This window comes from Scyliorhinus torazame, chromosome 8 (genome assembly GCF_047496885.1).
Source record: "Scyliorhinus torazame isolate Kashiwa2021f chromosome 8, sScyTor2.1, whole genome shotgun sequence".
Taxonomy (NCBI): domain Eukaryota; kingdom Metazoa; phylum Chordata; class Chondrichthyes; order Carcharhiniformes; family Scyliorhinidae; genus Scyliorhinus; species Scyliorhinus torazame.
Genome location: NC_092714.1, coordinates 195595454 through 195720595, shown reverse-complemented (window position 1 = coordinate 195720595; position 125142 = coordinate 195595454). Strand labels below are relative to the sequence as shown.

Sequence of the window (125142 nt, the reverse complement as noted above, 5' to 3'; positions counted from 1 at the left end):
ATCAGAAAATCTCCCTGGCCTCCGCATCCCACTCTGTGGTGATCCGGGGTACTGCACCGCCGCCCTCACCATCGAGGGCGCAGAGTTCAGTGGCTTCCGGCTCTACGTCCTCCCCGACCTCTGCGCTGCCTTGCTACTCGGCCTGGACTTCCAGTGCAACCTCCAGAGCCTAACCCTGACATTTGGCGGGCCCCTACCACCCCTTACTGTCTGCAGTCTCACGACCCTTAAGGTCGACCCGCCTTCTCTGTTAGCAAACCTCAACCCGGATTGCAAACCCGTCGCCACCAGGAGCAGACGGTACAGCGCCCAGGGCAGGACCTTCATCAGGTCTGAGGTCCAGCGGCTGCTACGGGAAGGTATTACCGAGGCCAGCAGGAGAGCCCAAGTGGTAGTTGTGAAAACTGGGGAGAAAAACAGGATGGTCGTTGACTACAGTCAAACCATCAATCGGTACTCGCAGCTCGACGCGTACCCCCTCCCACGCATATCTGATATGGTCAATCAGATTGCACACTACCGGGTCTACTCGACAGTGGATCTGAAATCTGCCTACCACCAGCTCCCCATTTGCAAGACGGACCGCCCGTACACCGCGTTTGAAGTGGACGGCCGCCTTTACCACTTCCTTAGGGTTCCCTTTGGCGTCACTAACGGGGTCTCTCTCTTCCAACGGGAGATGAACCGAATGGTTGACCGGTATGGACTGTGGGCCACCTTCCCGTACCTGGATAACGTCACTATCTGCGGCCACGACCAGCAGGGCCACGACGCTAACCTTTCCAAATTCTTCCACATCACTAAACTCCTCAACCTAACCTACAACAAGGAGAAGTGCATATTCAGCATGAACCGATTAGCCATCCTCGGCTATGTGGTCCAGAACGGAGTGCTAGGGTCCGACCCCTCATGGAACTCCCCATCCGCACTGCCTTAAGGCCCTCAAATGATGCCTGGGCTTCTTCTCATACTACGGCCAGTGGGTCCCTAACTATGCAGACAAGTCCCGCCCACTCATTCACTCCACCGTTTTCCCCCTGACGGCCGAGGCTCACCAGGCCTTCAAATGTATCAAGGTTGACATCGCCAAGGCCGCGATGCACGCTGTTGACGCGACACTCCCCTTCCAAGTCGAGAGCGATGCATCAGGCGTCGCTCTAGCCACCACCCTCAGCCAGGCAGGCAGACACGTGGCATTCTTTTCCTGCACCCTCCATGACTCTGAAATTCGGCACTCCTCCGTCAAAAAGGAGGCCCAAGTTATCGTTGAAGCTGTGCGGCATTGGAGGCATTACCTGGCCGGCAAGAGATTCACTCTCCTCCCTGACCAACGGTCGGTTGCCTTCATGTTCAACAACACACAGTGGGGTAAGATCAAAAATAATAAGATCTTGAGGTGGAGGATCGAACTCTCCACCTACAATTACAAGATTTTGTAATGCCCCGGTAAGCTCAACGAGCCCCCCAATGCCCTATCCCGAGGTACTTGTGCCAGTGCACAAGTGGACCAACTCTGGACCCTGCACCCTGCACGACGATCTCTGTCGCCCAGGGGTCACTCGCTTTTATCACTTCATAAAGGCACGCAATCTGCCCTACTCCATCGAGGAAGTCAGGACTATCATCAGAGACTGCCAGGTCTGCGCGGAGTGTAAACCGTACATCTACCGGCCAGACCGAGCGCACCTGGTGAAGGCTTCCCGCCCCTTTGAACGTCTCAGCGTGGACTTCAGACGATCGGGCGCCTTGATCCATCATTGTGAGCGGCGCAGTTCTGGTGGCGATTTTGGCGTCGGTTCGGTCGTCAGTGACTCAAGAGCGTGTCGACCTCATCTTCATCCCCGGGTGGGACCAAGGGGAGATTTAATCAGATTTTGAGCATCTTAAAGCAAACGCAAGATCAAAAGACGAGGCCGTTGCCAGCAACAGAGAGGCCACAGGGGAACAAAAAGCAGTTTGAGGCTCAGTTGGTGATTATGCTGGAAGGTGAAGGGAGCTCCCTCCCCTCCACTGACCGAAACACGTACTTTCTTAATGTGGTCGACGAATATTCCAGATTCCCCTTCACCGTCCCATGCCCCAATATGACGTCTGCCACCATCATCAAAGCCTTCAACACCATCTGTTCGGTTTCCCCATCTTCGTCCACAGTGACCGTGGATCCTCATTTATGAGCAATGAGCTGCTCCAGTACCTGCTCAACAGGGGCATTGCCTCGATCAGGAGGACCAGCTACAACCCCCGGGGAAACAGGCAGATGGAGCGGGAGAATGGGACGGTCTGGAAGGCCGTTCAGCTGGCCCTACGGTCCAGAAATTTCCCGACCTCCTGCTGGCAGGAGGTCCTCCCCGACGGCCTTCACTCCATTCGGTCGCTCCTTTGCACTGCGACTAACGAAACTCCTCATGAACGTCTCTTTGCCTTCCCCAGGAAGTCCACCTCCTTTGTTTCACTCCCAACGTGGCTGGCAGCTCCAGGACCCGTCCTCCTCCGCAAGCACGTGCGGCTACACAAGGCAGACCCGTTGGTTGAGAGGGTACAGCTACCTCATGCGAACCCGCAGTACGCCTACGTAGCGTACCCCGACGGCTGCCAAGACACAGTCTCCCTCAGGGACCTGGCACCAGCTGGGTCCCCCCCCCTCTGCCGCTGTGCCACCCTCCCTCCCCCCAGCGCACCCCACCACAGCCCCCGCTCCAGGACGATCCGTCCTCCCCTTGGTCCCACCCAGGGATGAAGATGAGGTCGACACGCTCCTGAGTCACCGACGGCCGAACCGACGCCGAAATCGCCACCAGAACTGCGCTGCTCACAACGACGGATCAAGGCGCCCGATCGTCTGAATTTGTAAACTTTTCCTTAAAATGTTAAACACCTGAATGTAAATAGTTTTCCACCTCCCCAACTGGATTCTTTTTTAACAGGGGGTGAATGTGGTAATCACCACTGTTGAATTATATATACCGCATACAAGGGCTATTACGGTAAGGCCCCTGTACTACAGGTACGGGGTAGATCCCTGCCTGCTGGCTCCTGCGTGGGCTCTCCGAGCTGCAGCCATTTCGGCAGCAGCTGCGGGAGGCTACACATCTCTGCGTAATAAAGCCTCGATTACATTCTACTCTCGTCTCGTTGTAATTGATAGTGCATCAATTTATTACGCAGATTTATTACACTATCAAAGGGATAGTGTGGGGGTCTGACCCTAGGTACGGTACCCTTTCAAAGAGTCAATGCAGACTCGATGGGCCGAATGGCCTCCTTCTGCACTGTAGCAGTCTAAGTGCCAGTATTTCTCTCTCTCTCACCTTTACCCAATGAACCGTAAAAAAAACCCAATCAGAGCTAAAAATTAACCTGTAATTAAAAATAATACAGGACCAACAACAGATCTCCGAAAACTTAGTGGAGATCAGTATGGAATAATATTGGATCTCGGTTTATTTTGCCTTTCCTGTGTTCACAACTAACGGATTAAAAAAATATATGCACTCAATTTCGCGATGACTGTCGTTTCGATTTCTGATTCGTTTTCGCAACACTTGGTTTATTTTGCCTGGCAACTGTTTTTTTTTAGGCCACCTCTCATTTCCCTTTACCAAGATGGGGTGGTAGGCTCCAGCTAGATGCTCCCTCTCGCCAAGGCTCTCGCCTTTAGCAAGCTGGCTGTCCTGTGACTTCAGCGGATCAGGTGACGACTGCCTCTCATTTCAGCCCTGCTGGTGTCTGGGGTCAGAAACCCGAGTTGAGAAACGAAACTGGCGGAGTGGGTGCTGAACGGGAAGGGGAAGTGGGCATCTTTATACATATATACATATACAGAGAGAGAAAGAGAGGGTGGTCGCGCAACAGAGTGAGCAGATCGAGAAGCAGAGGCAGCCCTTTAAACTAACATCGCCGGCGCAGGACAGACTACAATCGAAGCGATTGTGTTTTCCTTTTGCCTCAAATGACATTTTGTTCTCTGTAAATGGACCCGGTTCGCTTCATTGTTGCCGCCATCGCTCAGCAGCAGAAGTGAAGTGGAGGGGGAGAGCAGGAAGAAAGCCAAGGTAACAACAACAGGAAAAAAAAAACCCCGCGGGCACAATGAACTAGAGAGGCTGAGGGTGACGACCTGTCTCATTTCTGTTCTTGGGAGCTGGAGTGTGGAGGGGAGACCGGGGCGGGGGCAGCTTGAGATCGGAAATGTTCGCGACCGTGTAGCGGAGGAAGGCAATAGATACATTCCCCTTTCCACCAACAGTGACAAGCCAGGCTGTCTCAAGCTCCCACCCTATATTATTCAGCAGATCAGTCCAACTCGCCCAAGGAAGTGGAGCCTTCAAATGCGATCCGGAAGTGTAATTGTGTTTATTGAGAAGTCATTGTATTGACAAGTAGCTGGGTAGATGTCCTTTGCCTCCTCTTCCCCCCCCCCCCCCCCCCACCACCAATTCGCATGTCGTGTTATAATTTTGATGTCTGCTGTCCCTTTGTACAAGAAAGGTTCGTTCATCGTTCGGTGTGTTGGGTGCTTTCCAGTGATAAGCCGTCTCCTTTGGAGCTGAAGTCCGGGGGGGGGGGGGGGGGGGGGGAGATGAGGGGGTGGGGATTGGTGACCCCATTTCCATTTCCCAAGCGCCTATCTGCTGTATCTTGCGATTTTAACCCACTTCTCTGAAATGTTGTTCGAGTCTCAGCAACAACAAAATGCTGTAACCTGACCCAGCGTCCACAGATTGCGGAGGTATTTGTGTACGGCCAACGGGGCGAAACTCCTCTTGTGGTTAACACCTTGGTGACACACTGAAACGTCCTATTTTTGTAATCATCAACATTTTCTCTTTCTTTTAAGAGCAGGCGATTTCACATTGAGGGGTGTTGCTTGCCTCCCCCTCCCTAGTAATGTTCCAATCCATTGCCTCTGGGTAATTTCCCAGTGAGCCGCACTGGGGCAAAAGAAAAGGAAAAATGATGGGATTGAAAACAGGAATCATTTTATTACGAGACAATGGTGCTTGCCCTTTATTGTGAGGCCCGGGGAAAATAAGTTTACTGATCAATTCTTGTGTGTTATTGAAAGTTGACTGACATTTAAAGCAACCATTTGTCAACCATCCATGAGGCAAATACATTTCAACGGCTGGGAATTGTCAATGTTTAGTGAATTTGGTTTAATGTTTAAATCATGACGGAAATTGAGAATAGATAAAAGTTTGGTGGTTGCTTAACGTTTGCTGCAAAATTGGGGGGGCATATTTGAAACTGTTAAAGTGCCACGATTGTGTATTTTCTTATGTTTCAGCCGAGCAGTTTAATGTGTTGGGATTGGGCGAGGAATTGTGTTGTGCGTATTGGATCTGTGTGTTTATCTATTGTGAATAAAGGCAAGATTATTGTACGGTATTGTTCCACGTCCAGGCAGAAGGAAGTGAAAATGGTGTCGTTGCTTCATTGGGTCCTGCTGACTCTACACTTATCTGAGTAAATTATTTAGTAAGTTTCGTTTTTCCTCCCGCCGCCTCAAATTGATCTCTCATAGTCCCGCTGGCCACTTTTGCAGTCGAAACTCCAAATCGACGGCTCCACCGTGTGGTGACCTGAGCCGAAGGTGTGAGGTGTATGTCAGTAGGTTGTCCGTGTGTTTTGCTTCTGTTTTTCTTTTATTTTTGCTGCTTTCTCTGGGCAAGTAGCCGACATTTGTACGGTCGCCTCCCTGACGCCTCGGGTGGAGGCTGAATCATAGTCATGGTTTGTCATTCCGTGTTTATTTTTAAAGCGTTAGTGGTAGTGTGTCAGCCTAGGACGATTGCATCTGTAATGTACACAAAGTTCTATCTCGCTTTGGCAACAAAGTGATACAAGGGATTTCAGCAGATGGGAATGGTAGGAGGCAGTTTTGAGCGTCGCCATTCTGAGTTCGCAGTAATAATCAGTGTTGCCGAGTTGAACATTGTAGTTCCCCCCCCCCCCCCCCCCCAATAGTTCTGATACATTTCCTGGTGTTGATCGACAACAAGCTGGGTACCCACACTGCCCTCTATGCTGGAGGTAATGGATGGTCTCCCTTCCCCATCAGTTTGCCAAGGGAGAACATGGTAGGGGCTGGAGAGTGGTGGGAGGGAGGGACGATATGAGGTGATGTATACTGAAAAGGTACATTCAATCATTTAGTTTCAGCACCCAGCCCAGTGGCTAACCCACAAACGCAAGAAGAGGATTTTGGCTGTGATTTTCCTGATGTATGGGATAGTAAAACCTTATATTAAAGATCAGATATAATTTATTATAATATCAGATCAGTCATGATCTCATTGAATGGCAGAGCCTACGCGATGGGCTGAATGGCCTACTTCTGCTCCTACATCTTATGGTCTGAACATTTATTTTTACTTAAGACCCTTTAGCAGGATAATGCTTATCATATTTTCAGCCATGTAAAATGTTACTAGATTCTAGACTTTTAAAGGGACAAAATTCATGTTTGGAGCCACATTAACTCGTAATACATTTTAATAAAGGGAGTTAGAGAGCATGGCCTAGATTGGTGGGGGTATGTTTAAACATTTCCCCGCATTGTTAGAATAGTTGGTTCAGATATACAAAGGCATTTTATCGTACAATATTGTTAGAGGGAGGACGCAAGTATTACATTTCAGTGAAATAAACTTAATTTATAGTGAGAGACCAAACAATGATTTCCTTTAAAGTCTTGGTTTAATGGAATACATTAAAAATGACATGCCTTTGGGTTGTGAAGTTTAACTTTCCCAGGAAAATCATAATACATTAACCGCATCCTGTGAAAATGTCTCAGAATGCTTCACACTATAAATTTGTGATATTTGACAATATACATTACAATGGAAGCTTCAAACTCACAGCAAAACTCATAGTTCATAGAATCATAGAATTTACAGTGCAGGAGGAGGCAATTCGGCCCATCAAGTCTGCAACGGCCCTAGGAAAGAGCACCCTACCTAAGCCCACACCTCCACCTTATCCCTGTAACCCAGTAACCCCACCTAACCTTTTTTGTTTAGAACACTAAGGGCAATTTAGCATGGCCAATCCACCTAACCTGCACATCTTTGGACTGTGGGAGGAAACCGGAGCACCCAGAGGAAACCGCCGCAGACACAGGGAGACGCCCGCAGACACAGGGAGAATGTGCAGACTCCGCACAGACAGTGACCCGAGGCAGGAATTTAATCCGGGACCCTAGAACTGTGAAGTAACTGTGCTAACCACTGTGCCACCCATCCATTGTGCGACCAAGCTTGAAAGCAGGGAATTATAACTGAAAAGGACAGATCATTTAAAATCTGCTGAGTGCATTATGGAAAGAGTTGCATTTATTAAAACCTTGCATACAATTTTGGGATTCAGAACCTAAAGAAGCATAAACAAAATCCTATTTCAGGTCCATCTGCTCACTAATTATGAGGCCGACTCATGAAAGACCTGGAAAGTTTTATGTTTGATGTCTTGAGTTTTCTATCGCTATCCAGGATGGTTGTGATAGATGTGGATGCTGAAAATCTGAGATAAAAACCGAAAATGCTGGAAATGCTTAGAATATGAGGCGACATCTACGGAGAGAGAAACAGCGCTAACCTTCATGGGTGACACGGTGGCAAGCACTGCTGCCTCACAACACCAGAGACTGGAGTTCAATTCCGACCTTGAGTGACTGTGTGGGGTTTGAATGTTCTCCCCATGTCTGCATGGGTTTCCTCCGGGTGCTCTGGTTTTCTACCAAACATATGTTAGGTGGATTGGCCATGCTAAATTGCCCCTTAGTATCACAAAAATGTGTAGGTTGGGTTGCTGGGATGGGGAGTGCCCTTTCGGAGGGTCGGTGCGGACCTGATGGGCCAAATGGCGGCCTCCTTCATTGTAGGAATTCTATGGAATCGTTTATAGAATTATATTGGCCATAGGAGTCCTGGGCTACAAAGAAACCAACACTTTTTTTTCTGTGTTCATGGATGTTGAGAATGGGATTTGGTTTGTGAATGATGTTCTTTCACAATTAAGCAACCTCCCAATGTTTTTGTTAAAGCTTGTACCTGAAAGTCGGCTGTAAAGTTGGGGTACTAAACTATTGCCCGCACATAAGGAACAGTACTCCAAGAATAATTGGCATCTTTAGGAGATAAAAAAATTAGGACTGGGGCAAAGAAATTGTAATTGCACCATGTGTGCATTACATCATCATTGAATTGGATTGGATTGGATTTTGTTTATTGTCACATGTACCAAAGTACAGTGAAAAGTATTTTTCTGCGATCAGCTCAACAGATCATTAAGTATATGAAAAGAAATGGAAATAAAAGAAAATCATAAAGCACAGGAACAAAAATTGTGTGCAACAAATTTAAATTCTACCCCCCCCCCCCCCCCCCCCCCCACCCCACCCATTTAAAATAAACTCAACTTCTTGCTGTTTGGCTGATTAACTAACCCGTCTAAGATATGTCCTAGTAATGATACAGCCTTGCAAATGTCTTCCAGCTTCCCCGTATTATCCTCTGTGGCATTGAAATCTTACTGTAATTATGGGCTGGATTTTCGTGTAATCAAGGAGACTCCGAGGACCTTTAAAATGGGGATTCTGACCCCATTCTTGGTGAGCCCAAATTTCACCAGCACAGGATAAGGTTGCAGGCTGAAACAGATCATGACCTGGCACCCTGCATTCCCAACCTGGCTAGCTCCATTGCGGGGCTAGGCATAGCCCAGTCTGCCAACGTTCGTGCAGTAGGGCCAGTTTTTCAAAGAATCATGGTTCACATCCCCTCTGAGTGGGTCTGGATGAGGGAATCTATTGAAAGGTATGTTAAAAATCTCTTACCCATACCAAGCTATGCCCCTCCATCCACCCCCATGGCCCCTCATAGAAACATAGGATATAGGAGCAGGAGGAGGCCATTCGACCTTTCGAACCTGCTCCACCATTCATTGTGATCATGGCTGATCATCCAATTCAATATGGGCAGCATGGTAGCATAGTGGTGAGCACAATTGCTTCACAGCTCCAGGGTCCCAGGTTCGATTCCCGGCTTGGGTCACTGTCTGTGCGTAGTCTGCACGTTCTCCCCTTGTGTGCGTGGGTTTCCTCCGGGTGCTCCGGTTTCCTCCCACATTCCAGAGGTGTGCAGGTTAGGTGGATTGGCCATGATAAATTGCCCTTAGTGTCCAAAATTGCCCTTAGAGTTTGGTGGGGTTACTGGGTCATGGAGATGGGGTGGAGGTGTGGGCTTGGGTGGGGTGCTCTTTCAAAAAGTCGGTGCAGACTCGATGAGCCGAATGGCCTCCTTCTGCACTGTAAATTCTATGATGAATAGCCATATCCAGCTTTCCTTCCATATCCTTTGTTCCCTTTTGCCCTAAGTGCTATATCTAACTGCTTCTTGAAAACATAAAATGATTTGGGCGCAACTGCTTCCTGTAGTAATGAATTCCACAGACTCACCACCCTTTGGGTGAAGAAATCTCTCCTCATCTCAGTCCTAAATTGTCTACCCCATATCTTCAGACTGTAACCCCTGGTTCTGGACAAACCCACCAGCCTTCTTGCATCTACCCTGTCTAGTCCTGTTAGAATGTTATAGGTTTCTATGAGATCCCTCATTCTTCTGAACTTCAGCGAATACAATCCTAACTGATTCAATCTCTCTCCATATGTCAGTCCCGCCATCCCAGGAATCAGTCTGGTAAACCTTTGCTTCACTCCATCCAGAGCAAGAACACCCTTCCTCCGATAAGGAGACCAAAACTACACACAATATTCCAGGTGTGGCCTTACTTAAGGCCCTGTATAATTGCAGCAAGATATCCCTGCTCCTGTACTCAAATCCTCTCACTATGAAGGCCAGGATACCATTTGCCTTCTTTAGTGGCTGCTGTATCTGCATACTTACCTTCAGTGACTGATGTACGAGGACACCCAGGTCTCGTTGCACATTCCCCTTCCTAATTTATGACTATTCAGATAATAGTCTGCCTTCTCGTTTTTGTTACCAAAGTGGATAACCTCGCATTTATCCAAATTATATTGCATCTGCCATTCATTTGCCCACTCACTCAACTTATCCAAACCACACTGAAGGAACTCTGCATCCTCCTCACAGCTCACCCTCCCACCCAGCTTGATGTCATCTGCAAATTTGGCAATATTACATTTTGTTCCTGTTACAACCCCCGTGGAGGTCACAGTGTAAGGACTATCAGATTCCCCGTGACCTCCACAGAATATGAACTTCCCCGGTAATGGGAGGGTGAAACCTGGACTGCACGGTGGCGCAGTGGTTAGCACTGCTGCCTCATGGCGCTGAGGACCTGGATTCGATCCCGGCCCTGGGTCAGTGTCCGTGCGTAGTTTGCACATTCTCCCTCTTTCTGCCTGGGTCTTGCCCCCACAACCCAAAAAGATGTGCAGAGTAGGTGGATTGGACATGCTAAACTGCCACTTAATTGGGAAAAATAAGAATTGGGTAATCTAACTATGTAAAAAAAAAACACGGTGAAACCTCACCAGTATATAAACCCCGACCTGGGTGCAGGTCGAGGAGGGAGAGTGAAAGTTATTGTACATCAAAATAAACCCAGTCTTTGTTTTCCACCTGCTTGACTTTGTGTGCCACTTTGGTGGGTTCTACAGTTCCCTCATCTAAATCAATATATATTATATAAATTGTGAATACCTGGCGTCCTAACCGACCGATCCCTGCGCCACCCCACTAGTCACTGCCTGCCAATTTGAAAAAGATCCGTTAATTCCTACTTTTTGTTTCCTGTCTGCCAACCAGTTTTCTATCCATCTCAATACACTACCCCAAATCCCATGAGCTTTAATTTTGCACGCGGACCTCTTATGTGGGACTTTGTCAAAAGCCTTCTGAAAATCCTATCCTCCATGTCAAAGCTATAGCACTTCCATGTCCATTCAGTCAGCATACAGCACCGGCGAACACTTTACAGAAACAGTTACTCATTCATGGTTTTATAATTTCCTAAAGAAAACGCTTTACTCCAGCCCTAGAAAAGTGCAAATCATCCAGATGTTTAAAGTATTAATAGCAGAAGTTGCAAACACTTGACAGCTCCTTATCTTGTATAAGTAAACATTGTTTACGTGTTTTCAGGATCCTTAAGGGGGAGGGGGAGCAGCCACAAGTCGTGGTACACATCGGTACCAACGACATAGGTAGGAAAAGGGACGGGGATGTAAAACAGGAATTCAGGGAGCTAGGGTGGAAGCTGAGAGCCAGGACAGACCGTGTTGTCATCTCTGGTTTGCTGCCAGTGCCACGTGCTAGTGAGGTGAGGAACAGGGAGAGAGTGCAGTTAAACATGTGGCTGCAGGGATGTTGTAGGAGGGAGGGTTTCAGTTACTTGGATAATTGGAGCACATTCTAGGGAAGGTGGGACCTGTACAAACAGGACGGGTTACATCTGAACCAGAGGAGCACCAATATACTGGGAGGGAAATATGCTACAGCTCTTCGGTAGGGTTTAAACTAATTTGGCAGGGGGTTGGGAAACTGATTTGTAGTCCAGGAGACATCATTGCTGGAGTTCAGGAAGTTGAGGGTAGTGCAGTACTGAGGAAGGTACCAAGGTCACAAGAATGGACCTGCAGGCATGAAGGTGGTTTGAAGTGTGTCTACTTTAATGCGAGGAGCATCAGGAATAAGTTTGGTGAGCTTGAAGCATGGATTGGTACCTGGGACTACGATGTTGTGACCATTACGGAGACGTGGATAGAACAGGGGCAGGAATGGTTGTTGGAGGTTCCGGGGTTTAGATGTTTCAGTAAGATTAGGGAAGGTGGTAAAAGAGGAGGAGGAGTAGCATTGTTAATCAAGGATAGTATAATGGCTGCAGAAAGGCAGTTTGAGGAGGATCTGTCTACTGAGGTAGTGTGGGCTGAAGTTAGAAATAGGAAAGGAGCGGTCACTTTGTTAGGAGTTTTCTATAGGCCCCCAAACAGTAACAGAGATGTGGAGGAAAAGATTGCAATGCAGATTTTGGATAGGTGCGGTAGTCACAGGGTAGTTGTCATGGGTGACTTTAACTTTCCAAATATTGATTGGAACCACTATAATTCAAATAGTTTGGATGGGGCTGTTTTTATCCAGTGTGTGCAGGAGCGTTTCCTCACACAATATGTGGATAGACCGACAAGAGGCGGGGCCACATTGGATTTGTACTGGGTAATGAACCGGGCCAAGTGTTAGATTTGGTTGTGGGAGAGCACTTTGGAGATAGTGACCACAATTCGGTGACTTTCACTATAGCAATGGAGAGGTATAGGAACATATGGCAGGGCAAGGTTTATAACTGGGAGAAGGGTAATTACGATGCGATTAGGCAAGAATTGGGGAGCATAAGATGGAAACAGGAACTGTCAGGGTAGGCACAATTGAGATGTTTAGCTTGTTCAAGGAGCAAATACTGTGTCCTTGATATGTATGTCCCTGTCAGGCAGGGAGGAAATGGTTGAGTGAGGGAACCATGGTTTACAAAAGAGGTTGAATGTCTTGTCAAGAGGAAGAAGGGGGCTTATGTAAGGATGAGAAAACAAGGTTCAGTTAGGGCACTTGAGGGATACAAGATAGCTAGGAAGGAGCTCAAGAAAGGACTTAGGACTGAGTGCTGAATTTGGTGCATTTGAGTGCGATAGTGAGAGTTTGGTGACCGAGGGAGTATAAGGCTTCATTTTTATCTAAAGTTTAGTCTTTCTTTTATTTAGTTAATTAACTTATAAGTTGCTGTTTGGTTTAGAAGAAGGTGAATTTTCAATAAGCTTTAAACAGGCTTCTACTTGTAGGCACTTGCAGCTGGAGCTTGTTAATTAGTTAATTGGATTAGGCCAGTTTTCAGAGGCTAGATTCACAGTATAAAAGTGATCCCCTACAGTGCAGACTTTGTTTGCACTGAGTGCTGAATTTGGTGCATTTGAGTGCTATAGTGAGAGTTTGGTGACTGAGGGAGTGCTGAATTTGGTGCATTTGAGTGCTACAGTGAGAGTTTGGTGCATTTGAGTGCTATAGTGAGAGTTTGGTGACTGAGGGAGTGCTGAATTTGGTGCATTTGAGTGCTATAGTGAGAGTTTGGTGACTGAGGGAGTGCTGAATTTGGTGCATTTGAGTGCTATAGTGAGAGTTCGGTGACTGAGGGAGTGCTGAATTTGGTGCATTTGAGTGCGATAGTGAGAGTTTGGTGACCGAGGGAGTTAGGTGAGGAGGGACTAAGGTGCTCCTTTCATTTTGTTTCCGACATTTCCGCAAAGAGTGCGAAGAGAGCCAGGAGTTTACAGGCAGTGTAGCTGACTGGGAGCAGGGTCGGAGGGCGGAGATCTAGTTAGTCCACAGGGCAGCTATATTCTGTCAGGTAAGAGGGGATGGAGGCTAGGCCAGTTACATGCTCCTCCTGTAGGATGTGGGTGGTGAGGGATACCACCGGTGCCCCCACTGACTATACCTGTGGGAAGTGCACCCAACTTCAGCTCCTCAAAGACCATGTTAGGGAACTGGAGCTGAAGCTGGATGAACTTCGGATCATCCGGGAGGCAGAGGGGGTGATTGAGAAGAGTTACAAGGAGGTAACCACACCCAAGGTACAGGACAAGAATAGCTGGGTTACAGTCAGGGGGAAAAAAACAAACAGGCAGAAAGTGCAGGGATCCCTCGTGGCCGTTCCCCTTCAAAACAAGTATACCGTTTTGGATGCTGTTGGGGGGGATGACCTACCGGGGGAAGGCCCTAGCGGCCAGGTCTCTGGCACTGAGTCTGGCTCTGGGGCTCAGATGGGAAGGGGGGAGAATAGAAAAGCAATAGTTGTAGGAGATTCAATGGTTAGGGGAATAGATAGGAGATTCTGTGGTCGCGAGCGAGACTCCCGGAAGGTATGTTGCCTCCCGGGTGCCAGGGCCAGGGATGTCTTGGATCGTGTCTTCAGGATCCTTAAGGGGGAGCAGCCAGAAGTCGTGGTGCACATTGGTACCAACGACATAGGTAGGAAAAGAGGTGTGGAGGTAATAAACAAGTTTAGGGAGTTAGGCTGGAAGTTAAAAGCCAGGACAGACAGAGTTGTCATCTCTGGTTTGTTGCCGGTGCCACGTGATAGCGAGGCTAGGAATAGGGAGAGAGTGCAGTTGAACACGTGGCTGCAGGAATGGTGTAGGAGGGAGGGCTTCAGGTATTTGGATAATTGGAGTGCATTCTGGGGAAGGTGGGACCTGTACAAGCAGGACGGGTTGCATCTGAACCAGAGGGGCACCAATATCCTGGGAGGGAGGTTTTCTAGTACTCTTCGGGAGGGTTTAAACTAATTTGGCAGGGGAATGGGAACCGGATTTGTAGTCCAGCAACTAAGGTAGCCGATATTCAGGACGCCAAAGCGTGTAATGAGGCAGTGGGGAAGGGAACACTGACAAAGGAGTGTACTTGCAGGCACGGAGATGGGTTGAAGTGTGTATACTTCAACGTAAGAAGCATCAGGAATAAGGTGGGTGAACTTAAGGCATGGATCGGTACTTGGGACTACGATGTGGTGGCCATCACGGAAACTTGGATAGAAGAGGGGCAGAAATGGTTGTTGGAGGTCCCTGGTTATAGATGTTTCAATAAGATTAGGGAGGGTGGTAAAAGAGGTGGGGGGGGGTGGCATTATTAATTAGAGATAGTATAACAGCTGCAGAAAGGCAGTTCGAGGAGTATCACCCTATTGAGGTATGGGTTGAAGTCAGAAATAGGAAAGGAGCAGTCACCTTGTTAGGAGTTTTCTATAGGCCTCCCAATAGTAGCAGAGATGTGGAGGAACAGATTGGGAAACAGATTTTGGAAAGGTGCAGAAGTCATAGGGTAGTAGTCATGGGCGACTTTAACTTCCCAAATATTGAGTGGAAACTCTTTAGATCAAATAGTTTGGATGGGGTGGTGTTTGTGCAGTGTGTCCAGGAAGCTTTTCTAACACAGTATGTAGATTGTCCGACCAGAGGAGGGGCAATATTGGATTTAGTACTGGGTAATGAGCCAGGGCAAGTGATAGATTTGTTAGTGGGGGAGCATTTTGGAGATAGTGACCACAATTCTGTGACTTTCACTTTAGTAATGGAGAGGGATAGGTACGTGCAATAGGGCAAGGTTTACAATTGGGGGAAGGGTAAATACGATGTTGTCAGACAAGAATTGAAGTGCATAAGTTGGGAACATAGGCTGGCAGGGAAGGACACAAGTGAAATGTGGAACTTGTTCAAGGAACAAGTGCTACGTGTCCTTGATATGTATGTCCCTGTCAGGCAGGGAAGAGATGGTTGAGTGAGGGAACCATGGTTGACAAGAGAGGTTGAATGTCTTGTTAAGAGGAAAAAGGTGACTTATGTAAGGCTGAGGAAACAAGGTTCAGAAAGGGCATTGGAGGGATACAAGATAGCCAGGAGGGAACTGAAGAAAGGGATTAGGAGAGCTAAGAGAGGGCATGAACAATCTTTGGCGGGTAGGATCAAGGAAAACCCCAAGGCCTTTTACACATATGTGAGAAATATGAGAATGACTAGAGCGAGGGTAGGTCCGATCAAGGACAGTAGCGGGAGATTGTGTATTGAGTCTGAAGAGATAGGAGCGGTCTTGAACGAGTACTTTTCTTCTGTATTTACAAATGAGAGGGGCGATATTGTTGGAGAGGGCAGTGTGAAATAGATTGGTAAGCTCGAGGAAATACTTGTTAGGAAGGAAGATGTGTTGGGCATTTTGAAAAACTTGAGGTTAGACAAGTCCCCCGGGCCTGACGGGATATATCCAAGGATTCTATGGGAAGCAAGAGATGAAATTGCAGAGCCGTTGGCAATGATCTTTTCGTCCTCACTGTCAACAGGGGTGGTACCAGGAGATTGGAGAGTGGCGAATGTCGTGCCCCTGTTCAAAAAAGGGACTAGGGATAACCCTGGGAATTACAGGCCAGTTAGTCTTACTTCGGTGGTAGGCAAAGTCATGGAAAGGGTACTGAAGGATAGGATTTCTGAGCATCTGGAAAGACACTGCTTGATTAGGGACAGTCAGCACGGATTTGTGAGGGGTAGGTCTTGCCTTACAAATCTTATTGAATTCTTTGAGGAGGTGACCAAGCATGTGGATGAAGGTAACGCAGTGGATGTAGTGTACATGGATTTTAGTAAGGCATTTGATAAAGTTCCCCATGGTAGGCTTATGCAGAAAGTAAGGAGGCATGGGATAGTGGGAAATTTGGCCAGTTGGATAACGAACTGGCTAACCGATAGAAGTCAGAGAGTGGTGGTGGATGGCAAATATTCAGCCTGGATCCCAGTTACCAGTGGCGTACCGCAGGGATCAGTTCTGGGTCCTCTGCTGTTTGTGATTTTCATTAATGACTTGGATGAGGGAGTTGGAGGGTGGGTCAGTAAATTTGCAGACGATACGAAGATTGGTGGAGTTGTGGATAGTAAGGAGGGCTGTTGTCGGCTGCAAAGAGGCATAGATAGGATGCAGAGCTGGGCTGAGAAGTGGCAGATGGAGTTTAACCCTGAAAAGTGTGAGGTTGTCCATTTTGGAAGGACAAATGTGAATGCGGAATACAGGGTTAACGGTAGAGTTCTTGGCAATGTGGAGGAGCAGAGAGATCTTGGGGTCTATGTTCATACATCTTTGAAAGTTGCCACTCAAGTGGATAGAGCTGTGAAGAAGGCCTATGGTGTGCTCGCGTTCATTAACAGAGGGATTGAATTTAAGAGCTGTGAGGTGATGATGCAGCTGTACAAAACGTTGGTAAGGCCACATTTGGAGTACTGTGTACAGTTCTGGTCGCCTCATTTTAGGAAGGATGTGGAAGCTTTGGAAAGGTGCAAAGAAGATTTACCAGGATGTTGCCTGGAATGGAGTGTAGGTCTTACGAGGAAAGGTTGAGGGTGCTAGGCCTTTTCTCATTAGAACGGAGAAGGATGAGGGGCGACTTGATCGAGGTTTATAAGATGATCAGGGGAATAGATAGAGTAGACAGTCAGAGACTTTTTCCCCGGGTGGAACAAACCATTACAAGGGGACATAAATTTAAGGTGAAAGGTGGAAGATATAGGAGGGATATCAGAGGTAGGTTCTTTACCCAGAGAGTAGTGGGGCATGGAATGCACTGCCTGTGGAAGTAGTTGAGTCGGAAACATTAGGGACCTTCAAGCAGCTATTGGATAGGTACATGGATTACGGTAAAATGATATAGTGTAGATTTATTTGTTCTCAAGGGCAGTATGGTGGCATTGTGGGTGGCACGGTTGCTTCACGGCTCTGGGGTCCCAGGTTCGATTCCGGCTTGGGTCACTGTCTGTGCGGAGTCTGCACGTCCTCCCCGTGTCTGCGTGGGTTTCCTCCGGGTGCTCCGGTTTCCTCCCGCGGTCCAAGGATGTGCGGGTTGGGTGAATTGGCCAATGATGAATTGCCCTTAATGTGCCCCATGGTCGGCTCATTCAGAAAGTAAGGAGGCATGGCATAGAGGGAAAGTTGGCCGATTGGATCAGTAACTGGCTATCACATAGAAGACAGAGGGTGGTGGTAGATGGTAAATTTTCATCCTGGAGCCCAGTCACCAGCGGTGTACCACAGGGATCAGTTATTTGTGATTTTTATCAATGACTTGGATGATGGAGTTGAAGGTTGGGTTAGGAAATTTGCTGATGACACCAAGATTGGTGGAGTAGTGGATAATGTGGAGGGCTGTTGTAGACTGCAAAGAGACATTGATAGGATGCAGAGCTGGGTTGAAAAGTGGCAGATGGAGTTTAACCCTGATAAGTGTGAGGTGATTCATTTTGGTAGGACAAATTTGAATGTAGATTACAGGGTTAACAGCAGGGTTCTGAAGAATGTGGAGGAGCAGAAAGATCTCGGAGTTCATGTCCATAGATCTCTGAAAGTTGCCACCCAAATGGGTAGAGCCGTGAAGAAAGCCTATAGTGTGTTAGCATTTATTAACAGGGGGATTGAGTTTAAGAGCCGTGAGGTTATGCTGCAACTGTACAAGACCTTGGGTAGGCCACATTTGGAGTATTGTGTGCAGTTCTGGTCACATCATTATAGGAAGGATGTGGAAGCATTGGAAAGGGTGCAAAGGAGATTTACCAGGGTGCTGCCTGGATTGGAGGGTAGGTCTTATGAGGAACTAGGGCTCTTTTCATTGGAGCGAAGGAGGATGAAAGGTGACTTAATTGAGGTGTATAAAATGGTGAGAGGGATAGATAGAGTGGACGCTCAGTGACTTTTTCATCGGGTGGATGTAGCTGTTACAAGGGGGCATAACTATAAGGTTCATGGTGGAAGATATAGGAGGGATGTCAGAGGTAGGTTCTTTACTCCGAGAGTGATTGGGGCGTGGAACACGCTCCCAGTTATGGACACTTTAGGAACTATCAAGTGGTTATTGGATAGGCATATGGAGATCACTAGAATGATTGGGAGTAGGTTGATTTGATCTTAGTTTCAGACTAATTCGGCACAACATCGTGGGCCGAAGGGCCTGTACTGTGCAGTTCTATGTTCTATTACACAATCAACAGAATAGATCACAGAGAAATATCTGTCAATCAAGCAATGTTTTTCTTTGGGCGCAGTTACGGCATCCATTTATAGAATCGTAGAATTTACAGTGCAGAAGGAGACCATTCAGCCCATTGAGTCTGCACTGACTTTTGGAAAGAGCACCCTAATTAAGCCCACACCTTCACCCTATCTCTGTAACCCAAGTAACCCCACCTAACCTAGGGGCAATTTATCATGGCCAATCCACTTAACCTGCACATCTTTGGACTGTGGGAGGAAACCGGAGCACCCGGAGGAAACCCATGCAGTCACGGGGAAAATATGCAGACTCCGCACAGACAGTGACCCAAGCCGGGAATCGAACCTGGGACCCTGGAACTGTGAAGCAACTGTGCTAACCACTGCTACCGTGCTGCCCAAAGCATCCATTACTTTCAACAGAGGGATGCTTTGTCTTTCAGTCTAGCTCTGATCTGGATGATTGGCCCTTTTATAGGGCTACAGTAAAAGCAGTTGCTGAAAAATAAAGTAGAATTCAATTTTAGAAAAAGCTTTTCCACACAAGTTATTGTTGCTGTAGGGCTTATTGGTTCTGTATACTGGGTGAATGGGCATGGAATTGCCAATGCTTGGTGTGGAGCATTTGAAGGACTATAGGGGGCTGGTTGGAGAGGCATAGCTTGGCATGGAGAGTATAAGGGACCCTGGAGGTGTGGGTAAAGATGCATAAGTTTCCATGAGGGGCAGGGGAGTTGGATAGAAGGGCAGAGAGATTGGCAAAGAGGATTTGAGGGGCCATGGGTGGGTTTGAGTCATGGATGAGACATGGGGAGTATGGGGCGTTGTGTGGTGAGGGATGAGGGCTGTTTTTTAATCTATTGATTTTACTGTAACTGGTATGATGTCCCAGAGCACCAAGGCAATAAGCCTTTTAAATGGGCCGTTTTTGTGTCTGGCAGCTCCTGTGGCTTCCTCCAAACTTCTTCTGGGAGCGATGGGCCCAACTCCAGTTATCGCCCCACGGGACAAAAATCTCGCCTTCTCAGGCATGTTTTTCTGAGGTGGGCGTGCCGAGCTGGGAATTATCCCTACTCCTGCTGCCTGCCTCGAGGGCAAATATACTGGCTTTAGAAGTCAATCTGATATGTTTGTCTGCATTCCTTTGTCCTATTTGAATGGGCATGTTGCATCAAAATATTTTCGAGAAAGGAATTTTGCTGAATGTTCATATGCCTTAAAATGATACAATGCAAACAGTCTTGGTAACATTGAAAATGGAACTGAGTATGAGACACAGTAGCTGTAGAGAACTTGTTTCTTTGAATTATAGTCTTTCATTATATTAAATACAGCTGAAATAAAAACTTCAGTAATGTCTTGGTATTGTTTGTCACAGAGTAGCACTACATGTAGGACTGGAGTTTTATGTTCAATATTACTGCAGTGATAAAGAGTAGCAGTAGATGTTGGGGAAACATTGTGTAGGTACTGTTGACACAATAATCAAGCAACAGTTCCTCGTTTATATTTATTAACCTGGAGTAGTCATGACTACATCAGCAAATGAAATTATTGTTTTGTTTTGAAAGTTTTGAGTGTGGGGATGATGATCCAAAATGTCCTGAAAAATCCAGCAAGTGTTCCCTTGCATCACAAAATGGAGATAATTTTTTTTTAAAACTTGTCTGTTTTACAGTTTGCCACCTTAACAAATTATAATGGCAGCACACACAAAGGATGTGTTAATCACCATTGATTATTGCTGCATTTGGTTGCAAGAACCCAGGACTCAGGAAGCTTTCAATTGAGGTCTTGAAACCGTACCTAGTTCCCATGCTCCTTGAGATCAATTCTTCCCAGGCTCTATGTTGCTGAAGTGGATTAATAGTCCAGTTCTAAACTAGTTGATCTCAATCTAGATTATTGTTGAGGCTGAATCAAGTTCATCCTACAAGCCTGAGGCCAAAAAAGGGGAGAAAAAAGTCAGTGAGGGTTCCTGCTCTTATTATTAATTGGTGAGTCATGCTAGAAAGTTTATGCCCAGACATCATGACACCATTGTGCTTGGCGATGATGTCTTACATGACCAAATAACATGCTTCAACTTGCCAATTTGGAATCACAATGAAGAATAGGCATTTGATTGAGGTATCCGATGACAGTCAGTGTTTGTGAAACCTGCCCACTCACTTCGGGGTTCTGAGGAAACTGACAAACAACATAAGGCCGTAAGACATGGGAGCAGAATTAGGCGTTCGGCCCATCGGGTCAGCTCCGCCATTCAATCATGGCTGATATGTTTCTCATCCCCATTCTCCTGCCTTCTCCCCATAACCCCTGATCCCCTTATTAATCAAGAACCTATCTATCTCTGTCTTAAAGACATTCAGTGAACGTGTAGTTCATCAAAGGCCTACCCCAAATATTTAGCAGTTCCTAAGAAGAGGAACTGAACTCAAATTTGCAGGAGTAGTTACTTCATAATCCATTTATGGCTATGCTGAATATAAGGATAACCTTAACATTATATTCTTTCCAAACTAATTTTTTGTGGCACCATTGACTCTATAAATGATACAGGTAACAAATGCTGGTTCACAACATTTCATCAACATAAACACTGGGACAAGTTTAAATCATATATTTTGTTGGAACTGACCTTTTAATGGTTAGTAACTTTACATTCTCCAGTGGTGAGGAACATACAGATCATATATCTTTCTCTTTCGGCTTTCCCCCCTGTTACATGGGACCACCAAAATGCTCATTGATTAATCCTTCATATCAACCATCATTTTTGGATTTGGTGGGTGGTTTCACAGCCAGGTGCCCTTCTGGCTACTAACTCTCCCCACTTATCCAGGCTGGGGACCAGCACCAATGCTCACTGGCTTGCCTGCATCAGTGGCTAGGTTGTACCTGCCTGTACATTATATTCTGAACTGCACAGTATGACACCCATGGATTGGTGTTTCTGACATCGTTATTGCAGGCCGTCAGAATGGTACAGACTAGGTTCAAGGAATTTGTGTCAGCTGGCATTATTATCATTTTCCTAGTACTGAATTGATCAGCAGTGTAATGAGAAAGGTATTCTTGTGGATTGTGGCAACCCTTCTTGGAGAGCATGAGGCTCTTGCTGACTGCAGGATGTTCAGAAACAAGAACACTTGAATTCCTTGATTCATTGAGCCATACTAACAGTTAATCGATTTAGCAAACGTGCTCAGTTTTGTTACGGCATAGAATTCATTTTGAAACGAAAACCTGGAAAAATACTGTTACGGACTTGAAAAGCTGCCTGTGAATCAACAGCTAAAGCACTCCTGAATATTAGGTTTCAGTTGTCTCCATCAATTTGATTCTGTACAACAATGCAGATTATTGATTTTAACAGTTAAAGAATACTACAACTTCCCACCAACCTACTCCATTGTTCAGTGGCTTTGCTGATTTAGCTGAGGCATACAGATTGGCAAGGTCTGGGATTCAATTCAAAGTTGCATATTCTCAGCTGGACTGAGGAAGGGTGTGGGGGTGGAATAATTGGCCTCACTACCTGTAGATTGGGAGGAGAATATCGCTCAGTCTTCCTGCTGCTCTTTGAATGCTGCTGGAAGTCTACATGCATGCAGATTGGGAGAAGACAAGGTTGGATTTGGTTCTGGTGGTTGTTTAATCAAATTGTCTGTGACCACTCGGTGGTCTACTTTTACACATAATTTTTGCCACTTGACTGTTATACCCCCAGCAAGGAGGACAGCCCTCCAGACAGGGAACAGACAAAATTAGTCCGAAGGACTCTAATTCTCCTTCACCCTCATTGCAAAACCATGTCCTGAGGTCAGATCTTCCACCTCATGTTGCGGTAATAATGTATTGTGTAATGGCTTGGTGTCTTCACAGAGCAAGTTGTTTCAAATGGATCCTGACCAATGCCACAGATTGAGGGGCCAAGAAACTGAGCTGGACAACCCAAACAGAAGAGCAGCTATAGCAGAATGGCCAAGACCAAACGCCAGAAGAGGAGATGGTGAGAGAGATTATTAAAGATTGCAGAACTTGCAATCAGTGAAGGGTGTATTTTGCACCATGTATTTTCCAGTGTTATTTCCTTTACCTCTCTGTCTTACTCAACACCTACTTATTCAATACTTCCCGTGCTGGGAGGGCTAGTGAGTGACCTCTACCAAGCTCTGAAGGTGCTTGTGAATGGCATGCAGTAAATTGATCTCTAATTCTTCTGTCCTTGTGATGAAACATAGGACCTCATCTCTACACTTCATCTGACTACAATAGAAATTGGGATCTTGCTATGTCAGAGGCTGTGGGTCACGTTTAGAGCCAGCTCCCATATGGCATAGCTCTGTGTTATTTTGTGCAGTTATATTTCAGAAGGCTTGAGTTTCAGCGAAACGTTGTTGTGCAGTTTCTTTAGTGGAGTAGAAATTAATTTCCAGTGAATCGAAAGTGAAGCGTTATTGTGTTCCTGAAGGGAGTAAGTCTGGTGAGTCAGTTGTTGATTGTTCTCTCCCTTCCTGTGAGGAAACATTTATATTTATCCCCTGACAAGGTTTACCATGGCATTTCTAATCCATTTCCTTGTTGTGTGCCTTTTACTCCCTTCTTTGCATTATGGACTCATGCTTGTCTTTAATGTTCTATTCTTTAACTGTTACCTTTTCTTTTTCTTATTTTGATTGAACGTAAATTTGTAAAACTAACATTAACGTGTCAATACTTGAATGTAGCCACTGTCACCTTATGGTTTACCAATAGCAAACCCAGTGAAAGGCAAATTTGATCTAGCCTCCTTCTGCACTGTATGTTCTATGTTCTAATCATCTTCAGCTGCTTTTTAAATTACCTTCCCTCGACCATAATGTCAAAAGTGGGGATTTTCACTGATTATTGCATAATGCTCAGCACCATTCATGGCTCCTCAGATAATGAAACAGTCTATATCTGTATGCAGCAAGACCTAGACAACATTCAAGTTTGGATTGACAAGTATCAAATAACATTCGCCAGGCAATGACCATCTTCAACAAGAGAGAATCTAACCATTTATCTCTGCCATTCCATTGAATTACCATTGCTGAATCCCCAACATCCTGGGGTTACCATTGATCAGAAACTGAACTGGGCCACCCATACAAATATTGTGGCTACAAGAGCAGGTCAGAGGCTGGTAATTCTGCAGTAAGTCACCTCCTGATTTTCAAAGGTTGTCCACCATCTACACAGTACATGCCAGGAGTGTGATGGCATACTCTCCACATGCCTCGATGAGTGCAGGAGCTTGAGACCTAAGCAGATTTGATTAAACATTCACTCACTTCTCCACTGAGCACAGTCGTAGCAGTGTGTAGCATCTACAAAATGCACTGCAGGAAATCACCAAGGGTCCTTAGGCAGCACCTTCCAAACTCATTATTCCATCGGGCAGGAGATACAGAAGTTTGAGAACACGCACGAACAGACTCAAAAACAGCTTCTTCCCCACTGTCACCAGACTCCTAAATGACCCTCTTATGGACTGACCTCATTAACACTACACCCTGTATGCTTCATCCGATGCCAGTGCTTTTGTAGTTACATTGTATATGTTGTGTTGCCCTATTATGTATTTTCTTTTATTCCCTTTTCTTCTCATGTACTTAATGATCTGCTGAGCTGCTCGCAGAAAAATACTTTTCACTGTACCTCGGTACACGTGACAATAAACAAATCCAATCCAATCCACCTTGAAAGATGAGGCCAACAGATGTACAGCGCCTGAAAGCTCCCCTCCAAGCCACATACCATCCTGACTTGGAAATTTATCATTGCTTCTTCAGTGTCACTGGATCAAAGTCCTGGAACTCTTTCCCCTTATACACACAACCCCACACCCATCAGCACAGTGGGCTGCAGCAGTTCAAGAAGGCAGCTCACCACCACCACCTTCTCAAATGCAATTAGGAATGTGCAATAAAGGCTGACCGAACCAGCAATATCCATACCCTTGAAAGAATATTTTAAAAAACAATGCTCATTTTAAGTAGCAATCAGTGATGTAACTCTCACCACTAAGCCAGTAGGTTGTGAGTTCGTCTTGCTCCAGGACGTGAGCATGCAAAGAAGGTATTTGTCTATAATGGGAGAGTAATATTTCATCAGTAGCCCTGATGCAATATTTAATAGATGCCCTCTCTACCTGCTCCAGTAGCACTATTTGAAAATGAGCAAAGGGACTGTCCTGATGACCTGGTCAAAGGTCATTCCTCAAACAGCGACACCAAACCAGTTTATCTCATCATTTTTATCACTGTTTGTGGGACCATCCTGTGAAGAGATTGGCTGCTGTTTTTACCAAATGGCAGTCAGTATACTTCCAAAGGATGTTGTTGGCCATGCAGCATCTTTCATATCCTCAGGATACCTATCTAAATTGAAGTTCTTTCTTCTTCTTATTTATTGTTACTTTCTCATTAGACGTGCTCAGTAAATATAAAGGAAAAATTCTGAACTATGATAACTAGTTTTAGCCCATGGATTCCTATGGGTAATTCTGCATTGCAATTATTCTGTGACTTTAAAGAGACAACTGTTTTTATCTGTTTAGCCAGACTGCAGTTCAGATCTGAGAAAATTCATATTTGCAGAACAATTCAAAGCAGTAGGTTGATAGTAAAATCAATAATAGCTGAATGATTATTAACTAATGGTCAGTTCTTCTAATAACTTATATATTGTATGCTGGAAACATTCCAAAAGGGGAAATTATTTGCTGTATCTCTTCGAACTAATGAGCTATTACATTTATGAAACAAACAAATGCACAGAGAGTCTGGGGAGAAGCTCTTTAATGTTGTTACACTTGTTTTCATTTCAAACTGAATAAGAGCATCAAAGAAAGTTGATGTCAACAGACATGGCCTGAACAATTGACTGTAAAATGCATGATTCATCCTTTCATTTTTCTTTTTATATCTTTAGCTTCTTTGGAACGTCTTGAAACAAGAGGACGACGATATAATGGAAACCAGAGAAATGCTGCTGGACCAGCAGACCAGAGAGGTGCACCACAACCCAGACGAGCCCTTTCGACACCCAGGCAAGCAGAGCTTCTAGCAGCTAGGGAGTTTGGAGGAAGGAACCAAGAGTGGAACTTTAATCTCAATCCCAGGCATGCAGAAGAGCGGCAAAATGCTGTAAGAGCGAATCGAAATCCAGCTGGAAGAGCTCCTGCTGTCCAGGGGAATCGCCAAGCCCCCCAACAGGGCAGAAGGGATCAGCACAATGAACGCAGGAATGAACCATGGAGAAGGAATGATGTTCGTGAGGGTGGCAGAGGAGGCAGGCAGGGGGAAATGCAAGGAAATCCTCACTTCCAGAGAAGGAGGCCTCAAGAAGTAACTAAAGAGGAACATGTAAAGGACAAAGAACCGTTTGTGAGAAGGTTAGGCTACAAAACAATGGAAGGCCTTTTGGACAAAGAGCCATCTGAAATTGTTATAACTTTAGCCTGTGGCTCTGGCCTAAAGGATTTATTAAGCCAACAGCTAAATTCAAGTTTTATCCAACTAATTTGTAAAGTCTTATGTAAGGCCTGTAGGTCCAAGACTGACCGTCAGAGCATTCAGCATCTGCTGGGCATTGTAAAGGACTCTCTCTTTCTGAAGGTTCAATTGCCTCGCTATGTGGTTCAGATGAGTACAGATCCAGTGCCTTTGCGTCGGCAGCAATATCCTGAATATATTGAATGCATTCTATTCTTGCTTCAGGAATTGGTAAGTATTTTTCCAGCCAGTTCAGTTCAGGAGATGTCCATGATGATTTTGGTTTTGGATCCTACGGTGAATACTCTACGAGCTGCTGGGGTTTCAATTGGTGAACAGAATGAAAATAGCTTGGAGAAAGTAAAAAATATAATTCATCACCTCCAAGAGCGAAAACGGGATGGAACACTCAGAACCGATACACATATCTTGATAGACAATCAAGAAACTGGTCCCGAGGACAACTATAGAACAATGACCATTTATCCCACCTACAATGAGGTGCATTTAGAAGAGAGACCATTTCTACGACCAAATCTCATTACTGAGAAGTATGCAAATACTGAAGTGTACCTTGATACCCATTTCCGTCTTCTGAGAGAAGACTTTGTGAGACCTTTGAGAGAAGGAATCTTAGAGTTGCTTCAGAATTATGATGACAAAGGACTGAGGAGGAGAAAATTCGATGACATTCGAGTATATTTCAACACACGCATTCTAGTTCCACTCTGCACATCCACTGGTGTAGGCTATAAAGTCCAATTTGACACAAGGCCACTGAAGTTTGTCCGGTGGCAAAATTCAAAGCGTCTGCTATATGGCTCTCTCGTGTGTATGTCAAAGGATAATTTTGAAACCTTGCTGTTTGCAACTGTTTCAAATCGGGATCCTGTGGAGCTCAAGGAGGGCATTGTCCATCTGTCTTTTAATGTGCGAAGCCGGCACCTGTTGGCCGAGTTGGAACCTTCGGATTGTTTCCTGATGGTTGAAACAACAGCATATTTTGAAGCTTACCGCCATGTTCTAGAGGGATTACAGGAGATCCAAGGAGAAGATGTTCCTTTTCAAAAGTATATTGTAGCCTGTGACACCGAAATCCAGGTTCCAAGATACTTAGCTTTCAATAACAGCTATGACCTTGAAGCTCTAATGAATGGAAAATCCCAGGATTCCAAGGAAAACACTGGACAAATCAATGAATCTTTACACAGGAACACCAAAGTCAATGTCCTTGATCCTGCATCATGGCCTTCAAAGGAAGAGCTGAACCTGGATGAGTCACAGATGCAAGCTCTGCAGATGGCATTGACTAAAGAATTGGCCATCATACAAGGACCTCCTGGGACAGGTACATTCAAAGAATTGCATCAGCCTTAGTTTATTTGCCATGTTTAATGGATTAAATAATAAAAACCATTAAAAAAAAAAAAAAAAAAAAAAGATTTCTCAAACAGAATTTTTACATAACCAATGAAAAAAAAAAAAAGAATATTTAACAAAACAAGGTGGCTGTTATCATTATACAAAAAGAGAATATACATTAAATGAACAGTTCCCCCCACCCCCCCCCGGGATTGCTGCTGCTGACATTTTAACGCTCTCCTAGAAGTCAAGGAACGATTGCCACTGCCGGGCGAACCCCAGCAAGGACCCTCTCAAGGCAAACTTTATTCTCTCAAGACTGAGAAACCCAGCCATGTCAATAACCCAGGTCTCCACACTCGGGGGTTTCGCGTCTCTCCACATTAACAAGATCCATCTACGGGCCACCAGGGAGGCAAAGGCCAAAACCTCGGCCTCTTTCGCTTCCTGCACTCCCGGGTCCTCTGTAACCCCAAAGATCGCTATCTATGGACTCAGCTTCACCCGCGTGTCTATCCTGGACATAGCCTTCTCAAAACCCTGCCAGAATTCTTTAAGTGCCGGGCATGACCAGAACATATGGACATGGTTTGCTGGGCTCCCTGAACATCTCGCACATCTGTCCTCAACCCCCAAAGAGCTTGCTCATTCTCGCCATCATGTATGCCTGATGTACCACTTTAAACTGAATTAAGCTGAACCTGGCACATGATGAGGAGGAATTCACCCTACCTAGGGCATCAGCCCACAGGCCCTCCTCCAGCTCCTCCTCCCACTTGCCCTTCAGTTCCTCCACTGGGGCTTCCTCCGCCTCCTGCAGTTCTTGGTAAATGTCCGACACCTTCCCCTCCCATACCCAGATTCCAGAGACCACCCTGTCCTGTATCCTGCGAGGGGATAGCAACGGGAATGTCCCCACCTGTTTTTTGAGAAAGTCGCTGACTTGGAGGTATCTGAAGGCGTTTCCAGGGGGCAGACTGAATTTCTCCTCCAGCGCCTTCTAGCTAGAGAAAGTCCCATCTATGAACAGGTCCTCCATCCTTTTAATGCCTGCCCTGTGCCAACTTTGAAACCCTCCGTCTATCTTGCCTGGTACAAATCTATGATTATTCCGTTTCGGGGTCAAACTGAGGCCACCTCCTCCCTGTGCCTTCTCCACTGACCCCAGACCCTAAGTGCCGCCGTCACCACAGGGCTTGTGGTGCATCGTGCCGGCAGGAATGGCAGTGGTGCCGTTACCAGTGCCCCTAGGCTGGTGCCTTTGTATGACGCCGCCCCCACGCCGACCCCTCCTACATTACCCATTTCCTAATCATGGCTACATTAGCCGCCCAGTAGTAGCTACAGAAGTTCAGTAGCGCCCACCCCCCCGCCCGACTGCTCTCTAAAAACAGTCTTTTAACTCGCGGGGTCTTGTTTGCCCACACAAATCCCGTGATAATCCTGTTCACCTGCTTGAAGAAGGATTTGGGGATGAAGATGGGAAGGCACTGGAAAACGAACAGTAAACTGGGGAGGACCGTAATTTTCACGGTCTGCACCCTTCCCGCCAGGGAAAGCAGGGGCATGCCCCACCTTTTAAAGTCTCCCTCCATCTGCTCTACAAGCAGAGCTAGATTGAGCCTGTGTAGGGCATCCCAATTCCTAGTCACCTGTATGCCCAGGTACCGAAAGCTCCTCTCCACCATCTTGAGCGAAGGTTCTCCCAGTCTCCTCTTCTGACCCCTAGCGTGGATCACAAATAGCTCACTTTTCCCCACGTTCAACTTGTACCCCGAGAAACTCCCGAAGTCCCTTAGGATCTGCATGACCTCCCCTATCCCCTCTAGCGGTCCGAAAGATACAGAAGCAGGTCGTCTGCGTAGAGCGAAACCAGGTGCTCCCCCCGCCCCCCCCCCCCCCCCGAACCAGCCCCCTTCAGTTCCTTGAAGTCCTCAGCGCTATGGCCAACGGCTCAATTGCAAGGGCAAATAGTAGCAGGGATAGGGGGCACCCCTGCCTCGTCCTTCGGTGTAGCCTAAAATACTCCGACCTCAGCCGGTTCGTGGACACACTTGCTATGGGAGCCTGACACAGTAGTTTGACTCACCCTATGAATCCCTCACCAAATCCAAACCTTAACGCTTCCCCCAGGTACTCCCATTCCACCCGGTTTAAGGCTTTCTCTGCATCCATTGCAGCCACTACTTCTGCGTCCCCTCCTTCTGAGGGCATCAAAATAATGTTTAGGAGCCTCCTCACATTTGCGTTCAGTTGCCTGCCCTTGACGAAACCTGTCTGATCCTCGTCAATCACTCCCGGGACACAGTCCTCTATTCTAGTAGCCAAAATCTTAGCCAGCAGTTTGGCATCTATGTTTAGGAGCGATATCGGTCTGTAGGACCCACATTGTAGCGGATCCTTCTCCCGCTTAAGGATAAGCGAGATCGAAGCCCGCAACATCGTCGGGGGGAGGGTTCCTCTTTCCTTAGCCTCGTAAAAGGTTCTTAGCAGGAGTGGGCTCAGCAGCTTCAAAGATTTCTTGTAAAATTCTACAGGGTAGCCATCCGGTCCCGGGGCCTTGCCCGACTGCATACTATCCAGGCCCTTAACTATCTCCTCCAACTCAATCGGGGCCCCCAGTCCCTCTACCAGATCCTCGTCCACCTTTGGGAACCTCAATTCCCCTCCCACTGGGGGTTCTGACTCCTTGAAGACTTTGTTGATCTTCTCTGGGCCCAAGACCGTGTTGCCTGCCTGATCCCGCACTCCCCCAATTTCCCTGGCCGCCTCTCTCCTGTGCAGTTGGTGCGCCAGCATCCTACTCGCTTTCTCCCCATACTCGTAGACTGCCCCTTTCACCTTTCTCAGCTGTGCCTCCGCCTTCCCTGTGGTCAACAGATCAAACTCCGCCTGCAGTCTCCAGCACTCCTTTAGCAGCCCCTCCTCGGGGGTCTCCGCATACTTCCTGTCTACTCTGAGTATCTCTCCCACTAGCCTCTCCCTCTTCTCTCTATGGGACCTGATAGAAATTAACTCCCCACTGATAACTGCCTTCATAGCCTCCCAGACCGTAGTCACTGTTAACTCCCCTGTATTGTTTGTTGTCACATAGTTTTGGATGCTCCTCCTTATCCGCCCACAAACCTCTTCATCCGCAGGCAGTCCCACATCCAGTCTCCAGAGAGGGCGCTGCCCTCCCTCCGCCCCTAGTCGCAAGTCCACCCAGTGCAGAGCATGGTCTGAAACCGCAATGGCCGAATACTCGACCCCCTCCATCCTTGGGATTAACGCCCTGCTCAACACAAAAAAGTCAATCCGAGAGTACACTTTGTGAATGTGGGGGAAAAAAGAGAACTCCTTCGCCCTTGGCCGAGCGAATCTCCACAGGTCCACGCCCCCCATCTGATCCATGAACCCCCTCAGGACCTTGGCCGCTGCCAGTCTCTTTCCCGACCTGAACTTAGACCGGTCGAATGCCGGATCCAGGACTGTGTTGAAGCCCCCCCCCTCATTATCAAATTATTTCACTCAAAGTCCGGGGTTTTACCCAGCATGCGCCTCATGAATTCCACATCATCCCAGTTCAGGGTATAGACACTCACTAGCACCACCCGGGCCCCCTGCAGCTTACTACACACCATAATGTACCTGCCCCCTTCGTCCGCCACAATACTCCCTGCCTCGAATGGCACCCATTTACTGACCAGAATTGCTACCCCCCTGGTCTTCGAGCCCAGCCCCAAATGGAACACCTGGCCCACCCATCCCCGCCTCAGTCTCGTTTGGTCAGCGAATTTTAAATGCACCTCCTGTAGCATGGCTACGTCTGCCTTTAATCCCTTTAAGTGCGAGAACACGCGGGCCCTCATGACCAGCCCGTTTAGACCCCTCACATTCCATGTGATCAGCCTGCCCCCGCCCCGCCGACTAGCCATCTCCCTTTTTTGGCCAGCCACGTGCTCGCGCACAGCGCTCACTCAAGCCCTCCCGCCGGACGGAGGCTCCCCATCCCGACTCTCCATCTGTTCCCAAAGGTTGGCTCCCCTTCAGTCAGCAAAGCAGCGCCCCCTTCCCCCCCCCCCCAGCCCCCCAATCCCAATCCCCCCTGTCAAGCACCCCCATTACGCTTCCGCAAGTCTGCTGACCCCGGCCGTTCCCGCCGCTATCTCCGATCTTACTGTTGTCTCCTGGTCCGGGCCCCCAACCTCCCCTCCCTCAAAGAGTAAGAGAGAGAAAGCCAACCAAATTATTCCCGTGAAACAAGAAACGCACCCCGGGTGTTACCCACCCCTTGAAAAAAGAACAAATCCGCCCACCTGGAGAGCGGCCCTAACCGTCGGGCCCCACTCCCCCATCTAAGGCTGAGCTCTGCCAAATCGGAGAACGTGGCAGACGGCGAAACAAAAAATGAAAAGAACGACCCACCATAACATAGCCCCCCCCCCCCCCCCCCCCCCCCACAGTCCTCTCACAGCTTAAATTCTACTTCCAATCTTACATTAGGACAACACCCGGTTACACATCCCCACCAGGGTGTTTCATCAACGTGTAGCTGTCCTTTAGCTCGAGTCCAGCTTTTCACGCTTAATAAATGTCCACGCCCCGTCTGGCGTATCAAAGTAGTGGTGCCGGTCCTAGTAAGTGACCCAAAGCCTCGCCGGATGTAGCAACCCAAACTTCACCCCTTTGTTGTGGAGGGCCGCCTTAGCCCGGTTGAATCCCGCACGCCTTTTGGCCAGTTCAGCTCCCAGGTCCTGGTATATACGAATCTCACAGTTCTCCCACTTACTGCTCCTTCTTTGCCCATCGCAAGACACGCTCCTTATCTGTGAAGTGGTGGAATCTTATCACCACCGCCCTCGGCGGTTCGTTCGCCCTAGGCTTCCTTGCGAGGTCTCTGTGCGCCCCGTCCAGTTCCAAGGGCCGCGGGTAGGCCCCCTCACCCATCTGCATCCCCAGCATCATGGTCACAAATGCACTCGCGTCCGACCCCTCCGCACCTTCAGGGAGGCACAGAATTTGCAGGTTTTGTCTCCAGACCTGTTTTCAAGGTCATCCAGTCTCTCCTGCCATCTCTTGTGCAGGGCCTCATGTGCCTCCACCCTGACAGCCAGGCCCAGGATCTCATCTTCATTGTCAGAGACCTTCTCCTCCACCTCTTTAATAGCCTTCTCCTGCATCTTCTGAGTCTCCAGCATCCTTTCCAAAGAGGCCTTCATAGGGGCCAGCATCTCCGTCTTCAACTCTGCGAAGCAGCTTCTTCGGAACTCCTGCTGCTCCCGCGATCAGTGGGCCCACGCTGTCTGGTCCCCGCCGGCCGTCACTTTGTCCTCTCACTCCCATTCCACCCGCTTCACCGCAATTTCTCTCTTCACGGCCCCACTCCTGGTCCCCTCCATGCAGCGGTGAGGGGAACCTCTCCAGCGCCCCTTGCTACGCCGGGAATCACCGCCGAAGTGCCGCTACAGCTCCGTTAAAGGGCCCAAATGTCCGATCCCAGCGGGAGCTGCCGTATGTGCAACCTATCTGGACATGGCCACTACCTGAAGTTCCAATTAAAACCATTTTTATAATCTCTTATTTCTTGTCCAATTTCTCCCTTCCTGTATTAAAGATATGAAATCACAGTGCAATATTTCAAACAAAATGCCCCAAGGGGGCAACACGGTGGCGCAGTGGTTAGCACTGCGACTGTGTCACTGAGGAACTGGTTTTAAATCCCGGGCCTGGGTCACTGTCCGTATGGAGTTTGCACATTCTCCCCATGTCTGCGTGAGTTTCACCCCCACAACCCCAAAAAAAAGATGTGCGGGTTAGGTGGATTGGCCACGCTAAATTGCCTCTAAATTGGAAAAATAAATAATTGGGTACTCTAAATTTATTTACACTTTTTTTTTAAGTGCACAAATTAGTTTCTCGCACTTCACTTGAGTGAGTGCCACTGGGCTGCAAAACACTGGGACATGGGAAACGAATGTGGATCCTTCCTCTGTCCAATACCCACATGCAATTGTGCGACCTCCCACTCTTCTGTTCTCTATCTGTCCATCTCTCTCTCTCCTCTCTCTCTTTCCTACCACGTAAAAACATTGGGGGTTATTACTATTTCCCCACACCCAAGCCCAGCAGCGCCAAAGCCAACTGTACCACCTTACTTTGGCTGACATCATTGTATATTAGGGTTCAAACCTGGGATACTCACTGTTTATATAGCTCAATTCTACATTAGGTGGTGAATTTGCCAGTCTGAGGGAAACTTTAATATTGGACTTGTATAAGGAATAGATAAATTATCTGGAAATTCTGCCTCAGCAGTTTCCCTTCCTCTTCATTAGCTAATTGGAAGATGTATGATCTAGTCTAGAAACAAATTCAAGAATAAAACCTCCAGTCAGATTGCTAATAAACACAGTATAAATATCGAACAAGCCATGCCAGTTTTCTCTTTGAAAGACAAATTATATTATAGAATTCTTTCAAATTATGAAGAGTTTTAATAAGGTAGATTTAGATAAAATGTTTCCAGTTGTGGAGCATACCAAAACTAGGAGCTATAAATATAAAGTTGGCAATATGACATCCAATAAGAAATTCAGGAGAAGCTTGTTTACCCCAAGAGCAGTTAGAATGTGGGTCTCTACCACATGGCGTGATTGAGGTGAATATTATGGATATATTTAAGAAGTGAGGTAGGGAGAAAGGAAAAACATATTTTGATAGGAAGAGATGAAGTAAAGAGGGAGGAGGAGCGCATACAGAATAAATCTGATGAGCCGAATGGCCTGTATCTATGGTATAACATTTTTTTAAATGTAAGATATAGTCATTTTATAACTTATTTTCATCTAATATTATCAACTTTTAATCTTATTTTAATCGATTTTCTATTACTTGCCCAAGTCTAATGCTGCACCTGGCAATAAAGATAGCAGAAGAATAATTGAAATTGAGCTGAAAGAGGCAAGCAAGGTTTGTGGGGGTGGGTGGTGGGGCACCTTATTATCCTGGGCCCAATGGGCATATACATCTCATATTAGACAGGAAATTCTAACGGCAGCTACCATTGGTAGGAATTGGCTGGACAATACCCAGCTCAGTGCCTTAAATTTTAAGAATGCTGGGGGGGGGGGGCTCCATTATTGATTCCAAACCCACTGCACATGACAGTTTTTGATGACGATTAAGGCATCTTGCCTAAATCTGATTGGGTCCTCATACACGTACACTGATGCCCATGGTGTCCTTTTGACAGAATGCCCACCAGCTCATTGAAAGCTGCTCCAAAGACTGAATATGCAGCAATAGCAAAGCAATAAACTTTCTTGAATGGGGTCAGAAGGAACAGGAGTGCTTGCCCATGTCACATTTGCTAGGTTTTGGCCTCCCCTGCTCTGGGCATCTTTTTCCCACTTTCCTGACCCTGTGTGCCAACCAGCTGCTTCATTCTGCTTACTTCAGGTGGGCAGCTGATTAGCTCGATATAAATCCGGTCCAAGAATTAAAATAGCTAATGCACCAAACTGATTTGGTCGTGTGGAGTTGACGCTTGTCTGGCTGAAAACCAGTTAAAATACTCCTCCATACTGACATTGCAAAACCTCAGTTGTTTAGTTGGGTTGAAAGAGATCTGCATTGATACACTATGTGAAAATAATTCATAGCACCTCATTTATCTTGCATGGTATAGTGACCCAGGACACATCGAGCAAAACAATCAGGTCCGGAGAGCTATGTTCAGATGGGAAAGGGGCACATCAATGTGATTAATTCTGAAGCATCGCTTACACATCTTGTGCTGTGCTTGGATTGCCAAAAGTTCTGTGGCACACAGCGAATAAACATCCAAATTCAGCACTAATATGTAAAATAAATCACGAGCATAATTGTTCCAGTTTTTTTTGCAATTAGACAGAGTAAAAGAATCAGGCATCCAGATAAATCCTAGGATTCCCTTACAAAAATTGTCCAAACTCATGTTAAGTTTCCTGATAAATGCTTTATTTTAATGCATCTATTTCCATAGAATGGAATCCCTACAGTGCAGAAGGAAGTCCTTCGGCCTATCGAGTCTGCACTGACCCTCTGAAAGAGCACTCCACCTCGGCCCACTCACCTGCCCTATGCCCATAATCCCAACTAAGCTGCATATCTTGGGACACAAAGGGGAAATTCTATATCATGGCCAGTCCACTGAACCTGCACCTTCTTTTGAAAAACCTTGGGATAGGCAAATGCTACACTGATGATATAGTTTGCAATAATCTTTCAAAGGTTTTCTTCAAACCTGGCTAAGCAATGTCACTTTATCATTTGTAGGAAAAACCTATGTCGGGTTAAAAATTGTGCAAACGCTCTTAACGAATGAGTCAGTTTGGCAACGACATTTAAGAAAGTTTCCAATTCTGGTGGTGTGCTACACAAACCACGCACTCGACCAGTTTCTTGAAGGTAAGGCTCTGATATCCATCTGCTTTGAGTTCTTTTTGGATGAATTATTAAGCATCGAAATGTTGTACTAAATTGCCAATTTGCTGATTATAAACCTCTTTTCCATCTTGAATTGAGTTACATTAATTAGCTTGGACATTTAATCAAAATGTTGTTAATGATTCCTAGTTAAGTCCTTTATATTAAATGTGAGAGAGTGATTGTGCTGTAGCTTGAAGATGCTAATGTTGTCCTTATTATGGCACATATTCATTCAGTACATCATAGATGGTAATAATTGTAATGGACAACGTCTCATAAGGTGGGATTCTCCCGAATCCCCCGATGGCCCGACGTGGGGTAAGAAAATGGCGCGAACCACGGCAGCATCGGGCCAACCGAAAGTTGTGGAATCCTCCGCACTTCCGGGGGCTAGGCAGGCGGCAGAGGGGTTGGCGCCGCGCCAACCGCGGCGAAGGGCCGGCGCGAGTTAGCACATGCGCAGAACTGTTGGCGTGGTTCCACGCATGCGCAGACCGGCCGGCGTATTCTTGTGCATGCGCAGGGGAGGTGTCTTCTCCGCGCCGGCCATGGCGGAGCCCTTCAGAGGCCAGCGTGGAAGGAAGGAGTGCCCCCACGGCACAGGCCCGTCCGCAGATCGGTGGGCCGCGATCGCGGGTCAGACCCCCTTGGGGGGCCCCCCCGGGGGCCGGTTCCCCCCGTGCCCCTCCCGAGGACCTCACCAGCTGGCCTACCAATCAGGTCCCGCCGTGTGGGACCATGTCCATTTCACGCTGGCAGGACTGGCCAGTAACCGACGGCCGCTCGGCCCATCAGGGCCCGGAGAATTGTCATGATCCCCGCCCCCGCCTGAAAACCAGCGCCAGAGAATACGGCAGCCGGCGTTGGAGCGGCGGGGCGGGATTCACGCCGCCCCCCGGGGTTTCTCCGACCTGGTGGGGGTCTTTCACTTGTATCTGAATGAAAGAGGAGTGTAGTTCATTTATCATCTATTAGTTGATAAGTGCCTAATGCACGCACATTGCAATCGACCTTGCATCAGTTACAAGTTTGAGACATAAGGCTGAAATTTTGCCACTGAACTGCGAGTGCAGAGTGATGAGCATGGGTTTGAGAATCAGGTTGTAATGCTCTAACCGTGTCTTCAAATGGCGTTTCGCAAAACTTTGTACTAGGAACAACAGCCTTGCAACTTCAACCCCAATGCTCATAGAATATGACTTTAGTTAATGACATGGTACCATTGAAATAAACCATTTGCACAGTCGTATTTTGAGTATTCTTCGATGAAGCAAGTGACAACACTTCAAAATTAGCTCATTGTCTATAATGAGCTTTGACACATCTTGTGGACATGTAAAACCATTTAAGTAAATCTGACATTCTTTATTTGACCATTCACCCACAGAAGAATTTCTTGCCTGATTTTATCTCCCCCTCCCCAAAGATAATAACTTATTCTTAAGTAAGGTTCCATTGTTATTAGTAAGTACCTGATAACTAGCTCAGTGACTAATTATCTTATCTGGGCCGAGACAGAGTGTGCTGGCAACCTGTATGTGAGGGGGAAGATTTCTGGAATGCACTCCCAACTCTGTGTCAGCAGCACTTATTTATCAAACATATTCCACACCCTGTTATAAAATATGCTTATTTAGAGATTCTTGGTAAATAGTACATAATTTATAATGGAGTGTGCTTATCCATCAATCCTTTTAAATTAGAAGCACAATTTTTGAGTTTCTGATTAGATTCTAATATTTAGAAAGTCCAGTAATCATCAAGGGGGAGCCATTTATGTAAATGTGACTTTTCCACTAAAAATGACCTTAGTTTCATAGGGTTGCCAACTCTGGTTTGTATGCCTGTACTTTTGACCATGTGGTTTTTGCCACTGTTTACAAATGTTATTGTATTTATCTTAGTTGTGTGTCTAAATACACCAAGCCCTGAGCAAAATATTTGACTTTCTTTTATAGTGAGACGAATAACATTATTTATAAATCAAAGAACACAAAATAATAGATTTAAGGATACGGTGTCATTAAGGGCCATCTTACCAGGCCGGGTGAAGAGGTTTTTTAAAAATTCATTTATGGGATGTGGGCACCTCATGCTAGGTCAGCATTTATTGCCCATCTCTAGTTGACCTTGAAACATAGAAATATAGAAAATAGGTGCAGGAGTAGGGCATTCGGCCCTTCGAGCCCGCACCACCATTCAATATGATTCTGGCTGATCATGCAAATTCAGTATCCCACTCCCACTTTCTCTCCATATCCCTTGATCCCTTTAGTTGCAAGGGCCACGTCCAGCTCCCTCTTGAATATATCCAATGAACTGGCTCCAACAGCTTTCTGAGGCAGAGAATTCCACAAGGTCACGACCCTCTAAGAGAAGAGGTTCTTCCTCATCTCAGTCCTGAATGGATTACTCCTTATTCTTAGGCAGTGACCTCTAGTTCTGGACATCCCCAACATCGGGAACATTCTTCCCACATCTAGCCTGTCTAGTCCCATCAGGATTTTATATGTTTCTATGAGATCCCCTCTTATTCTTCTAAACTCCAGTCAGTACAAACCCAATCGATCCAGTCTTTCTTCATCTGTCAGTCCTGCCATCCTGGGACATCGCTAGACACCCTCAATAGCAAGAATGTCCTTCCTCAAACTAGGAGACCAAAACTGCACACAATACTCAAGGTGTGTCCTCGTTAAGGTCCTGTATAATTGCAGCAAGGCATCCCTACACCTGAGAAGATGGTGGTGAGCTGATTTCTTGAACCACTGCAGTTCCTGAGGTGTAGGTACACCCACAGTGCTGTTAAGGAGAAAGGTCCACGATTTGGACCCAGTGACAGTGAAGAAATGGTGATATATTTCCAAGTCAGGATGATGAGTGATTGGAGGGGATGCTTGAGGTGGTAGAGTTCCCAAGTATCTGCTTGCCTTCTAGATGGTAGTGGTCGTGGGGTTGGGACGTGCTACCTAAGGTGAGTTCCTGCAGTGCATCTTGTAGCTGGTACACACTCTGCTACTGTGTGTTGGTGATGATGGGAGTGAATGTTTGTGCAAGGGGTGCCAATCAAGCGGGCTGCTTTGTCCAGGATCGTGTCAAGCTTCTTGAGTGTTGCACGTATCCAGGCAAGTGGAGGATATTCCATCACATTCCTGGCTTGAGGATAGGCTTTGGGGAATCATGAGGTGTGTTATTTTCCACAGGATTCCTAGCCTCTGACCTGCTGTTGTAGCCACAGTATTTATATGACTAGTCCAGTTCAGTTTCTGGTCAATGGTAACTCCCAGAATGGTGATAGTGAAGGATTCTGTGATGGTACTCAATGTCAAGGGACGATGGTTAGATCCTCTCTTGTTGGAGATGATAATTTCTGGCGCTTGTGCAGCATGAATGCCACTCGTCGGGCCAAGCCGGGATATTGTCCAAATCTTGCTGCACATGGACTGCTGCAGTATCTGAGGAGTCGCAAATGGTGCTGAGCATTGTGCAATCATCAGCAAACATCCTCATTTCTGACCTTATGATGGAAGAAAGGTCATTGATGGAAGATGTTGAAGATGGTAGGGCCCAGGACACTATCTTGAGGAATCCTGAGGCTGCCAGATGAATGCAGTCATCCTGTCAGTAGCAATCTGGAAGGAAAGATTTTTTAAATCAAAGAGGAGATCACAGGCCGGGTAGACAGCAACCCCAGTGATTTACTTGGAGGGATTTCCCCCTCCATCACTTAAAGGTTTATTTAAAAATAAATGGTATTAGGGGCCACTGCCCCTAGTAACACTGCTCAGCTGCCAGCGCTCAGATTGGTTCAGCAGCTGTCGGGGACGAGTGGTCATCCTGCACAGGACAACAATCCCAGTGGCAGCTTATTAACATGCTGCTGCCAGTAAAATAGAGGAGTGAAGTCCACACACCTGCTGTGCTTGTTGCTCCCATCCATTTCCAGCTGACATCGGGACCCAAACTTAATTGTTAAAACTCTGACCTGTGTTTTTCAATGTTTCTCCGTGTCCCTCTCTCTCTCTCTCTCTCTCTCCCTCTCTCCACCCACCCAGTTTTGCTTCATGGACTTACAGTTTGCAGGCAATTTTTGTTGACACCCATTACCTTCAACCTCATTAACTAGCAATGGAGCTGTGATTCCAAATAATTGGGGAGATCCAACAGAGTATAGATATTGTAGTTTTCAGAAAAACCACCGCAGCCGGGATTCTGCACAAACATCATATAAAGAAGGAAGGACAATTCTTCCTGAGTCAGCAGCAACAGTACTCGGCAGAGAAATCTGCCATTCTGGTACACTCCTGTCCAAAGCACTGCTGGCAATGCTGCATTGAAGAAAATCAAGGACGCACAAGAGACCAGAATTATTTAAGTCCTGACATCTTGGAGGGTTAGGACTGGAGAAGTTTACAAAGATGGGGAGAGGGGGGCCATGGAGGGTTTTGAAAACCAGGATGAAGATTTTAAAATTGAGGTATTGCCAGACCAGCGGTCAATGTAGGTCAGTGAGGAGAGGGGTGTGAGAGAATGGGATAGTGTAATTTGGATATGGGTGGCAGAATATGTGATGGGTTCAGAATTTTATAGGGTATAAGATGGGAAATTGGCCAGGAATGTGCTGGAAATGTCAAGTCCAAAGTTAACAAAGGCAGGGATGGGAGTTTCAACAACAGATGAGCTGACATAGGCATGGAGTCCAGGCAACGTTCTCTAGGTAGAATTGGTGATGGCACAAAATGCAGCCAGGATTTTGTTTTGGGGTCGAATATGACACGAGGTTCCGAAAGGTCTGCGTCAGAGCGTCCAGAGGCATAGAGTCGGCAGCTAGATAATGGTGTATGTAACAGAGTCTTTCGGTATTCAGTTCGGAAGAAAAAATCTGCTCCTCTTGAATTGGATGTGTGACCAGAAGCCTGACAAATTAGAGAGAATGAAGGGCTTGCGAGAGGTGGTGGTGAGATGGAGCTGACTGTCGTCAGTATACATGTGGAACCTGATCATGTTTTCAGTAGATGTCACCAAGGGGGAGCATCTGGATAAGAAATAGTCAGAAGGGGGGTCAAAATTAGACCTTTGGTGTTACTCCAGAGGACGAGAAGTCAATGGAGGTGATTCTTTGATTATGACTGGATAAAGACGAGTATAACTAGGTGAAGTTCGTCCCACCCAGTTGGATGATGTGGGAGAGACATTAGTGGGAGGACAAAGGCTCCAGACAAGTGGAGAAATATAGGTGAGGAAGCCAGTCACAAAGATTGTCATTTCTGATAAAGGCTGTTTTAGTGCTGTTTATATTGACGTGATGCTTTTCAGTTGAAGTGAGTTGACAAAAGTTTTTTAAATCCATCTTGTAGCCGGGGCTGAGAGCAGAGTTGATAATCAAAGCCAAACCAGTTAAGCTGCTCTGTAAAACATCATCTGTCATGAGATCATTCAGTAGGGGTTCAACAAGATTGTGTAGATTCTGAAAGCAGGAAGGAATTGTTGTCAGGAACCTTCACTTGGGGGCAGTGACTGATTTTAATTGGCAACTCTACTTAATTGGTAACTAACTGCTGGACAAGTAAGAACAAGTCAACCCTCAAAATTCTGTCCAGAGATTCCTGACATCAGTTGGTAAGAAAAGATGGCTTGGTGCACTAGCGAGAACAGTGTGATGTATTTTATTCTTTTTGTTTTAGGAGGGATTGAAATTAAGCTGAAGAAGTATGAGATTTAATTTAAGAGGTTGTATCTTTAGTTACTGACTGTAAAATGAAGCAGCTTAATGATGTATATCTGGCTTCATCCGAGTAACTGTTTATCAGTCCAGCTTCTTGAAGATTGTAGAAGTGTAACTTAGCTTTATGATTTACAGTTTGTATAACAAAGATGTCACATTTTTTATACCCCCCAACTTAGACTGCCATGTAACTTGATATAAGGCAGTTTTGATGAACTCCAGATTGTGAAGAACATATACTACCTGAAAGTTTTGACATGTTTGCATTCAGCATACTCAAAAACAATCAGTGATCATTTGATGTCAAGTGGTCTAATTTGGGATGAGTTTCATCACCGATCAGCATTTTGCCATTCTTGACATCAAGTGTGATCCAATGGCAAAAGGCGCTCAAAAGCATTGTGTCCACAGCTATCCAGTGCATTCAAAGTTATTAAATACACACCGCATTGAAAAATATAAGGACCTTGATTACTTAAATAATATCTGAATTGATTCCGTTTCTTTCATTTGGATCAAAAAATATTCATACTGTACAGTACATGCTTAAGAGCACCCACCAGATTCCCATCAGTTCTTAATTTGTTTTAGTTTCATGGTATTTACATGGCATATACAATATACAACCCGCCCTCACAACCCCTCTGTCTCAGGGCCTCAACTCCCCCCCCCCCCCCCCTACCCATCTTCCCCCAGTTTCATGTTCTAAACAACCTCCTCACCACACCCCCAATCTCTGGGTCTAAACTACTCACCCAACCCCCTCCTTAGTTTCAGGGACGAAACCCTCTCCCCCGCAGGGCTCCCATCTCAGGCTCTAAACTCCACTCACACATACACTCTCACACCCAGCCTCGGAGACTAAACTCTCACGTTCTATACCCCCAGCAGTCTCTGGGTCTAACCTCTCTCTCCCTGACACCCTGAACTGTCTCGGAGTTTAAATTCCACCCCCCTCCCCCATCTCTAAACTCTCTCTCTCTCCCACCAGTCTCCAAACTTTATTTTCCTGACTCCAGTTTCTAAACTCTCTCCCAACCCCACACCCTTCCAGTCTCCAAACTCCCTCTTCACTAAATGGTTAAATGATCGCTTTCAATGCAGCTGATGTCAAATGACAGTTAAATGATCGTTTTTGAGCATAATTAATGTCAAACTAGTGCAAATGAATGCTGGTGAACAGCACTCTGTAGGAATCCATTTGCAAAAATGAGCTTTGCTGCTGAACTCAAGGAAATGTTTAGATTAGACCTAAGATTTGCAATATCTGTCCTTATTAATTTTGAAAATCGTAAGAAGTCTTACAACACCAGGTTAAAGTCCAACAGGTTTGTTTCGAATCACTAGCTTTCGGAGCGCTGCTCCTTCCTCTGGTGAATTTTGAAAATGGTATAGGAAAATTCAATAAAGTATGATAACAGGCCACATTTAATGAAGAGGCAATGCAAAACAAAGAAATATAAGCTTGGAATTTGCTCCATTATCCAGCCCCCAAATCAGTGGGATATTGGAAGCAAAGGCAACATAATTGGGCAGTGTGGTTTGCTGCACCATTTCTACTTCAACTTAATTTCCCTCCCTCCATCTTGAGCCAACACCTAAAAATTTCCAGTGCCTTCTTAATCCTGGGGACATTAAAAGGCCCCAATTTTCAGGTAATACTGTGGCAATCCCACTGTATCACAATCAGGATTTTATGGTGGGCTTTGCTAGGCACTAGCACCTTGCTGGTAGGGACCCCACTGGAAGCCTTCTCTGTGTGACAAAGGAGCTCCAACTCTGGAATGAGCATCGCGTTGGTGGACAGAAGTCTTGCCCTGATCCTCCTAGGGAGCAAGTGGAGAATCCAGGGCATATAACCTCATTATAAGGTTAACGTGTGTGTATGTGTGTGTGTCTTTTTCATGTTCAGGAATCTACGGATTTTTGCACACTGGCCTGGTCAGAGTGGGTGGAAGGAGCAACAGTGAACTACTGAAAAGGTTCACCCTGAAAGAACTGAGGAACAGCAGAGATTTCAGAAGAAAGCTTCCCCAGCACCTGCGGGGTGCCTATTTTGAAGTAAGATTGTAATATGATATGGAAAGTCTCATAATTTGGAATCTGTGTTAGCAAAACTGGCTGAATTATCATAATTTGTCATCGATATAGGTGACCAATCAGATGAGGAAATCAGAGCAGAAGATTTGTGCAGCAGCGCAGCACTTGGAATGCACAACACAAGGGGTTCTTCATGAACAGTATTTAGAAAAACACATCTCTGCAATGCATTGGAACAGCTTGCAGAATGGACTGGTATGATAGCACAAGATATCCCTACCCCCACAACTCCCCCACCACCATTTTCTCCCCTCTGATGAAGTGTGGTTCTAAATGCCATCAGTTCGTCTGCATCTTCCTCCGACGAGCCTACAACTTTTTAAAAATCTAAATTTAGACTACCCAGTTAATTTTTTCCAATTAAGGGGCAATTTAGCGTGGCCAATCCACCTAGCCTGCACATCTTTTGGGTTGTGGGGGCGAAACCCATGCAAACACGGGAGAATGTGCAAACTCCACACGGACAGTGACCCAGAGCCAGGATCAAACGTGGGACCTCGGCGCCGTGAGGCAGCAGGGCTAACCCACTGTGCTACCGTGCTGCCCTGAGCTTACAACTTTAATACTGGCTGGATATTTAAACAATTATCACAATGAAACCAGATGCACTTCATGTTTCTGCTGGCGGAGGTCACTGGTTTGCATCAGGAGCAGATTACAGAATTATGGTTCCACCACCACACCCCTCCCCCCACCCTCCCAATTCTATGGACGTGATACCGTATTTTTGTAATTACTTCATATTTGCTTTGGGGAGTCTGCGATAATTGAGTAACTTTACGGTGCAATTAAAAGTTGAAGTGTGATCGATTTGTACTTCCCGCCGTTCTGAATACCCAGGATGTGCTAAAGCAGTTTAAAGTCTAATGCAATTACTTGTTTGGAATATTTGTTTGAGGATTTATAACAACAGTGTGTCTGTTATGGTGTTCAGATATGAAGTTGGTGTTGGAGAACCGCCTAACCGTTTCACTGAATATTTTAGGTATTTGATGATTTTGGCATGTTTGGAAGAAGGCATTCATTAATCTTGGAGTGGCTGGGTCTTGGTTTCATGAGTGTGACTACAATTCCTGGAGGAGATCCTCAGAACATGGAAAATGCAGGTAACGGTTCCCACAATATTCAGAATTCCTTTTGAATTATTTACTGGATTGTTACTGAACCACAATAAATCACAAACAATATCACCTTCCATTACTTCTAATGCCAGTTTTCTCTATAACAGTACTATTAACCACTTTACATAATCCCCTTAATTTGGAAAGGAAGAAGAATCTGGGTTGCAAGCTTACTGTCTCCTTTGATCCTGTCACCCATAACCTGGCTGCAGAATGCATCATTCATTGGGGTTAATTATTCTATGTAGATTTCTGCAACCCCATAATTGGATGCTCATTCTGATGAGATTTTCAGAAAACCCCGAGCGTTGAAATGGAAACCTCAAATTTCCATTTCTGTCTCAAAATCTAGATGGGTCAATGAGCAGGATGGAGCATCCATTTGCCCTATATTGTTGTGGCTAAAATCCTCATAGAATTTGTAAGCTTCCTGTCACCACAGCACCTGAAGTTGTAGCTTTCCTTGCTGGGAAGTCCAAATCTAACCCTGCTTGGAAAGATGACAATTCTTCCTGGCCGATGCAAAGCTGGCTGTTCACTCACCCTGACAATGCAGTGATCTACTTTTTCTTTTTTTTCCCCAAGAAATATTTTTATTGAAGGCATTTTTCATAGATACAAAAATACAAAAGCCAAACCTCAGCAACAGGTAACAGAGCTAACAACCCACCTGCCCGATCTCCTATCCTACAACCCTCAACCCCCTGTCATCCTAAGCCCGCCTCCTTTTTTCCCTTCCCCATACCTCCCCAAACAAAACAAAACACCCCAACTCTTTCACTCCCTCCCCCGCCTCCGCTGATGCCTCAATTCACTTTAAAGAAGTCGGTAAATGGCTTCCACCTCCTGGTGAACCCTTCTTCCAGTCCACTTATGGCGAACTTAACCTTTTCCAAGTGCAAAAATTCTGCCATGTCACTCACCCATACCCTCGCCTTTGGCGGCTCCGAGTCCCACCAACTCAACAAAATCCGTCTCCAGGCTATCAGGGAGCCAAAGGCCACGACATCGGCCTCTCTCTCCACCTGAACTTGCGGATCTTCTGACACTCCTATTTATCGTCACCTCCGGACTCGGAGCCATCCCTACGCCCAGAATTTCGGACATTGGGGGTGGGATTCTCCGTCCCGCTGTGCCACATTTCCGCCACGACCGGCCAGCGGGATTCTTCGTTACGGCAACCGGTCAATGGGGTTTCCCATTGTGGGGCAGCCCCACGCCGTCGGGAAACCCCCAGGTGCCAGCATGACGGAGAATCACGCTGGCGGAGAATCCCGGCCTACATCTGAAAACCCCTTCCAAAACCCCTCAACCTTGGACACGCTCAAATACCCCCCAAAACCTTTGTTTTGCACGTGGTTTTACGGCCCCCCAGCGCACTGCCCATACCTATCCTTCATCACCGAAAATAACTCATTCTCGAGACCATCATGTGGGCTCTGTGCACCATCTTAAGTTGGATGAGGCTTAACCTCTTACACAGCGAGGAAGCATTCACCCTCCGCAGAGCTTCCCTCTACACACCGATCCCCCAACTTCGCCCCCAGGTCTGCCTCCCACTTGCGTCTGACCTCCTCCCCATCCTCCAGCTCTCCATAACTATCCACCACTCTCCCCTCCCCAATGTCGTCCTCAGACAACAACTTGTCTTGCAGCACCGGAGGTGGCACCTATTCTCTAACAAAGTCTCTCACCTGAATGTGCTTTGCTTAGGCAACTGATATGTCTCCTCAAGCTCCTCCAGGCCTGCACACTTCCCTCCCACAAACTAATCCTTGAAGTACTTTATCCCCGCCGGCTCAAACCTATGGTTGTCACATATCGGCACCCACAGCGATGTGCCTTCCAGTCCGAAGTGTTCCCTACACTGGTTCCAAACCCTCAACGCTGATACCACCACCGGACACACTGAGTACCGGACCATTGAGAACAGCAGGGGCGGCTACAACATTATCCTCAAACTGGTCCCCCGACATGATGCTGCATCCACCAGCCCCAAACCGGCCCTTCCTCCACCGCCTATTTCCTAACCATTGCAATGTTTGCTGCCCAGTAGTTATTCAACAGGCTCGGCAAAGCCAGCATCCCCTCCCAATGTCGATCCCTTTCCAGAAACACCCTCATCACCCTTGGGGCCTTGCCTGCCCACACAAACCTCAAAATCATCCCATTCACCTTTCTAAAAAAGGATTTAGGAACAAAGATTGGGAGGTTCTGAAATACTAACAGAAACTTGGGCAGCACCGTCATTTTCACCATCTGCACACATCCTGCCAAAGACAAGGGAACACATCTCACCTCTTGAAGGCCGCTTCATACTTTCCACCAATCGCGGCAAGTTCAACTTCTGCAGCTGCGCCCAACGCTGCGCCACTTGTATCCCGAGAGAGCAGAAACTCACCACCACCACCCGGAATGGCAACTCCCCCAGGCTCCTCTCCTGCCCCCTGGCATTTATCGGTAACACCTCGCTTTTCTCATATTCAATTTATACCCTGCGAAACGGGCAAACTACCCCTGGATCCCCATGATCCTATCAAAACTCCCCATCAGGTCGGAAATGTACAACAGGAGGTGATCTGCATACAAAGCGAACCTGTGTTTGACCCCTCCCCGCCAGCCTCCCTCCACCCCTCGACACTCTTAAGCACCATTGCTAACGGCTCTGTTGCCAGAGCAAAAAGCAGCTGGGCACCCCTGCCCCATCCCCAGTATAGCCCAAAGCACTCCAAACTATTCCTATTCGTCTGAATACTAATCTTTGGCGCCTTCTACAACAGCCAAACCCAATCCACAAACCCCTGCCCAAACCTGAACCTTCCCAACACCTCCCACAGATATGCCATCTCAACCCAGTCAAACATCTCCGCGTCCGTAGCCACTACCACTTCCACTTCCTGCCTCTCTGAGAGCATCATAATAACGTTGAGCAGCCTGCGTACATTTGCCACAACTGTCGCCCCTTCATGAACCCCGTCTGGACCTCTCATATCACACTCGGCACACAATTTCCTGTCCGCGATGCCAGCACCTTTGCCACAACTTTGCATCCACATTTAACAGTGAAGTAGGACGGTATGACCTGGGTCTTTACCCTCTGTTAAGATCAGCGATATTGAGGCCTGGGACAACGAGGGGGGTTGGGGGGGTGAGGACCTACCCCCTTGCCATTGACTCATTATACATCCCAACAAGCAGAGGCCCCAGCTCCGACCCAAACGTCTCATAAAACTCGGCAGGAAACCTGTCTGGACCCAGTGCCTTCCCTGCCTACATCGACCCCACATAGTCCATCACCTCCCTCAGCCCAATCGGAGACCCCAATACCTGCACCTTCCCCTCCTACACTCTTGGGAACTCAGCCTGTCCAAGAACGGTCTCATACCCTCCTCCTCAGTCAGATGCTCTGATTCATACAGCCTGATTGAAGGGTTGAAAGACCTCATTCACCCCTCTGGCTCCGACACCACAATGCCTCTCTCATCCCACACCCTTCCAATCTCTTTCGCTGCCACCTGCTTCCTCAGCTGATACTGCTTTTCCCCCATACTTATAAACCGTCCCTCTGGCCCTTTGCAGCTGCCCTACTGCCTTTTCCATGGGCACCAGCCCAAACTCCATCTGGAGCCTCCTTGTCTCCTTTAGTAACACCTCCTCCGGCGCAAACGAATCTCTTCGGTCCACCCTCAAGGTGTCCTCGACTAACCTCAGCCTCTCCTCCCGTTCCACTATCTCTCTACGTGCCTGAATCAAAATAAATTCTCCCCTTACTTCCACCTTCAACGCCTCCCACAGCTTGGAGGCCGAGACCTCCTCTGTATTATTCTGCTAATTCAATATAATTTTGAATGGCCGCCCTCACCCTCTCACAGGTCCCTTGCTGCCAGCAATCCCACATACAGCCTCCACTGCAGCTGCTGAGCCTCTCCCTGCACCACCTATATATCCACCCAGTGCGGCACATGGTCAGAAACCACGATCGCCGAATACTCCAAACCAACCAACCCTGCCAATAGCGCCTTATCCAGTACAAAGAAATATATCCGAGAGTGCACATGTGTAAAGTATGAAAACTCCTTCGCCCTTGGCCTCCTAAACCACCAGAGGCCCGCCCCTCCCATACGTTTCATGAAGAACCCCATCAACATTTTCGCTGTAGCCGAGACCTTCAGGGACCTAGGACATGACCGGTCTAACCAAGGATCCAGAACCGTATTGAAATAATAATCTTTGTTGTCACAAGTCGGCTTACATTAACACTGCAATGAAGTTACTGTGAAAAGCCTCTAGCCGCATTCCGGTGCCTGTTTGGGTTCACCGAGGGAGAATTCAGAATGCCCAAATTACCTCAAAGCATATCTTTTGGGACTTGTGGGGACCAGAGCACCCGGAGGAAACCCACGCAGACACGGGGAGAACGTGCAAACTCAACACAGACAGTGACCCAAGCTGGGAATCGTCTCCCCATGATCAGTCGATGTATGTCCAGGTCCGGGGTCTTCCCTAAAACCTGCCTCAAAAAGTCCACATCATCTCAGTTTGGGGCATAAACATTCACTAACACAACAGATGTCGCCTCTAATTTCACGCTAACCATCACATACCTGCCCCCAGGGTCAGCTATGATACTGTCGACATTAAAGGCCACCCTCTTGTTGACCAGCATTGCCACCCCTCGTCTTCATACCCAACCCCAAGTTGAACACCTGTCCCACCCACCACTTCCTCAGCCTCGTCTGATCCCCCAGCTTCAGATGTGTCTCCTGAAGAAACACAACGCCCACCTTCAAAATCTTTAATTGTGCAAAAACATGTGACCGTTTCATCGGCCCATTCAGCCCCTGCACATTCCACATAATCAACCAGGACGGAGGCTCCCCACCCCATCTTCCTTGCCAGTCAGCCATGTCCCTTCTTTACCCAGTACCCCCTGGTCAGCCGGTCCGCTGACGGTCCTCCTTAACCAACTGCGCCAAACCAGCATTTCACAAGTCAGCAAACTACCCCACTACTCTTTCCCCCCCCCCCACCCCCACTCCCATAACCAAACAAAAAACCAAGCCAGCCCATCATCCCCCCCCCCCCCCCCTTTCCCCTGCTCCCTCCTCTTGACAATTCCCCACTTCACTTCCGTTAACTAGCCAACCAGCCAGCATAGTGGCCCCCACCCGGGGCCTCCATCTACCCACCTTGCCCAAATCCGCCCTTCACCCCCACACCCTGAAAGCCAAACGTAAAAGAAAGCACACTCACCCTCTCCGCTCTCATTCTCATTAAATTCTCCAATCCATCCATCCTGTGAACCCACATTGCCCACATTTAACATCTCCACAGTCCAGAGTCCTCACACTCCTCACAGTCTAATGTCTATCATGAACTCACTCTCCTCCTCCGTCGTATCAAAATAAAACTCCCAATTCTGATGCGTGACCCACAGACGAGCAGGATACATCACCCCAAACTTCACCCCCTCCTTGTAGAGAGCAGCCTTGATTTGGTTGTAGTCAGCCCATCGCTTGGCCAACTCCATATCCAGGTCCTGGTATATTCCCAGCGCACTCCCCTCTCATGTGCACCTCTCTGTCTGTCCACACATCTCCTTATCGAGAAAACGTTGCAGCCTCACCACCGCCACCCTAAGCAGCTCCCCGCCTTTGTCCTCCTCTGCGTCCTGTGCGCCCAATCTACCTTGAGGGGATGGTCTAAGACCTCCTTTCCCCCATCAGCTTCTCAAGCATATTCTCAACATATTTACTAGCCCCTCAGGATTTCCAACAATCTGGAGATTCTGCCTCCTGGAGTGATTCTCGAGGTCCTCCACCTTCTTCCTCAACCTCTTGAGGCTATCGCCACCAGTGCCATCACTGCCTCCAGCGAGGCCAGCCGGTCCTCGTGCACCCCCATCGACTCCTCCACCTTCTGGAGTGCCAGGCCCTGCGCCTCCAGCCTCTGCCCCACTCTCCCGATAGCTACCCTAAGCGGCTCTGCCACCTTAGCCAGGTGCTCTTGAGGCCTCCTTCCACTGCTGCTGAAACTTGCTGTTGTAGCCATCTGGGATGGTCACTTCTCGATTACAAAATGGACACTTTGCAAAGATTGCAGGGAAAATGGACAATACTGAGAAAGCAAGCAGGCGCAGGGTTTGTCTGTTGATTGGGGCCGCAGCTCCCAGACAAGACCGAAACTGCAAAACCATTACCATACTAATGAGCCATCCCCGGGGACAAAAGAGTAACATATAAGTAAACGATACCAAGGCAGACCCCCCTGCGCCAGAGGAGACCAGAACAAAGCAGGCCAATGGCCACCTAGGCATGCCCAGCCATCAGGGCACCCACCTTTCTATTGGAGGAAATCGATAGGAAAGATTGGGAAATGGCCCAATTAATTGGGGCCAAGTTCAAGGCCCGCCCAAAAGCACGCGAAGCCCCTTTTGGGTATAAGAAGGATCCCCCAAGAGAGAATCGCTCTCTTGGCTCCGGCTCTGACCAAGGAGAGACCTGCCCAACAGTAACATCAGAACAAGCAAGTCCAAGGTCAACGCACGCTACGAGACAGACGCTCTTAGCTGTTATTCCATACCAGTTCGACCCCAGCAGCCTCAGAACCGACCAACGGCCATTGTTCCTCTGACCGAGTGGGCGCCCAAAGCTAAGTATAGGCTTTAGCAGTAGTGATAGTTTAGTTTGTAGAGTTTTATGCATGAGTATATTTGACTGTGTGTGTAAATAAATGAGCATTGAGTTTGAACTTACTAACTGGTGTATCGAGTCTTTGATCAGTAGTCGGTTTTGAACCTTGTGGCGGTATCGAGAGATACCTGGCGACTCTAGAGCAAAACGCAATTCGAATTAACGAAGGCGACCATATTGGCCGCCATCTTCAGAGCCAAGTTAAGAGAAACACAATTAGCAACATTTACTGGCGACATCTGACGAGACTCGACCTAGAAGTGGCCTAACCACCCCGAGAGAACCCAAATTTGAATTAGAATCCAATTGGAAACAGAAAAACCACAAGTGTAAGAACAATACTGATCAAACCTCCGAGATTCAGAAGTGTATTAATGCATGCGTACTAACAGGGATATAAGGTAAACCTGAGAGATTTTGTTGAGTAAAACTGTTGGGAGTTTTCTAGGCCGGAAATTAGCGTAAGCCGTACCCGTGTTTACATCACCACTTTATCACCCCCTGTTCCAAATTCAGTAGAGAACCCAAATAGAGAAAATGGCAATGAAGGCAATGGAATGGCTTATGAACCCCCAGGAATTCGAGGTCGCAGCGACCAGTAGAGTAGGACGGTGTCCCGTATGGGAAGAGGAAATCAGAAAGTACCTCAAAGGGAAAGGATGGCCCCTTTGGAGCGAATTCTGCGCGAATGATGAAACAGGTCCCGGGAGTATAGGACATACTTGGTGGGAGAACCTGTCCGAGATCCACAAGAAGAGCTTAGGGAAAGCTCGCAAGCCGATGGCAATCGTGTCCTGCTTGGCACAATTGCGAGGCACAGAGGAGGTCGTTAGGACGCTCCATAGAGAGATAGAGGAGAGAGACAGAAATAGTGAGGGAGATGTGAGCGAGTTTGAGAAAGAGAATAAAGATTTGAGAGAACAGTTAGCAGCGAGGGACAGAGAGGTAGATGATGCCAAGAGGGGTCACCAGTCTTGTCTCGCCCATTTGAGTAGTTTTCAGACCCAGTACAATAAGGCCTACCGGGACACGCAACGTGCGGTCTTGGTAAGACTAGAAACCGAGCAACAGGTAGAGAAATTGCAGAAACAGTGCAATGATTTGAAAGCAGCCCTACGAGCACTTTACACTTCCACGACGGAACAAAGGCAGAGCTCCGTAGATCACGCAAAGTGCAGGAAGCAAATTGCAGAACTGCAATCTCTGCTTTCTGTCCAGAATGGGTTTCAAAGTATGCTTGGACCCCAATTAGACCAGGAAAACGGCCACGATCGGCAGGAATTAAATGAGACTGCCCACAGATAGGTACATGGGACATGTACGCAAGAAAATCCCCAAAAGAGAAAAGCACCCCGACTGAACAGGCAGAACACACCCCCATGAACCCTGGAACCACATACCGCAGGGCTGCAGCAGAAGGAAACGCAGATTTCCTGTATACAACCCTGTTAACCGTGACCCAATTACGGGACGTGTGTGGAAAGATTACACCGTTCCTTCCCACATCAGACCCCCAGCAGTTTTTCGCTAGAGTTAAACAGCAGGCTACCATGTACGGCCTGGACGAAAAGGAGCAAGTGAAGCTCACAGTTTTAAGCCTCGACCCTTCAGTCGTGGCCGCCCTTCCTGACCCACAGAATGTAGGAGGAGGCACACTCCAAGAGATGCACCCAGCGATCCTAGATGCAATCGGCTACAGCAGAGGAGATCCCGTAGAAGGCCTAAATAAGTGTAGGCAAAAGAAAACCGAGCACCCCACAGCGTTTGCTGGACGCTTGTGGGTAGTTTACAGTGGTTTTCGGAGAGTTAGCCAGCGCCCATTTGTCCACAGATAGCATGGCCAAATGGACTCTAATCCGAGTCTCTCTCGCGACAGAGGCAGGACAGAGAGCTTGCACAAATTATGACCCCCTCAGACGAGGCACACAACGAGAAATGCGTTTTGAAGAGATTGTCCCGCGCTTGGGAACAATGCGTCCAAGGCAAAACTGCAGTTGCAAAACCCGAGGAAGAGGAGGCAGACATGAATCCAGTAAAAGTGCACAAGAACCCCGCATGGGTAAATGAGGGCAGGCATAGCCCACTGCAGCGAAAACTCCAGGAATGTTACAACTGTGGACAATTAGGACACTTTGCACGGGAGTGCAACGCTCCCCAAAAGCAGCAGAGAAGCCAAAAGACAGGCACCCTAAATACGAATAGGGCAAAGCCAATCCATAGCGTTAGCGCCCGTTCAGAGAACATAGACATGAACGGCACCGACTGACTGTGTTCGGGCTCCCCAATTTACGTCTGCGACACCCTTTGGGACAAGTCCGGTAGTCCGGTCATAGCAGGCAAAGTCCGGGCACACCCCGTAGAATTTCTTTGGGACACAGGAGGGTCCTGCACCACACTCAATTCCTCCACCACACTCAATTCCTCCACGATGTTTCAGCGAGACACATGGCCCACAACAGACACCATCACACTCAGTAGCTTTTCAGGTCATTTACAACAAGGACACATCACAGCCCCTGTAGCGATACAAATAGGGAACATTACAACTAAACACCCCATAGTTTTTGTCGATCTACCCCATACAGCTGAACACATCCGAGGAATCAATTTTATGAGCTCCCACAACCCCTCTTTTGATCCAGTTAATAAATGTATATGGAGAATGGCAAAAGCACGAGCCCCCGCCACGCTCACAGTTGGAGACTATGAAAACAGGATTAGCTCAGTAGGAGACTTCTGGGTTCGACCCTCGAGCCATTAGTCGGGACAAACAGGTGAGAGAAGTCCTGCAACAACACAAAGCAGCATTTGCACAGCACAAGCACGACTGTGGCAAAATAGCTGGCTTGGTAAACATTACCGGTCCCGACCCCAGACCCCAAAAGCAATATGGTTTTCCCCAAGAGGCAGAGGGAGAAATTTCCAAAGTAATAGAGAGTTTGCTTGAGCAAGGCGTACTCAGATCAGTAGACTCAACGAACAACGCACCAATTTGGCCTGTCCGGAAACCCGATGGATCAAGGCGACTGACCATTGATTACCGGGAACTGAACAAAGTAACCCCAGTAGCAGCCCCCACCGTAGCTACGAGTCCCGAGACCATGCTCAAACAGGGACTCCAGTCAAAAACAATTTCGCATTTGGACATTAGCGACGGCTTTTGGTCCATTCCATTGGATAAAGCATGCCAGTACAAATTCGCCTTTACATTCCAGGGACAACAATATACGTGGACGTGCCTTCCACAACTCCCCCTCCATTTTCCACCGACAGCTGGCAAATGGACTCGCAAAATCTTCTCGCCCCGATTGTCTGGTCCAGTATGTAGATGACTTGCTGCTACAGACAGACACAAAGGGAGAGCACATTTTGCTTCTCGCCGAACTACTAGCACTCCTAACAGAAATTGGATGTAAAGTCAACCCCAAGAAGGCCCATATTTTGCAGGAAAAAGTGATTTACTTGGGTACAGTAATCACACATATGAGATTGATCAAAAGAGAATCGACTCGATCGTCAAATTGCCCCTTCTCCACAATGTCTCAATCCTCCTGTCACTTTTAGGACTGGTGGTCTACTGCAGAAACCATATCGATGGTTTTGCCACAGAAGCAGGACCCCTATCCGAACTTCTCAAGAAGCAGGCACCTTGGGAATGTCTTCCACAGCACACGGATGCCGTGGATGCTTTAAAAAGAGCCCTCAGCACTTAGAGACAGCATTGCAGGTCCCAGATCCACTTTCCCCGTACGCAATTAAAGTTGCAACTACCAACCGAACCCTTTCGGCCGTGCTCCTCCAAGAACGCCATGACCAATTACGCCCCGTGGCATACGCCTCACGCGTGTTAGATCCTGTCGAGCAAGGATTTTCTGCCTGCGAAAGGCACCTGCTCGCAGTCTTTTGGGCAGTACAGTACTTTGCCTACATTACAGGACTCAACCCCATCACCATTCTCACTGAACACACCCCAACACTGCTATTATTAGACGGTCGACTTAAAGATGGCACAGTCAGCCAAATCCGTGCAGCCCGTTGGACCCTACTTTTACAGGGACGGGACATTACAGTCAAAAGAACCAAGACCCACACCTTCCCAGCCGATAATTTGCAATATGCAGGTACCCCACATGAGTGTGAGATCATCACCACAAAACACAACACAGGCTCATTTATACCTAAGTCAGCCCCCATGAAAGCAGGTAATACACCCCAGAGACCCCAGCCCACAGACACGTGCGCACCCCTGAAAATTTATGTGGACGGCTCCTCCACAGTTTTGAATGGAAAGAGGATTACCGGTTGCGGCATTTATGCAGAGGACGCGCCCTAGATGAGATTTCACTAAAGTTGCCAGGACATTTAGGCTCACAGGCAGCAGAACTGGCAGCCGTAGCTTACATTATAGACCACCCTGACTTGTTTCGACCCCAGCAGACATCTATTCGGACAGTTTGTGTGTCTGTAATAGCTTAACGGAATTCCTACCCCTCTAGAGGATTTGTTTCCGCAGACGGAAAGCCCCTATCCTCAGCCCCATTACTCCGACATATCCTAGAGACAGCCAAAAATAGGAAATATGGCATAATTATTGTTCGCAGTCATCACCGTTCTTTCCCCCCCGGTAACGTTAAAGCAGACGCCCTAACGAAGGCACACCAGAGACCTTGGACTCCCCCGAGAGTACCCCAGTACACACGGTTCAGGCCTCACAGACCAACATTCAGGATCTAGCAAAGGCACAGGAGGAAGATGAAAAACTCAGGGAAGTTTTAAAAGGAACCTTCCCAGCCCCATATGACCAGTTTAAAAATGCAATCACCACACAAGACGGTGCGATTTTAAAAGAAGGCATTTATGTAGTTCCCAGCCAGGATAGGAACCAGATTATTTGTCAGTTCCATGACAATCATGGACACCAAGGCATTGAACCCACCCTAGCCCACCTCAGACCACTCTGCTGGTGGCCTGATTTAAAAGCCAATGTTACTCACTACATTGAAAATTGCTTGATCTGTGCCCAGAACAATCTGGACAGGTACGCAAGAAAGGCTCAGCTTAGTCACACTCGCCCCGTTCATGGCCCCTGGACGAATTTACAAATAGACTACATAGGACCCCTATCCCGCTGCAGAAATGGTTTTAAGCATGTGTTGGTGGTCTTCGACACCGTCACAAAATGGGTGGAAGCTTTTCCATCGAGAACTAATACGGCCAAGACAACAGCTAAAATACTAACACAGCACATCTTTACAAGATGGGGCCTCCCATGCAGTACAGAGGCCGATCAAGGCTCCCATTTTACAGGACAAGAAATGAAAAACGTCCTCACAATTTTCGGAATCAGGCAAAAATTGCACATAGCCTACCACCCCCAGTCAAGCGACATTGTAGAGAGGATGAACAGAACTCTAAAAGCCACCCTCAGGAAAATGGTGCAACAGAACAACAGCACCTGGGATTCAGTTCTCCCATTTGCTTCAATGTTCCTAAGAAACACGGTATCCACGTCCACAGGATACACCCCCACACCCTCATGACCGGACGCCCCATGAAAGGGACAGAGTATTTATTAGGACTGGATTTGGCCAGCCCCGCAGTCACCGCCCTCACGCATGAAAATGCTGTACAGCAGTTACTTGAGAATATAAAGGCAGCCCAACTCGCAGCAGCTGTGAGACTCGGGACCAGGAAGAAACAGAGCAAGGCTTGTTTCGACAAAAAGGTACACGCCACCAAGTTTGTAGTAGGGCAGCAAGTGTTGCTTTCCCTATACAACCCCAGTTCATTCCTTTCCCCCAAATTTTCCGGACCGTACTCCATTTCAGACAAAGTCAGTCCCTCTGTATACAAAATCACATATCCCAATGGTAAGTGCGTGGTTTCACGTAAACCAGCTTAAGGCTTATGGCTCGCAGAACAACCATTCACACCACATTTTGCTCGCAGCAGAAGACGAGCACGCCCCGCCCACAGATGACGTATTCCTACCCTCCCGCAGCCAGTCCAGCCTGTCCTCAGACACATCTTCAACTCCACCCCCCGAGGCACGACTCCATCTCTCCCTTCCTTCAACCAGCAGCGACAGCGACCGTGATAGCGACAGCAATGACGACAGCCACAGCACACCACGTTATAATTATACACCCGCACCAGGCCCCACTCTCAGCGAATCCGAGCATGATTCCAGTAATCCCTTCGAAATCACATACATCAAGGCCCCTGACCAGACCCACGCCCGACGATTACGGAGTACAACCTAACAACTCCAACCTCGACACACGATTCTGGCACCGCGACAATTTGTTCAGACTCATCCGGAATGATGAGATGGACCCCAATTCACCCCAAGCAGCTTTAGCCAAACTACTCCAATCAAGACTATGGCAGCCGGGTGAAGATGACGACATAGAGTCTGACTCCCACCAACCGAATCCCTTTGCGACCCTGTTCGCTACTGATCAATGAGGTGTCCACATGATGAAAAAAAAAGAAACCGATGGAGAGATGCGGTGTCCTTTCTGATGGAACCTGCACCATGTTTGTTGTATGTTTGTTCGTTTAATGTACATGTTTATTGTTTGTGAATTTAAACGTTTTTCATGGCCCCACACCACCACCCTTTTGATGCCCAATGACTGTTAATGGAACAAGTTTGTCCACAGACAACCGTTCAGAGGAACTAGTTTGTCGACAGACACCATTCATAGCTACTCTCCTGATTCGATCAGGAGAGGCAGCTCCCCACGACAACCACATTCTTACCCGTTCTTGTTGGTCGCTCAGGCAGTGGAGAAACGGCACTGGTCCCGCCCTGCCTGAGGACCCCCCTCTGGTCAGCTACGCTCGGGTTGAGCACATGCCGCACTGGTCACCGTCCTACCCGGGGATTCCACCCATTTCTTACCCGCCGCCCATATGCACCCTATTTTGGCTCGTTACGTTCAAAATTCTTTTGTTTGTTTTTGGCGACCCTTAGGTTGCTTCCGCATGCTATTTACATCCTCAACAACTAGGATGGCAGATCGCACAGGCTGCGTGACGGCTCGCACTATGTCAGTATTTTCCTCAGATGTCTTGTCCCAAATATTTGGTTTAAGAAAAAAAATGAGGGAGTCACAGATGGTGACCAATCATAATGGGTAATTGGCAACAAAGGACAGACAGACATACGAGATCTTAAGCAAAATAATAATAGATATTATGCTTGTGTCCATAGAACTCTCCCGGAACCTCAGGAACCCCAAAGGAAGAAAAAGAAGACGGAAAGATGAAGACAACCTTCATGGTCACCTGGATCTTAGCGGGATCCCTTCAGTTGCGCGCGGACGCTACACCCCTGACCCCTACCACACAGGCCGTGAATGATTCTCACCCCCACCATACACTACACTCCGAGATAGTTAACCCCGAGATAGTTAACGACACCCCAACCTGGTGTGACAAGTTCATAACTTGGTATTCACTATCGTACATAGTAGAATCACTCTTAGTACTGGCGATACTCTGCAGTGTCATGCAGACACTTAGACTCAGAAAATGGTGAAGGAGAGCCTGCCGCTCTCGCACCCAGGTATACATGTTTAGGTCCCCTATTTTCGGACTTCACCAAACCCTCGAACCCCTTGACATGAATTAAAGTGCATTCGCTTCTCTTTATGTGTGTTTTATTCAATAAAGAAAAGTAAACCTTTGTGCCTGACTGCCAAGCCAGAGAACCTTGTGTTGCTGCTATTTGTACATTTAAAATGTTGGAGAATGATTGTTGATTGTTTGAGTGCGGATAGTTTATTGAGGATAGTTAGAGGTTCCAGTTTTTAAATTTTGTAATGCATACCTGAATGTCATAGCGCCCCGTAGAGGTTTATACTGATGTATGTAAGTAAAATGATTTTAGGTAAAAATTGCATTTCATAGGCTAGGGCAGTGTAGAGCCCGTGAACTGCTGATGGGTGCCGTACTTGGTCAGAGAACGAAGACGACGCAGTAATGTGATACTTCACGCTTCGCGATGAGGATCACAAGGAGGGTGTGTAGCCATCTGGGATGGCCACTTCCTGATTGCAAAATGGACACTTTGAAATGAAATGAAAATCTTTGCAAAGATTGCAGGGAAAATGGACAATACTGAGAAAGCAAGCAGGTGCAGGGTTTGTCTGTTGATTGGGGCCGCAGCTCCCAGACAAGACCGAAACTGCAAAACCATTACCATACTAATGAGCCATCCCCGGGGACAAAAGAGTAACATTTAAGTAAACAATACCAAGGCAGACACCCCGGCGACAGAGGAGACCAGAACAAAGCAGGCCAACGGCCACCGAGGACACACCCAGCCATCAGGGCACCCGCCCCTCTATTGGAGGAAACCGATAGGAATGATTGGGAAATGGCCCAATTAATTGGGGCCAAGTTCAAGGCCCGCCCAAAAGCGCACAAAGCCCCTTTTGGGTATAAGAAGGATCCCCCAAGAGAGAATCGCTCTCTTGGCTCCGGCTCTCACCGACGAGAGATCTGCCCAACAGCAACATCAGAACAAGCAAGTCCAAGGTCAACACACGCTACAAGACAGACGCTCTTGGCTGTTATTCCATACCAGTTCGATCCCAGCAGCCTCAGAACCGAACAGCTGTCATTGTTCCTCTGACTGAGTGGGCGCCCAAAGCTAAGTATAGGCTTTGCAGTAGTGATAGTTTAGTTTGTAGTGGTTTAAACATGAGTATATTTGACTGTGTGTGTAAATAAACGAGCATTGAGTTTGAACTTACTAACTGGTGTATCGAGTCTTTGATCAGTAGTGGGCTTTGAACCTTGTGGCGGTATCGAAAGATACCTGGCGACTCTAGAGCAAAATGCAATTCGAATTAAGGAAGGCGACCATATTGGCCACCATCTTCAGAGCCAAATTAAGAGAAACACAATTAGCAACACTGTTCAAAAGGTTCACAAGCTGCTCTAGACCACAGGCGGGCAACGATGCCCCAGAACCCATCGCCATCTTTTTCTGTGTCGCACCTCGAATGTTCTCGCGGTCAAGCTGCTAACTCTTACTTGTTACACTCCTCGTCTGGTAAGCTATAAACCGGCCCCACCAGAGGGGTATTGTAATCCTTCAGTGTTTATGCACAATGCGCCAGCAAAACACCCCTCAAATTGGGTGGGGAAGGGCCAGAAAATTCCACCTCGAGCAGGAGTCACCAAATGTGTGACCACTCATTCCAAGGATGCCACCAGAACTGCCGATCTACTTTTTCAGTTATAGTGCAGAAATATGTCTCTCAGACACCGGCAGTCCTCATTGCCCAATTATGACAGAATTGCCTTATGTTCATTCTTGACATCAAGATTCAGGCTTATTACATGGGCTTGGGAGTAATATGTTAGCTAGGTTAAGGATTGGTCAATGGACAGAAAATGGAGATTAGGAATAAGATGCTCATTTTATGAGTTGGCAGGCTGTTAATAATAGGATGCTGCAAAGATCGGTGCTTGGATCTCAGCTATTTGCAGTCTGTATCAATGACTTAGCTGAGCTGTAATAGGACAGAAAGGCTGCTGAAGAACAGTTTAAGTGAATGGGCAAGAATGTGACCGATTGAGTAGGATGTGCAATTATCCACTTTGCAGGAAAATAGAAGAGTGAAATATATTTTTAGAAGTGAGCGACCAGTAAATGTTGGCGTGAAGAGGGATTTAGATGTCCTTGTATATGAATCTTGTCCGTTGCCCTGGTGTTATCTTTGACCACAAGATGAGTTTCTGATCATATATGTGCACAACTACCTAGATTGCCTATTTCCACTTTAATAACATTGCCCGACTCTGTTCTTGCCTCAACATATTACTGATGAAACCTTTAACTATGCTTTTGTTACCTCTAGACTGGACTATTCTGCACTCAAGGCTATCTTCCTCATTATTCTCTGCAAACTTGAGGTTATTCAAAATTTTACTGCCAGTGTCCTAACTCGCACCAAGTAACACTCACCCATCATCCCTGTACTTATTGACCTACAGTGGTAACTTGTCAGGCAACACCTCGATTTTAAAATTCTCACCTTTGTTTTCCAATCTCCCGATGGCCTCGCCTCTCCCTTTCATTGTGGCCTCCTCCAGCCTTACAATATGCTCATATTTCTGTGCTCCAGAAATTCTGGCTTCTTGAACATCCCTGATTTTTCATCACTCCAGCATTGGCAGCCATGCTTTCCGCTACCTAGGCCCTAAGCTCTAGAATTCCCTCCCTAAACCTTTCCGCCTTTCTTTCTTTCTTTCTTGAAAACATTCCTTTAAACTAATTTTTGGTCACCTGCTCGAAAATCTCCTCATTGAACCACAGAATAGCTACAGCATAGATGGAGGCCACTCCGCCTGTCATGTCCATGCCGGCTTTCTGCACGGGCAACTCCACCTACTCCAATTCCTCCACCTATTCTCCGTAGCCATGCAAATATTTATCTTCAGGCAGTCATCTTTTGAAAGTCACAACTGAATCTGCCTGCAGCACACATTCTGGCAGTGCGCCCCAGATCCTAATGACTCACCGCCTAAAAAAAGGATTTCCTCACACTGCCGTAGGTTCATTTAGCACTCACCTGATATCAGTGTCCTCTGGAGATTGACCCTTTGCCAATGGAATTATCCTCTATCATGACCCTTTATGATTTTGTATAGCTCTATCAAATCTCCTCTCAACCTTCCATTCTCCAAGGACAACAACCTTGACTTCTCCAATCTACCCTAAACTGAAGTGCACCATGGAACCATTCTATTAAATCTTTTCTGCACCAACTCTAGTGCCTTCACATCCTTATGTTTGATAACACTTGTAAAGGTAGTTAAAGGTGCGAAATGCAAGTTTTCCTTTTGTCTTTTAATCATAGAAAGTTAATAAGCAGGTAAGTTGAAGAACCCAGAAAACAAATGTAACTTTATTGCAAGGGGGTTGTGTTTAAATTAACAAAGTCTTATTGCAATTAATGGGCATTAGTGAGGCTCTACCTGGAGCTGTTTACAGTTTTGACCTCCTTACCAAAGAAAGGATGTATTTACCTTGAAGGGCCTGAAATAAAGATTGCCATAAGATAAGGGAATGAGTAGAATGGGCCTATAGTCTGTGGAGTTTAGAAGAATGCAAGGTGTTCTCCATGAATCATAAAAAAATCTTAGCGACGGCTTCACAGGGTAGATTTTGAGAGATTCTTTCCTTGGCTGGAGAGATTGGACACCATGGCCACATTTGCAGGTCAGGAGGTTGCTCAATTCCTTCACTCAGAGTCTTTGGAATTCTCTACCCTGGATAGGGGATAAAATAGATAATACTGGAAAACCTCAGCAGGTCTGGTAGCATCTGTGGAGAGAGAAACAGAGTCAGTGTTTCGAGTCGTATGATTCTTCCTCAGATGAAGATTCTTCTGTGAAGAAGAATCATCAGATTCAAAATGTTAACTCTATTTCTCTCTCCACAGATGCTGTCAGACCTGCTGAGATACTCCAGCATTTTTTTTAAATTTCAGATTTCCAGCATCCACAGTACTTTGCTTATATCCAAGGGCTGTGGGGATCAGCAGGGAAGTGGAGTTGAGATAAAAGATCAGTATAATCTTATTGAATGACGGAGCAGGCTCAAGGGATCATATGATCATCTCCAGTTCTTTGTTCACCTCTTTTTTTTTTATAAAGATGAACAGCAGGAGGAAGTTGAGGATGAGGATGTAGAGGATGAGTTCATTCAAATCTCCGAGGAAGCAGAGCTCATCCAGAGAGAGAGAATGATTGACGATGATGAGCCAAAAATGAGGGCCAAGAAGAAACAAGATGCCGAACTCAATGAACTGGCAAACACATTGTTAGCAATGAACCTTAACAAGCAAGGACCTCCGGGAGCACAACTGCAGGATGAGGGGGGCTGGCAGGTATACTTGGAGGTTCTGAAACTTTAAATAACTACTGACATCATTAATTAGACACCTCTCGCTAAAGTTAACAAAAAATAGGATCGGATGTTATGCTCCCATGCCAGCGCATTTGAAGGCGGAGCATGTTAATCCAGCGAGTGGCTTTCCCGCTGCCCACCCTTGTCCCAAAGTACTAGTGGCTTTGGTGGCCTCAGGCAAGCCGTCTTCCAGTGGACTAACTGAAGCCCTTAAGTGGAGAATTAATTCCCACTTAATTAAAAAAAATTTTTTTTTTAATTTAGAGTACACAATTCATTTTTTCCAATTAAGGGGCAATTTAGCAATGCCAACCCACCTACCCAGCACATCTTTGGGTTGTGGGAGAGAAACCCATGCAAACGCGGGGAGAATGTGCAAAATTCACACAGACAGTGACCCAGGGCCGGGATCGAACCTGGATCCTTGGCGCCGTGAGGCAGCAGTGCTAACCACTGCGCCACCGTGCTGCTCATTAATTCCCACTTAATAACCTTAATCCCCTGCTGCCTGTATTTAACTAGTGCCAAGTGGCCAATCCGGCAGGTTTCCCTGCTTGTATTGGTGGCTAGTTGTGCGTAGGTTCCTTTTTAACTGGCTCCTGGGTCCATCAGAATGCCCGCCAAAGTGTAACACACTTAAATTGCCCCATCCCCATCGAATCTCAAACCCCTGCCCCTCCCCCTTCACGAACCACCCAACACCTGCAAAGTTCCAATCTACAAGTGCAGTACTGGCAGTGGCCACTGCTCCCGCTGGCACTACCAATACATTGAGAACTGTTAGGCCTCTGATTGATCAGACTTCCTGTCCTTCCATCTCCAACCTATTCACTGCTGTAAAATGACTGCGTGGAAGCTGTCCTACCCCCTGGGCCGGCTCCTCCCCAGACTTTCAGCTGGGGAAATTTGTATAATTCAAATTTTGTATAATTCAACCCATGGAATTTTGAACCCTGATGTTGTCAATAATCGCTGTTGACCCATCAGTGCAAATTCTCCTGAGTATACCGTGGCAGTGGGCAACTTTACCCATCACCAGTGCAAGTTGGAAAGTAATGGGCATGCTGTGGATGGAAATTTGTGGACACTTTGTGATTTTGTATGAAAGGCTGGATGAACATAGAATGCAGAAGGGGCCATTCGGCCCATCGAGTCTGCACCAACCCACTTAAACCCTCACTTCCACCATATCCCCGTAACCTCAATAACCCCTCCTAACCTTTTTGGACACTGAGGGCAATTTAGCATGCCCAATCTACCTAACCTGCACGTCTTTGGACTGTAGGAGGAAACCGGAGTACCCGGAGGAAATGCACGCTGACATGGGGAGAAAGTGCAGACTCCTCACAGACAGTGACCCAGCGGGGAATTGAACCTGGGACTGTGAAGTCACAGTGCTATCCACTTGTGCTACCATGCTACCCACTGTCACCAGCCTATGGATCACATATGTAGTTATTTTAAAAATTGATTAAGTATCGCCTCTCCAATGCCAAATGTGGCTTATATTTCCAAGTACCTTTTTCGTATGATCATTCAGTGCCATTTTAACACAATGTTCCTGTTTTTAAACAGGTGCAACGCAGTGAAAGGAAGAAAATGAAACAGAAAGCACAGGCAGAACTGCGGAAGAGTGGCGCGATGACTGCGGCAGAGGAGAGGGGGATCTTCAATATTTGGATGCTTTCTCTCAAGGATAGATGGCGCCTGTATAGGTCAGAGCCACACACACCTCTTTGATTTCCCTCAATATTTCTTGTTTCAGTCGCTCCCCTTATTGTTGCTGAACTCCTGTGTTCTTGAGACCTTGATTTTGCTATGAAGTCTCTGCCATTTCTCTGAGCCATCAAGACAGGGAGGAAGTTTTGTGGCGCAGTGGGTAACCTCCTTCTCTCTGAGCCAGAAACTCTGGGTTTGAGTTGCAGTCCAGGACTTGCGGGCCAAGGAAGCTGCGTTCATAACAGCCAAACAGGTTGAGAATCAACCTGCAAAATCCTACCAACACGCCAATGGCTGGCAGTACGAGTGGGAGAGACTCCTGATCAGCCACGCTTGATGCAGACTAGCACCCCTCAAACTATAAACCTCTAGTGACAGACTGCCGACTTCTTCCAGGAATAACTAGCTATGGAAACCTATGAAAATCTGCCTTAGTGACCCACTAGGTGCAGGAAGAGAATTGAGTTGGAATCCAGACAAGTGCCTCCATTACACAGGGTGGCACAGTGGTTCGCACTGCTGCCTCACAGCACCAGGGACCAAGTTCGATTCCGGCCTTGGGTGACTGTGTGGGTTACCTCTGGGTGCTCCGGTTTCCTCCCACAGTCCGAAGATGTGCAGGTTAGGTGGATTACCATGCTCAATTGCCCGTTAGTGTCCAAAGATGTCCAGGTTAGGTCGATTGGCCTTGTTAAATTGTCCCTTGGTGTCCAAAGATGTGCAGGTTAGGCATGGTTACAGGGATGGGGCGGGGGATTACTTCTAGGTGGGGTGCTCTTTCAGAGGGTCGGTGCAGACTTGATTGGCAGAATGGCCTCCTTCTACACTGTAGGGATTCAATGGTTTTTATGGATACACCCCATTGCGGCTCTGTAAGCTTTCATCTTTTAAAAAACACTTTAAACAGCTTCCAGTGGCAGCTGTGAGTTGAGCAGCCATGCACTAGGTGGCTCCTGCCTGGGTATTTTTTGTTGTTGCCATTTTTACCCATTTAACAGGTGCATTTTAGGAAGAAATTGGTCCAGTGTGACAGAATTAGATCCCCTCTGTTCAGTGATGTCTATTGGGTGTAATAATAGAAATAAGTCGGGCTTTGTTTGAATCTTTGTTCGATTCAGATGTCTCTGGAGCCACAGCAGGGGATGGCGGAGATCTCTGTGGCATCGTTGTCCTTCAGTGGGCGACCGAGAAATCGGTGGAATTCTTGGCGGGGGTATTTAAGAAATAGCAACAAGCGGTTGCTGAAGATTTGATGCATGCAATTGAGGGGGCCCTGGGCGGCCTTGGGACAAGTTGGATCAGCAGTTGTCGGCCGCCTTCTCCTGGGGGACAGATAATGCACAGTGTGTGACACTCAGACGCGCACAACACAGGTGGTCTGTGGCCGGTGTGTGGACCATGGTGGGCGGTATGGTTTTTGGCATGTGCTACAGGGTGGGTGCGGCCGGTCTGCTGGCGGGTGGGGTTCAATTCCTCTCTGGCGGGCTATGGCTGTGTGGGACAGGGGTTGGTGCCAGGGGCATGGTGGTGGGCCACCCTGGATGGCTGGGGGGGGGGGGGGGGGGGGTGTTGCCCATCCTCTCCCAGCATTGCCTACAGGTGGAGGCATGGAGTGGGGGGGGGGGGGGTGCTATGGGTGTGGGGTGTGAGGGATGGGGGGTGATTCCAGGGCACGGGACTGGTTACTCACCCTGGCCCCCCTGAAGAGGTCATGCAGCTTCTTGCCACACTGCTGACCGGTCCTGGTGGTGGGGCCCATGGTGTCCATGGGCTCTGCCACCTTTGCCCAGCCCCATTTGAAGTCCATGGGTGGCAGCCGCCTTCCCACCCCAGGGGAACAAGGTGCACTGTCTCTAATCAACATTAAACAGCAGAGTCTCGAGCTCTGCATCGGGGAAATGGGGTGCAGCTCTTCAGGGGGTGCCACCTTGTTGGATGGAATGAGTGTGTGTGGGGACTGGAGTGCTTTTATGCGGCTACAGCTTGTCAGGCTCTTGAGTGCTGTTCCCAACCCCGGCGAATCAGACACTGTCATGCACTGGAATTGCACCAGTTCCACGTGGCGCCGGTGCTAGCCATTAACGGGTTCTGAATTGCTCCGGGACCGGCACCGTTTTGTCAACGTGGAATACTCGCGATTCAGTCTCAGCATCAGCACTTAGTCTGTCAAATGGAGAATCCACCCTTATCTGTTTCAATCAAGTCACTTCTTCTTACTTAAGTGGATACAAGACTGAACTCTCCAATATTTCCTCATAAGACAACTCGCCCATTCCTGTTATTAATTTAGTAAACCTTCTCTGAACTCCTTTGAATACATTTACATATTTCCTTAAATATGTACATAGTACACCAGATGTGGTCTCCTCAATGTCCTGTACAACTGAAGCATAACCTCCAAACTTTTGTAATCAATTCCCCTTACAATAAACAGAAGCATCCTATTAGCTTTCCCAATTACTTGATGTACCTGCATACTAACCTTTTGTGAATTAGGATTAATTATGTGCTATAATAATTTCTTTCAAAATTCTAGGTTGTGGTTGTCCATGTATCAAACAGATGTACGGCGACGGATAATTCAACATGAGCAGCTCTACCAAACAGCAGCTGACAGGCTGGCGGAGCTGAGGCTGCAAGAGGACCTCTGGGTTCTGAAGGAAGCTAAAGTTGTTGGGATGACAACTACAGGTTGATGTTGTTAAATCATCTATCTGTGCTGATTCAATGCAGATTTTGTGACAAATGGCCAGGAATTGGCTTTACCAGCCTGCATGCGGTGTGGGGTGAGGGAAGAGATTCCCTTTGTGACTTGCATGTAACAAAAATGTGAACTCCTCCTTTATAAACAGGTTTGGGTACATATTTTGCACAAAAAGACTTTCCTGGTGCACCTAACAAGGAGGCCATGCTGTCTTACAAGATTCCACCTGAAATGGTAGAGAATGAGACCCAATCCATCTGTGAACTCTGCTCCTCTCTCATTGTCCAACGTGGATTTCACTGTGCCCTCTCATGCCGGTATCACTACTGCGTACACCTTCCTCATCTGCAACCCTGTCAGATTTTCTTCATGTCCATCTCAGTTACTATTGTTTCCTATACCCACCATGTGGTAGTGCTTATAATGGTCATCAGGCACCCCAGAGGATGGGCAGGGCCTTGCAGTGTCCTTCTCTCCCTTCCATATGACCTCCACTTATCTTTCATACTCTTAAGCCTCTTAAGGCCTACAAGGGTGCAGATTATCTGATATTCGAGACACTTCTGCTTCCCACCTGTCTCCTTTGAATTTTGTGACCAGACACTGGTGGACTTCCTCTTGGTGGTGGCAATTTTGTCAGGAGTCCATCGTGACTATCAAATAACCTCCCAGCAGAGAGAAATGAGTCAGGGTTGAGGTCAGGGTGGGTGGAATTTTACCCAGAAGAGGAGAATCCAGCCTGTCGTGTCAGATATATTCCACACAATGTTTGCTGCTAAAGTATTTAGGAAACCTTTTAACTTCCTCTTAGTGTTCACATAACTCTATATTTGGCACTTGATAATTGAAATTGCCATAGCTTGAGTGTATGAATTGCAAAATCAAAGTCATTACTAAACTTCTCCGACAGTCTATATGCACACATTGCAGGGCAAATCCCGCTGAAAGTCAATTGTAGGTCGACTTTTACATTGGGGTGTTTGCAGCTCAAATTCCCCCAAACCATCTTGAATTCCTTGTCCATTGCAAGGCTGAAGTATATTTATTCCAATCATTGCAAAGAAAAATGAGTCGGAAAGCACAAAAGTTATCAAAAAATCCTCAGAATCTGCTGGAAGTACTCAGCAGGTCTGGCAGCGTCTGTGGAGAGAGACACTAGAGTTAGTGGGTTGGATTTTCCGTTTGGGGTTTGGAACCCAACATTGAGATCAAACGCGGGTCCTGACACCATTCTGGAATAGTTGCTCAATACACGTCCTTTTGCAATTTCACGCTTGTGATATCACAAGGTGGTGGTTTAAAACCAATCCGGATCGCTCTCCCAGACAACAGGATTGCCGCCAGGAGGCCGCCTGCTTACTCCAGCCGTGTTTCGGTATCACTACAAGGGGTTCACCTGCCGACTGAAAATTTCACCCTTCGCAGTCGGATAGCCAACCGAACCTGACCCAACCTCCTGGAAAATAATCAAGAATCTGCTGGGGAGCTGAGAGTTTAACCTGTGGTGAGAAATACCAGGCGGACCCGCTAACATTCCCTCCTCCATCCTGCTACAACAAGCCTGTCCAAAGTTTCAGGTTGATAATCTCTCGTCAGAACTGGGATCCTGATGAAAGGTCACAGACTTGAAACGTTAACCCTTTGTTTCTCTGTCCACAGATGTCATCAGATCTGTTGAGCGTTTCCAGCATTTTCTGTTTTTATTTCGGCCTTTTGGCGTCTGTACTATATTGCTTTTGTCTGAAAATCAGGAATGTTATTTGGCTTCATGACTGAAACTTGAATTATCCATTCGAACAGGTGCAGCTAAATACCGGAAGGTACTCCAGGAGCTGCAACCCCGCCTTGTGGTGGTCGAAGAAGCAGCTGAGGTTCTGGAAGCTCATTTAATAACAACACTTAGTAGTGCTTGCCAACACCTTATTCTGATTGGGGACCATCAGCAGGTCAGTATAAACTGCTCCTTTTTGTTGTTTAAGTGACAGCTCATTTGACCTAGCCAGGCAATGTCCTCAATGCTTTTTTCGATCATCTTGCTTTCTTTTTCAAGCCAGTTTGCGGGGTGGGGTGGGGTTGCATGGTGGAATGTGAAGTTTTTGGGACCAAATGCATCTCCAAAGCCGCCCTATGTACCAGCGTATAATTGCAGTTGCACCTGTCTGGGACAGACCTGTACCTACAGATCAGGGCGGGATTCTTCGACCTCCCGCCGGGCCGGAGAATCGCCGGGGGGCGGCGTGAATCCCACCCCGACGCCGGCTGCCAGATTCTTCGGCGCCTGGTTTTCGGCGGGGGCGGGAATTGCGTCGCGCCGGTTGGAGGCTATTGGCAGTGGCCCCCCCCCCCCCCCCACCGATTCTTCGCCCCATGATGGGCCAAGTGGCCGCCTGTCTTCGGCTGGTCCCACCGGCATATATTACACCAGGTCTGTACCGGCGGGACCTGGCTCTGCGGGCGGCCTGCGGAGTCCTCGGAGGGGCGCGGGGGGGGGGGGCACGGTGGCCTGGCCCGCGATGGGGGGCCCACGATCTGCGGGCGGGCCTGTGCCATGGGGGCACTCTTTCCCTCCGCGCCGGCCGGTGTAACGGTCCGCCATGGCCGGGGCGGAGAAGAACTCCCCTGCGCATGCACTGGGATGACGCCAGTACACGCTGGCGCCCCCACGCATGCGCCAACTCACGCCGGCCGGCGGAGGCCCTTCGGAGGATTGCGCACCTTCCGGGCGGCCCGACGCCGGAGTGGTTCACGCTACTCCTCGGCGCCGGGACCGCCCGCCCCGCCGCATAGCGGAGAATCCCGCCCCAGGTGCCTTGCAGCTATCAAATTGGTCAAAAACTGATCACATTTATCTAATGAGCATAGACTTATGCAGATATGAATTGGAGATATCAGTTGTGGCCGGAATCTGAACTCATGACGTTGGTTAAAAGTTCAACTTTCCACTGTTGGAACTCCATGTCTAGCTAAGCTTGTTCCATTTTTGTATTCAGTATTAAGAGCCTTACATGGTAGACAGTTCTAAAAGTTTATTTTACATGATAAAATTTACTTTAGTCTTACCAATGTTTCGGTAACATAAACTGGAATGACCACAACAATGCAAAAGCTGGCACTGTGATGTTGCATAATTTGCGTATATGATCCTCCTCCTCCTTCAGGTATTACGCTCAAAGAGGGCATCAATGACCAACCATTGGAATGGTGCATGCTTGGTTTGCCATTGCCTTTTGCAGTATGACTGACCAGAACATTATTCCACTTTTACCACCTGCCATCAGCCATATTGTCAGGATTTAGAGGCTGATAATCAACATTTTTGGCCACATCATTAGTGCAGCTTCCTAAAGTTGGACTTGAACCCGGAGCTTGTTGTTCAGAGATAGAGAGGCACTATTACTGTGCCATAAGACCTCCCATACATATGGGGCGGGATTCTCCAACCTCCTGGCGGGTCGGAGAATCGCCGGAGGGCGGTGTAAATCCCGCCCGGCCGCCCGGCGATATTCTCCGCACCCCCCAAATATGTCGTTGTCATGAATCGCGCCGCGTGCCTCAGAGAATGTTGAGGACCGGCGCGACGCAACGGGCCCTGAGGCCGCCCCAATTCTCCGGGCCGGATGGGCTGAAGTCCCGCCAATGTGACCACAGGTTACGCCGGCATAAATCAAACCACCAATTTAACGGAGTCAACCAGTTGTGCTGGTTGACGCCGGCCAGCACGGAGGTAGGGGTTGGCGTGGAGCGGCCGCCGGAGAAGTGACGGCACGGCCGCAGGTGGTGGGGGGGGGGTCGCAGGATCCGTTTGAGTGTGCGTGCCGGGGGGGGAGCGAGGGGGAAGGTTGGAGGGAGGGGAAGGGTTGGAGGGAGGGGCTGGGGGGTGCGAGGGACTGGGGGGGAGGGGCTGTGGTAGGAGGGGCAGGGGGGGAGGTGCTGGAGGGGAGGGAGTGTTGGAGAGGGTACGTGATGGAGGGGGTGCTTGATGGAGGGGGTGCGTGATGGAGGGGGTGCGTGATGGAGGGGGTGCTTGATGGAGAGGGTGCGTGATGGAGAGGGTGCGTGATGGAGAAGGTGCGTGATGGAGCGGGTGCGTGATGGAGAGGGTGCGTGATGGAGAGGGTGCGTGATGGAGAGGGTGCGTGATGGAGAGGGTGCGTGATGGAGGGGGTGCGTGATGGAGGGGGTGCGTGATGGAGGGGGTGCGTGATGGAGGGGGTGCGTGATGGAGGGGGTGCGTGATGGAGGGGGTGCGTGATGGAGGGGGTGCGTGATGGAGGGGGTGCGTGATGGAGGGGGTGCGTGATGGAGGGGGTGCGTGATGGAGGGGGTGCGTGATGGAGGGGGTGCGTGGTGGAGGGGGTGCGTGGTGGAGGGGGTGCGTGGTGGAGGGGGTGCGTGGTGGAGGGGGTGCGTGATGGAGGGGGTGCGTGATGGAAGGGGTGCGTGATGGAGAGGGTGCGTGATAGAGGGGGTGCGTGATGGAAGGGGTGCGTGATGGAGAGGGTGCATGATGGAGAGGGTACCTGATGGAGAGGGTGCGTGCGGGGAGGAGGGGGTGTTGGGGAGGGTGCGTACCGGGGAGGACAGAGGGGGGTTGGGTAGGGTGCGTGCCGGGGAGGAAGGGAAGGGTTGGGGAGGGTGCGTGCCAGGGAGGAAAGGGGGGGGGGTTTGGGGAGGGTGCGTGCCGGGGAGGAGGATGGGGCCGGGGAGGCCGAGTGATGGAGAGGGTGCGTACCGAGGGGGGGGGCGTGCTGGTGTGGAGAGAGGGGGGGGTTGGGGAGGGTGCGTGCCGGGGAGAAGACGGGGTGCTTGGGGAGGTGAGTGCCGGGGTGGAGAGGCGGGGCCGGGGAGGGTGAGTGATGGAGAGGGTGCGTGCCGGGGAGAAGAGGGGGGGTTTGGGAGGTGCGTGCCGGTGAGGAGAGGGGGGAGTTGGGGAGGGCGCGTGCCGGGTTGGAGAGTCGGGGGGGTTGGGGAGGGTGCGTGCTGGGGAGGAGAGGCGGGGGGTTGGGGAGGGTGCGTGCCGGGGTGGAGAGGGGAGGTGGTTGGGGAGGGTGCGTGCCGGGGAGGATGGGGGGGGCCTGGGAGGGCGAGTGATGGATAGGGTGCGAGCCGGGGTGGAGAGGGCGGGGTTGGGGAAGGTGCGTGCCGTGGAGGATGGGGGGGGGGGGGGGGGGGGGTAGGCGAGTGATGGAGAGGGCGCGTGCTGGGGAGGAGGGGGGTTTGGGGAGGGTGCCAGCCGGAGAGGAGGTGGGGGGGGGGTAGGTTGGGGAGAGTGCGTGCTGGGGAGAAGAGGGGGGGTTGAAGAGGGTGCCAGTGAGGAGGAGGGGGGGGCGGTTTGGGACGGTGCATGCCGGGGTGGGGAGGGTGTCCGCCTGGCCATGTGCCAGCTGGCAACAGTCGCGACCATGCAGCTCATGGCACCTGGCTGCAAGGGGGGGGGGGTGTATGGGCAATAGTGACATTTCATCTATCCCCCCCACCCCCTGCAGGCCGTTATGTTTGGTCATCACCCAGCGATGTTGGCCCCCGTGGCGGGAACCGCACTTCTACATGTTGCCCTGGGAGCTGGTGCAGGAGCGTGCCAGGGAGGCGGCGGAGGCTGTCGCAGAGGAGCGTGCCGCAGGGAAGCAGGTGGCAGCCGCCCAGGCTGGAGGGAAGCCCGCACGACAGGACGAGGAGGAGGAGGTGGTAGTGCCACAGCGACGGAGATGCCCGATGAGGCCCCATGTGTACCGGCCCCACTCGTCGTACCAGGACCTCACGGACCGGGCATGCAGGAGGAGACTCCGGATGAGCCGGGAAACCGTGGCACACATCTACCACCTGATGGCACACCTGGCACCATGTGGCACTGGGGGAGGACACCCTCTCCCTGTGGCCATCAAGGTTACGGAGGCCCTGAACCTCTACGCCACAGGGTCATTCCAGATGCAGAGTGGGGCATCGGTGCATCCATGTAGTGACAGACGCCCTATATGCCATTGCGGACCGCTACATCCAGTTCCCTGTGCACCGGACCAGCCAGGATGCCCGGGCAGTGGGTTTCGCTGCGGCGGCCAGGATGCCCATGGTCCAGGGGGTGATCGATGGGATGCGCTTCGCCATGCGGCCACTTGCGGATAACAGGGCCGTATTCATGAATAGGAAGGGGACCTATTCTATGAAGATTCAGCTGGTATGCGACCACCGCATGATGATCCTGCACGTCTGCGCCCGGTACCCGGGCAGTGTACATGACTCACTCGTATTGGCGCAATCTTTCATCCCACCATGTTCGAGGGACGCCCCCCTGGCTGGTTGCTGGGCAACAGGGGTTACCCGTTGCCACCGTGGCTGATGACGTCTATACGGAGGCCACAGACTGACGCGGAGAACCGCTACAACGATGCCCATGCAGCGACCAGGGTTGTGATCGAGAGGTGCTTTGGGCTGCTAAAGAGGCGCTTCAGGTGTCTGGAACGCTCTGGAGGAGCCCTCCAGTACCCGTCAGATAGGGTCGGCCGCATCGTTGTGGTCCGCTGCGTCCTGCACAACATAACCCAGCAGAGGGGTGATGTGCTGCAAGCAGAGGAGGGAAAAGGGGAGGAGCAGCAAAACGAGACACAGACCTCCCCAGATGAGGAGGATGGGGGCAATGGTCAGGGCAGACAGGCTGGACATGGACGGGAGGCCACCCGTAACAGCCTCCCCGAACAGGCGCCGGAATATGGCGACTAGGGGCTTTTCACAGTAACTTCATTTGAAGCCTACTTGTGTCAATAAGCGATTTTCATTTCATTTCATTTCACTGTTACCAGCTGGGCCAGCGGGCATGGGACAGGCTGATAGCCGCCCGGTTCACGGACTAGGGGGGGGCGTGGGAATCGTCGAGTATGTGCACAGACTGCACACTATGGCACCAGCCTACCACCCTCACCCCACCCACCCAACACCAACCACCCTCACCCCACCCGCATGCACACCACCCCTCCATTGCACATCCACCTGCGGCACAACGGGCCGGGCTCACACGGTCGGCGGTGGAGGCGTGCCTATTGCAGGCCATGGAGGATGATGACAACCCGCCCTGCGATGAGCTCTGGGCTCTACATCGCTGGACAATATCTGACCCATGGCCACAGTACCACACTCCACCCAGACCGTCCCTGCATGCGGCCGTGACATTGCAGCGCACGGTCCCGTTGTCTGCCTGGGGGGATGGCGAGGGCGACTCGGGGGGAGAGGGAGCACACTCACCTGAGGCCGACGTTCTGTCACCCCTCAAACACCCACTGGCGCTCACCTCACACCACACCCCCGCACGCATCGGACAGAGCGCAAAGGCAGCTTCTGTAGGTGTGAAAGGGATTTTAGTAACAAACAGTTTTTCCACGTGCCCTAGCCCCAGAACTAATCTGTGCCCTGCACCCGTGCCACTTGCTCAGTGTCTAATTTTGTGGCCTTACGGGCCCTATGACTACGTCTAGGTGGTTCCCCAGACCGTACAGCAGAACTGGAGGTGGACTCCTGTGATTCCTGCCCTGTGACTCGGGACCCCTTTTGGGCCAGGCTGCGGCTCGGGCGACTGGGATGGCGAGCTGCCAGCCTGTCCTGCTCGTTGCCCACCAGATGCACCTGGGACGGAAGGGGTGGGGGAAGTCCGAGGTGTTGCGGTGTTCCAGGACCTCCCCTACAGGGGGACCCAGAAAGGGCCCAGCACCACCTCCTCCCTCAGGGTGCCCGATGGCCCCTTGTCCTCTATATAGGTCGGGGATGCGAACGGACCGAGCACCCGGCGACCCCCCAACACCTGGCACTGCCAGTCCTGGAGGCCCGCCCTGGTATCAACAAGGGCCTGCATGTTTGCAGCCATGGAGCTCAGGGAGTTGGCCATCCCTGTCTGTGTCTGGGCGACGCTGGCCAGAACCTGGGCAATGGCGCCGATGCCCTCAGCGATGGCCTGCAGAGACTGGGCCATTGCCTGCTGAGACTGGGCCACAGCGTTGAGCGCCTCTGCGATCTGCTGCTGGCTCTGGCTCATGGCTGCCTGTGAGAGGGCAGCCATGTCCTGGGCCAGGAAAGCCCCACATCTTTCATACTGCGACCCATGTCTGACACCGTCGCACCCATTGTCTCCACCGCGGACGCCACTCGTGGGGTGTCAGCCTGGGTGGCACGCATGACCGGCACCACTACCTGCTCGTGCACGCGGGTGGAGTCCTCCATCTTCGTCTGCAGCTGCCGCAAGCCGACAGTCACCCCTTTCGGTCGTCCCTTGGTCCGTGCCTGCATCATGTCAATGGGTGGGTGTGGTGACTCCAGGAATCCGGGACCCGTCTGGGCGACAGATGGGTGCCTTCGGCGGGTTGTCCTCCAACCGCCCGGCCCCTCGGTTGCTCCTGCCTCCACCTGCTGTACCGGGACGGCTGTGTTGTGCGCACCAGTTAGTGTCCCAGATGCTAAAGTGCCCAACCGAGGTGAGTGTCTCTGCGATGGTGGAGGGTGTAGGAGATAACAGTGGCGTAATGGTGTGCTCTTCATCCAACCCGAAGTCCGGGGTCCCCTGGAATGGTGATTCCTGTCCATCCGTCCCCTGGGGTGATATGGGGGAAGGGGGATACGGGGGAGGGGGGATATGGGGAAGGGGGGATATGGGGGAAGGGGGGATATGGGGGAAGGGAGGCTATGGGGTATGGGGGAAGGGGGGATATGGGGAAGGAGGAAAGGGGGGCAGGCAGTGAGGGGTCTCACTTGGCGCTGCTCGACGGGTGGCCATTTTGCCGGGTCTCCGGGGGGGTGGCGTCTTTTGTGCAGTGATGCCGCGTGGCATCACTGACAGCGCGCGCATCCGTGGCGGGTGACGCTGTCACGAATGGCGTCACGCCGCTACTAGCCCATTCGGGGCTGGAGAATTCACGACATTTCGGGGGGCCTGACGCCGGAGTGATTCGTGCCGTTTTTGGCACCGGTTTCGGGCCATCGTGCCGATTCACGGAGAATCCTGCCCATGGTATCTTCCTATATTTAGCTTCACCTGTTGCAATAGAAAGTTCAGGTCAATACTTTTCAGTCATGAAACCACATTACTCACATTTTGTGTATGTTTTTTTTTTCATTTTGTCTTGTGAACAACTAGTACAAAAATGACCTTCCTTCTGCATTCCACTCCTTGAGCTGTGTAGTCATATCCAAAGAGCCAATGACAAATTCAGGCAAGCGAACGCAACTGAGAAATTTTACTATTTTTGAACTCGTAATCGTGCTTTAAAATGTCTCTGTATAATTTGCTTCAGTCACACCCCCACAGTGAGGTTTTTTTTCAGCACCCCGAAGCACAGATAAAAAACAATGTGTTGCGGTGCTCATTGATACTAATGATGATTTCAGTCCCTGTCCAGGGTTCTGCAGTCAAATGGGTGAGGGCCAACAGGAACATTGTTTTGATGTCCATCATATTTTTCTCACCTCAAGATTTTAAACATGTTCTGTTTCTCAAATGTTGCCTAAATATAGCAATATATTTTTTAATGCATTTTAATGTATTTTTTAATAATTCATCAACTTTAAACAAAAACCTAAAATTGCTGCCGCCCAAAGCTTGTACACTAATTCAGTAACTGCCTTGAATGGCAGCTCTTTTATGGGTTGTGGGCAGCGCTGGCTAGACTAATATTTATGACCCATCCCTCACACCCCCATCCCTAAACAACTGCTACATTTCAATAAAAGCATAATTTTCCCAAAAATATGCAGGATCAGGCTCTGCATCCAAAAAAATAATGAACCGATTTCAATAATTTAGGGCTTCACAAAGGATTTCCCGAAAATCAGTATTGTACTAGTGCATGAGGTTATAACTCGCTCTTCAGATTTGCCAAGCTGCAGACTGTGAGGTTTTGCTAGTGATCACCCAATGGCTACTATTGAATGTCATCTCAACATGCTATTTGTTCTTTGAAGATACAAACCAATTCTTCTTTGAATACTTCCAGCAGATTTGATGGGTGTGTCAGTCTGATTATCGATAATGGGCCAATTATGTGAATTTTTTTGTGCTTCCTATGCCCCTTATGACCAATTATTAACAGGTAATGCTTTTTCGACAGCTTCGACCCAGTGCTACAGTGTATGATCTGGCCAGAAACTTCTATCTGGAAGTCTCTTTATTTGAACGGCTTGTAAAGGTCAATGTTCCATACATACGACTAGATTATCAGGTGAGAACAGACGAAATGCATCAAAAGTATTTAGACAGCTGAGCTTCAGTGTTGCTGGGCCACTGCTATTGTTTAAGCTAAAATGGTTAAAAGGGTGACATTATCTAACTGTGCCATAGAAATGAAAGGTCACCATTAGGTTTTTAGGGAGCATGAAATTCCACAACCTCTGTTGCTATTTTCTCCAGAACTGCTTATTTATAATATAGCTGATACAGCCACAAAAATAATAAACTGCTTCCGTACAGGAGCTTGAAAATATCTCCTGCTGTTACATTAATACTAAGTGCCTGTTGAGACTTCCGGTTGCGGCTATGCGGAGCTAAGCCGCACGATTCGCGGCTCCCGCTACTACGGATTTTCGGGCTCATTGGAGGAGCCCCAACGGAATTTTTTTGACGTCAACCCGTGGGGAAGTGAAGAGAGAGGTCCCCCTCCAACTTTTATGGACCGGACCAGAAGTGCAACGGCCAAAAAAGCGGCATTGGAGCAGCGGGAGAAGCGAGGGAAAAAAATCAAAATGGCGGCGGGCGGAGACAAAGCGGAGTGCGGGCCGGAGCTGCAGGAATTCATCAAGCGCTGCTTCGAGGAGCTGCGCAAGGAGATGCTGGCGCCTATGCTGGCGGTAATCGAAGGACTAGGGATAACCCAGAAGGCCCACGAGGTGAAGATCCAGGAGGTACAGAAAAGAGTTTGTGAGGATGAGGACGAGCTCTTGGGCCTGGCGGTGAGAGTGGAACGGCACGAGGTGCTACACAAGAGGTGGGTGGGAAGACTCGAAGACCTGGAGAACAGGTCGAGGAGAAAGAATCTGCGGATCCTGGGTCTCCCAGAAGGAGTGGAGGGGGCCGATGCCGTGGCATACGCGGGCACGATGATCGGGGCGATGATGGGCGCGGAGGCCCCTTCGAGGTCGCTGGAGCTGGACGGGGCACACCGGGTGCTGGCGAGGAAGCCCAAGGCAGATGAGCCGCCAAGGGCGATGGTGGTGAGATTTCACTGGTTAACGGACAGAGAGAGGGTCCTGAAATGGACCAAGAAGGAGCGGAGCAGCAAGTGGGACAATGCAGAGATCCGAATATACCCGGACTGGAGCACGGAGGTTGCAAAGAGGAGAGCGGGTTTCAACCGGGCCAAAGCAGTGCTGCACCAGAAAGGAGTGAAATTTGGAATGCTGCAGCCAGCGCAATTGTGGGTCACATACAAGGACCAACACTACTACTTCGAAACACCTGAAGAGGCGTGAACCTTCATGCAAACTGAAAAGTTGGACTCTAACTGAGGGTTTGTGAGGGTGGGGGGGATGTTTGATGTGTGATAGTTGTTGTACATAGGGGGTCAATCACGCGCAGGAAATGTTACATGGGCTGGGGGAGAGAGACAAGGCCGCGACAGGAGCTGCGCCAGAGGGGGCGGGACAGGCTTTGGAAAGCGCGGGGTTTTTCCCGCACGTGGGAAGAAAGGTGGGAGCGGGACAGAAGGAACGCACATTGATTGGGAGACTCCCACACGGGGGGGTTCAAAGGGACGGCGGGGGAAGCCGGGGTCAGCAGGTGTCAGCTGACTTACGGGAGTGACATGGGGGGAGCAAAAAAGCTAGACAGGGGTCTAGCAGGGGCGGGGGGGGGGGGAGGGGGGGGAGGGTTGCTGCTGCACTGGCCGAAAGGGAATGGGACACAGAAGAGGTGGTCGGGACAGAGGTCCCCCGGCTGGGGGACTGGAGGGTGAGGGAGACGCGGACACGGGACTGGCCCAGAAAAGGAGATGGCTAGTCGGGGGGGGGGGGGGTGGATAATGGAGGGAGATATGTGATGATGAGCGGTAGATTGTAAGGGACGTGGGTGGTGTTGGTAAATGTATACGCCCCGAACTGGGATGATGCTGGATTCAGGAAGCGCACGTTGGGGCGCATCCCGGACCTGGAGGTAGGAGGCCTGATAATGGGAGGGGACTTCAATACAATGCTGGACCCAGCATTGTACCGCTCCAGATCAAAGACTGGAAAGAGGCCGGCGGCGGCCAAGGTGCTTAGGGGGTTTATGGATCATATGGGAGGAGTGGACCCATGGAGGTTTGCAAGACCGCAGGCCAGGGAATTTTCTTTTTTCTCCCACGTGCATAAGGCTTACTCCCGGATAGATTTTTTTGTTCAGGGCAGGGCGCTCATCCCGAGGGTGGAGGGGATGGAATATTCAGCCATAGCCGTTTCGGACCACGCCCCGCACTGGGTGGAAATGGGGCTGGGAGAGGAGAGGGACCAACGCCCGCTGTGGCGGCTAGATGTGGGACTGCTGGCAGATGAGGTGGTGTGTGGGAAGGTGAAGGGGTGTATCGAAAGGTACTTGGAGGCCAACGACAACGGGGAGGTGCGAGTGGGGGTGGTATGGGAGGCGTTGAAGGCGGTGATCAGGGGAGAGCTAATCTCCATCAGGGCTCATAGGGAGAAGACAGAGGGCATGGAAAGGGAGAGGTTAGTGGGGGAGATTTTGAGAGTGGACAGGAGATACGCAGAGGCCCCGGAGGAAAGATCACTTGGGGAAAGACAACGGCTCCAGGCGGAGTTTGACCTGTTGACCACAGGGAAGGCGGAGGCACAGTGGAGGAAGGCGCAGGGGGCGACCTATGAGTATGGGGAAAAGGCTAGTCGGATGCTGGGCACACCAGCTCCATAAGAGGACGGCAGCAAGGGAAATAGGGGGATGCAAAGATGGAAGGGGAGTCATGGTTCGGAGTGCGACGAAAATAAACGAGGTATTCAAGGCCTTCTATGAAAAGTTGTACAGATCCCAGCCCCCAGCGGGGGAAGAGGGGATGAGACGATTCCTAGACCAACTGAGATTCCTGGGGGTGGAGGAGCAAGAGGTGGCTGGTTTTGGGGCACCAATTGGGTTGGAGGAGCTGAGCAAGGGTTTGGGGAGCATGCAGGCGGGGAAGGCCTGACGGGTTCCCGGTGGAGTTCTACAGAAAGTACGTAGACCTGTTGGCCCCGCTACTAGTGAGGACCTTTAATGAGGCAAGAGAGGAGGGGACCCTGCCCCCGACAATGTCGGAAGCGACAATTTCTTTGATCCTAAAGCGGGACAAGGACCCACTGCAATGTGGATCGTACAGGCCGATCTCGCTCCTCAATGTGGACGCTAAGTTGCTGGCAAAAGTGCTGGCCAACGGGATTGAGGACTGTGTCCCGGGGGTGATGTGTCCATGAGGACCAGACGGGATTCGTAAAGGGCAGGCAATTAAACACTAATGTGCGGCGGCTCTTAAACGTGATAATGATGCCATCGGAGGAGGGAGAGGCGGAGATAGTGGCTGCTATGGACGCGGAAAAAGCCTTTGACCGAGTAGAGTGGGAGTACCTCTGGGAGGTGCTGCGTAGATTTGGGTTCGGGGGAGGGTTTATCAGTTGGGTTAGGCTCCTTTACAGAGCCCCGGTGGCGAGTGTAATGACGAACCGGTGGAGGTCGGAGTACTTTCGGCTGTACCGAGGGACGAGGCAGGGGTGCCCCCTGTCCCCCCCGCTGTTTACATTGGCGATCAAACCCTTGGCCATGTCATTGGGGGAGTCTAATAAATGGAGGGGGGTGGTCCGAAGGGGAGAAGAGCATCGGGTGTCGCTATATGCGGATGACCTGTTGTTGTACGTGGCGGACCCAATGGAGGGGATGGTGGAGGTCATGCAGACTTTAAGGGAGTTTGGGGAGTTTTCGGGCTATAAGCTCAATGTAGGGAAGAGTGAGCTTTGTGTTACAGGCCAAGAAAGAGGGATAGGGGACCTACCGCTGAGGAGGGCGGCGGGGAGTTTTCGATGTCTGGGGATCCAGATAGCCAGGAGTTGGGGGACCCTACATAAACTGAATCTGACGAGGTTGGTGGACCAAATGGAGGAGGACTTCAAAAGGTGGGACATGTTACCGCTCTCCCCGATCAGGGGTAACCACCGGTTTGTCCCGGGGAAGATGGACGGGGGGTTCCAGAGCTGGCATCGGGCGGGGATTAGAAGAATGGGGGACTTGTTCATTGACGGGACATTTGCGAGCCTAGGGGCACTGGAGGAGAAGTTTGAGTTACCCCCGGGATATGCCTTTAGATCTATGCAGGTGAGGGCTTTTGTGAGGTGACAGGTCTGGGAATTCCCGTTGCTCCCGGCACAAGAAATTCAAGACAGGGTGATCTCGGGGGTATGGGCCGGGGTGGGCAAAGTGTCGGCAATACACCAAGAGATGAAAGAAGAGGGGGAAGCGCCAGTAGAAGAGTTGAAGGGTAAATGGGAGGAGGAGCTGGGGGAGGAGATCGAGGAAGGTCTGTGGGCTGATGCCCTATGTAGGGTTAACTCCTCCTCCTCGTATGCCAGGCTCAGCCTGATACAATTTAAGGTGGTTCACAGAGCTCACTTGACGGGGGCGAGGTTGAGTAGGTTCTTTGGGGTGGAGGACAGATGTGGAAGGTGCTCAGGGAGCCGGCGAACCATGTCCATATGTTTTGGTCATGCCCGGTACTGGAGGGGTTCTGGAGAGGAGTGGCGGGAGCGATATATCAGGTGGTGAAAGTCTGGGTCAAGCCAAGCTGGGGGCTAGCAATATTTGGAGTAGTGGACGAGCCGGGAGTGCAGGAGGCGAAAGAGGCCGGCATTCTGGCCTTTGCGTCCCTAGTAGCCCGGCGAAGGATCTTGCTAATGTGGAAGGAGGCAAAACCCCCTAGCGTGGAGGCCTGGATAAACGACATGGCTGGGTTCATAAAGCTGGAGAGGATAAAGTTTGCCTTGAGAGGGTCTGCGCAGGGGTTCTACAGGCGGTGGCAACCGTTCCTAGACTATCTCGCGGAGCGTTAGAGGAAGGTCGGTCAGCAGCAGCAGCAACCCTGGGGGGGTGGGGGGGGGGGGGGAATGGGGGATTGCTTGGGGGGATGGATGAGCAGGAGATAACATGAAGGGTGGGGGAAACTGGCACGTGCGGGAGAGAGCCAGTGTATAAAGCTATGTAAATATACCATTTTGCCATGTATATATCTTGCTCAGTGCGATTTTTTGTTATTTGTTACAGGGGGGGGGGGGGGGTATTGTTTGTAAGGGAGAAAAATTGTGTTGTTAAAAAACTTTAATAAATATATATTTTTAAAAAAAATACTAAGTGACTGTTAACGTGAAGGAATTTATGAGTAGTAAAACCTCTCCCATGCACAAATTCTTTCCTTCTGTCACCAGGTATAAATTCAGTATGAAAGATAGCCGAAGTGCACTTCTTGTTGAATGGTCATTAAAGCTGCCTTGTCAGGAATTTAAAGTTTTTAATTTCCCACAATTTCCACATTTATAACATACCTTCTAACCTAATGCTGCAGCAACGGAGTCAGCTGACAAAGCTCAAGAACAGAACTGAGAACACCACTAAATGGAAGGTGTGACATGCTCCAGTGACAGTGTGGACCCAGCATATATTGAGGCACTAGTAGGCCTGTTGTTGGTTGCTGCTCTGATTTAGCTCATTAAAATTAATGACTTAGAAGGGATATTGTTATGATGGTGTGCTTTAGGCAGCATGGTGGCACAGTGGGTTAGCCCTGCTGCCTCACGGCGCCGAGGTCCCAGGTTCGATCCCGGCTCTGGGTCACTGTCAGTGTGGGGTTTGCACATTCTCCCCGTGTTTGTGTGGGTTTCGCCCCCACAACCCAAAGATGTGCAGGTTAGTTGGATTGGCCACACTAAATTGCCCCTTAATTGGAAAAAATGAATTGGGTACTCTAAATTTATTTTAAAAAAGAGAAAAAAAATATGTAAAGTATGCTCATTTACATACATGATTATGGTTGCGATCTACTGGTCGTGTTACGCCTGAAAGGCCGCACGGGCCGGTAGATGCTGGGAGATCCCTTTCTGGGATCTACCTGGCATGCCACGCCTCTCAAGGTCTCATGCGATCTCGTGAGACGTGGGGATTTGAATCCCACCCATTGTGGGCAGGATCACTATTTTGCAAATGTTGCTGGGCGGCACAATGGAACAGTGGTTAGCACTGTCACAGCGCCAGGGACCCGGGTTCAATTCAGGCCTTGGGTGACTGTGTGGAGTTTGCACTTTCTCCCCATGTCTGCGGGGTTTTCTCCGGGAGCTCCGGTTTCTCCCACAGTCCATACATGTGCAGCTTAGGTGGATCGGCCATGCTAAATTGCCCCTTAATGTCCAACGGTTGGGTGGGGTTATGGGGATCTGGCATCAGAGTGGGCCGAGGTAGAGGGATGCAGACTCAATGGACTCCTTCTGTACTGTAGGGACTCTATGAAATCTACATATTAGAGTGAGACAGCTATTCTTGCTCTCCCCTATCTACCCGAGGCATTGGGATTGGATCCCTTCACCTCGGAGATGTGCTTGATGTGCGCCATTCAGTGCTGGTCTCCACAAACGGGGACCAGACAGAACGGCTCTCGTGGGGGTCTCCCAGGGGTTCAGAGGCCCCCTGGTGCTTGCCCTATGGGCAGGGTGGCACCCTGGTACTAGTGCCACCCAAGCACCTTGGCGCTGCTAGCCTGGCAGTATCACCTGGTTGCCAACCTGGCACTGCCAAGGTGCCCATGTTGCACTTCCAGCTGGCAGGGGCACTGCCAAGGTGCCAGATTGGCATTTTTCTTGCACCAGGGATCAAGCCCAGAGGTGCCCTGTGCATGTGCGGTGGTGTGCGAGGGTGCCCAAGGACCCTCTTCTAGATGAGTTGTGGCTTTGGGGGGGGTTCGGGGGTTGAGTTAGGGCTTTGAGGGGTTTGGGGGTTGAGAGATCAGGACATTGTTTATAAATAGAGTCCCAATCTTCTCCTGCACTAAAGAGTTACAGCAAACGGTGCTCCTCAGTGCAGGAAATGGGACTAAGTGTTCCCCGCGGAACCACCAAATTGAACTAGAGTCCCGATAGGTTGCGTGGCACTTCTCGGCACTGCAAACGCCAGGAAACACCTGGCGCAACGCGCTTTGGACTTTGTTCCAATTCGGTTATTTTGTGCCCTATGTAAATAGTTATGTCATAGGAAGTGTTGCAATATCACATGCCATCTTAGTCTTCACATTGAGCAGCACATGTGGAAGTTTCCTCTGTGCTTGCCTTCAGCCTGATTTGTATTAATCTGGAAAGAGATAATACAACATGGTGGCAGCGATAGTGAGCCAACAAAATTGTAAACCTCAACTGAAGTCATGTGGCTGGATCATCATTTTCACATCAGAGAGCGACTGTTTAAGTATTGTAACCAATTATTGTAACCTGGCTTTGGCTAAGCCATAAAAGACAAACAAAATAGCAATCTCAGCTACAGGGTTCAGTGCAGTGTAGTGTTCAGTCCTTCATGCCATCACCACAGTTGGCTGCCATTGACCTAGCCCGATATCAGGGCCCCTTCACCTGCAAGCTAAAAGCCTGCACAGCAGCAACATAGCTCAGGGCATGACTCCTTCACAGCTTTGTAGCCAATCCAGCTCGCCACAGCTCTTGAAGCAACAGTTGCTTCTCAGGGGAATAAATAACTGAGGACTGAGGCAATGGCAGCAAGATTTCCAGAGATTGATAGACTGGAAAACATTCAACGTCCTAGGAGATTTCAGACTATTTAAACAGAGGTTTGAACTATGCTTCCAAGACCATTGGAAACTGAGGTCTGTGCTAGATTAATGATTCTAGTCTGTCTGAGGATGACCAGACAAATCCAGCCAAGCTATGGACAAAATTCAAGAGCCAGTTTAAGATTAAACATGAATTTCAGGGTAAACCGCTGGACTATCAGGACTACACTATTAGGATTGTTGTGACCCGAAGGAGAGAGGGTTCGTAGAAGTGTGCCTCACTGATGATAATGGTACCCATGAAATTCGAAGGTGAAAGCTGTTGTGGGTAGGACTCCTGACCCACCTGGGGTGAATAAAGAACAGCATATTGTGGAACCGTGTAGTTACATAGTGCCATATTTGTGTGGGCAGTGGTGAAAACGCTTGTGGCTGAGTAAGACACATCTTTGCTGTATCGACTATTTAAAAGTGAAATGTATCTTTTTTATATGAAGCAGTATTTGCCTGCAAATTCATGTGTAATTTGTGTTCTTTCTGATTCATGTAAAAGGAAAAGTGGCAAAACATGGAGCCTTCGTTGGTAATCTCTTCATTTGGGGATCAATCAGTAAATGTGGTTATTTTAGTTTATAGTTTCTCCTCTGGGATAATAGCACTACCAGCTTCCACTAATCGTACCTACAGCAGCCCTGCACCCAATCTTTCTGCCCTTCCAAACTGCCTCCTAACACCAAGTCATCTCACCCATGAGACCCACTTCTTGCTCCTTTGTTGCCTTCCTTTTGATTGCCTAACTATTCACCTTTCTCACCTGACCATTATAGTAGTCACATTTTTACATTACAATGATCTGGCCCAGGGCACAAGGGGATGCTGACATCCAGGGAGCGATCGGGCTCAAGTCAAGTTCATAAATGCAAGATGCTCAGAATGCTTAAGGGAATAACAGACTCCATTAAATTTAAGAAGATATCCATGACTGATATCAATTCATAACATTTCCCCATGAGTTTAATATCTATGGAGTCTGAGCCTGACTGCACGGGGAGGTTAACAATCGGGATAATTCTGCCATTAATTTTATGTATTCCAGCATCGCATGAGGCCTGAAATAGCTGCACTTTTGTGTCCTCACATCTATGAACAGCTGGAGAATCACCCATCTGTACTGAATTATGAAAATATCAAGGTTTGAACTGCATTTCTACATTTGTGATTGGACCCTTTTTTGAGGGGAATACAAGTACAAAATGAATAGCATTTACTGTGGTTTTACTCTGATCACTGCAATAATTTGGTGATGTCACTTAAACATTTGTGGTTATGAAAGCTTTTGTTAACAGTATCCATGAACTCCCTTCCTAACAGCACTGTGGGTGTACCTACACACATGGACTGCAACGGTTCAAAAAGGCGGCTTACCAGCACCTTCTCAAAGACAGTTAGAGATGGGCAATAAATGCTGGCCTAGCCAACAAGGTCCACAACCCGCGAATGAATAAAAAAAACTAGTGTCTTTAACATAATAAAATGTCCCAAGGTACTTCACAGGAGCATTATAAAGCACATTGGACATGGCATCAAGTAAGGTGAGATTAGGGCAGATGACAACAAGCTTGGTCAAAAGGTAAGTTTTTAAACAGCATCTCAAAGAAGGAAAGAGAGAGAGAGAGGTGGAAAAGTTTAGGGAGGGAATTCTAGAGCTTAGGATCTGGGCAACTGAAGACATGGCCATCAGTGTTGGAGCAATTAAACACTTGAGGACAGAATTAGAGGAGCAATATTGTCGGGTTGGAGATTACAGAGGCAGGGAGGGTTGAGGCCATGGAGGGATTTGAAAACAAGAGCAAGAATTTTAAAAACAGAGGGGTTGCTTAACCAGGAGCCAATGTAGGTCAGCCAATACAAGGGAGGGGTGAACAAGCCTTGTTAAGAGTCACCACATGAGCAAGACAGTTTTGGATGACGTCAAGGTTATGAAGGGTAGTATGTGGGAAATTGGTCAGCAGTTTGTTGAAATAGATGTAATAAAGGAAGCAAGTGTGAAGGCTTCCCACGTTAGTCACAAGAATAACAAAAAATAGCTCAAAAAATCTCCACCTCATAAGATGTATATCTCTGTATTTAATCCTGAATGCCTCATTCTAAGGAGGCAGCCTGAGAATAGGTTACTGGTGGCTCAGAAGGAAACATTTCAGATTGAGATTGAATTAGCACTGCCTGACAGCACCATCACACTACAAAAGTCAAGTATCTAATGTTACTATTACTTCTTTGTAATGTAGTGTATAGAAAGGCATTGCCAGTGCAGTTTAATTTCACAGTTGAAAATGCTCATTGCATACGTTGTAGCTGGAACCATTTTGAAATTAAAGATCTCAAGCCTCTTGCAAAAGGAATGCCAGGCATCGCTGTTAGTTTAATTTAAAATAAGATTTTCTCAAAGGTTTCCATATTCTCTCAGTAAAATGGATACTTCCAGTCTGTCCTCCCCCCGTTGTCTGTAACAATTTATCATGTGTTCTGCACAACACAATTTTAGTTTGTTGAACTTGGAGCATTGTCTTTTTTCTGTATTAACTCTCTCAATTTTCCTTCCCATCATTTTTTTCACAGGGAGTTTCTTCAAACCTGTTCTTTATAGAACACAGTTACCCCGAAGAGGAAATCCAGGATGGCAAGAGTCATCAGAATCTGCATGAAGCCGCCTTTGTTGTAGCACTGTGTTACTATCTCATCTGTCAGGATTACCTGCCCTCTCAGATCACCATTCTCACCACCTATACAGGCCAGCTCTTCATGTTACGCAAGATGATGCCATCCAAGAAGTTTGCTGGTGTGAAGGTGCATGTGGTTGACAAATACCAGGGAGAGGAGAACGATATTATTCTGCTTTCACTTGTGAGGAGCAATAAGAAAGGCAATGTTGGATTCTTGCAAATAGCAAACAGGGTGTGTGTGGCGCTCTCTCGAGCCAAGAAAGGTCTTTACTGCATAGGAAACATGAGTATTCTAGCTAACGTTCCTCTTTGGAGCAAGATCATGCACACCTTGCGTGAAAATGCCAATATCGGTCCCTCACTGTTGTTGACCTGTCAGAATCACCCTAAAACTATGACCCTGGTGTCCAAAGCAGAAGATTTCAACAAAGTGCCTGAGGGAGGCTGCAGCCTGCCATGTGAGTACAGGTTAGACTGTGGCCACGTTTGTACCAGAGCATGTCATCCATACGATATGGAGCACAAGGAATTTAATTGTTTGAAACCATGCCAGAAGGTACTTTGTAATGATGGGCATAGGTGTGCCAAGTCCTGCTATGAGAGATGTGGCAAATGCCAAGTCAAGGTCGATAAAGTGATTCCTAAGTGTGGGCACTTGCAAAAGGTGCCTTGCTCGAAGAACCCAGAAGATTTTATTTGTAAGGAACCATGCTCAAAGATCCTGCATTGTGGCCATAAATGTGCTGCAGCTTGTGGAGAAGATTGTGAAATGTGCACCATAAAAGTCTCAATAGCCCTCAAATGTGGTCACGTCCAGGAAGTAGACTGTTGTATAAAAGAGGCTGCCAAGATTTCAAGCTGCTTTCCTTGCAAAGAAAAATGCAGAATGCACCTAGACTGTGGCCACAGTTGTCCTGGATCTTGCCATCGTTGCTTCGAAGGCCGCTTTCATGAGAGTTGCAAACAGCCTTGCAGGCGGTTGTTAATCTGTTCACACGAGTGCTTGGAACCCTGCACAAACCAGTGCCCTCCATGCCAGCGGCGCTGCGAAAACTTATGCAAGCACAGTAAATGTGGTAGGAAGTGCGGGGAGTTGTGCACTCCTTGTGTGGAGCCTTGTGAATGGGTCTGCCGGCACTATAAGTGTCATAAGCTCTGCTCAGAGCCATGCGATAGGCCTCCTTGTAATGAGCCATGCAGGAAACTCCTGAAATGCCAACACCCTTGTGTCGGCCTCTGTGGCGAGCCTTGCCCTAAAATGTGTCGTCAGTGCCACAATGCTGAACTCACTGATATCTTCTTCGGGAATGAAGACGAACCCGATGCCAGATTTGTTCAACTGGAGGACTGCTGCCATATTTTTGAAGTGACTGGTTTTGACCAGTACATGAATGAGAGGCAGGAAGGCAGTGGCGCAGTCATAAAGCTTAAAGATTGCCCAAAGTGTCGAATGCCCATCAGGAAGAACTTTCGCTATGGGGCCATAATAAAAAATAGTCTCTGTGAAATTGAAAAAGTGAAGAAGATTGTCCAAGGAGATGCAGAGAAAAATAACCAACTTAGGAAACAGTTAGAGTCTGAACTGAAGAAGAGCTCCATTATAGCTGAACAGTTTCCATACCAGGATAAAAACTTGTCTTCTGCGCTTCAGTCATGTCCCCTGTCATTACAGGGTCTGACTGTTATTGAAAATAAAATTGCATTTCTCTCCAGGCTTGCTGAACTTAAATGTCATGAGGCAAGATTAAATTTGCACATGAAAGCCAAGTTCAAATCTATGGTGCTTGAGTGTTTGAGGTGGATAGATAAATCTCGAGGGAGATTCACAGTGCAGGAGCTTACTGATCTGCAAAGTGAAATTCAGAGGCTATCATTTCTTTCTGATCTTTATGTCCGGTGCAGCATGGCATCTGGTAGAAAGCTAGATTCTTCAACGGAACATGATATTGCATGTGTGCAGAAGATCCTTGAGTGCACAAAAGCATTCACAGAAAATGACGAAAGGCTGGTTAAAGAGAAAATGAAAACATTGAAGTTGGCTCTACCTGAAACTGGTCTTGCTCTCTCTGAGACGGAAAAAGTGATGATAGTGAAGGCAATGGGCCTTCGCCAAGGTCACTGGTTTAAATGCCCAAATGGACATGTCTATGTTATCACAGAATGCGGAGGTGCAATGGAAAGAGCAAAATGTCCAGATTGTAGTGCAGCAATTGGTGGTATGAACCATGCTTTAGAGAGTAGCAACCAAGTGGCTTCAGAAATGGATGGAGCTCAATATTCTGCCTGGTCAGATGTTGCAAACAATATGTTAAACTTTGAAGAACTTTGAGAATTTTTATAAAGTTAATGGGCTGACTGTGCTCATTGACACCTATGCATTGAATCATTGGTGAGGAGAAATCTTGTTCTGTTTACATTAACATTTTGGTAGCTTTAGCTGAACACTGAAGATCATGTTGCAACATTTGGACATAAGGCTTAATTTCTGAGGGGCTGCTTCCTTCGTTTTATCCTTCATTCATGCAAGAAGAAATGAGTACAGCTGAGTTGTAGCACGGTACCTTTCAGTTTTAAGTTCATATATAATGCACCTTAAAACAATTTTAAAGAGTAGTGGATGATCATTCATGTATTAAAAATGTTTTAAACCCTAATTCTGAAAGGCATGTCTGTGCAGCCAATCCTGCATTTGCAAACCAAATTAGGGAATGGTTGGACCTCCATTATTTGTTGGGCATCCATACAATTCTTCATCAACGTTTACTTGCCTAGAAAGCGGGCCTTTTGTTTTCCTTTGCAAGGTAATCCTTGGTAGTTTCCTGCAAAAGAGCCAGAAGCATCTTCTGCTGAGTTAAGAGAAACCTAGTTTTGATTTTACATCTTACCATCCCTCGCAACAAATTAATGCCACTATCTCTCTAATGGTCTTCCCATTGGTGGTAAGAATTCAGCTATCAATTAAAGCCATGGAAACTCTGCAGCCATTCAGATATTCTCCCACCATACTTTCAGTGAGTCAGCAAGAACCCCTGGACTAATTGGGGTCCTTAGCGGGCTTGGGCTGGAATAGGAAGGGGACATGGGAGACGACCTCATCAAGAATAGCCTTGTCCCTGTCTCTCAGTCAGACCCACCACTTTGGTTGGCTGAGGTAAACCTGGCCAGACGAGGAGGAGATGAAGCGGATCCAGCAGTGAAGTAGACTGGTGAATGAAGGCTGTGGTCGTGGCCTGGCCTCTCAAAGTCAAAAGCCAAATAATTTTCATCCTTAAACTTTAAAGTGGATTTCTTACAGGCAAGCTTCACTCAGATGTTCTGACCTCTTCAACAGATAGATATTCCAGCTACAACATTGATTTGCATGAGTAGCTACCCTGGGACGCATATCAGGGAATGTCTCCTGGCCTCAATAAGTCTGCTATTTTTAACAGCGGTGGTTCCTGGCAGGTGAGGATGTGAAGGCCAGGAGCCCAGATTGGTGAGGCCGCAATTTTTTTCATCAAGTAGTGCTTCTGGCAGAGGATCTTTGTTATGAATTTACTGATGTAATGTAGCATTAAAAGAAATTGGGTAGAGCTGGAGTATCCAAACTTTGTGGTGTTATGGGATATTTAAGTTCATATTCTCACAGGCTACATAGAGGCCCCAAATTTTGGCAGGCTGTTCGGGCACACTCTTGGTTTAAATTGCTGGGAGTGTGACCGTAGGCCCAGGATATAACCTGGGATGTTAATACTCCAGTCCCAGGGTTTGAGCTTCTGTGCACCTTTCCTGGGGGAGAACATCCAACTGTCCCGAGCATGGCCTCATGTTAAAATGCCAGGGGCAGGAAGAGGGAATGATCAGGTGCGGCATTTCCTCTACTCTGGCCTTGGTGATCAGATAGATGCAAATGCTGGGAGGAAGTAGACACACCAGCTTAACAGGAGTATCGGTGTATCTCACCTGGACCTGCAAAATAAGACTCGCATTCCAGGACCGTTATTGGTACATTTGCAGATCCATTGTTCAATATTTTATGTCGCCTTATAAGCAGTTGACAAGCAATGTTTTTTGTTCCCACACACTGCATGTCCGAAGTAGGCCCTTTGTCTGTACCATGTAAATCGAGGAACCTTATTCTGACCCAAGGCCTCACTGTCTGAGATTCCTAAGAGATGCATCATGGCACTTAACTGAAGAGAATTAGCCCGCTATTTTCAGGCTAACAAAGTTTTAATTAATAGTCCTGCTAAATTGAGAATATCTTGAGCAGCAAATACTTACGGGTCTTGAAGTTATTACTTAAGATCCATCCACAATATAAGGCAATTATTACAAGAACAGCCCCATCCAAATCTTCAGACAGGACAACCAGTGACTAAGGACAGTTAGTACAAATTGAACTGATGTTTGAGCTTTTGTGGACTAGATGGCCAGGTTTATTAGCATCACTGTTTGGTCTCAGCCAGAGAATGGGTTTCCCTTTAAAAGAGTGGCTGTCATCAGGCCAAGTACTCCACTTGGACAGCAGCTGGGTTGTAATGATAAATGGTGCAGTTTAGATATTAGAAAGGCAAAAGTATAGGAAAACAGTTATCTTCTGTCAATGTTCTTGTTTCCCAGAGTAAGGTGGGGGGGGAGGGGGGGTCGGTTTCCTGCACCTATTATATTGTGGTTTTGTAAATGATTTACAATTATTTTGTGGTTTTAATAGATTCAGTTATTGAAATTTGGCAGTTTTAGTTTTGCCACAGATGATTTTGTTAGAAATCCAAAATCTGTGTGTTTTGGTACATTAATCCAAGAATTACAGAGTGCTGTCTGTCTCATATATTGAGTGCATTTTAATAGATTATATGTTCTTTAAAAATATAAAAGAAAATGTAATCAATTAATAGTTAAAATGTATTTAATAAAACTCTCTAAATAAACTAACAAAATGCTGAACGAGCGGTGATTTCTGTAAAAGTTGAATGTTTGAGCCCCATTCCTGAGGCAAAAGGTTAAGGGGTTGACAGTTATACGGGTAATGTGTTCAAGGGGCTTACTCTCAATGAAAACACATCTGCCAGGCACGCCTAACATGCCTCTCCAAATAATTTGCAAGGTAATGGGGCAAGTGGTGCCCTTAGCAGCTGTTTATTATCTCTTTCTTGTCAATTACATTGCCAAGGTTTGTTAATGTCATGTCAATTACATTATTACGGTTAAGAGAAACTGTTGATGGGTATTAGTTGTCTTTGAGCACATATAAATGGGGGATAGCTGGGACACTAGGTGTAACGGGAGGAGAGTTGTGAGACTGAACAAGACAGTAAACTCTCTCAATAAAGAAAGGCTCTGTGACTTGGTTTCAGTTTCACCAATCAACTTGGTTCCTATTAACATCCCTTTCTCTGTGTTTTTGTTAAGGAACCTTACCCAAGCCCCCATACCTTAGGAGGGAAAGCAGGAGCTGGGACTACGATTTCAATGCTGCCCTGGTGTCAGGGAAGAAAAAGGGCTCTGGAATTGGAAATTGCCATGCTGGCATCTCTCAGCCCTGGTGCAGGGGGGAGTTTTGTTTCATTCATTCATGAGATGTCGGCATTGCTGACTAGGCCATCATTTATTGCCCATCCCTAATTACCCCAGAGAAAGTGGTGGTGAGATGCCTTTTTGCACTGTGTCGACATTTGCAAGGATCCAATTGGCAATGTCCGAGCCTCGCCTTTTCTCCCCAGGAAGGCTGAGGGTAATGATTGAGGACATAAACCATGGGGATTGTTCTGGGAATCGGCCCTTACATCCTTTTATCACATGTGCTGCTTATTACTCTTCTCCGATTTAGTTGTTTCTCCCACCCCCCACCAAAAATCAAGTTACATTATTCTTTCCTTAATTGGTAAATACGAACTAGAGGAATTATGGTAAGTGTATCCATTTTAATGAATGACAAATTGAGATTTTTGAGGTGATTGCAAAGGTTTCTGAATTTTGGGGGTTTTAATCCCTGAACAAGTAGGGTCAACTTTCCATGAGATCAATGAATATCAATGGCTGGGATTCTCTGAGCCACCGCGCCACAATCAGCCTAGCGAGGCGGGGACGGAGAATGGGACGTTAAACCCACGACTCCTTGGTGCGATTCTCCGGCGATCGGAGAATCGCCGCCAGTCGCGCGTGCACGATCGACGTGGCCCCGGTCGAGGGCCGTTGAAAGAGGCCTCCGCGGCAATTCTCCGCGGACAACCGGCCGAGTTTCCGTCGGCTTGGTTCACGTATGGTTCCACCAGGCGGGAGCTCGGAGTCGCGGCTGCGGTGGCCGTCCTGGTAGGGGGTGGGGGCGGTGGCCTCCATGACGGCCAGGCCCGCGATCGAAGTCCACCGATCGGCGGACGCGCGTGATCTGGGGGGAGCCTACTTCTTCGGCGTCGGCCCACTGCGTGGGTCCGCCATGTTGCGCGGGGCCAGCGTCACAGCCGCTGCGCTCATGCGCAGACCCGTGACCGGAGGTGCAGGATCCCGTATCGGCAGCCGGAGCTGCGTGGAGCACCCCCCGCGGGGCCCTGCAAGCCCGCTTAAAAATGGAGAATCACCCCGGACTATCTAGAAAAAAAGTCCGGAGTGATTCACGCCCATTTTCTCGCGGGCGTGGGGATCATAGGCCCATTATTGGAGAATCCCACCCAATGTTTTTTTAGGCTAAAAATCATGGGGCCAACTGGTGCATTAGATTCCGTTTTACACGAGTATTTTAGCCAAATACTGAAAGTGGTACAGATGAGGAGGGAACAATAACATTACGGCAATGAGTTTCATCATATGATTTAGCCACCATCTTCACGTCCAAATGATAGATTTTCTTTCCATCGGCTTTTCATTAAGTTGCCGTTTGACTGTGAGATCCAGTTGAAATTCAATGTTGTCACCACATATTTTTGCATGAGAACACAAAAGATAAGGGTGCAGCATTTGCAAACATCTTCAGGCAGAAGGACTGAGTAGATGATCTATCTTTATTTCCTCCTGATGACCCCAGCAGCACAGATGCCAGGCTTCAACAAATTCAATTCAGTCCATATGATATCAAGAAGCAGTTGAAGGCACAGGATATGGCAAAGACTATGGGCCCTGAAACATTCTGGCAATCGTGATGAAGAATTGTGCATGAAGAGATAACCTTGCCCCGAGGCTATTCCAATGCAGTATGGTAGCATTGTGGTTAGCACAATTGCCTCACAGCTGCAGGGTCCCAGGCTCGATTCCCGGCTAGGTCACTGTCTGTGCGGAGTCTGCACATCCTCCCCGTGTGTGCGTGGGTTTCCTCCGGTTTCCTCCCACAGTCCAAAGATGTGCAGGTTAGGTGGATTGGCCATGATAAATTGCCCTTAGTGTCCAAAATTGCCCTTGGTGTTGGTTGAGTGGGGTTACTGGGTTATGGGGACAGGGTGGACAGGGGTAGGGTGCTCTTTCCAAGAGCTGGTGCAGACCCGATGAGCCGAATGGCCTCCTTCTGCACTGTAAATTCTATGATCTATGATGATTACTGGCAACTACCTGGCAATGTGGAAAATTGTGCAAGTATGTGCTCGCCACAATACACAGCACAATTCCAACCCGGGCATGAACCGCCCCATCAGTCTACTCTCAATCATCAGCAAAATGATGGAAAGGGGCAGCACCAATGCTTAGGTTTTTTAAAAATTTAATCATTCATTGGATGTGGGCACCAAGGCTGGGCCAGCATTTGTTGCCCAAGCCTAATTGCCTGTGAGTGGCATGTTTGGCCATTTCAGAGCATATTTAAGAGTCAACCACATTGCTCTCGATCTGGAGTCACATGTAGATCACATCAGGTAAGGGTGGCAGATTTCTTTCCCTTGACATCAATGAACCAGATGTTTTTTTAAAAATATATATTTTATTGAAAATTTTCATTTCTGGCAAACTAGCATAAAACACATAACTCAAATATGCAATTGTATCTACCAAAATAACAGATATGAATAAAATACGTCCTTGAACTGAACATACACTAAATGTGATTACAATGTACACTTTGTGACAGCCATAGTAACAATGTGATCAGTTTTTACAGTTGTGACAGATGCGGTAACCACTATAGTCTAAAAATACCCTGTTGTAGCCTGAGGGAGGGTGGGGGGTTTGGGGAGGCAGGGGGTCCGAGCGTACAGCACCACAGGACGGGGCAAACCGAAAGTGGTAAAGCCTGGCCTTCAGGCTTCGACTTCTTTTTCGGGCCGTGTTGCTGTAGTACTGCTTGTGGGCATCCGCGCCCCTGGTGTGCAAACCTTGAGTTATGGGTATTACCTCACCTTTCCTCCTGTCCTACTCCTCTGGCTATTCCTCCCTTCTTCACTCCCCCCTCCCCCCCCCCCCCCCCCACCCCCCAACCCCCAAGCTACTGGTCACGAAAAGGTATTGGAAGATATTGGTGAATTGCTTCCATGTGCAGTGGAACCCTTCCTCCTACTCCCGATGCCAAATTTAATTTTTCCAGCCTCAGGAATTCTGCTAGTTCGGACAGCTAGTCTGTGGCCTGGGTGGCACTGCCGACCGCCATCTGAGCAGCAGTCTCCACCGGGCAATCAATGAGGTGACTCTTCCCTCAAAGAGTTCTGTCTGCTGACAACCTGAAGACCACCAAGAAAGGGCATGGCTCCACCCTCACCCCCATAATTTTGGACCTGGCCTCGGAAAAGGTGGTCCAGAAGCCGATCAACTTGGAACAGGACCAGAACATGTGGGAGTGGTTGGCCCCCCCGACACCGTGCATACTTGTCTTCCACCTCCAGGAAGAACCCGCTCATGCATGTCCTGGTGAGTTGCGCCCTGTGCACCCCTTTTAGCTGTGTTAGGTTCAGCCCTGCACGTGAGAAGGTGGAGTTCACCCTAACGCAGTACTTCGCTTCGCTCCACAGTCCTCCCCCTATCTCAAAGCCCACTTCCACCTCCAATCATTCTCTTACCTCGTCTAATGGGGCCTTTACTTCCTCTAACATCCATCCATCTATGTCTGTGCATTTACTGTCCCCTAACTCATCCTGCGCTATCAGTCTGTCCAGTAGGGTGTGTCTAGGTAGCTGGGGAAGGATATCCTGTGCCGCTCTTTCTGTAGGACAGTTTTGCGGATCCTGGGATTCTTTCCGGCCCACATGAAAGCTGTAATTAGCTTGTTCACATTGGTGAAAAAGGATTTGGGGATAAAGACTGGGAGTGATCTGAATATGAATGAAATGAAAATTGCTTATTGTCGCAAGTAGGCTTCAATGAAGTTACTGTGAAAAGCCCCTAGTCGCCACATTCCGGCGCCTGTTTGGGGAGGCTGTTACGGGAATTGAACCGTGCTGCTGGCCTGCCTTGGTCTGCTTTCAAAGCCAGCGATTTAGCCCTGTGCTAAACAGCCCCTGCATGTGAAGATGAACATTGGCAGCACGTTCATTTTTATCATCTGTACTCTCCCCACCAAGGAGAATGGGAGAGAGTTCCACCTTTGCAAGTCCCTCTTCATCTCCTCCACCAGTTTGGACAGGTTCCACTTGTGGAGCCGATCCAGTTGTCGACTATCTGGATCCGCAGGTATCTGAACCTGATTTGGGTGGCAGTTTTAGAGGATTTTCACAGTATCTTCATTGCAGTGTTAGTGTAAGCCTACTTGTGACACTGATAAAAATTGTGATTAGTTTGAAAGGCAGCATTTCCAGCTCTGTTCCTCCCCCCTGGGGTTCACCGGGAAGATTTCACTCTTGTTCAGATTCAGTTTATAACCCGAGAAGTTCCTGGTCTGCCTTGCTCATCGGAGAATCTTCTCCTTGTCCAGAAAGTCATGCAACCGCACCACCATCATCCTTGGCGCTCGCCCACTTGCGGCCTCCTCATCAGTGCCCTGTGTGCACGGTCTACCTCCAGAGGCCGGTCAAAGGCCCACTTGCCCATCAGCTTCTCCAGCATCTTAGCCACATACATGATGGCCTCCGCACCTTTGATGCTTTCGGGCATCCCCACGATATTTCAGGAGTTCCATAATCTTACCCATGCAGGCTAGGAAGTTTGAGATGTAGAGGAGCAGGTCATCCGGTTAGAGTGAAACTTTGTGCTCCCTGTCTCTCCTCCAGGTGCCTCTCCACCTCTTCACTGATCTAAGAGCGATGGCCAGTGACTCAATTGCCAGAGCGAACAGCAGCGGGGACAGTGGGCAACGCTGCCTTATGCCTCATGCCTCTGTGCAGCTGGAAATAGTCAAAGTTGGTAGTGCTCGGCCGTACGCTCACCATGGGAGTGCTGTATAGCAGTTTTACCCATGAGATGAACACTGGCCCAAATCTGAGCTCTTCCAGTATCTCCATGAGGGACTGCCATTCTACTTGGTCGAAGGCCTCTGCGCCCAGGGAGATGATCACTTTTGGTGTCTCCTCCCAGGGTGCAGTCATGATCACGTTCAGGCATCTGATGTTCAACGTCAGCTGTCTGCCCTTTACAAACCCAGTCTGATCTTCCGTGATTACTTCTGGCAAGCAACTTTCTAGTCACCTCGCCAGAGCCTTCGCCAGGACTTTAGTGTCAGTGTTCAGTGAGTGAGATGGGTCTGTAGGATCCACACTTAATTGGGTCTTTGTCTTTCTTTGGGATCAATGAAATTGAAGCCTGTGCCTGCGCGGTTGGGAGGGCTCTACTCAACACCAAGTCATTGAACATCTGCTGCAGATGCGGGGCCAGTGCTGCCACAAACATTTTGTAAAAGTTCACTGGTAACCCTTCTGTTCCCGGTGCCTTCCCTGTTTGCATGGAATTGATGGATTCCATGATCTCTTCCAGACCCAGCGATGCTTCCAGTCCCTGCCTCTTTGCCTTCCCAGAGCTGGGATGCCCAGCCCGTCCAGGAACTTCCTCGTCCTCGAAACCCCCTTTATCTCCACATAGCTCCAAAGGCATAGAGAGGCGGCAAAAGTGAATCTCATGTCGGCAATGAAATCAGCAATAGAGGCTGCGCTGGTCCCCATAAAGGGAATGATGAACAGCACCATTGACGAGAAACCTAACTAGACCAGTGTATAAATACGTTTGCTACAAGAATAGGTCAGAGGTCGGGAATTCTGCAGTGAAAAACTCACCTCCTGACTCCCCAAAGCCTATCCATCATCGACAAAACCAATGTCTTGGCATACTCTCCAAGGGCGGCACAGTGGTTACCACTGCTGCTTCACAGTGCCAGCGACCTTTGTTCAATTCTGGCCTTGGGTAACTGTGTGGTGTCTATACATTCTCCTCATGTCTGCGTGCAATTCCTTTAGGTTCTCCAGTATCTCCCCCAGTCCAAAGATGTGGGCCAGGATTCTCCGCTGGCGTGATTCTCCGTTTCGCCGGTGTCCGTGGGTTTCCCAACGGTGTGGAGCTGCCCCACAAAGGAAAACCGCATTGACTGGCTGGCGTAACGGAGAATCCCGCTGGCCGGTCGGGGCAGAAATGTGGGGCGGAGAATCCTGTCCATGAAGTTTAGTTGGATTGGCCATGCTAAAATTGCCCCTTATTGTCCAAAAATGTGCAGGTTCGGTGGGGTTACTGGCATAAGGTGGGGGAATGGCCCTACATTCTATGGACTTGGCTGGATGAATGCAACTCAGCTACACTCTAGAAGCTTGACACCTTCCAGAAAAAGGAGCCTGCTTGTTTGGCAGCCAACTACCACCATGGCTGCAGTATTTACTATCCAGAAGACAAACTGCAGCAAATTGCTGAGTCACCCAAGCACCTCCCAAACGTGTGACCTCTACCAGTCAGAAAGACAAGGGCAACAGGTGCACGGGAACTTGCAAATCTTCCTGACTTAGAAATATATTGCCATTGGATCATATCCCTGGAATTTCCTCTTTAATGGCACCATGGGTGTACCAGCACCTTGCAGACTGCAGCAGTTTAAGAAGGCAGCTCAACTTCACCTCATCAAGACAATTAGAAATGACTAATGAATACCAGGTCTGCCAGCAGCACTCATGTTCCAAGGATATATTTTTTTTAATTGTCGACACTGGCCAGCCAGCGTTATCACTTCCCTCAATCACACAACTACTTCTGTGCTGTCAAGCTGCCTGCCTGATCTTAAGTTATGGATGAGACAGAAGTTTCTCCACTTTAACATATGGAAACTGAAGCAATTGCTTTCAGATCCTACCCAAAACTGTGCACATATTAATTTAATTCACCTCCCTAGCTCCTTGATTAGAGTTCCACAACTGTGGGTAACCTTAGAATTGATCCTGAGCTAAGAATGAAACACTCATATCCTAGTCTTTACCCCAGAGTACTTAACTGCATTGTGGCAATTAGCCTGACTTCACCTACCCTTGCTGCCAAAACACTTTTATTTAGCCTCAATGAATAGACTTTCAACTTACTGACAGAAGTAGGATGGTGAATATGGCATCCATTATGGAAACTGCCCAAACTTTATTCAATTGAAAATAAATGTAACAGGACTTCCGGTGGTGGCTATGAAGGGAGTAGGTCGCACATTTGGTGGCTCCCATTTCGGTCGGACTTTTGGACCTTTTCCCCGACTTTTTTGCGCTTTTGAGCGCAGAACTGGAAAGCAATAGTATTCAGGCACAGGACCCATACAGAATTGTATGGACCTAAGAAGCTGGAGGGATCGTAAACAGCAGAAGAAGTGGTCGAGTAAGGGCACAGTGGAGGCTGTGAGAGGGACCAGCATGGCTGGTGTTCAGAGCAAGGTGCCAACAGCCCAGCCCACAATGGAGCAGCTGCTGCAGACTATGCAGGAGGGCTTTCTGGCTCTGAAGCATGACAACTTGGAGCTGCTACAGAAGTCGATTGACCGGATGGGAAAAAGGCTGGATGATCAGGGTGAGAAGCTGAGAAGCTCCAGCAGTTGGAGAAGTCAGTGGAGGAGCAGGCTGACTTTCAAACACTGGCGGATGTGGAGATTCGGAGGCTGAGGGACCAGCAGAAAGTGCTTCTGGAAAGGCTGGAGGACCTGGACAACAGATCTCGCCAGCAGAATGTGAGAATCGTGGGCCTCCCAGAGGGGGCAGAGGGACTAGATGCTGCCGCGTATGTGGAGGGTATGTTTCAGAAGTTGCTGGGAACGAGGTGTTCCCGCGCCTGCCGGTGGTGGACAGGGCACACAGAGTGCAGGTGAGGCAGCCGCGACAAGGGGTGGTCCCCCATGAGAGATGGTGGTACGCTTTCACAGGTACCTGGACAAGGAACGGGTGCTGCAATGGGCAAAGAGCACACAAAGCTGTACTTGGGACAATACCATTCTCCGTGTTTACCAAGATTTGAGCGCTGAGGTGGCCAGGCGGAGGGGAGGCTACAGGCAGATGAAGGCGATACTGTATAAAAACAAGGTGAAATTCGGGCTGCTTTTTCCGGCCCGACTGTGGGTTACATATGAGGGTCAGCACCACTATTTCGAGGAACCCGAAGAGGCGATGGACTTTGTTAAGAAGCAAGGGCTGGTCCTGAGCTGAGGACATTTGGACTCATGTTAGAACTTTTAAGTACATGTGGTGTCTCTCCCGTTTTAAAAATTGCCTGCATGTTTGGGTCCGTTTTTGTTGTTTCCTTTTTCGACCTTTTTAGGGTGTTGGAAGGTAGTAGGGATGTGTTTTTCTTTTTGCGTGCTTTTTGCGTGGTTTACCTGAATGTTTCCTGTTTGGGCTCTTTGATTAGTTGGAGTTTGGCTGGGGGGAAAATAATAAAGAAAACAGTTAAAAGGGTTGGGTTAAAATGGATGCTTCTGGGGAACTTTGTGCAATCTTTTTCTGTGTCTGTGTGGGAAGGACTGAGAGTGCCTGTTATTTCTTATCTCTTTTTTTCTTCTTGTTTAACTTGAATTGTGCTATTGTGAGGGTTGTTTATGACTTGTATAGAGTGTTTGCTTAAGTAGGGCTGATCTGGGGAAGTGGTATGGATGGGTCGGGGGAGGGATGACTGGGAACAATGGGTGGGAGACGCGCTGGCGCCGAGGTTGGGAGCCCCAGGCTAGCTGAGTGGGGTAGTCAACGGAAGCCGAGGTGGGGGGGTGTGCATATAGTTAGATTAGAGCAGGGGCTAGGTGATAGGATGGTGTTGCTAGGGGGGGGGGAGCGGGAGGCGGGGGGGGGGAGTTGTTCTGCTGACAGGGATGGAAACTGGGCATGGCAACAGTGAGGAGGTCATGGGTGGAGCCGGTCAGGAGGCGGGCCAGATGAAGCGCGACACATGGCTGGGGGACTGGCCAAGGAAAGGGGATGGCTGATCAGCAAGGTGGGGGGTGCGAAGTGCCCCCCAACAAGGCTGATCACCTGGAATGTTAGAGGGTTAAACGGGCCAGTGAAGAGGGTGCGTGTGTTTGCACATCTGCGGGTTCTGAAGGCGGACATAGTCTTGCTGCAGGAGACGCACCTGAAAGTGGCAGACCAGGTTAGGTTAAGGAAGGACTGGGTCAGTCACGTCTTTCATTCGGGGCTTGATTCTAAGACGAGGGAGGTTGCGATCCTGATGAATAAAAGGGTACAATTTGAGGCGGAGCGCACAGTCGTGGATGGGGGTGACAGGTTCGTTATGGTGAGGGGTAAGCTCAAAGGGGTGAGAGTAGTCCTGGTCAGTGTGTATGCCCCTAATTGGGACGATGTGGATTTTATTAGGAGGATGCTCGGGAAGATCCCCGACTTGGACTCGTGTAAGGTGATCATGGGCGGGGACTTTAATACAGTCCTGGACCCGAGCCTGGACCGGTCATGTTCAAGAACGGGCAGGTTGCCAGCGATGGCAAAGGAACTGAGAGGGTTCATGGAGCAAACGGGGGGAGCAGATCCGTGGAGATTTAGCCGGCCTACGGTGAGGGAATTCTCGTACTAATCCCACATCCACAAAGTGTATTCCCGAATTGACTACTTTGTTGTGAGTAGGGACCTGCTGGCCGGAATGGTGGGGACAGAATATTCGGCAATTGCCATGCTCCGCACTGGGTAGACCTGCAGTTTTGTAAGGACGGCTTTCAGCGCCCAGCATGGAGGGTGGAAGTTGGATTACTCGCGGACGAGGCGGTGTGTGAGAGGCTGAGGAAATGTATGCAGAATTACCTGCAGGTGAACGATACTGGACAAGTCTCAGCAGCGGTGCTCTGGGAGGCACTGAAAGCAATGGTGAGAGGGGAGCTGACTTCAATCCGGGCGTACAGGAACAGGACAGATAGGGCAGAGACGGACCGACTGGTTAAGGAAATTCTACGGACGGACAGGAGTTATGCGGAATCCCCGAGGCCAGAGTTACTCAGGAAACGACAGAGGCTGCAGGCCGAATTTGGGGTGCTGACTACAGGCAAGGCTGCAGAGCAGCTTAGAAAGGTAAAAGGCGCGATTTATGAGCATGGGGAGAAGGCCAGTAGAATGCTTGCGCAACAACTAGAGAAGCGGCTAAGGAAATAGGGAGGGTAGTGGATGGGGAAGGTAATCTCATAGGTGACCCGGCAGGGACTTTTATAGGAAGCTGTACACTTCGGAACCACCCGGTGGGATGAGGCGATTCCTGGATGGATTGACCTTCCCAAGAGTGGGTAGGGGGTTGGTGGATGGACTGGGGGCCCTGGTCAGGATCAAAGAGGTATTGGGGGGCCTGAAGGTCATGCAGTCGGATAAAGCCCCGGGGCCAGATGGGTATCTGGTGGAGTTTTACAAAAAATTTGCCGGGATAGTGGGACCGGTGCTGGTCAGGGTCTTTAACGAGGCAAGAGACAAAGGGAGTTTACCCCCCGACGATGTCGCAGACCACCATCTCGCTCATTCAGAAACGGGATAAGGACCCGGAGCCTGTGGGTCATACAGGCCGATCTCTTTGATCAACGTAGACACCAAGTTACTGGCCAAGATTTTGGCGACTAGAATTGAGGACTGTGTTCTGGATGTAATTGTGGAGGACCAAACCGGGTTTGTAAAGGGGAGGCAGCTGGTGACCAACCTAAGAAGGCTGCTCAACGTGATTATGATGCCCCCGGAGAGTAGGAAGGTCGAGATAGTGGTAGCCATGGATTCTGAAAAGGCTTTTGACCGGGTCGAGTGGGATTATCTGTGGGAGGTACTAGGACGGTTCGGGTTCGGGGCGGGGTGCATCGACTAGGTTAGGCTATGGTATCAGGCCCCGGAGGCGAGTGTAAGGACGAACAGGATGATATCAGACTACTTTAGACTGCACCATGGGACAAGACAGGGCTGCCCTCTCTCCCCACTGCTGTTTGCGCTGGCCATAGAGCCGCTGGCAATTGCACTGAGATCTTCAAGGGCTGGAAAGGGCTAGTCCGGGGGGGGGGGGGGAGTGGAACATAGAGTCTCGTTATACGCAGACGATCTGCTGTTATATGTATCGGACCCAATGGTGGGGATGGACGGTATTATGGCAACCCTGAAGGAATTTGGCCGGTTCTCCGGATACAAACTGAACATGGCTAAGAGCGAGTTGTTTGTAATTCAGGCGAGGGGGCAGGAGAGTCGGCTGAAGGGGTTGCCGTCCAGGCTAGTGGGGGAGAGTTTCCGATATTTGGGGATTCAGGGGGCACGGGACAGTGGCAAGCTGCATAAGCTCAACCTGTCCCGACTGGTGGGACGAGTGAGGGAGGAGGTCCGGTGGTGGGATGCGCTCCCACTGTCATTGGTGGGGAGAGTGCAGACTGTTAAGATGACGATTCTCCCGCGTTTCTTTTTTTTTTTCAGTGTCTCCCCATCGGTCCTTCTTTAAGAGGCTGAATAAAATTATTCTGGGATTTGTATGGGTGGGGAAGTCCCCGCGGGTGAAGAGGGTGATGCTTGAAAGGAACAGAGAAGAAGGGGGGCTGGCGTTGCCGAACTTCAGCAACGATTACTGAGCGGCCAACATAGCGATGGTGGGTGCGGGGTCGGTTTGGTGGCGGATGGAGGCTGCTTCGTGCAGTGGCACTAGCTTAACAGCCCGGGTCACGGCGCCTCTGCCGCTTCCGCCGGCACGGTACTCCACCAGCCCGATAGTGGTGGTGGCTCTTCGGATCTGGGGTCAGTGGAGGAGGCATGTAGGGGAGGTAAGAGCATCGGTGTGGACCCCAATCTGCGGCAACCACCGATTTGCTCCGGGGAATATGGACAGGGGTATCGACTGTGGAGGAGGGCGGGGATTGTGAGGATGGGGGATCTGTTCCTGGAAGGGAGCTTTCCGAGCATGAGGGTGCTGGAGGAGAAGTTTGGGGTGCCGAGAGGGAACGACTTTAAATAATTACAGGTGCGGGATTTTGTACGCAGACTGGTGCCGTCCTTCCCACATCTCCTGCCGAAGGGGAGGCAGGACAGGGTAGTTTCTAGGGGAGAGGTGGGAGAGGGTAGAGTCTCAGACGTCTACAAGAAACTAATGGAAGCTGAGGATACGCAGACCGAGGACCTGAAGCTTAAGTGGGAAAAGGAGCTTGGGGAGATGGAGGACGGTGTCTGGGCAGAAGCCCTGAGCAGAGTAAACACGACCGCAACATGCGCCAGGCTCAGCCTGATCCAGTTTAAGGTCGTGCACCGGGCACATATGACGGTGGCCCTGATGAGCAAATCCTTCGGGCTGGAGGACAAGTGTGCTAGATGCGCCAGACGGCCGGCTAATCATGTACACATGTTCAGGTTGTGCCCTAAACTCAGGGGGTAGTGGCAGGTATTCGCAGATGTCATGTCCCGGGTATTGAAAACTGGGATGAGCCCTGAGGTGGCAATCTTTGGGGTTTCGGAGGACCCGGGAGTCCAGGAAGAGAGAGAGGCCGACTAGCCTTTACTTCCCTGGTAGCCCGGCAACGAATACTGTTAGCATGGAGGGACTCAAAGCCCCCGAGGGCTGAGGAATGGCTATCGGACATGGCAAGCTTTCTTGGCCTAGAGAAAGTCAAGTTCGCCTTGAGAGGTTCACTACTAGGTTTCGCCCGAAGATGGCAGCCTTCTTCTCATTGACTTCTTCGCAGAGGAGTAAGCGTCAGCAGGGGGGTGGGGGGGTGGGATAGGTGGGGGGGGGGGGGGGGGGCTAGGGTAGAGTAGAGTAGAGTAGAGTAGGGGGATATTGAGGCTGGTCCTTACGTGAACAGAGCCGTGGTTTGCACTATGTTTAATTTTGCCTTGACTTCTTTTTTTTTGTACTGTACAATGTCACTTTTTCTATATGTCTAAAATACCTCAATAAAATTGTTTGTTAAAAAAAAAATTAGAGTAGGGGGTCAATAAGGGTGGGACCTGTACAAAAGGTAAATGGCTTTTGCACTATGTTTATGGTTTCATGTATATTGTTTATTTTGTTGTTGTTATTATACCAAAAATACCTCAATAAAATGTTTATTAAAAAAAAGAGAAAATAAATGTGACAGGCAGTCATTCCATGATGTCACAATTACACTCAGGCAGCAATTTGAAAATCTACCCTAATTTCTCTGAAATTCTTCTTGCAGGCCTAATTCCCTCTACCTTTTCAGGAATGGGAACTTGACCAAAATGGATCTTGTTGGACAGTTCATCGGGAAACGATGGGCAGGGTTCAGTGATCAGCTGGAGATTTCCCACTTGCACCGAAATCCAGGTCGGTTTTGCGATGCTCCCCCCCCCGAACATGAGTACGCTGCACGTCTTCGGGACAGCCACAGAACGTCACCAGAGGCCCTCCCCCAATGCTCCGCCCCCGATGGGCCAAGTTCCCGACGGCGTGGAACACTTATCCTATTTTTGTTCGTGACCCCGGCGTGGCGGCTGCGGACTGAGTCCAGCGCCACCACAGCCGGGTGGGAGCCATTCCGCGGGCAGGGGGTCTTTGGCGGGGGCTGGGGTACTGGTGGAGGGTGGTCCAGGGATGGTGAGCCTGATCAAAGGGGGGCAGTATTTGGCAGGCCGGATCCGCGCACGGCCGGCACCATGTTGCACAGCGCGGCCGCTGCAGGCTGCCGCCGTGTGCACGTGCGGCTACGGACCTGGCAATTCTCCAGCCATATCCGCAGGTAAAGCTGGGGGCTTTACACTGCGTGCCTGCCAGCCCCCACCAGTCGGAGGATCGGTGCAGTTTTTGCGCCGTTTGTTTAGCCGCAAAATGCAACTGTTTTCACGCCGGTGTCAGCATTTAGTCTTCAAATCGGTGAATCCAGCCCCATATACTTACCCTAAGCATAGCACTGTTGTCGGGAATTTGTAGATAGTGAGTACCACACATGGTTTCCGACTGCTGTGTCACACATAGCTACAGGAATTGCAGCAACATGTCAATTTGTCTTCTGAAAAAGTGGAGCTTTGGTCTTTCCATTGGTTAGAATAAATTGTCACTACTGTTTTTCACGGTTTGAAAATTTATTCCGTTCCCAACCTGAAAAGGATTTGTTTTCCTGCATTTTGTTCCTGGGAATTGGCCAAGAGTACTGATCAAGCCGAGCTGGTAAACCTTTGAAGCAAATAGCAACAGGAGCAGAGCTCTTACTATGAATTTCATATGAAGAAGGTTAAAATAGAATGGATACTGCAAATCAAATTACATTCCCCGACACAAACAATGCTTTTGTCATATGGCAACAATCATCAACCAAACCCATGATTTGTCGGTGGTTATTTAGGATGCCATACCAAAAAAGACAAAACCAAGTGAGTCTAATATAAACACAGTGAAGATGCAGAATTGAAATTTAACATTCGGTTTCCATTTGATATATCTGCTTGGGCTGACTCAAAACTTATACGACAAAATCAATAGAATTGAAAAATGAGAGGGATTCCATCTCACCCAGTTTACACAATTACATTATACATTCTGACTACTGGTAATAGTGACGGTTCCATGGGGTGTGCAGCTAGAGTCAAATCCACAGTATCGCACGCTCAAAATGGCGGCCCAATAGGGGGATTTTCTCAGGAATCCTTCATCTTCCTCACCATGCATAAATTTGCACGCCAAAGGACACAGAATTCCTTTGCAATTTGCGCTCCCAGGGAGAATGTAAGTTGGTTGCAGTTCTCCTCCGGTGGGAGAACATAGCCTCCAAATGATGAATTCCGGCCAACCTCCAATCTCCTTTTAAACAATGTTTAAACATTTCAAAATGGACTCCCTGGCGATTCCGTGATATCTAATTCTTCACAAACCAATATTACGTGGAGGGAAGACAGCTTACTACCCCAAAAGCAGTCAGCGTTCAGCTGACACACACCAAGCCCGCCTGCCCCGCACCCAAATTACACTGTGGGAGAACTAAATAGGGGCAGTAAGGAACCTCTGCTCCTCCCTGGGGAGCAAGTCCTGTTTTCAGCATCTGCAGGCTAATCGGATTGGCTAGAGTGTCAAGAGAACATTAGTGGGCACTGTCAGAACTGCAATCAGGAACAAGAAGGTGGCCCGTAGATCCCAGAGCCAAGGAAGTCCAAAGTCCTGGGCAGGAAGGGTTTGGGAAGATTAGTGAGGAGGGTAATGAGGGTGGGGTGGTATGTTTTATGGAGCCTGTGGGTAGTAAGAAAGTGGGCAGTACTATCTCGGAGGGAGTTGCCCCCCAAATCTGCAAAAGACCCTCCCTGAAGATAGTATGGTCCCTTCCTGCCTTTTGAAAAAATGGCCTGCCCACTCTCACCCGACTGCTCACACCAACCGTTCTTTGGCATGGGCAATGTATTATCAAAATCAATTTTTAATAAGCCCAATTGACCCTTGATTATTTATTTAAATATGGCATGTGGACTGCCAATGTTGCCGCTTGTTCAGCCCCTTATTATGGGGCTGAGGGATGAGCCAGAAGGTGAGGTGGACACACATGCTATTTTATCTGCTAAGCAGGGATACATAAAATTCAGCCCCTTGTTTTATCCAACATGGGATCCATCCTCACCAGCCCTCCAGATGGTGAATAGCCGAAAAGCAAACCTTTTCTTCTGCCTGGCATAGCAGCACCTGCTGTGGGTCTTCTTTCCCTAAACCCTCTGTCTGACTGCTTCTGAAAGTCTGAGAGTCTCTAAGCAATAAGAACAGCTGCCTTCTTTCTATTCGGGTGTTAAAACCTACAGTTTACTTCCAATAAATTTTGATTGGACCCCTGCCTCAGGGGCGGATCTACTATGAAACTAATGAAGCTTAAGCTTCAGGGCCCCTAATCCCGGAGGGGCCCCAGAAGCGACTTTAGTCCACATTGCATAAAAATTTGGGGTCTACTGTATGAGAAGGTTTTTTTAAAAAATAATAATATTAATAATATAGTGTAATTCAATACAAAATAATAGTTAAAATAAAAATTAAAAGGTTATTAAAGTATCATGTAGGCTAGTCGTAAACGAAAAAAAACGTTCAAATGAAGGATGTTTCATTCTAAATATATTTAGTATAAAATAATTATAAATAATTTAAAACACTATTAACATTTATGACAGAAATACAAATAGTAGATGACATGTTGTAACAAAAAAGGGGAGCAGTTGAAAAGGCAATCATAATGCTAACGTGAATTTTCAACGTGATAGCACTCGTGATAGCGATCTAGACAAGAATTTTTTTCAATAAAGTGTTCATAAGGATACGATATTTTAATTACCCCTACTCAAAAATAAATGTTATATTTAGAAATGTAAGATAAGTAATAAAGGTGAAATAGTGTTAGATTAGCCTAAGCCTATTGTTTTTATGAAGAGGTGAACGGAAGGTAGGTTACGACCGCATAGCCGAGACTAATACTATATTACAAGTATTTATGAAAAAGTAATAAAAGGGTGAATTTGTGTTAAATTACAGGTGTTTATTATGAAAAGTGTTCAAATAATGGTAAAATTATGTTACATTACCTTAGCCTTTGAGTTTTGGTGGTCTAGTCTTGCCTAACTTAGTCTAGCCTAGCGTAGGCTAGCTTGAACATAGCCTAGTTTAGCCTATTTAGCTTATTTATTATAAATCTTTAAAAATGGCGCTTTACTTTCTGAGAAGGGGTTTTCAACAATCCCAAAGTTTGAGAGTCAGTAGCACAGATGTTGTAAAGGTGGACTGTTGCGGTAAGTTGGCTGTTCTGCTGTGGCTAATGTAATTTTTTCCCCTTTTTAACAGAGGTCAAGACCCTAGAGGAATACCAATAAGTTCACGAAAGTACCTAAGTGGATACCAAAAACGCAAGCTCAATGAAAAGCGATCTGCCAAACTTTCTAAATGTCAAAAACTAACAAACTATTTTGCAATGTCAAGTTTGTCAACACCTACAATTGAAACAAGCCAAGCAAACACCATTGAAGCAAGTGATAGTGCACAAACCGTGGGAGCTCTTTCTAGCAATATTCAACCCACTGTTGACGCTTTTGATACAGATGACAATCACAGTGGTCAACATGAAAGTAACGCGGAACAAGCAGAGACTTAGCAGAAACATGAAACAGGAAGCAAATTCAGTGATTTCAAAGAATACAGCGACCTCGAAAACTGGCCCATAATAGTTGATAATGATTTCATACAGAATTGTTTAATGCAAGACATAGGTTTTTTTCAAAATAAAAAAAACCAGATGATGTATATACCGAATCAAGCAGGGTTTACAAGGAGCAAAACAGAAGTTTCTCAAACAAATATTTTGAAAAAAGATTGAAAAATGGCCAGACTGTGATGAGATCCTGGTTAGTTTACTCAAAGAGCAAAGGCTGTGTATACTATTTTGTTTGCAAACTCTTTTCTAAATGCCAAACATCACTTACAACAGGTAGGTTTTCTGACTGGATTAATGTACTCAGAACTCTGGAGAATCATGGAACATAAGAGGGTGATGTTGTGTTGGATAACAAGAAAGTCAAATAAAAATACTGTGGATCAGCAACTTGAAGAACAGATGAGAAAAACCATACAGTACTATTTTGAAGTACTGAAAAGAGTTGTAGCTGTTATAAAGTTTTTAAGTGAAAGAGGTTTGGCATTTAGAGGTCATGAGGAGAAGTGGGGCTCACCAAATAATGAAAACTTCATGGGGGCCATTGAACTTATTGCAGAGTTCGACCCATTTTTACATGAACATCTCGAGAAATGAAAAAGTGGATTTTAGGGTCCGATTCATGCGCTCCACAATACCACTCGACTGTGGGTGGTATGCTATGTGGAATTCCTGGGTGATGCCAAATATCGTGAGGACGTTCTGCATGACACGTCCCGTAAAATGGGAGCCTTGGTCGGATTCAATGCTGTGGGGGAGTCCCCATCTTGTAAAGATGTGGTGGGTCAAAACCTTGGCTGTGGTTTTTGCAGTGTTTGTGCGGGCTGGGAATGCTTCCACCCATTTTGTAAATGTGTCAATTACCACAAGTACATATTTATAGCCATTCCTACAAGGGGGCAATGGTCCTGTAAAATCAATCTGGAGGTTAGTCCAGGGGCCATTAACGGGTCGGGTGTGGCTGAGTTGGGCCTTTTTGGCATATCTGTCCAGATTATTCTGGGCGCAGATAAGACAATTTTCGATGTAATGGTTTACATCTTCCTTCATATTCGGCCACCAACAAAGCTGCTTGAGATGGGCTGTAGTGGGATCGATTCCCTGATATCCATGACCGTCATGGAACAAACAAATCAATTGATTCCTGTCCTGTTCAGGAACCACATGAAGGGTGTCTTTTAACACCACACCGTCATGTGTGGTCAGTGCATTTCTAAATCTCTCATAGGGAGCTGGATATTTCCCTTTTACAATCTCCTTGAGATTGCTGTCCTGCTTCTGGGCCTGCACTAAATCCTCGATCTTTGTCTGTGAGACCTGAACTGCGCTCACTGGTGCGCTTTCGGGGGGTGTCCAACAATATCCATGCCTGGAACCTGCTTTGGCCAGTGCGTCGGCTTTCACATTTCCAGGGGGGGAGGAACGATGGTGGCTGCGGACTTTGATTATACCATAAGTCCTGTTCTGGGCTCTTTCTAAAATATGACGGAGCAATGGGGCTGAGGGGAGGGGTTTTCCGTCTGCGGAAACAAATCCTCGTGCTTTCCACAGGGGCAGAAGTTCCGTGAGGCTGTTGCAGACATAGAGGCTGTCCGAGTATATGTCTGCTGGGCTGGGGAAGGAAGCTGGGTGCTCAACTATATATGCGACGGCCGCGAGCTCTGCTGCCTGCGCGCCTAAGTGTCTGGGTAGTTTTAACGATATTTCCTCGAGGGCGCAACCTGTTATGCACTTCCCATCCAAGACTGTGGAAGATCCATCCACATAGATCTTCATGGGCTCACACGTGTCTGTGTGCTGGGGGCTCTGAGTTGAACTATCTATCTTTCTTGGGGGTGTTTTAGCCTGTGTTGTGGTGTGGAGAGATAATTTCGCATTCATGGGGGTTCCGGGGTACTGTAAGTTGTCGGCTAAATAGGTGTGTGTCTTTGTCCTTTTAACAGTGATGTCCCGTCCCTGCAAGAGAAGGGTCCATCTAGCTGCTCGAATCTGACTAACTGTACCGTCCTTGAGTCGTCCGTCCAGTAAAGGTTGGGTGGGGGTGTGTTCGGTGAGAATTGTGATGGGGTTCAGTCCGGTAATGTACGAAAAATACTGGACTGCCCAAAATACTGCGAGCAGGTGCCTCTCACAGGCTGAAAATCCCTGCTCCACAGCATCTAAAATTCTGGAAGCGTAAGCTATGGGCCTTAACTGGTCGTGCCGTTCCTGGAGGAGCACGGCTGAAAGGGTGCGGTCTGTGATCGCTACCTCTATGTTGTAAGGGGAAAGCGGGTCTGGAACTTGTAGTGCGGGGGCTGCTATGAGTGCCTGTTTTAAAGAGTCCTCAGCATCCGTATGCTATGGAAGCCATTCCCAGGGGGCTCCCTTCTTTAGGAGGTCTGAGAGGGGTGCTACCTTGCTGGCGAAACCGTCAATGTGGTTTTGGCAGTAGCCAACCAGTCCTAAAAATGACCGGAGGGCTGAAACGTTCTGGGGAAGGGGCAATTTAGCAATCGAGTCAATCCTTTTATGCCCGATCTCGCGTTTACTGTGTGTGATAATTGTTCCCAAATATATCACCTTTTCGTCCAAAATCTGGGCCTTTTTGAGGTTGACTTCACAACCGATTGAGTGTAATAGTTCCAGGAGTTCGGACAGAAGCTCAATGTGCTCTTCCTTGGTGCCTGTCTGCAGTAGTAGGTCGTCTACATACTGCACTAGACATTCGGGGTGAGACGATTTGGCCAAACCATTTGCCAGCTGTCAGTGGAAAATGGAGGGGGAGTTGTGGAAGCCTTGTGGCAGGCATGTCCACGTGTACTGCTGTGCTTTAAAGGTGAAGGCAAATTTGTACTGGCACGCCTTTGCCAATGGAATGGACCAGAATCCATTACTGATGTCCAAAACCGTGAAGTATCGGGAATTGAGTCCTTGCTTGAGCATGGTCTCGGGACTTGTTGCTACTGTGGGGGCTGCTGCGGGGGTAACTTTGTTGAGTTCCCGGTAATCGATGGTCAGTCGCCATGATCCATCGGGCTTTCTCACTGGCCAAATCGGGGCATTATTAGTGGAGGCTACTGATCTAAGTACACCCTGCTCTAATAAGCTTTCTATGACCTTGGAGATTTCTCCCTCTGCCTCTTGGGGAAATCCGTACTGTTTCTGGGATCTAGGGTCAGGTCCTGTTACTTGTACGGAGCCAGTCATCCGTCCACAGTCGTGCTTGTGGGTCGCGAATGCTGCCCTGTTCTTTTGCAGAACTGCCCTAACCTGCTTGTCCGTACTAAGCGTGGTTGGGTTGAACCAAAATTCGCCTACTGCGCTAATTTTGTTCTTGTATTCTCTTATGTTGAGCGTTGCGGGGGCGCTTGCGGATTTTGCCAACTTCCAGACACACTGGTTGACTGGATCGAGTGAAAGGTGGTGGGAATTCATTAAATGAACTCCCAGAATGCGTTCTGCTGTGTGGGGCAGGTCAACTAAAACTACGGGGTGTTTGGTGGTGGTGGTTCCAATTTGAATAGGTACAGGGGCTGTGATGTGTCCCTGCTGTGAGTGGCCTGTAAAGCAGCTGAGGGTGATAGTGGCTGTAGTGGGCCACGTGTCTTTTTGAAACAGGGTGGAGGAATTTATTGTGGTGCGAGACCCTCCTGTGTCCCAGAGAAATTCGATGGGCTGTCCCTGAATTTTTGCTGCAACTACCGGTCGTCCTGACCTATCCCAAAGGGTGTCGCAGACCCAACTGGGGGAGCCCATACACCGTCAGTCAGTTCCGGTCAAGTCCGTCTGATCTGAACGGGCGCTAACGCTATGAATGGGCTCTGTCTTTTTCTTAATCAGAGTGCCTGTCTACTGGGCTCCCTGTGGCTTTTTAGGGGCATTGCACTCTTTTGCGAAGTGTCCCAACTGTCCGCAGTTGTAACACTCTAGTGACTTGGGTGGGGGGCTGTTCTTTCCCTCATTCACCCATGCGGGGTTCTGGTGTGTTTTTACTGCCTGTATATCTGCGCCGGCCTGCTTTTCCTCGCTATCCTTAACTGTGGGTTTACTTTGAACAGATTGCTCCCAAGCGCGGGACAATCTTTTCACTACCCACTTCTCGTTATGGGCCTCCTCTGAGGGATCATAACTCATACAAGCTTTCTGTCCTGTTTCTGTGGCATGGGAGATAAGGGTGCGGGTCCATTTGGCCATGTTGTCTGGAGACAAATGGGCACGGTCTACGTCTCCAAAGACTGCTGCAAAGTGGATCCACAGGCGTCCAGCAAACGCTGTGGGGTGTTCGGATTTCTTTTGCCTACATTTGTTGAGGCCATCTACGGGGTCACCCCGGTTATACCCGATCGCATCCTGGATCGCGGTATGCATTTCTGCAAGGGTGCCTCCTCCTGCATTCTGTGGGTCGGGAAGGGCTGCTGGTACTGACGGATCTAAACTTAAAACCATGAGCTTTACATGCTCTCGTTCATCCAGGGCATACATGTTCGCCTGACGTCTAACTGTGGCAAAGAAATGGTGGGGGTCTGAGGTGGGGAGGAACAGTGTGATCTTATCACACGCGTCCCGTAATTGGGTCACTGTTAAGGGGGTGTAGTATAGAATCTCCGTGTCGTCTACTATGGCTGTGCGGCGGGTGGCTACTGGGTTAATTGGAGCGTGAACTATCTGCTGTGTGGGGGGTTGGGGTGCTTTTCTCTTTTGGGGCTTTCCCTGCGCACATGTTCCCTGAACATATCTCTGCGCTGTTTCATTCAGTTCTTCCCAGTCAGGGCCGTCTTCCTGATCTAATTTTCCCCAAAGGTTTCCTGAAAACCTTTCTGAACTGAAAGCAGTGATTGCAGCTCTGCAATCTGCTTCCGGCACTTTGCGTGGTCTAATGTGCTTTGTCTTTGTTCTGTGATGGCAGCATGGAGTGCTCTTAATGCTGCCTTTAGATCGCTACACTGTCTCTGTAACGCTTCTACCTGTTTTTCTGTCTCCTCTCGTACCAGGACTGCACGTTGCGTGTCCTGATAGGCCTTTTCGTATTGAGACTGGAAGCTGCTTAAATGCGCCAGACAAGACTGGTGAGCCCTTTTGGCGTCACCCACCTCTCCATCTTTCGCTGCCAATTTCCTCCTCAATTCCATATTCTCCTTTTCTACCTCGCTTACATCGACCTTACTCATCCGATGTATGCCCACAACTTCTTTCCGGAGCGTCCTAACGACCTCCTCTGTGCCTTGCAATTGTGCCAAGCAGGACACGATTTCCATCGGCTTGCGAGCTTTCCCCAAGCTCTTTTTGTGGATCTCGCTCAGATTCTCCCACCAAGTATGTCCTATACTCCCGGGACCTGATGCCTTGTTATCACAGAAATCATTCCAAAGGGGCCATCCTTTCCCTTTGAGATATTTCTTGATCTCATCCTCCCAAATAGGACATTGTCCCACTCTACTGCTGCTGGTCGCTGCGACCGCAAGTTCCTCAGGGTTCATGAGGCCCTGCATTGCCATCTTTCCTATCCGAATGCTTCTTTAAAATTTGGAACAGGGGTGCTACGGCGGTGCTGTAAATACGGGTACGGCTTTCGCTACTTTCCGATATACAAACCTCCGACAGTTTTGACGCAACAAAAATCTATCAGTTTTACCTTATAGCCCTGTTAGTTACGCATGCATACACACACTTCCGAATTATAACTATTGATCAGAACTGCTTGAACACTTGTGGTTTTCTGTTTCCAATTGGATCTGTAATTCAAATTCTTGGGTTCTCCCGGAGTGGTTTTCCACTTCTAGATCGGGTCCCGTCAGGAAGTCGCCAAATGTTGTTGCTAACTTTAGCCTTAGTTTAATTGCTCTGTTCTATCACCTTTGCTCTTGAGTCGCCAGGTATCTTTCTGATACCGCCACGTGGTTCAAGTCCAAGTAATGATCAATAATCCAATACACCGCTTAGTAAGAATTAAATCAAAGCTCATTTATTATATACAGTAATCAATACTCATGCGTAAATTCTATGTCTAAGCTGCTTCCTACAACTAACAGGCCAATACTTAACTTGGAAATGGCCCACCAGGTCAGGGAAACGAATGGCCTTTCGTTCGGGTTCTGAGCCTGCGGGATTCGAAGCCGGTACAGATTGATAGCAAGGAGCGCCTATCTCGTTGCGAGCGTTGAAGTAAGACTTACTGGATGTTTCGCAATGGCTGGACCGGTCACTGTCAAGGGTTGGTCTGCCTTGCTGAGTGACCCGGTCAGAAGAAGAAGCAGAAGGGTGCAGGAGGATGCAGAAAGGGTAGCAGAAGGGTCGATTTGAACTTGGACTCTATTCTTATAGTCCCCAGGGGCTTCCCGCCTTTCGGGGCAGACCCTGTGCTTGGTTCCAAGTGATTGGACTTTGTCCCAATCACTTGGTTCGATATTCTCCAATGCTGGAGCGATTCCTTGATCGATGGGCGGTCTTGAGGTGAGCGTTCACCTCCCTTTGTGTAGATTTCTGTTGGCGCCGATGAGTCTGGGTTAGCTTTGTGTCTAAAATGTTGCACATTGTTCCCGGGGATTGCTCATTAGTATGCAGATGGCTGGTGTTTTGTTGTGCTGCTGGTTCCTGGTATCGATCTTGTCTGGCCTTCCCAGAGGTGAATACACAGTTTACCTGTAGCTGCTTGTTTTAGTCCTGTTGGCTGATTTTCCCATCAGCCTTTGCCATTCGCCATTTTAAATCGGGGTTCGCCATTCTAAATCAGGAGTTAGCCATTTTAACTGGCTACAATGGGTACTATCACTGATTAAGGAGAACATTACGAAATGAAAATCGCTTATTGTCACAAGTAGGCTTCAAATGAGGTTACTGTGAAAAAACCCTAGTCGCCACATTTCGGTGCCTGTTTGGGGAGGCTGGTATGGGAATTGAACCGTGCTGCTGGCCTGCTTTGGTCTACTTTCAAAGCCAGCGATTTAGCCCTGTGCTAAACAGCCCCTCCAGTGCTGGAGAGAAAGGATGTTCTAGAGGGGTCAAGAGCAGAATCTATTTGGTCAGAGATAGGAAACCATAGAGGTACCATTACATGACTGGGTGTATTGTGTAGGCTACTGTCTCGTGGGAAAGATATAGAGGAAGAAGAAGGAATTACTGAGAAGTGCAAGAACCATGAAGTGGTTATAATAGGGGCTTTAATTATACTAATATAGACTGGGATAGCAATAGAATAAATGGCAGAGAGGGAGAAGAGTTGATGAAGTGTGGTCAGGAGAATTTTCCAGATCATATTTTCCTGGCCCAACCAAGAGGGAAACATTGCTGGATCTGATCCTGGGGAATGAAATGGGTCAAGTGTGAGTAGGAGAACATTTAGGCAGCAGTGATCTTTGTGTCATAGGTTTTAGGTTAGCGATGGAAAAAGACGAGGAACATTCAAGGGTAAAATGGAGCAATCCAGAGTAAAACTAATTAATTGGTGCTGGGCCAATTTCATTGGGTGGATGAGATCTGGAAAATTACAATCGAAGATTGACCAGCAAAACTCTAAAGGAACAATGGGCTGTCTTGATAAAGGAAATAGTTTGGGTACAGTTAAGGTACATTCCCATGTGGGGAAAAGTTAGGACAGTCAAATCCAGGCTCTGTGGAAGAAGACAGCTAAAAAGAGCAGTCAGGTAGATAATACAATTGAAAACCAGGCTAAATATAGAACGTTCAGAGGGAGAAGTGAAAAAGGAAATAAGAGACTATGAACAGGTTCAGTAGCACAGTGGTTAGCACTGTTGTTTCACAGCTCCAGGGTCCCAGGTTCAATTCCCGGCTTGGGTCACTGTTTATGCGGAGTCTGCACATTCTCGCCATGTCTGCGTGGGTTTCCTCCAGGTGCTCCAGTTTCCTCCCACAGTCCAAAGATGTGCAGTTTTGATGGATTGGCCATGCTAAATTGCCCTTAGTGTTCAAAACGGTTAGGTGGGGTTACTGGGTTACAGGGATAGGGTGGAGGTGTGGGCTTTGTGTGCTTTCCAAAGGACAGATACAGGCATGATGGGCCGAATGGCCTCCTTTGGCAGTGTAAATTCTATGATCCTATGAGGATATTCTCACCCAAAGTTTTGATACTGCTAGCGGCGCATATTGCTATGTGCAGGACAGGAAAATCCCAGCTCATATGGGAAGAGAATGGCAGCTAGCATAAAAGGGAATCAAAAGACTTCTATAAGCACATAAATAGTAAAAGGGTGGTAAAAGAAAGTGTGGGGCCAGCATAACTGAGTTACTAAATGAATACTTTGCATCTGTCTTTACCATGTAAAGCTGCTCAAGTAATAATGAAATACATTAGATAGTTGAGAGGCACGATGAACTAAAAATTGAGGAGGCATTGGATATAACTGTGCTTAAAGTTGATAAGTCACCAGGGTTGGATGAGATGCCTCTGAGAATAATGAGGGATGTAGGGGTGGGATTTGGGGAGGCACTGGTCATAAACATTCAATCCTTCTTAGGGGTGATGCAGAGATGCTGGCGTTGGACTGGGGTGAGCACAGCAAGATGTCTTACAATACCAGGTTAAGTCCAATAGGTTTGTTTCAAACACTAGCTTTCGGAGCACTGCTCCTTCCTCAGGTGAATGAAGAGGTATGTTCCATTCTAAGCATTGTCTTGCATCTTTGAATTTGTCTATATATATGTTTCTGGAGAAGCTGTTCTCATTTGCATAAGGATCAGAAATCGGAAGACAGTGATTTAAGATAATTGGCAAAAGAAGCAATGTTGATGTGAGGAAAAGTTTTTTTTAACGCAGCGTGTGGTTAGGACCTGGAATGCTCTGCTTGAGAGTGTGATAGAGGCAGATTCAATCGAGGCTTTCAAAACAGAATTATGTGAAGTGAAAACATTTAGGGCAACGTGAATGATGTGTTTGGTGGTTGTATCATGCTGAAGGTGGCAAAAATGTTTGCAAATGATCCACTGAATTCTGAAACTAGTAAGGCGGACGTTGAAGACAAATGAATGAGAATCATTAGTGATGCGACCACCAATTCACATGAGACAGAGAGTTGAAGTGAACAGTGGTTTTAATCAGCTAGAACTGTGTCTCCCTGCGACTGCTCTGTACTGAGTGCCGCCTACAGGCGGCAGATCAATATACCTCCCCCAGGAGGGCGGAACCATAGGCGGAGCCCACAAGGGCATTAACATAATACAATACAATGTAATGTAATACAATGGTGAATAGTAGCAGTAATATATTCGCCACACTCACCCCCTATTAAAAATTGAAGTCCAGCTGGGGTGAAGTGGGCTCACAGATCGAGTCTGTCCGGCGCCTTGATCGTTCGCTGCGATCGCCTGAGCTCAGGTTTCGCTGCGGGCACGGGTGTTGGACTCGTCGCTGCGGGCACGGGTGCTGAACTCGTCGCTACGGGCACGGGTGTTGAGCTCGTTGACTCCGGGAGCGTGTCTTCTGGAGCTTCATCCCTGTAGGTCGGCGATGGGGGGAGGGGGGGTGTAGGCCATGTAGAGGCTGGGGCGGTGTTCGGTGTAGGGTGGGGAGGGTAGGTGATGGTCGCAGGGGAACCGGCGGGTGCCAGGTCCCGGAGGGAGACTGTATCTTGTCGGCCGTCGTGGTGCGCCACGTAGGCATACTGGGGGTTGGCGTGAAGGAGCTGGACCCTCTCGACCAGGGGGTCGGACTTATGGCTCCTCACGTGCTTTCGGAGGAGGACAGGCCCCAGTGTCATCAGCCAGGATGGAAGCGAGACCCCGGAGGTGGACTTCCTGGGGAAGACAAATAGGCGGTCATGAGGGGTCTCATTCGTGGCTGTGCAAAGGAGTGACCTAATGGAGTGGAGCGCGTCGGGAAGGACCTCCTGCCAACGGGAAACTGGGAGACTCCTAGAACGTAGGGCCAGAAGGACGGCCACCATAACGTCGCGTTCTCCCTCTCCACCTGTCCGTTTCCCCGGGGGTTGTAGCTGGTCATCCTGCTCAAAGCAATGCCCTTACCGAGCAGGTACTGACGCAGATCGTCGCTCATAAACGATGAGCCCCGGTCACTGTGGACATAAGTGGGGAAACTGAACAGGGTGAAGATACTATGCAGGGCCTTAATGACAGTGGCCGCGGTCATGTCGGGGCATTGGATTGCAAAGGGGAAACGGGAGTACTCGTCAACGACATTAAGAAAATACGCGTTGCGGTCAGTGGAGGAGAAGGACCCTTTGAAATCGATGCTGAGGCTCTCAAAAGGCCGGGATGCCTTCACCAGGTGGGCCTTGTCTGGTCGATAGAACTGCGGCTTACACTCTGCGCAGATTTGGCAGTCCCTGGTCATGGCCCTGACCTCCTCGGTGGAGTAGGGCAGGTTGCGGGCCTTGATGAAGTGGAGAAGCCGGGTGACCCCCGGGTAACAGAGGTCATTGTGGATGGCCCGGAGTAGGTCACCTTTTGCGCTGACGCATGTGCCGCGGGACAGGGCATCTGGGGGCTCGTTGAGCTTCCCTGGACGATATACAATATAGTAGTTAAAGGTGGAGAGTTCGATTCTCCACCTCAAGATTTTATCATTCTTGATCTTGCCCCGCTGTGTATTGTTGAACATAAAGGCTACCGACCGTTGGTTGGTGACGAGGGTGAACCTCCTACCAGCCAGGTAGTGCCTCCAATGCTGCACAGTTTCCACAATGGCTTGAGCTTCTTTTTCGACTGAGGAGTGTCGAATCTCGGAGGCGTTGAGGGTACGGGTAAAAAAGGCCACGGACCTGCCTGCCTGGTTAAGGCCAGGGTGACATCTGATGCATTGCTCTCCATCTGGAAGGGGATGGACTCGTCCACTGCGTGCATCGCGGCCTTGGTGATGTCTGCCTTGATGCAGCTGAAGGCCGGGCGGGCCTCAGTCGTCCGGGTGAAGTTGGTGGCTTTTATAAGTGGGCGAGCTTTGTCCGCATAGTTGGTGACCCACTGGGCATAGTATGAAAAGAACCCAAGGCATCTTTTCAGGGCCTTGGGGCAGTGGGGGAGGGGGAGTTGCAGGAAGAGGTGCATGCGGTCGGGACCGGGCCCTAGAACTCCGTTTTCCACGACATAGCCCAGGATGGACAGTCGGGTTGTGCAGAAAACGCATTTCTCCTTGTTATAGGTGAGATTGAGGGCTTGGACGGTTTGGAGAAACTTCTGAAGGTTGGCGTCGTGGTCCTGCTGATCATGGCCGCAGATGATGACGTTGTCCAAGTACGGAAATGTGGCCCGCAGCCCGTACTGGTCCACCATTCGGTCCAACGTTCTTTGGAAGACCAAGACCCCATTGGTGACGCTGAAGGGGACCCAGAGGAAGTGGAAGAGGCGGCCGTCTGCCTCAAAGGCCGTGTAGTGGCGGTCTTCCGGGCGGATTGTAAGCTGGTGGTATGCGGACTTCAGACCTACGATGGAGAAAACCCGGTAGTGTGCAATCTGATTCACCATGTCCGCTATCTGGGGAAGGGGGTACGCATCGAGTTGCGTGTCCCGATTTATGGTTTGGCTGAAGTCTACAATCATCCGGTTCTTTTCCCCGGTCCTGACGACCACCACCTGGGCTCTCCAGGGGCTATTACTGGCCTCGATGACCCCCTCCCTCAGGAGCCGCTGGACCTCGGACTTGATAAAAGTCCTATCCTGGGCACTGTACCGCCTGCTCCTGGTGACGACGGGTTTACAGTCGTCGGTGAGGTTCGCAAAGAGTGAGGGAGGGGCGACCTTGAGGGTCATGAGGCTACACACGTGAGAGGGGGTAGGGGTCCGCCGAACTTCAGGGTCAGGCTCCTGAGGTTGCATTGGAAGTCCAGTCCTAACAGGAGAGGAATGCAGAGATGGGGGAGGACATATAGTTTAAAATTGGCGTACTCGGCGCCCTGTATCGCGGGATTTACGACACAGTTCCCCCCGGATTTGCACTGAATGCGATCTGGAAGCGAGGGAGATTGTTTGGAATGTGGGGAGATTTGGAGAGAACAGCACCTTACTGTGTCTGGATGTATGAAGCTCTCCGTGCTCCCAGACTCAAACAGGCAGGGCGTTTCGTGCCCAATGACCCGGACAGTCATCATCGAGTTCCTGAGGTGCTTGGGCCGTGACTGGTCGAGGGTGACAGCGCCGAACTGCGGGTAGCCGGCGTGGTCGGAGGTAGTGGGGTCGTCCTAAGATGGCGGCCCCCGTCGGTCACACGTGTCGGGCAGCGTTGAAGATGGCGGCCAAGATGGCAGCCCCCATGATTCGCATGTGTCGGGTAGGGTTAAAGATGGCTGCCCCCGAAGATAGCACGAGGCTGATGACGCGTCCGAAGGGGGCAGTACCGGCAGGCACGCAGCCACGCGGCGGGGTCTGCGGGCCTGTGAGTCTGCAAATTGGACCTGAGATTTAGGAGTTTTGGATCTGGCCAGGCAGACTTTGGCAAAGTGTCCCTTCTTGCCGCAGTCGCTACAGGTCGCGTTCTGAGCCAGGCAACGCTGCCTGAGGTGCTGGTTCTGGCCACAGAAATAGCAGGGCAGCCCCCCAGGTTGGGCGGGCAGCCGTGTGGCACAGGCCCGGGACACCCTCTGGTCGGGTGTCCACGAGGGAACAATGTGGTTGGAAGGGAAAGCATTGAGGCTCTGGAAAGCAACTTCTAAGGAGGTGGATAGTTTTACTGTCTCTTCTAGGTCGAGGGCGCCCTTTTCGAGCAGGCGCTGTCTTACATAGTTGGACTGGCTCCAGCGAGTTCCATATGCTGCGAGGCCGTGACGTCGTTGTAATTGCAGTTTCGAGCGAGTACCCTCAGGTCGCGTAGGTATTCCTCCAGCGATTCCCCGGGGCGTTGACGCCGAGTGGTGAGGAGATGCCGCGCGAACACTTCGCTCACCGGCCTCACATGTCTTTTCAGCATCGTGACCGCGTCTGCGTACGTAGTCGCTTCCTCAATCAGCACGGAGATTCTGTGGCTCACCCGGGCATGGAGGAGACTCAGTTTCTGTTCCTCGGTGACGGCGGGTGATGAGGAGGCGGCGAGGTAGGCCTCAAAACAGCGGAAAGATTCCTTTGGCTTCAGCTGCCTGTGGGTCGAGTTCCAGTCGATCAGGTTTGAGGGTTGCTTCCATAGCGATATATTAGCTGATTAAATTGATGCGACCATCAATTCACATGAGACGGAGAGTTGAAGTGAACTGTGGTTTTAATCAGCTAGAACTGTGCCTGCCTGCAACTGCCCTGTACTGAGTGCCACCTGCTGCAGATCTATATACCTCCCACGTGGGGGCGGAGCCATAGGTGGAGCCCACATGGGCATCAACATAATACAATAAAATATAATGTAATACAATGGTGAATGGTGGCAGTAATACATTCACCACAATTAGACATGGGAAACAAGTACCTGATCTGAAAGCCAAACTATCAGCTTCCTGGATTCAACCTTCCAAGAATAGAATGGTCAACCCTCAACAGGTTAACGACTGGCCACAGCCCCTGCTTGGGCAACCGCACAGATGAGGCATCAGTCCCAGCCCCCTGCATATCTGAGGGAGAGAGAAAACTATGTAGCACATCATAGAAGGATGTCCAATCAACAGACTCAGCAGAGGCCTATCCACACTCAAAACAGCAGGAGCGGAAGAAGCTGCTTAGCTTAGGGACTTTGCATTCACTAAAAAGAAAACAAGATGAAGTCTGTTCTGGGGAGATGGGCCAAAGAGAGAAATGGGGGAAATTAAATAGTTCTGGTTAAGGGCTCTGTCATCTATTTGCAAACATAGGGTCAACTTCCATTTGTACAGCGATATGACCCAGTTGCATGTCTATTGTCTGACATGGTAATTTGGAATCTCTACAGTGCAGAAGGAGGCCATTCAGCCCAATGAGTCTGCACTGACCCTCTGGAAATGCGTCCCACCGAGGCTCACTGACCTGCCCTATCTCCGTAACTCCACCTCACCTACAAATCCCTGAAGGGCAATTTTGGTATGGCTAATCCTCCTAATCTGCACATCTTTGGACTGTGGGAGGAAACCAGAGCACCGGGAGGGAACCCACACAGACACGGGGTGAAGTGTAAACTCACACAGTCAACCAAGGCTAGAATAGAATCTGGTTCCCTGGTGCTATAAGGCAGCAATACTAACTGTGGTGTTCTTTGTGGATCAGATCCTAGGAAGGTTGGCGTAGTGTTCACAAAGACTACAACTAGCTTTTGTATTAAACAAAGCTCAAGATTTATTCACACTATTTAATTTAATTCGACCTCTTACATGCCACGAGGCAGCATGGTAGCACAAGTGGATAGCACTGTGATTTCAGAGCGCCAGGGTCCCAGGTTCGATTCCCCACTGGGTTACTGTCTGTGCGGAGTCTGCACGTTCTCCCCATGACTGCGTGAGTTTCCTCTGGGTACTCCGGTTTCCTCCCACAGTCCAAAGACGTGCAGGTTAGGTGGATTGGCCATGATAAATTGC

At 48.6% G+C, this 125142-nt stretch overlaps 1 protein-coding gene across 5 annotated transcripts; it reads left to right on the top strand.

The window, feature by feature from the left end:
- Positions 1-3661: 3661 nt before the first annotated feature.
- Positions 3662-91916, top strand: znfx1 (zinc finger, NFX1-type containing 1). Of its 5 annotated transcripts, none has more exons than XM_072514673.1 (14): positions 3662-4052; positions 22443-22569; positions 25518-27428; positions 35741-35872; positions 43528-43676; positions 43767-43910; positions 44701-44821; positions 63208-63440; positions 65036-65175; positions 67716-67870; positions 69684-69829; positions 77966-78076; positions 86715-86810; positions 88238-91916. In XM_072514673.1, the coding sequence occupies exons 2-14, from the start codon at positions 22458-22460 to the stop codon at positions 90668-90670; spliced, it is 5883 nt and encodes a 1960-aa protein (XP_072370774.1). In that variant the 5' UTR covers positions 3662-4052; positions 22443-22457; the 3' UTR covers positions 90671-91916. The 5 variants fall into 5 exon arrangements, with proteins under 5 accessions (XP_072370774.1, XP_072370777.1, XP_072370775.1 ...); XM_072514676.1 differs by lacking the exon at positions 3662-4052 and adding an exon at positions 4469-4488; XM_072514674.1 differs by lacking the exon at positions 3662-4052 and adding an exon at positions 4623-4729.
- Positions 91917-125142: the final 33226 nt, after the last annotated feature.

What these genes read in the sequence shown, in the direction of transcription:
- znfx1 (XM_072514672.1), top strand. An exon ending in ACAGCTTGCAGAATGGACTG is followed by an intron (nt 43,911 to 44,700) that starts GTATGATAGCAC and finishes TGAATATTTTAG; the next exon opens with GTATTTGATGATTTTGGCAT. An exon ending in TGTTGGGATGACAACTACAG is followed by an intron (nt 67,871 to 69,683) that starts GTTGATGTTGTT and finishes CCATTCGAACAG; the next exon opens with GTGCAGCTAAATACCGGAAG.